Source organism: Carassius carassius, chromosome 26, assembly GCF_963082965.1.
Source record: "Carassius carassius chromosome 26, fCarCar2.1, whole genome shotgun sequence".
NCBI lineage: Eukaryota > Metazoa > Chordata > Actinopteri > Cypriniformes > Cyprinidae > Carassius > Carassius carassius.
This window is the reverse complement of record NC_081780.1, coordinates 9,313,476-9,445,470: the sequence shown is the minus strand read 5'-3', so window position 1 is coordinate 9,445,470 and position 131,995 is coordinate 9,313,476. Positions and strand designations below refer to the sequence as shown.

Sequence of the window (131,995 nt, the reverse complement as noted above, 5' to 3'; positions counted from 1 at the left end):
ATGCACGCGCTTTTCTTTATGTTTGCCAGGGACTGTGCCCTCCACTGAGAGTGCTGTTGGACTGCTAATGCACATCTACCCTCTAACTGCAGTCCCCACGCTCTAACATTGACTGTCTCGCAGCAAAGGCCTCGAGCGTCATTGAACTGAGCTATCATTTGAGCGCCCCCTCAATCCAGCTTTCAGAATTCGAGGCGCGATTCAAGGGTCCTGCACAGACGACCCATTTATGACGGCTCGCACAGCCGCCGCTTTTTCGCTAGCGGCAGAGCCCGATGTTCAATCTGTTGGCCTAATTCCTGCCGTGGACACGTTTCAGGATTATACACAATGAGACGCAACGGCTCTTACGCATACACTTCCCATGTGCACGAACGGCACAAGCTTTTCGTGCCCGGACATTTTAACGTGTATGACAGCGTTGCAGGAAGCGGAAATTTTGAGACCGCTAGTATGGTTTCGGGCCGTGTGGGAACGCTTGCCCGACATTTCTCAATGGGTGTTACGCACAATTTGTCACAGATACACCATTCAGTTTCAATAAGGCCCGTCTCCTTTCCGCAGAATTCTTTCCACGGTGGCGAAACCGATGGAAATAGCGGTGCTGCGACAGGAGATGTCAACTCTGCTGAGCAAAGGGGCTATAGAAGGAAGTACACCCCTCTCAGATGGAGGCAGGGTTTTTACAGCTATTATTTTGTGGTAAAAAAAAAAAAAGACGGCGGTTTACGACCCATTCTGGATTTACACCGTTTGAATCTTGCACTCAGGCCGAGCAAATTCAAGATGTTGATGGTAAAGTCTACTTTGTCTCAGATTTAACCAAACGATTGGTTTGTCACGATCGATCTGAAGGATGCATATTTTCATATTCAGATCATCAAGAGACTCAGGAAGTTCCTCAGATTCGCTTTAGAGGGCAAAGCGTATCAGTACTTTCTCAAAGTGCATGGATGGAGCTCTGGCCCCGTTGCGGCTCCAGGGCGTTCGTGTTTGAACTATTTAGGCGATTGGCTGGTGTTAGCGCAATTGCAGACTCAAGCACACTCTCATTGGGATCTTGTGCTGAATTATTTAACAGCCTGGGCTTACGCATGAAATTCAAGAGAAGTGTTTTAATCCCCTCTCAACGGATAACCTTCTGGGATTAGAGTTGGACTCTCGCGCGATGACAGCGAAGCTTCTCTCCCGCGCGCTCAGTCGATTGCATCATGTGTGCGGCGCTTCAAAGCGGGTCGCACAGTGACAGCAAGATTGTGCCTCAGACTTAGGTCTTATGGCAGCGGCATTTCCTGTAATTCGTCTGGGATTACTTCACATGCGCCCTTTTCAGTGGTGGACGAAAAGACGGAATGTTCACCCCGTTGTCTTCCGCATCGGACGATTCCGGTGACACGGCGGTGTGTGATGTCGCTAAAACTATGAATGTCAACCAAATTCTCCTGACCTGGGTTCGGCTGGGATTTGTGCTTTCCGAGAGACTGTCACGACGGATGCGTCTTTGACCGGTTGGGGAGCTGTTTGTCAAGGGCGCCCAGCCCACAGAGTGTGGACAGCGGCGCAACGCAGTTGGCACATAAACAGGTTGGAATTACTGGCGTTTTTTTTTCTGGCTCTCCAGTATTTCTCGAATCTGCTGATCGGCTGTCATGTACTGCTCAGATCGGACAACACAGCGGTTGTGTCATATCTGAATCATCAGGGAGGATTACGCTTTCGCCCCCTGTGCAGGCTGGCGAGACATGTTATTTTTCGTTTCAGAACAAATTTCTATTGATCCGAGCAGTTCATGTCCCCGGACGTGTTCATGTCCCCGGACGGATTTGCTATCCAGGCAGACTCTGGAGCAAGCGGAATGGAGATTGCACCCCCAAACGGTGAATCTCCTATGGCAGATTTTTCGGAGAAGCGAAAGTGGATTTACTCGCGTCGAACACGACTAGGCATTGCCCGCTTTGGTTCTCCCTATGCCCTCCAGCACCCATGGGCTTGGATGCATTAGCCCACGACTGGCCCAGGACCAGTTTGTATGCATTTTCCCCAATCCGTCTGATTTCGGCGGTATTATGCAGAATACGGCTGGACAGAGTGGAACAGCTGCTGCTGGTGGCTCTGCGGTGGCACACACAGCCGTGGTTTGCGGATCTGATCAATCTGTTAGCGGGCTCTCCATGGGAGATTCCCCTCAGACAGGATTTATTATCACAAGCACAGGGACTGATTTGGCACCCGAGGCCAGATCTATGGAAACTGTGGGCATGGCCTCTGAGCGGAGAGAGTTAATATATCCCGGTCTTTCTGCTGAAACTACTGAGACTATACTGAATTCTAGAGCAGCTTCTACGAGACGCTTATATGCTTTCAAGTGGAGACTGTTTACGACCTGGTGTGAAACTCATAATATGGATCCAGTTTACTGCCCAGTGGCGTCAGTACTGGAGTTCCTTCAGGACCGTTTTTCGGATGGAGTGACACCAGCTACCCTAAATGTTTACGTGGCAGCCATTTCAGCTTACCACGAATATATAGATGGTGCCTCAGTGGGCCGCCATCCACTGGTTTCTCGTTTCATATGGGGTGTGCGACGGCTGAGGCCTTTCCGCCCCGTGCGAGTTCCTTCATGGGATTTATCCATTGTGTTGCATGGTTTATCAGGGCATCCGTTTGAGCCCTTGGAAACTGTACCGAATAAAATCCTGACTTTGAAGACACTTCTTCTTATGGCTTTATCCTCTCTCAAGAGAGTTGGGGATTTACAGGCTCTTTCTGTCTCACCCTCGTGCATGGAGTTTACACCGGGCTCTGTGAAAGTGTTGTTGTGACCAAGGCCTAATTATGTCCCTAAGGTCGCATGTAATCCCTTTCGCTTTCAGCAGGTGGTCCTGGAGACTTTATCCCCTGCTGTGGCGGAGTCTGGAGATCTAAGTCTTTGCCCTGTGAGAGCTTAAAGACTTATGTATATCGTACTGCCCCATGGTTGAGTCTGACCAGTTGTTTGTCTGTTTTGGACAAAGGAATAAAGGCCATGCAGTTACAGAACAGCGCATGTCCCATTGGCTGGTGGAGGCAATATCTTTAGCCTATTAGGCGCGCGGGCTCGCTTCGCCCTTAGGAGTTAAAGCTCATTCCACGAGAGCAATGTCTTCTTCTCAAGCTTTTCTCAGTGGATCTTCTATGGATGATATCTGTGCTGCGGCAGGATGGTCCTCACCGAGCACTTTTATCAAGTCTTACAGTCTGGATGTGAGGATGGCTCCTGGCTCCCGGGTTCTCTCCGCTTGAGCAGATGCTTCCTTGGATCCCAGCTATCAGGTACGTCAGGCGTTATGGTATAGCGTTCCGCAGCATCGAAGTGACCTATGAAAGGGAACATCTCGGTTACGTATGTAACCATGGTTCCCTGAATAGGGAACAAGATGCTGCGGTCCTGGCCGTGCCATACCTTGATAGCATTCTTCTTCTTCAGTCATGAAATCTGAGTGAAATGGCGCGCGGCACCAGGTATATATGCGTACGCATGCGTGGGGCGGTGCCAAGCGCTATTTGGCCAATAGGATTGGCGGGATGGTATAGGGCTTCAGACATTCGTCACACCGAAGGTGTTCCCATACATGGTGACGTCACCGCAGCATCTCGTTGCCTATTCAGGGAACCATGGTTACATACGTAACCGAGATGTTTTCAGGAGTCGCGGCAGTTGAGACGACACAACTATAATGACATGTGAATAATGCCGCCCACTCTAAAGCCAGTGGATACGCAAAACAAGCCGAGCCAAGCCGTTCTGTACCGAGTCGTACCACGCAGTGGAAAAGCACCATTACTGTGATCCCGGGTACTGGCCCACCAGCAGCTCACCAATGTCTACGACCAGGATGACATTGAGGCTTATCACCACACATTCGGAATTATTGCAAACAGAAAGCAATGGGATAGAAATTATTAGGGGCAAGTGTTGGCACCATTATTAATGGGAGAAGCCCAGCGGGTGTATTTCTCCATTCAACCACTGCAGAATGTGGCTTATGAGGCACTGTAGCAGGAGATTCTGGCTCGGATGGGGCTGTCACCGGTCAGTGCTACACTGTGAATGTATTTAGTAAACGCACCTCGTTCATATCTGGTTGCTGTACGGAGATCCTACCGCCTCACAGGTTGCTGAGAAATTTAAACACTACAACTCTCAATTAAAATGCAGTCTGTATTACATTTTTCATAGAACACATCCCTATAACCAACACATGCAGATTAAATTTTTGTTAAAAAAGCACATTTGTTGCTATTAAGTATATGGGTTAAGTTGTAGAAGTAGAGTCAACAGTATAATTATTGATGTAACTACAGAAATTATTTACAGCTGTAATTACATGTAAGTATTTGATGAAAAAAATGTAAATGCATGTATTTACAAAATAAGTGCATTGTAATGATTAACTTAAATTTAAAGGGTTAGTTCACCCAAAAATGAAAATTTTGTCATTAATTACTCACCCTCATGTCATTTCAAACCCATATGACATTCGTTCATCTTCAGGACACAAATTAAGATATTTTTGATTCATTCTAAGAGCACTCTGGTCCTTCATAGACAGCAACACAACTGCAGTGTTTCCAGACCCAGAAATGTAGCAAGGACATCGATAAAACAGTCTATTTGACATCAGTGGCTCAACTTTCATTTTGTAAAGCTAACGAGACTTCTTGTGTGCAAAGAAAACAAAAATAACATAATTTATTCAACAATTCTTCTTCCTGAGTTACCATCTTCCATCATTTTGGAGAGTACCACGATGCTTATGCATGCTTTCCCCAGAAAGTAATCAACGTAATGCTGTTTACGTTCAGGAGAAAGTGCACGCATGCTTTATCAATGCTTTATCAGGGTCTGGGAACATTTCAGTTGTTTTGAAGTATATGCAGGGTCAGAGAGCTCTCAGATTCATCAAAATCTGATGAAATCTGTTCTAGTATAGTTGTGATGATACTACCTTTTCTAGTATCTTTGACTGAAAAAGGTAAATTAAGATCAGTCTGCAATTAATTATTTGGGGTCAAGTTGTAATTTTTATTATTATTATTTTATGAGAGGCTTAATGACAGCCAGTTTGAAGGTTTTTAGGGCACCCTAATCCTAATGACAATGATGAATTAATAATTTTCAGAAGAGGATCTATGAATTCTGGAATCATCTCTTTTTGCAGCCTAGATAGGGTCTAACATCAGTGTTGGGGAGTAACTAGTTACATGTAACGGCGTTACGTAATTTAATTACAAAATAAATGTAACTGTAATCAGTTACAGTTACTAAAAAAAAATTAGTAATTGAATTACAGATACTTATGAAATTTTTAAAGATTACAAAGGGGATTACATATGAATATTTCACACATCCACATACAAATTTAAATGATTTCTTCTGAGACACACGGCCCTATAATTTCCGCGATGCAGAAACAGTCTGGTTCGTAGAATCCAGTCATAAAAATGGGATTGCTATTGCCTAACGCGGACAGAATATGCCACATTTTGGACAAATAAATCAAAAGTAGGCCAGTACACTTGAATCAAAGCATGGACTAGTGTCTGTGAATATTAAGCCGCAAAAGACATTATGAATCCTGCACGTTCTGCGTGTCTGTGGAAAACAGGTGCGGACCGGACATCTGGAGAACCGGGACAATTCCCGGAGGCCTGGCAGACGATTTGTCCCGCTATTTTAATATTGTTATTGTATAATTGCCTGCCGAATGTACTAAAGCGATCATTTCCGAATCCGCTATTCGATAATTAAATCTCTAATAAATCATGGATCGGTTAGTCGTGACTCGCGCCCTCTCCGTGCCTCCGCCAAACGGTTTGGATCAGACTCAGAGTAATCAATGCGAGAGAGAGAGACCGGAGTGGACTGTAGCGCACAGCTGGAGCAGAGAAGCGACACTTCTGTTCAGGATTTCATCTGTAAAGATGCTATTGTAGTTTTGTATTTGTTCACTTAGTCAAAGAGCAACAGCACATTGATCACACTCACTCAAAATACTGTATAAACGACATCAATATTATCTATTGTAATTTTACAGTAGTAATTTAGCTGAAAAATAATGAGATTTTATTATAGTTTTAGGGGAAGCTACGACAGACAACTACACCTTACGAAAATTAATGTTTTAATATTTTGCTATAAATCCAGAGGTTACTATTGTTAAACCATGCCACAAATTAAAAATTATTTTACAAATTTATTTATTTAAAAACAAATACAAATGTTAATCCATTTGCAAATAAATAAAACACAGTTAATGTACTTTTATATAATAAAAGCATGGTAAATTTTTGTAAGGGAAAACATGATTAGGATTAGGATTTTTCTATAAATATATTGAAGTCATGCAATTTAGAAAGTATAGTTTTGTTAAATCTTGAGTATTAAAGTCATGAGAGAGATGGATAACAGGGCAAAATAAAGAGACTGAAAAGAAAAATGGAAGTGAAGGTGCAGTTCAGGAGAGAACTTTTAATTATTTTGCATGTCCCCAAACTAAAGATTTAAAACTTTTTTTATGTGACGTCCATAAATAAAAAAAATAGTGTTGTCCATGAATTTGTTTGTATGAGTTTGAGATTTCCTGGTCTGAATTTTTTCCCATACCACCCCTCATGGAAATTGATGCAGACATGCGGTTTCATTTACTATACATAGGCCTACTGAAGCACGAAGCACATAGGCCACCGATTGAGCTCTACTTTAAGGTTAAACCTGCATGGTGTAAATGTTTGAAAATTATTAACGGTTGCAAATAAACATTTATTAGAGATTTTTAAAAGTAATCAAAAAGTAATCAAAAGTAATCAGTTACATTACTTTAATAAAGTAATTGAAAAAGTTACACTACTATTACATTTTAAACAGGGTAACTTGTAATCTGTAACCTATTACATTTCCAAAGTAACCTTCCCAACACTGTCTAACATACATGTTGTTGTTTAATATTGCTGTTTATACTTATATATACTTTTCACATAAACAGCCCTATACAATAATCAGACCCAGCCTGCAATATTACAGTTCAAACCACAATGAAACACTCGCATCCTTTCTAACACTAAAGTGACCAGATTTCAGAAATGAAAACCAGGGACATTTCCTATTTCAGTGGTTAAAATATCAATGAAATCCCTCTTGTCATTATCTACTAATTTAAAAATGGGGACTGTTTTTTTTTTTTTTTTTTTAATTTTTTATTGTTGTGGGTTCCATACATTAATATAATAATAGTGTTGGGTTGAGTAGTGTTTGAGGATCAAACTTACAATACCCTAGGTTTTTTGTTTTATACAATTCACCAAAAATCACACTGAAAAATAGTAGTAACTTTTGCAAATAGCCTGGGGTGAAAAAGTCCACTCCCTGGTAAGAACATAAACATGATTTATAATTAATTTAACATACAATGCTCATTTAAACACGTTTTGAACATTTCATTTAAAAAGTTGTCATCCCTACCCAAACATGAATTGTATTTAAATTCTCTTCGCTGATAGTATTTGCCATTTTTTGCATTCAGCCAATATAATACAGCTAACAAATATATCAAAATGGGCAAATGTAAGCTAAAGTGCTTCATGTGGGACACCTAAAGTACATGTTTTGGCTTGCTATAGGCTTGAGAACAGGCAGTATTTAGTTAAGTGGCTTGGATTGGGAAAGTAGCTTATTGTTTGTAAGATCTCTGTTTCAAGTCCTACAGAATTACATGAATGGTTATGGATCTCTGTTGTACTTGAATAGTGCTGGTGACATTTTGTCAAACGAACATGCTGTCACCTAATGGTTTGACATTCAAAGTACACTTAACTTGCAAGCACTACATCTCATGTAAAAAATGTTTTTACTAAATCTTGTTAACTGTATGTTATTAAATATAAATATATAAAAATATATATTTTATATTTTCATTTCTCATTTTAGTTTTATTTAGTTTTAGTCATTTTATGTGTATTTTTAAATGTATAAATATTTCTATAGCTTTAATTACTTATTAATTTTATAGTCATTTTAGTAGGCTTCCTCAACTACATTTTAGATTTACGTTTTTTAATATATTTCTATTTTATTAGATTTTTATTTTATTTATTTAAGCATGATTTCAATTACTGAAAAATATTTTTTAGAGACTGAATAACTTGAAGATGATTTTCTGATTTTTTTTTATTTTTTATAAGACTAATTCCAAAGCCTTCTTGAAATCCTTCACACTCAAGCTCTGCTTTAGAGTAACGGGAAACCAAGGTCTCTTTTAATTATACTAGCACAAAAAGTGAGTTTCCAAAAGTGCAATTATTTGCTCACATTTCCTCACAAAAACCAATGTTCTTGTTAGCTGGTTATTCAGTGTTCCATAGCCAATGCAATTTGTTATCCTGGGGACAGTAGCACAACCCCATTATGAAAAAGTTAGTTATTTCCAACTGAAGGTTATCTGAAAGAGCGTTGCCCCAATTACAATTTCAGAAGTTCCCATTGCATTTTTCTGCTCTGTGAAGCCTATTATTTGATACCAACCAGCCATAAAACCACAGAAATGAATGGATCTGATGTACTCACATACTGATGTAATAGATTATAGAATCAGGTTTTAATCATTACAAAAAACAAAGAGCTTCCTGTTATGTGTGTGTGTGTGTGTGTGTGTGTGTGTGTGTGTGTGTGTGTGTGTTTGTAAGCAACACTCCAGGCAATTAATCAATCATGTAGCTCTGGAAAGAACTTCGAAACAATTGTTTAAATAATTGTCCTTTGAGCATGTTGAGAACATTTACATTGTTTGCATTGGGAATAAACTGGGAAGCTGATCAACCACTGTGGACGCTCTGGCACAGTGGCTTCCTCCAAAGAGTTGCTCTCAGTCTTCATTAGTGGCTTCAATATCTTTCTCACATCTCTGATCACTTGTAATCAGGTTGATGATGAGAACTGGGTATTACACGGCTCAAGTTGAAAGAATTAAGGATTGTTTTTTCTTTAGTTTTGATAAAATAACTAAGATACATAGGCCTACTAAAATGAGCATTTAATATATATATATATATATATATATATATATATATATATATATATATATATATATATATATATATATATATATTGACCAAATTACATTTTTAAGCATTTGATGGGTCAAGGATAGCTACAGTTATTTGATCACATAATAAATAAACACATAATTAAAATATGGTAAAAATGCAAAAGTATTTTTACAGTTTTTGTAATATTTTTATAGATATATTTAAAAAATCTGATTTTAATAATTCAAACCTAAATTATGTGATTTACATTTAAAAGTGACAATTATATATTTTACATTTTTTAATCATCTTTATATTTTACTTCTACATATAGAAAGAGACTAATATATAATTGTATAATACAGTATAAAATACAAAACATCTCTAAATATATGTAAATTAAACCATAAAATAATTAAAACATTTATTTTTGTATTTCTGAAATTAGCAACCTTTGCCCTTGATCTTGTTCCATTTGGCTGAGCACAGGGGTGCAGAATTCTAGGTGATGGTCCCAGGACTTTTGGGATTGATGGTGAGAGCACCAGATGGCTCATTAGTGGCACTACACCAAATTAGCACTGCAGGGAATAACAGATACCGTCCACCAAGCTAAACCAACATTTCCAGACGCTAAGTAATAGGATTGCATGCAGTTTATACACAGACAATCGCACAAGCTCATGCACGCGCACACATGGATACGTGCATGTACCACGCACTCATTTTCCACACACACTCTCTGTCGCTAACACAAGCACGTATACACACCTCTTTGATTAGAGCGAGGTCCATGCAATAACTCATATTGACAGCCATCCGACCAAACTTGGCTCGGTGCAACAGGGAAGCAAATCTAATCATTGCACGCGCTAAAAATAACTCCTTTATTTCTCGCTCTCGCTCACTTTTGTTCATGTTTATCCCCCTCCCTCTTCACGACTCCTTCTGTTTGCTGTCTCACAGCATTGTCTTTCTCTGCCAACTGACAGCGTAACTGTTTCTGCTCATCTGTCTTTGCCGCCATTCTGGATGTGCCAAACTCAGCTGCTCACAGACGGGTGCAAAGAACGTCTGTTTTTTGTTGCACACGGACAAGGTGAGAATATCACTGTCGTTAAATAGTACTTTACGGGATTTCGAGGTGTGGTAGTCTCTTGGTGGGGGTTACACACAGCTCAAAGGCCCCCTGAGATTATATATTTTGTGTTGAAATTATGATTTCAAACAGAAGAGGGCGCCAAAAGAATGCGTCACGAAACCGTTTCATTCGTTCTCAAGAGATTTATTTCTTGCAGTGTCTACACGTCAAACTCAAGTTATTAGAAGTCAACACGTGCCTCAAAATATCTTGAAAAGACTCGAATCGTCACTGGAAGCTGAAGAAACTACATGTGAGCCGCAATCAATATCTGTCCTTCACATCATAGTCGCTCAACACATGCCCAGTGAGGTATAAAATGACCTGCTCTGTGTCTGTACGGTCTTGTTTATGATTTGCCAGATGATTCAGTCATCTATTTCTTAGCCTTTAGTAAAATAGGTGTGACAGATCCACTCCGAGCAATAGAAGTACGGGACTATTTGAGAGAAAATTGAACAATGGTTGCAGATGACAGCAGGCTCTGTGTTCCACACTTGGGGCACAATGCCATCTCATTCCCCCTGACAGCTATCATTATTCTCATTTTTTTCTGTGATTTTCTGTGTCTTTCCATGACTGCTCCTGTTTTATTTCTCATGTTTTGCTCAACTTTTTACTGCATTTTACACTGTAAAAGGGTTGAGAGAGAATGAGCCAGGGAGGAAGGGAGAAAGAATAAATGAAAAAGCAAAGCATCTCTGTCCCTACAGGCCTTGGGGCAAAGACCACACTCTTTTCCTTCAGACAGACTAATTTCCATAGTCATGAATTATTCAAATCATTCAGCTTTGACACTCAGTCCAACTACAACATACACACACGTGCAAGTGCACTTTCGCTGCTATAACACACTGGGGTCCAAAACAACATTTTAAAGAGACACTGCATTAATGATGTTGCTCATGTTACCCCTACTGTCCTCTGAAGGCAGAGCCGCAAAACACCTTGCTTACTTCCACTACCTGTTGAATTTGGAGGGTTTATGAAGGTCAGTCTGTTAAATATCTCTAATCTGTCTGGATTAAAGACTACAAGGTTCAGTAATAAAAAATAAGACGGTTGAAGTTTCCTGAGTCAATTGTTTAATGCAAATTATTATTATTATTATTTTTTATTATTGCACTTTATTTTATATATTGAATTTACTATTTTGTTAACATTGCTGACACATTTTAATTTAATATTTTTGCTTGTTATTGTATATTGCTTATTTTATTTTTTTATTTGTACCCTCATTTTATGTCTTCTATTTTTCTTTCTTCTCTCTTTATGTATTGTGAACATTACTTGTCATTATTCTAAACCTGTATTATTGTCAATCCTCCTCCTACTCAGCCAAACATTAATCTTCAAAAAAGCAGCCAATCAAAAATATTGGACTAATGAAAGAGGTGGGCTTAAATATGTTGTTACAACACAATTTTCTACATCCATCCTCAAAATCTGTCCTTTGATTATGATTTACAATTGGTTTGACCTTAATCTCTGTCACAGCATGAGCCAGATTACTGCAAATCTCAAATTTACTGTAAGTGGGAGAGGAAAAGATCATTATTTTATTCCAGCTCAGGCTTCACAGTGGGGGCCCTGTGGGGGGCCTAAAGGGTGTTTAAAGCAAGGTTAGAGCAAAGAACTATTTCCGATTCCTACTTCCACTCTGGAAAATGCTCTTTTTGAACATCTTTGAAGACTGAAACATGCAGGATGGACCTGCAGGGTCTAAACATATAATCTGGAAGAATGTCTCATCACCATCAGAGATAAGAAGTAGAAACAGATTTTGACTAAATACAGACTCAGTAATCACAGTGTCCATACAGGTATCAAAGTATAACATAAAGACAGAAATAACAAAATAGATATAAAAGAGAAGATAGTTTGAAAAATTGTGACAATGTCTGTTTAAATAAATTTTTTATTGTACTGTTTATTATAATGCATTTTAAAATTTATTAACTTTACTGAAACTATAGCATTTTTAGTAATATATTTTATCATGCAATTGTTTTTGTGTATTGTGTATTGGATGATTATTTTTATTTTACCTTAAAATTACATAGACTTAATTTGATTTAAAAATCATCTGCTGTAGCACACTGACAAAAAGTGTTTCATTCATCCAATTAAAACATTTTAGGGTAATGATTCACATCTATATTTTTTTACTTGAGACAATAAGTTATTTATTTTTCATTGGCTCAAGTAAAAAAAAATATATATGTGAATCATTACCCTATTTTTTTTTTTTTGCAACACTTTGCATCTTTGTTTTATTCTCACCAACATTATTTGATTTTAACATTTTGGAAAATGTATTTATATAGCATACTTTTATTTAGTCTCACTGGTAAAGACCTTTTTTTATTTAAAACCAAATTTAAAAACTAAAATACTGAATGCTGATTAAGAAACATGTTATTGAATGTGTGTTAATTGTGTTGTTTGGATTAGAACTATGCAGTTGTTGCCTTTAATTTCACATGGTTACAGTTAATCTTTTAATTTAAGGCCAGTTGAATGTAGTTTCTTATACTATATATATACTATATATATATATAAAACAAATTCTTGTAACTCATAGCTATTTTATTTTATTATGTTTTGATGTCATTGCATTGAAGCCTTGAAGATGATTCCTGAACATTTATTTAACTAAACTCTCATTTAAATTTATTAACTTTGCTAACACCAATATTTCTGTTACTGTATTTTTATTTTATCTTGTAACTTTTTTTGTGTGTGTGTATTGATTCCTTGGCAACATTGTATGCCATACAATTGAATTTGAAATGTATTTTATTTTTGAATATTGCATTATTTAAAAATGATTAAAAAATATTTATTTTATTTAAATGTCATTGCATTGAAGTCTATATTAATCCTTTAAATTGAAACTATTTTATTACATTGTCATTTTAATTATGGTCTTTTAATTTTCTAGTACCATGTATTATTTTGTTGTGCGACTTTTTGTTTATTGATAGTTTGACAAAACTGCATGCCATGAAATTCAACTTAATTTAACCTGTCATATTGTATATTGTATAGTATATTTTATTGTATTATTTCTCTGTATTTGAAAACTTGAAATTGAAAGTGTGTTTGTGTTTGTGTGTGTGTGTGAGAGAGAGAGAGAGAGAGAGAGAGAGAGAGAGAGAGAGAGAGCGAGAGAGCGAGAGAGCGAGAGAGCTCCCTCTGGTCAATCGGGGCAGATCCAGATGAGTCCTGTGTCCTCATACTTCAGCTGTGGGGACTTCTACGTCACCGGCTTTCCTTCAAAACTCACACAGGTTTTCCTGAACATTCATACTTCACTCGCACCTGGCGGCTTATCTGAAGCTCAGCCTACAGGGCGTGGAAAGCCAGGGATTGTTTTCGACGCTGGATTCCCAACATCGCCCATACTACTTCGGATTTCCCTAAAAAAGTGTCCTGCCTCCCCGGCTTTTCGCAAGGAATACTCTATTTTTCTTCAAGCCCCAGTGTTCCGCTTGGAAGTCGAATGATGTAAAGCTTTGATCGCGATCCCTTTCTGGCAGTTTCCGAACAGAAACCCTGATCTGCCATCGCCAGTCGGTTCTCAGAAAGGTGAGTGAGCGTTCAACTTTCTGTTTGTTTCAACCGCGCATGTTTGTAAACGTTTAAAACAACGTCTAGTCGCTTTATTTCGTTGAGTCTAACGCGTTCCTCCTCCAGACTTTAACTGTTATCGCTACATGTGTGACATTCTTTCCAATTAAATCAGATTGAAGCAATATAAGTGAATTCGGAGTAACCGCCTTTGAAGCTTTTGTCACAAAAACATCGAGTCTAATTAACATACAACTTTTGTAATGTATTGGTTCAGCTTCCGTTGATTGTTTATGTAAATATAGTGATAAGAGCACGCGCGGGGGTCGCGAGAATTTGGAAAGATATGTGACGTCGATAACAAAAAGTACCAGTACTGATATTCTTTAATCACCATGCTGTTTACATGGTTTTTCCGAGATTACCATGTCACTGGGTCCAAAGCACATGACTAAAACATGACTAGGCTATGTGAAAAAAGAAAAACCTCTTAGTAGCATGATATGACATTTATTTAAGTGCCAAATGAGTTCTTATCGGTCGTTTTGTGCAGCACATATTTGCCTTCAATCTTAAAGGCAAGACAAGTCTTAAAGAAACAAGATTTTCAGGTTTACACATGACATGTCATCATGTTGCTGATAACTCAAGCTCTCCTTTGCTCGTTGTGTTTGCATTAGCCGGATGTTTGTTCCCCTTAACACTGTGCTGATGCTTGACATATGCTGTCCTAATAGTGTAACTTGTACTATCCCATCTAAGATGCTCTTTGGTAATATAAAACAAGGATTAATGATGGGATATTTAGTAATACCTGTTGTGTTTGATTGAACGTGAACCATTTGTCACGGACTGCGGATGGAGCAGAAAGCAGAGCTACAGTATCTCTGTTCCTTTTGTCATCACTTACCTTCATTTCATTTTCTCCTGGCTTGTTTATACTCCCAATTACACCCAGCTCTCATATTATACAAGCTGTTGTGATAAAATCAACTATAATGAGGTAATCATATTACGTTGCTGTTTGTATTGCAGTGAAGTTCATTGCTGGCAGTGTTGCACAACTGATCACTTCAAATATTTAATGAGTTAATGGCATACTTTGAAGCTTTGCTTAACTGGTGGACCTTTTACTGGAAAGTTCAAGTCCAAGTTAAGCCTACATTTAAAGTTATGCCCACCCAGCGACAACTTGAAACGCTCACCTAGATGGCTATTCCAAACGGATATTGATTACAAACAGCATCTGATTCAGTGAAAAAAGGCATAGAAACAATTTTCACTCTGAAATTGCTAGTTATTTTTTGCAATTCATTTTTTGCAATTTACACAAATACAAGTTCAAATACACAGTGCTATTGGGAAATATCTCTACTGTGTGCTTCAGCCCTAACCAAATTCCAGCTGCATAAGATCTAAATCCTGGAGTGTTTTTGATTGCATTCATTTCAGTGGGCTTGCATGGATTTGATGACTGTGATAAGTGTATTAGCTTCTTTAATAGGTATTATTAACAATTAACGTTTATTGCCTGATATCTGAGTAACTTTTAGGTGGAAATATCCATGAACTGGAAACCTTATTTACCCTGATTATATTTTAAATAAGTTGTATTTATTATAGTTACTGAATATACACAAACAGCCGCAAAACTTTTTGATTCTTCCATATGAAAACGCTCCTCTTGAATGAGCGATTCATAGCAGGAAGTCATCTGGCCCCCTCAAGGTCAAAGATCAATGGTCAAAAACAGAGGACATGGAGAGAGAGTACGCGCTTTTTACCCCTCTTTCTTCCTCCATTCTTTGTCTCTTATGAGCGATGGCTGTGTTTATTTGTGTTTCTTGTTGAGGAACACGCACGCAGTACACAGTGGCCACATTCATGCATGAGGACTTTGTGTGTTTGTGTTTGTTCATGTCGCCCACAGAACATGGAGCTGGCTTGATTAAAGAATCATGATAATCATGTGAAACCCTCGTCTTCCTGTTTTGAGTCACTGACTTATGTCTCAACAGGTCCTTTGATCTGTGATATCAGTGTTGATTGTTATGAGAGTGATAATGCTGTAAAACTGGCATTAAAGAGAGTTTGTTGAAAGTGCGTACAGTAGCCTATGTATCCGTCCATGTTTGTGGTTTTGTTATCCTTTTCGTACATCTTCACCGGGCTTCCTGGATTAAGCCCATCTGTGGTCTGAATGTTCACTCAGTCATTTTCACTTCCCGAACAGCCCACTCAGTTATTAGCTAATCAAAATAGCTTTTCTTTCTGCTGCTCTGCATTATGTTTCTCAAAAACACACTTGGCGCAACGTTTTTTCTTTTTTCTGAAAGTACTTTTACAGTTGCTCATAATTATGTAACTCTAATGATTCATTTTCTATTCGTGCTGTGGGCATGATTTCTGAATAATATAATAATATGCTTGGTCATGCATAAACAGATCACAGAACAGCAGGTCTATCTTAAAGGGAAGGTTCACCTAAAAATGCAGATTAATATTTTAATTGCCCTCATGTTGATTTCAAACCCATATGAGATACTTCCGTAGAACATTTTGAAGAATGTAGTTGTTGCTCTTTTTCATTTAGTTACAAAGAATGACTGAAGGTTGCAAAAGCATCATTAATGTGTCATAAAAAATACTTTTGTGCTTTTATTTTAAATATTCTGAAGCCATGCAATTAGATTTTGAGTCAATCATTAAGTCTGTATTATGAACAGGATCAACCGATTCATTGACTCAAAAGAACTTTACATTAATTAGCTCTGTTTTATATTAAAACGACTGTCCAGGAGGATGTTTTTCAAAATGTCACCTTGACAACTTAAAAAAACTCATAAATGATGTTATTGAGTCAGTGAGTGGAACTTGAGAAATGGTTCAGTTTGATTCATGAACAGATCATTCAGGCTGGTTTTGTGATCTGGATCAAGTGATTCATTAAATCGATTCGACTCAAGAGTGATTAATTTGTTAACTCTCATTAAGGCTGATGGAAAGGTATTGAATGTCTTTAGAAGACGTGGAATATATTGCAAAAGTCATATAAACTTTCTTTTAGATTGCTTTATTGGTCATTTTGGAGTTTAACAGTCTCCGATTTCATTTACTGTCTTCAATAAAAAGTTTGGCTTGGATGGTCTTCAAAAGTCATATTGACACCATAAACATGACTCTTTTAAAGATGTTTTTTCATTGGTAATTAATGTTAACCACAAAGGGATCAAGTCAGTGAGTGGAACTTGACAAGTGGATCAGTTTGATTCATGAATTGATCATTCTGGCTGGTTTTGTGAACTGGATTGGCCAATTCATTAAAAAGATTTGACTCAAAAGCCGGATTCACTTATGAACTGTGATTTAAGGCTGATGTCCCTTTGAGGTCAACAAACCTTTTGTAGTCCTGTATGCCCCAGAACAGCCTTCTGCAGGTTGCCCTTCTCTGGTAGCTGTTGCAATAGAAGCAAGCATCATGTCAGTCAGAGAAAAGCACTTCAGCTCTGAATCCTCATATACAGTGACGCTAATGGATTTCTATGGGCGCTAATTTAGACCTGTGTCATGCTGATGGATCTGCAATGGTAGATTGTGTGGAGAATAATGAAAAAGCAGCAAAAAGGCCGATGTCTATCGAGAAGCTACTTAGCCACAATGCCTGATACAACCTTGTTTTCCCCCTCCATTCTGCTTTATGTAATTCAGAATGTGGCTTTTGGACATCATATTTAATTATTGGGAATGAGGTGGAGAGGAAGTGTGAGATGGAGACATGGCAGGGCATGTTATGATGTCCTAGAGCTTGTGTCTTCTGGGGTTGGAGCAGCAGACTCATTTGCTCGCATTGCCCTTCTTGTTTGTTATCAGGGGGCAAATGTTATGTTTATTTCAGACTTCAGTGTAAGCTGTTGGCCTTGAATGCCTGGTGCATTAATGGTCACCATGAGAGATATTATGTTGTAGGATCATGGGAATTTGTGCCTGTGCTTCTCCTAAATGTTGTTTATATTCAGTCACACACTTCAGCAGTCATTGATTTGTATAAAGATAACCGCACAGTTGTCCTTCCATACTAAGAAGGCATACACCTGCTTTTCGGAGAGAGGTCTACGATGTAAGAGCTGTTTCGCTCGGAGTTAATGCTCGATCAATATGGGTTTTTCATCAGCTGATACCTAGAGAGCAGGGTAGCTGATGTAATGCTAATACAGTATGATTGAAATTCAGTCTAGAAATGTTATCATGCCATATCGATTATTCACAGATTTTTACAATTTTATTTAAACGTCATCGTATCCAATTATTTAGCCCCTAAAATGCGAATTTTAACAAGGCAACCCTGCCAAAAAAACATATATTTTAACCCCGGGAAGCAATTTTTATCAGGGAACCTCCTGGAAACGCCATTGGGCTAGTTTTGAGAAGCAACTGGGCAGGATTTGTTGTGAAAACCTGGCGACCCTGATTTGAACGCACGTGCTGGAGATATACTTCTAATTACAGGAGCGTCTACTGATGAGATGCACATGGAAAATCGCATTCGATTTTTTGCTCAGCCCACTTTTCTGACAAACTGGATCTGTTTGGCGGCCATCCATCCTCTTTACAATGACTCTGTGAATAGGAATGTCTGCTCTGCGTTTTTTCTGACCATGCTTGTCATGATCATGGTTATGACTTTAGTGTGTGTGAGGGTGGGCAGGGTGTCTAAATTTGGTTGATCGTATTAATTAATAACTCTGTATCAGCTTCACAGTAATGTCTCTGGTGCATTTCAGGGTTCACTCGAGATGGCCTCTCTGCTTTTAAACTGTTTGTTTAGGAACCTGTCACCAACCACAGATCCATTAGCTGTCCTTGTGTGCCGCTTTGGCAGGTGTGTACATTTCTGTCAGACTGGGAAAAGTCTGTGTGTGTGTGTGTGTGTGTGTGTGTGTGTATGTGTGTGGCCAAACGTGGGTGGTGTCAGCAGGTGTCATTGAGTGTGTGAGGTGAGATCACACTTCTTCTCCTACATCTGAGTGACAGCTGTAAATCTCTTGGGGACACACACACACAATGCCACATCCCTCAGTCTCCTACAGTGTCCCACAACACATATGGAGCCCCCCCACAAACCCTGCAACCTGTCGTCCTGTCTGGCTGTCTCTTCCTTCATGGCTTATGTCTGACAAAAGCTCATAATGAACCAAAATGGCAATTAAGATGATTAATTGCTTCATTCATTCATCTATTCACCACCTTTATTAGCCTGAAAAGTGTATTTAATATCATGCCACGATGATCTGTACCTCCCAAGACCATTTCTAATGTAATCACGATCCGCATTAGGGTTTATTGTTTGTTCTGGAGCAAAACGTCCCGCGTCTTTTACTCTGAATTCAATCGGCGAGCTCTTCGGGGTCAGGTTACGCTTCTATGAACGCTAAATCTCTTTCAGCTCGAAACATGACGACTTTGACCCGGGTTTTACAACGCTTTAGAATCCTAACAAAAGTCCATTGACTGAGTGGGTATTGAGCAAGGTGCTTGTCCTTACAGACTCGCTCCGTTTTAAGAGGCCTCCAAGATTGAAACTATTGGCGTTTTGAAGACCCTCCAACTGAGTTCTCCCTTCCAGCGTGCTTTTTATTCGGGGTTCTGAAAAAACAAGAACATGTATTCGGCTCTGCCCTAATGTCAGTCAAGTGCTTCTCATTTGCTAAACTTCAAAGCAGATGCTGTTTTCTGCATTTAGCTCCATCTGATTTGGATGATGAATGCACTTGCGTAACGGTTCGACTGGATGAAATGTGCAGGAACTCAATGGTAGCCACAGCCGTGCAAAAATGGCATGCACGGTTTATATAAACACATCCCTTTGAGTCATGTAGGTCTAAATCTTGAATACACAAAAACACTTGGAACCGTCCCATGGTCTTAGGCTCTGGCCAAAAACAAGGCCCATGTGAATTGACATATGGCTGATGCATGGAGTCTTTGTATGCTTTTCCAGACTGTTTTATAAAGTAATTTTTAACACTGCCAGATTAATCTGTGCTTTATCATTGTGTTGCAGTGTAATTATGGATTTATAAATGTAATATATGGTACAGATATATTGTACAGTTTAATTTGATATTGCGGTACAAGCTCGATGAAGTGCTTCTTAGAAAATGTAATGCAAATATTTCTACAATCATCCTCTTTATCAGATGCTTATTATACAAAATTACGGCAACAGGGTTGACATCTTGAGATGGAAACCTATATAAAATAAATTTATAATCTCAAATATATTTATATGAGATATATATATATATATATATATGAAAGTAGTATTTGATCCATATCTTTCTGTAGAATTAGCAGAATTCTTCTTGTATTATATAATGGTGTTAAATTATAAATACTTATTTTAAATTAAATTTGTGGTATATTTACAAAACAATTGCTGTATTTCTTATATGTGAGACACAAATGTACCTCATTTTACAGCAACCCCATAACCTCTTTTGGATATTTTTATAAATCTCCCTGGTGGCGTATGTTAACAATTCAAACATATTTTGCTTTTTGTTTTTTTTCTGCTGAATGGAAAAGCTGCTTAAAAGACCTGTTAGTTGGCCTTTTGTGTCTATATGATGTGTACTGGTGAATTGCTCCTCGATAACATTGACACAGTGGGATTTAATTCCTCCACGGGCATCAGCAGTGCTGCTGTTAATCCTCAAACAGTCCAATTTCCTCACACTGAGCTTTAATTTTAATTATCATCTTTAAAATACTGCTAATATTTCGTCCTGCTGTGCTGTGCCAGTAGCCCTGAGCTGTAGGATATTTCCTCTTCCCTTTATTCCTGGGATCAGTAATATTAATTACGGAGGCAGGCTGATTCTGGGGCTGAAGGCGTGATGATATGTATGTGAATGGAAAAGATTTTAGAAGTTTGCCCCTTTTTTCCTGTTGACTATGTGAGACTCTAATAACCACAAGCATGTTGTGGGCACGGAATGATGGGATTAGTGTTTGTTTAAACGTACCTTCTTACATGTGTTTATATTCGGGAATGTGGGGGTAGAAGGGTACATTAGTAACAGCTGGAGGCCAAGGTCATTTAAACCTCAACTGTCAAATCATGAATAATTGAAGGGGCGGAGTCACAGCAGGACTGGTTCTTATTGTCACATATGATCACTGTGTGCTGTCAGAATGGAAACTCCCATAGATTCCTGACAGAAATGTGTCACTTCCGCAGTTCTGGAAGTTTGGAAAAACAACCGATGCAGTAATGTCAATGAGTTACATGACCTGTCATCTTCCTGATTAGGGTCTGGTAAACATTAATGATAAACATGGCTTCTTTAAGACCGATTAGTCATTTAGACAAGATATCAACTAATCAATATTGAAAATAAGTTGTTACACATCCCTTCTGTGAATCCTCACTGATTGTTTATAAACTTAGTTGATTTCTGAAGTGTGACAGGAAGAACGAGAGAGAGACGGAGCACTGCTAACTTGGGAAGTGAACGACCTGTTAACTGATTGACCTCCACTTGCCTCCAGTTGAATTTAATGGTTTGTAAATCACCCCGTGCTTCCCCCGGAGCGACCTAGCACAGTTATGGACTTCCAAGAGTGTGTGGTAAGTATGTGATGCAGTGTTCATTTTGACACGTCAATGCAGCACACACACAGAGCGGTTACGCACAGGTCAGACATGATTATGCATGACCAAAGTAACGTGCTCCCACCCGAAAAAAATATGTGAAATAAAATACAAAAATAAAGCAATAAAATAAATGAAATCCATATAACTATATAAAAGTTCACTTTCAACAAAAGATTTAGTGAATAAAATATAGTGATAAAAATAACAAGCAATAGAAAAAGATACATAACTGTATCAAATTTAAACAAAACAAGTTAAATATAGTTTTCTAGTTTTATTCAATTCTGATCTTTCTATTCATTGGCGTGGTCATTTTGTCAGTGAGTCAGTGTAATTAATATTGGGTATATTTTTTTGGTTGCTATAGTCATGATATTGCCATGAGACTTCTTTATACAACAACTGAGACCTTTTTATGATATTGCATATATGTTGCATGCCGGACAAGAAAAAAAAACTATTTGAAATCCAATCTCACCATTCAGAACGAGTATCGTCCAAAATAATCAGACATTAAATGGATTTTAAACAACATAATATGGATGTAGATTGGATCAGATTTTTTGTGTTTTATGTTCCCTGTTCAGACTGTATAAAACGAAGCCATTTAGAGTCGATTATAACAAAATATATGATATTCATGTCTTTTAGATATGGTTAGTTAAACCAGTAATAGCACACAACTTCTTAACAAACCACATAATTGTATAAAGCATAATTGTACAGTTCATGTTTAAAGCATAAATGGTGCAGGACCAGTTACATGCTGAAGTTTAATACTTACATTTGAGGTTTGTTCAAATCTGTAACCCTAAGTATGACTAATATTAGTATTTAATAATTAGTATTTATGTTTTTGGGATATCTGCCCTGTTGAGCTCGGAATCTCCTCTTGCATTTCCAAATTGAGCTGGATGGGAAAATTTGTTCTTAACACAGACTTACACACTTCCTATTCCCATCAGCTTCAAAGATACAGTGAACAGATGATGTAGAGCGTGTCCACGTATGCATGTGAGAAAGGAGGAGAAATATGAGTCAATGCGTAAAATGGAGATTTAACTGATTTCACGTATAAATGCTCATGCATAAATAGCATAATTTTGTTGCGTTAATCTGTTCTGTGTATGTTTGTGTGGTCGGACAGAGTTTCTGTTTCAGCTCATGAGCTTAATTTCCTGTGCGCTGGCTTGCTGCCCGTCTGATGTTGGCTGGATGCCTTTCTCTTTCCTTCTCTTCCTCTCCCTCTTTTTTGCTCTCTGTCATTCCCTTTCTCATTCTCGTTGCTTGTTTCCAGCTCTGACCACAGCAGCTTTCCCAGAATTCCCTCACAGCGTCCCAGCGTTCATCATAGTGGCCCACTGCACCACTAGCTATTAAACAGAACCAAATGTCACAGTCCTGCTCTTGTAGGCCTGACCTCAACTCTTCCTTCACACACGCATAGATGAGATTCTGTTTGACTGACACATTCAGCAAAAGCACAGCAACATTTTGGGCTGTAAAGTTCTATTTTTACAAACTAAGCTTGGTAATACTGAACTACTACTGACTTCATTACAGATCATTAAAAAGCTTACGATAGTCATTCTCTCCTTCCTTATCCGTGTGTTCTTCTTTGCATAGTCTGTACCTCATGCCACTTATGGGGTAAAACACTTAGCTAGTTTTGGCTGCCCTTTTCATGGTTAAAGAAAGCATATTTTCTTAAATTTTAAGGCTTTTTTTGGAATTTTCACACTTTGCGCAAGTTGTGTTCTGAAGTACTGTTCTGAAATGCCAAATCATCAATATTAACATTAAACAAGTGTGTGTTGAATTCTCAGTGTTGTCAGACGTGGAACTTTAGCAGGTGTTAATGTAAACTTTTCTTCTTTGGTTTTCTCTTTCAGTTTTAAAAAGCCACTATATGGTCATGGCCTAGCCTAGCCACATTTTATAGCACATTTTATAGAGAATCTTGTGGAGAAAGTAAGTTGAATTGACAATCTGTTTATAATTAGCTGCCTGAATAATAAGTAACCTAGATATTTTTCATCCAAACAATGAACTAGTTAATTATTGGCAGTATGAGACAAAATAATGTTTAATTGGAGCAAATAACAACAACAGGAAATAAGCCTGAAATACACTTTGCCCAAGTATGTGAAAGCGTCAGTTAATTTATATTGAACATGTTGGACATGTCTCTTATTGTAGAGAATCTTGTCAGTATGTTTATAACTAATCCTGAATATGAAAACTAGGCCATCTTGGTTTTGGATTAAGATAATAGGCGTACAAGGGCAGCAAATACCTATTTACTAGAATGAGGAATGGCTAAAAAAGCAACAGTAATTATTGTTTAGTTTAAATTATGCTAAAAAGCAAGACATTCAGGCTGGCCTAGCTAATATGCTAGTCTGTTTAAGAGTAAACAAACAAACAAACAGTGTCTTTATCCCGAAATCCATTGGCTCTTTTAGCTGAAAGGCAGCATTTTCACAGTAATTGTTGCAGTTTTGCCCAAATACTTTTGTGCAAGTTGGGTAGACACTACTATTACTGATAATAGCACATCTGGTTTCATTGCACATTTGAAGATGGCTCTGGGAAGACTGAGACTTGTTACTGTGACAATAAAACAAGAAAGCATATCAAGCTTGTAAATTGAACCGTCTCTGTCAGTAAAATAAAATAATCATGTCTTGCAAACTAGAGTACATTTCTATCTTTAAAGTGTTCACTAGTTGGAATGTCCCATATTTCCCTACCCCCTCTTTCCCTCTCTCTCTGCTTTCTTTCTTCTCAGCATGCTGTCTGTCTAGTGAGCCGTACAGACCAGAGCTGACTGTAAATTCCTCAGTTTAATGTAAGTAATTAATCCTAGTCGGTTGCATAGTACAAGTAACGGAAAGTACCTTACAGAGAAACATTCCCAAATGTTCTTGAGTCAGGTTTTGCTTTCATTTTTGACATCATAGCGGTTTGATGATGTGGTTACCATGACCTGGGAACAGGGCCAGAAGATCTAAAGCATCTCTCATCCCCTGAACCGCCTTTAGGAAAGACGTCCTTCAGATGTCAAACAAACCTCTGACAGCTACTCATGATGACACAACAAACGCCAAAGCTAGATACAAATGCTATCACTAGAACACGCTTTCAAACGCATAACAAAACTCAAGATAGTGAGCCGGTTTGCTTTGCATCGCCATTCCCCCTTTCCGCCTGGCTGTTGCTTAAGCCCTCGAACAACCTCTGGAACACTGGCTCTTATCAGGCTGTGGCCGCCTCGCATTCGGCCGAGATAAGGGCTCCAGCCGGCTTCTGTCAACAAGAAGTGCATGTGTTTGTGTCCACGTTCACTTCTCTTCGTTTGTAGCATGGCCTAGTTAGCCTGCCTGTATAATAAATGCACCGGTCACTGCGACCTGTTTCCCTGCAGTCTTCTCTCTGTACGTCTCCAAGGGCTGATGGGAGATTATCATAAGGAGTGTTTCAGTGCAACCCAGGCACAGATCAGGAATTATGCATGAGGGTCCACACACCAGTTGCCCTCTGAGCCAGTTTTAATCAATTATAGAGCCGCACTGTGTGTGAGTGTGCTATGGCTTGTCCGACAGAGCAACCCATATGCTCTTGGGACTCACTGATACTCTTGCTTCACAGATTGGATGCTGGGTGTAGCCCCCATGGCTCTTTCATAACCTTTCTGTCTTGTGATCAATAATGTAATTCAGTGTTTGGTATGAATCTGAATCCAATCGTACCCGCTCCACCATGGCTTAACAAGGTTCCTCTGTGGTGTCCTTGAGCCACCAGGATGCATGTGTGTATGTGTATATATTTGTGTGTGTGTGTGTGTGTGTGTATGTCTGTGTGTGGGGGACATATAGAGTGGGATTGGGAGAACGAGCAGGGCAGACTCTCATTTATACTTAAGTTGTAGTCAGAGACCTGTGATATGGCAACCCAAAACACACACTAACACTGTGATATTCTTAATGCATTTTTCATTACATGTGTTTTTTTTACAGCGTAGTCAGGTGTTAAAGCCGAGCTTAGGTGGTGTTTAGGCACAAAATGTTGCATCTGAAACTTAGTTTACTACTATATACTTTCATGTTATTCAAAACTTTTAAGACCTTCGTTCATCTTTGGAACACTAAGATATTTTTGCTTAAATCTGAGCGCTTTCTAACCCTTTGTAGACCGCAATGCAACTACCACATTTAAGGCCCAGAAAGGTAGTAAGGACATCAAGTAGACCATGTTACATCAGTGGTTCATCCTTAATGTTATGAAGCTACGAGGATACTTTTTGTGCACAACGAAAATAAAAATAACTCATTTTTTCTTGTCAGTCGAATGTAATTTATTTAAATACAAACATTTAAATATGCTCATCAAAGAAAATATTCAAATCAGTTTGTGGAAAAATTATTTTTTTTGTATTTTATAGATAAATTAATAGATCTAGACAATGAAGTCATTTTAAAAATCCATTAAAAAATGTAATGGTACATGCATTAAGAAACAATCACTCAGAAAATGATTTAATAGAAATGTTGTTCTAGGAATAACATCCGAATAACATACAAATGTTCATCCAGGAACACATACTTGGCTTTACATTAAGCATTTGTGCAGTGCATTGTGGGTGGAGACCATTTCAGCTTCTCATGTTCTCACACTGTGGCATAAGTAATATGCAGTTAGTCTCAACTTTATTAGCTCAGAGTGTCTCTTTCTCCATCTCTAGAATTGCTGAGATAAGAGCATCTGCAGGCACAAGGTGTAAGTGTGTGAGTGGAGGACGAGAGTGCTGAAGTGATTAGAGGCTGATGTACCCTGTCTGTTCCATTATACACACTGACCTCAGCGGCGCGCACACACAAACACACACACACACACAAATCAATTCTCCTCACACCAACTGGACACTTAACCGGATTTTGTGATGATGGTGTCTGTCTCATCACACCACGGAGCAGCGTTTTCTCCACTCGAGTTCCTTCCCCATACCTTTCAAAACCTTCATCATCGTCGTCATCCTCCTCCGACCCATAACAGCATTTTGGTCAGACCTCTCGGAGATTAGTCTGCTGTAGCCGACACTGTTTATAGAAGAAATTTCTTGTTTCCATTGAGATTTATTTTTCTCTCCAGACCTATTTAAATGTCTCCCACACGCAAAAAAAATCAATATATTTTTGTGAACCTGGAACCAGTGGGCAGTGAGATTAGACTCCACGTCTGGCAGAGCTGTCAGCTTTCAAACTTCTCCATTAGACCAGCAGCTATCATCACCATGACGACCGTCTGTACCAAAACTCTCAGCAGGGTTCTGGCTCCGCCTCCTCCGGTCTGACAGGTTTAACCTTTGGCCTCTCTGTCTCTTTTTGTTGCTTTCATAGTCACATTTGTGGTGTGTTCATTCTGTAATTACAGGGCTTGTCTTTTTCTCTCCGAGCAGGGCAGAAGGTTGTTTTATGGACATCTGAGGAATGTGATCAGCTCGGATCACTCCCACACTATTGTTCATTCTGTGCGTATAAGTCCAGTTTTGAAGAGGTACGCAGGCAGAGGTGTGTTTAGGAGCTGTGAACTTCTGTTGAATGGCATGCTTTCTTTGGCTGCATTCCACAGACCTGCTTGTCATTTCCTGCAATTATGCTTCTTTACAAAGAGGCTGCGTTTCACAGCTTTTCACTCTCTACTCCCGTGTCATTGAAGCTTTATGTACTCAAACACGCACCTTCACCGACTCCATTGCTCTCATTAAAGCCAGCCTGTTCCCTTTTATACATTCACACGCATGCACTTCAGTCTTTCAGGTTTAGTTATGAGCTTGTTTTTTATTGTCTGACATTCTTGTCTGTAAAAATGTGCAGAAATTATAATAGAAAAAATGTAGGTTGGTTGTTCCTTTTTAGTGAGTAATTTTAATGAGCCGAATTAATATGCACTGGCTACCAATAGCTGCTTGCATAAAACTCAAGGCACTGATGTTTGCCTATAAAACCACCACTGGCTCTGCACCAATTTACCTAAATTCATTACTTCAGAATTATGTGCCCTCTAGAAGCTTGTTTTCTGTAAGTGAATCGTTGTTTTATTGTGCTATCCCAAAGAGGCACAAAAAAAAACAAAAAAACTTTCACACACTTTTAAATTAAATGTTCCCTCCTGGTGGAATGACCTGCCCAACTCAATCCCAGCAGCTGAGTCCCTAGCCATCTTCAGGAATCGGCTAAAACACATCTCTTCCATCTTTATTTTACCCTCTATCTCTAGCAATCTCTATGCTAATCCTATTCTTAAAAAAAATAAAATAAATGCCCCTTTTACACAAAACACACTGCAAGATTTTAGTAATCCTATAAGATCATTGTAGGTCACACTGTGCGAAATGGATCTAATAAACTTGGCTACGACGTGTGTGTAGACTGTATGATGATGACATCTATTGATTTGTACGATACAACACATGTTTCTATTGAAGAATAAAACGTCATCACCATGCGCTAGTGGTAAACGAAAAAAGCATAATGAATCACCCCTTTAGCAGTTGCAACTGTTTATTCTATTGTAAATATGAAATGTCATTTATTTCTGTGATGGCAAAGCTAAGTTTTCTGCATCATGTTCCTTCACACAAACCCGTAAGACCTTTATTCATCTTCGTACATCATGACCCTGCATAGACAACAATGCAACTGGCACGTTCAAGGCCCAAAAAGGTAGTAAAGACGTTGTTAAAACATTAGCGGTTTTAATGTAATGTAATGTCTTTTAATTTTATGGTGAATTATGTCAGTGAATAAAATATATAATCAAAATACCATCCAGAAATGCCTAAAACACCATATTTTTCTACAGTGAATTCCCAAACATCTAACATTCATCTGTATTTGACAGCATGGACCCACTGTTATTTTTCTGTCTGTCTGTCTGAGTTGAGCTTAAGCAGCTGTCTCAGTTTCTTAACTATGGAAAGTATTCTGCCTCTAAAAATGACTTCTGCAGCTTTCCAGTAACAGAACTGGCCGAACGGCACGCCACAAGTGTTTCTTTTGTCTACTCAACACACTGCCAAATCCACAAGACCTGCCTGATGCTGTATTTTGTGTTATATTTGTATAATAAAACAGATTCTGTATTGCATTTGTGCTTGCTTAGCATATTATTGAAACAAACTATCGACAGACTTGATATCAAGTACATTGTGTTCAGTTCTGACCTGAACAGACTGAAACCGCCCATAACACAAAAAGCGATTTAGTTTCTTTCTTGTTTATCTTTCAGAGTTTGCATAAAACACAATGGCCAGGAAAAACAGGTCTGTAACTGTTTATTCCAGATATAGTTATAAAAAAATAAAAAAAAGCCTTCACTCTGAGAACAGTTCAATTTTATTGACTCCGAGTGGAACTTGGCACTGATGATCAAGTAGAGAACGGACGAGTGCTCGCAGACGAATAAACACGTCTGTGTTCGGAGCAGCAGACAAAGTGTGAGGTCTTAACCGTTCACCTGCAGAGCTAATCATGTAGCACAATAACAAGAAATTCACCAAACACACTCAGAGAGGCAGACGTGCTGAGTCCGGCCCACTGTCAGATATTACAGCTGATAAATGCGGTTAGGTGTGCTGCACTACTGTACATCTGATTGAGGTTGATTCATGTCACTGCCGTTAATGACTTCTTGAATCATGTTTCCCCAGGGCTATGATAGCTCACCTGATTGCTCTAGTGTGTGCATGTCTGCGTGTGTGTTTATAAGTGTGTGTGCGCGACCCTGTTTAAACAGGGATGTGGGTGGAAGCCATTAGCAGGTGTGACTATGCATTACCACTTTAATGGACCATTGAGAAATAAATGACAGCCTGTTTTCTTTATGTGCATGTATTTATGGATGTTTTATCATTACCTGTGTCACTTGGAGAAGCGTCTAAATGGTTATCATATTTTCCTCATGATGTTTATATGAGCCTTTTTCAATTTCCTTTATTTTCTTTTTGATTTTCCTCGACTGCATTTTTTATTTTGCCCTAATGGGTGAATAAAAACATGCCCAGGTCACATTTCACATAAACAAAAAGGGAATTTTTATATATTATTAAATAAATTAAATGACATTAAATAAATCTGTAATTAGTCTGAATGTTTATTTGTTTATTTATTCATTTTGTCATCTATTAATTCACTGTTATTTGTTAATTGTTTGTTCACATAATTATTGCATTTTAACTGCATTAAAAGTGTTAACACTTTATATAAATGTATAAATTAGTAATTTACTACAATAATGTATAATTTATTTTATTATGCTGAAGGATGTTTTTTTTTTTGCACTGTACAATTATTTTCATGATATTTAAACACATTTTTGCCCAAAATTCTCATGAACAGAATAAGTCTGGGTGTTGTACATTTATTTACTCATTATGATAAATTTTTACTGTATTCTATTCAAAATCGTGTAATACTTTAATACTTTTTTTTTAATCAGTAAAAAGGCGGTACATTAAATGTATAATGTACAGTAATGCATGAATGCTTCATAAATTCATAAAGTTAATCATTCATGAATAAATTAATAACTATTTAATTTATTTTTAATAAATTAATGAAATGTTACTAGAAGTTAACTTTTTATCACAGCTTAATATAATGGGATGAAATAACACATTACATTAAGTGTTTTTAATATATATATATGGTTTTTCTTTTTTTTCTGAGATTCACCGTCATTTATACAAAACATACAGGTGCACGAAAGCATGTGGTCACATGTTTTTTCTTTCTTTTTTTTTTTGGCCTGAATTTACACTAACCTCCTCTCTCTCACACACACACACACACACACACACACACCCTTCAAACAAAGACACTGGGCACGTTTCCCTGCTCCGTGCAACGATTTTTCAGCATTCATGTCCCAGCATGCCGACGCTCCCCATGTCCATTACTGTATAACAGCAGCACAACTGAGCTTCACAGGCTCATCTCTGCTTAACCGCCTCATTTTAATACTCTACTCCGTTGCAGCCACCATATGTATCTAACAGCCAGAGGCCAAAACAGTCTGTAATTATTTCAGAGAGGCTAAATGTTGTCTGCCAGACATTTAACCCTGAGGTGAAAGCAAATTCTATGAAGTGTTTGTGCAATGACAAACTAAATATAAGGATTTGAGAAGTTGTATAGCAGAGAAATACACAAACTGATATACAGCAAATGTAAATGAGCAGCACTGAGGATAACAAGATATGTTCTTCATTGAGTCCATGTGTGTGTGTGTGTCTTCCAATGCCTCGGCCTTAATTAGTTAGTGGCCGGCTCACAGCCCGGGACGGAATGTGAGATATTTAATAAGAACCCAACAATGGAATGCCGTTTGTGGCAGGCAGCTGGCCAGGAGGCCAAATTATTAAACTGGCTTCGTGAACTTGATTATGTAAATTAACTTGGAGTGTTCGTGTGTGTGCGAGAGAGACTGGTTGGGAGGAGAAGTGAGACAGGACGAGAAAGGCCAATGAGTAGTGTAATGCATGACATTGCATTTCTGAATCCAATAAATCAAGTTTCCCTAGTGTGATATACCACTGTAAGTCATTCTGTTAGAGTTATTTTAGTGTGTATGTCATTCTAAACGGTCAGCTGACCAGCTGATGTCTGTACCTCACTTCATCTGTTCATTTGCACACTATCCACACTAAATATTATGCAAGATTTAAGTGTCAATGCATCCCAAACGGCAGTATACTGAAGCAGCTATGCTGCCGGGGTTATGTAACCTATTTTATGATAGATTTTTGAAGTGCCAATCATCCTTTTTGGGCTTTTATTGCCCATAGCCCTTTAGGCCACTGGATAGGAGTTTTTGAGTGAGTGACTTTGAATGCGAGACCTGCCTGAAAACCTAAAACCTGAAAGCTTCCAGTGCCGTTTTTAACTAAAGATGTGACACAATACTAGAAATATCTTCCATGTAAATCTTGCTTTGATGTCTTGTTCAGTCATGATGAACAACAATATTGTGAAATATTAATAGATCTTAAAAGAGCTCTTTTCTGTTTGAATTAGTTTTTAAATGTGATTCATTCCTGTGAAGGCAAAGCTGAATTTTCAACAGCCATCACTTCATTCTTCAGTGTCACATGATCCTTCAGAAATCATTCTAACATGCTGATTTGCTACTCAAGAAGCATTTCTTATTATCAGCGTTATTTTTGTGCAAACCATGGTACTTTTTCTTTTTTACATGTTTTTTTTTTTTTTTTTTTTTTTTTAGAAAAAGTGTAAAAGAACAGCATTTATTTGAAAAATCATCAATGTCTTTATTATCACTTTTTCTTAGTTTAATATATCCTTGCTGAATAAGTATTAATTTACTTAAAACAAGGATCTTTCTGACCCAAACTTTTCAACGGTGGTGTATGTAGCATATTATTGAATCATTTTGAAGGTCATACATTTAGCTGGATGCTAATGCTGTTATGCACATGTGAATAGTAAAAGATTAGGGGCTCTGTGGTATTTTTTGACATTGCAGTATAATAAAAATAAAAGATTTTTAGTTTGTAGTATATAAAGTATTATGAAGGAGCACAGCCACATATCTTTTCCCAGAATCATCAGAGCTGCTTTTTTTTTTCTTTTGTGAATCCAGTGCTCCTCATTCTCAGACAGATCAGAGGCCGGCCGATAAGCAGTATGCAGGTAAACTTAATGGGCCTTTTACATATGGTCACGTATTGAGCTATGTAACTGAACACATGCATGTTTTTGGCTCCGCTCACCTGATTGCTGTTGAAGGTCAGGTAAATGATAAATGGTGTGTTGACACGTTGGCAAAACAACCAAAGCTGTGGAAGATCACATGACCACAGCTAGCTAGAGCGAATCAGACTCCTCATCCATGACTAATGCTGAACATCTGTTTAATCAACAGTAGCGTCAGCTCTCAGGAGACCTTACTACAGGAGGAAAAAAATTTAAATATACGTTTGCAATATAAATGTATACAATGATATATGAATAAATATATTCTGTGCAAGAGCCATTGAGGTAATGTGAAGAAAGCTGTTGAGTGTCTGTGCATATCTGAGTATATTCTGTTGGTTTATTAAGCTCATTGTGCCCGTGATGAGGTTTTGTTCATTAACAATAGGCACTGAGTATATGAACCTCTTGAACTACTGGACTCACTAGCCAAACAATGACTGTGGATGATCAGAAGCCTGAAAGAGGCCGGGGCAAAGTGCAAACAGAAGTAAACACTGCAAGTATGGACTATCCTGGTTTACAGCCAAATCCCAAGTTTTTATATCCTCTGGAAGAAATCTCCGGGATCTCTCTGCATGGTCATGTACATGACTGGGAAATACCCACTGCTGCCAAATATTCCACATACAGAAGAATGTAGGATTATGTTTCTTCATGAGTGTGATTGTCGTTAATCTACTCTCTTAGTAATTAATATGTGCGTTGTTGCTGATATGAACCCTATTACAACTGGTATTAACATCCGCCTGGGGGCCATTCACAAGTGGGCACTGGGCAGCTAAATACAGGTTTAAACAGGGTCTGAAATGTTCTGAGGTCCAATCACCCAACCCACATTTGAAGGTATTGTGCATGTGACCCATGTGTGCTTATTGACTGCCTACTCACCTGTCAATCACCTGATGTGCTACAACTAGGGCGTTATACTTTGGTTACATAAATTGTAAGTTATGAAAGTGCCCCTTGTGCTCACCAAGGCTGCATTTATTTGCTCAGGAATACAGTAAATCAGTTAAAAATGCATGATCTGTCTTTAGTGCCACATGATTCTTCAGAAATCATTCTAAAATGCTGATTATGCTTACATATTGCAACATTCCTGCCTCATTGCCTGTTTTAAAATCAATTTGAGTCTCCTGTGGGTTTTATAATTGCAGTGTTTGGCTTTTAGTTCCTGCAAGTGTATGTCCAAAACACTCCAAAATGGTAAGTTATTTTAGTCAGAATGCTTCCATAGAAGGAATGGAGCAGCTTGCCAGCTGTAGGAGCAAAGCTTGAGCCTCCACATTGAACCCACATACATACTGCCGTGCAAAGTCAAAAGACCGTAACTTAGATTTTTGTCAAAAATGAGATATTGATATTTTTGGGACATTCAAGACATCCTTTATCATGTGTATAAGTATCTTGAGTCAATTTTGTTGTTCATCTCAACCGTAACTTCGAAAAAAAACCCAGAGAAACCAAGGGAGAACAGCGTATCACACCAATTACGGTGCTTTCCCTTTGTTTGGAATGCTCAAAATGAGTTGCGTCTTTCTGACTTTGTTTAGCTGCGCGTCAATATGAAGTTGCGGTGCGGGTTTGGAGTTATACAGTGTTCTGCCTTTGTTTTACTGTCCATTAAAGTCTGCCACGTTTTAATAAAGGTGTAAACAAACGAATCAGATAGATCGCGATCTACCGAAACAGCTCCATATAACAAAGCACTGTAAAGACAAGATACCTTGGCATTTATAGCATTTATTTAGTATCATTTATTTATTAAGTATCACCTTAACAACCCCACATGCATTCACAGCAGTGTTAACTCAGTGCTAGAGTTACTCTCATTTACATGTGCTTTTAAAAGTTTCATTCGCGCGCTGCTCTGATCTGTGCACCGCATACACCTGACCAGAGTATGTGAGCTTAGCAGTGTGATTCTAACTGAAGCAAGGAGCAGATTTTTTAAAAGTCGGAGCGTCGTGGTTCTCACTTGCTCCAAGCACGCTGCACCACCACTCCATCACGAGTACAATTGGATCTCTCCGATCAGAAGGTTATAATGTCGGCAATAACAGAGCAAGAAGTTAAAGGCTATTTCTTAAGGAGTTTGTCTGTTCCTTTTACTGAAAATTTTCGGGTTAAAGCATGGTTCAAACTGATTCAGCACATTCATATGCAGTCGCTTTCGCAGTAATGCATTTAAAAAAAGTAATCTTACAGTGCTGCTTCATCTGTATCTGATTTTGAATGAGCAGAAATCTGTAAGAAATGCATTGGAGCGTGGAGGGAAATTGGTGTTAAAATACTCCGTCATTTTTGGTCATACAGATAAAAGTAATCAATCTTTTGAATCTGTATACGTTTATTTGTGTGCACTCAGAATAACAACGCTGTGCTTTTGTTAAATAATTAAAGCAAACAAGATGCAGTTTCTGCCATCTGGGTCATGTGAACTTGAGTGAGAAACTTCGAAACTTGTGTATGAAAAAAAAAAAACTATAGAGAGTGAAATGTCTACATTCAAATGAAAAAATACAAAATAAAAGTAAAATAGAAAACGTGTGGGTTAGCATGGATGATTTACATGAAATTGAATGTGTGTTAATTGCACATTGTGCTTTTTTTAAGGAGACTTTCAGTTTATTAAAATAACAACAACAAAAACATTTAAAATTTTCATTTTACTAAAGTGGGCATGTTGTGACCTGTAGCCTAATGTATTTTTATTAATTTTTTTAACTGTAACTGGCAGATTCTGGCCAAAAAAAATACAACCCGGGAATGGGCGGGGACGGGAGTCATTCTTCCGGGATTGAAACTGGATGGGATTTTCCCCTAGTTTTTTCGTGGAATTGGGACGGGACGGGATTTTTTTTTTGCTGGAGTGGGACGGGACCGAGCGCCAACCTCCCGCTCTCTCTCGTGAGGCCAATAAGGAAGTGACTAAAACTGCAATTCATCGACTGGCCGCTTGAGGCTGGCTGCAAAAGGGAGTCAGTCCCATAGACTCCCCATGTTAAAATGCCCAACTTTACAGCAGGAAAAAACATGTTTACAGCCTGGTTCAAAAAATGATTTTGGTCTAAATAGCTAATTTTGCCCTTCATGACAACTGTCAGGGGGGTTAATTTTTTTAGAACTCATCCGTTTAAATTATATTAAGACTTAAAGTTCTGCATAATTAAGGGCGTAGCCACTTGAGTGACAGGTGGATTGCCGCTGCTGACCATGGACTGTATGCTGCTGAAACTGCCGTCGTGCTAGGTGGGTGTGGCTACAGCAACTAGCTCCCGCCTTTTTGCCCATTTTTGATTGTCCGGGAGAGTCGTGCGGTGACGCGCTGCCAAGATGGCGACGGCCCGCTCTACACACTTTAGGCTTCAAAAACACACTTCAGGAGTCTACGGGTGACGTCACGGACACTACGTCCATGTTTTTATACAGTCTATGGACGGGACATATTTGAAAATCCACTCCCGTGTCACCCTCTAATATGCACCACTTTCCATTATCCTGCCTTCAGAGTGATCCTGCAACCTACTAGATATAAACACGACTTTTAATTGGCTAGGGGACAGAAATCCTGGAGTTTGAGTGACAGGGCTTTAAAGAGAGTTTTCCTGTTTAAGCGCAATGATTGATGTGCAGAAAAGACACTGTGCCATACCTAGACCATTTGGAGGGCTATTTGAGATCTAGAGAGCAGGCTTAATAGAAGAAAGAGAGGGATGGAGAGGTCAATCAGAAGTCAGAGAAAGGGATTGTGGGAAGTTGGACTTGGGAGAAAGAGAAATAAAGTGAGAATGTGGGCAGAACAGAAAGAGAACGGTAATAAGAGAGGGGTGGGGTGGGGGGGTGGGGGGTGAGGTAGTGGAGGTTCTTTTGGAAGTTCCCCAGAGAATCCCAGTCAAGTCTTGTTTCTGTGAGCGAGGGCTTCTGCCTCTGGGGAATTTGATTGACACTTCCACAATAGTGTCCGCATATCTTTATCATGCCTGCAGACTGAATTCTAGAATATACTTCCTACTATGACATCACAGTGCACCGTATGATCTGATCGGATTTTTATAGATTCTGTAACTTTTTCTGGTCGTAGAGTTCTCATGGCTTCTGACAGCCAACTTTTAAGAAATGCATGCTCAAAAAAGTTAAGTGTGTGTTTTTGTTATTTCATTTATATATATATATATATATATATATATATATATATATATATATATATATATATATATATATAAGAAGTTAATGCCACAGGGGAAAAAGAGGAAAGAAAATAAATACAATAAATAGGGAAAAAATAAATAATTAAAAACCACACCTTTTCCTCAACTAACGTTGCATCTAATTTGACACTTAAGATCATGCCATTATGACTGATCTTTATTTGCTGGTTTTATGGTCCTGTAACCCAAGACACACCGATTCAGTGACCTGACAAAAACCCCTCAGTGAATGCAAACTGCACACAACAAAAAGTGGTTAAGAGTAAATCTCCTTCATACACAGCCAGTTTACGCTCTCAGCTTTCAATGATCTCGCATTTGAGCTCATTAAGTTTTTTAGAGCCAATTGGAAATCAATGTAGCCAGTCATTGTGGACGAGCTTTTCTTTTAAGTCCAATTTATGTCCTCCTTTATCAGTTTCACAGACGTCTCTGTGGACGAACTTTTCTTTTAAGTCCAATTTATTTCCTCCTCTATCAGTTTCACAGACGTCTCTCTTGCTAGCCGGTTTTGTTTATAACAGAGTGAAATGAGTGTGCTCAGGTGCAGTAACAGAATGAACAAAGAGTTCCCTCCCGGAGTTGAATCACACACGTACGTTCACTCACTCACTCGCTCTCATTAGCTCTCTGTGGTGCCTTTGTCTTTTAATCAATGCAAAGAACATAACTACAATTAGCAGCTTTCCCATATCGATCCCAGCTGAATTAAGAAGAGAGATGGAAGAATCGTGTTCCTCATGGGTTTTCTTCATCATGTGCACGCTTGGAATTTATTTGTGGTTGTGTCTATAAGCTGTTTGTCAAGTAGACGTCATACTGAAGTGTCAACTTGTGAGTGTGTGTTGTTGTCATCGGTGCGGCACACACTTCATCAGGGAGTCGCGGCTAAACAGTGATGAATGTGTGTATGCTCTCTGCTTTGGTTTGATGGAATGCCCTGCTCTAAAACAGGGGCACACACACTTACGCACTTTATGACAGCCAAGATGGAAAACTGCAGTTTGAAATGTAATGAGGAAATTCAGACACAAACACGAACACTCTTGTACCCCTACACCACAGAACGTAACGACACTACTGACTTAACTACATTTTTCAACAGTGTGACAGTAGCTCTGATGTTTTTAAAGTGGTGCTATAATTTCAAAGTAGCTTCCCTAGCATTGTACAAAGCATAATAGCTAAACCAGGTGCAGATACTGAAATGCACAAAATATATTTAAATATGTATATAAACATGCACAAACATCACACAAAGACACTTAATTTGCTATCTCTACACGTATACCCGGCTCTTGCATTATCCTCCTATTGTCATTGTTTTTTTTGTTTTTTTTTTTGAAACTCAAGTTCATAAAAACTGAATTTTTAATAAGTTGTTTGCGCTTAGTGTTAGACATGACTGCACTGCTGTTTTAATTAATAACCCCAGCCTTCCCAACGAGGTGGAACACAAATGACACTAATACACGCAGAGAGAGAGAAAGATGTAGTCGGCGATAGAAGCAAATACACCTCCTGTGTATATGTATTCGTGGTTGTGTTGGAGATGTCACTACATTTATCAGTCTATAATTCAGTTAGAGTGCCAGATAAATACAGAGAGAGAGACAGGAATAGAGATAACCAGCGCTGCGGTGGAGTGTGTGGATGGGGTGTACTCTAAAAATTGAGGTATGATGATAGTCAAAGCGATAAATGTGGTTTTGATTCTCTATTTGGTGAAGATGTTTTCCATGAGTTACCACATTTAGGAACTTATTGACAAACAGATCTCATCAACTTGTGAATTGGACATAATATGTACACATCTAATACATATCTGTGCATTATAAGTAATTCAGAATGAAATTTGCAGACACAGATCGTTTGACTTTCTTAAAGGGATAGTTCACCCCAAAATTTAAATTCTGACGTCATTTTCTAAGCCTCAAGTTGTTCCAAACCTGTGTGATTTTCTTTCTTCTATTTCTTTCTATTAAACACAAAAGAAGATATTTAAAAGAATGCTGGTAACCAAACAGTCAACAGTAGCCATTTACTTTCAATTGCATGCAAACAATATTATAATATAATATTAATATATTATATTATATTACAATATTGAATTGCTAATACCATTGTTTGATGCAACTGCATGCTATATTTTTATATGAAAAACTTTTAGTGCTTTTATATAGTATTAAGCCCTTAAATGTCAACTACACATCGGATTGGTTTCTTTAAATTATAAAAAAGTAAAAATATTAATGGTATTTTAATGTTATACTAAAACTAAGATTAAAAAATGGGAAAAACCCTTAAGATAACATCCACATAACATAAGTGAACTTTATACGATCAATTGCCACTTTGAACGATTACATAATTGTGGCATCCATAATTGTAATCGTGAATAGAAATCTTTCATTTTATTAAAAAAACAATGACTAATAGTTTAAATATTTATCTGATATTATATGCAATAACATTTGATGTTTAAAATAATTTTGAAGTAAAAATTAGTATCCAGCCTGCAACATGTTCCAATCTCATTATCACTCCATAATTTTCACTCTCCGTGGTGTGACTAAAAAAAGAATCCCTCACAGGAAATTATTACATCTTAAACTGTGATTCCTGCATGGAAAGTTATAGTGCTTATATGTGTGTGTGCTTTAATACTTGAAAGCGGACGGGATGTTTTGTAGAAATCTCCCCCAGGCCTCTTTGTCGCAACCTTTTGCCCCTAGTCCTCAGGCGGTAGGGCGAATCTCTCACTCTCACATTCTCTCTGTACTTCTCAAATAAGACTGGGCTCTCTGGGTGGTTAATTGGGCAAGTTTTGCTCAAGGCTTCCTTATAGGTGGCTTTCTGAGATCTTCCTAACACACACATTTGTTTTCTGTCATGCTGGGGACTTTTCAATGACTTCTGTTGATTTTTAAAAAAAAAAATTTTTACTGAGCTAATGGTGTGTTTTTTTTTTTTTTTTTTTTTCGCTAACCCTCATGGAAAGTGTTTGTTTTCATGAAGACTTTATTTAGTATGTTTATGAACCTGTTTTACTCCTGGGGTTAATAATTTCAGATTTTAGTATCCTTTTGGGGACATTTAGTCCTCTGGTTGTGGGCTAAAACGTGACCCACACACATACTGAAGGATAGGAATTGGTGTTTAAGACGCTCTAGTGAATCTGCTGTTTACTATTGTTTTGGTTCCATCATCTCACTAATGGAAGTAATAACCAACTCCTTTATTACGGGATGCAATCAATGTTTAATTAGAGAATAACACTGTTGAAGTGTGTGCTTGTTTTCCTGGGTATTTATGAATGTGGTCATGTGAGTCTCATAGTCTGAGATGTTGATGATTTGTTGTTCTCTTTATCTCTGGTTCCTGCTCTCTGTAGACATTTGTTTACCTCAGTTCTAATGGAGACCATACAGACATGAAATCTGACAGAGGACGTAATTCCAGAAAATTCCAGCCAGGGAGTCTGTTCTGTTCTCTCTAATCAAGACCTCCTACTCAAACCTTGGCACAATCAAATCAGTCCTGAGTTCTGCTTTTTCCAAACCTGGGATAAAATCTGAAGGCAATGCAATTTGCTTGTCATTTGATATAGTTTACATTTAAACTGAAAGCTGCTGCTGGTGTTATTTATATGTATTTATGTATGTAAGTATGTGAGTGTGTGTGTGTGTGTGTGTGTGTGTGTGTGACCACAAAGCCAGTCATTGGGGTAAATTTTAACCATTGATGTATGATTTTTTAGGAATAGGATAGGACATTATTTGGCCGGGATACAACTAGGTCTAATTGAAAATCTGGAATCTGAGGGTGCAGAAAATTGCCTTTAAATTTGTCCATATTAAATTCTTAGCAATGCATATTACTAATCAAAAATTAAGTTTTGATATATTTATTGTAGTAAATGTACGAATATATAATTTTGACCCATGCTTTTTGGCTATTGCTACAAAAAGACCTCTGCTACTTATGGCTGGTTTTGTGGTCCAGGGTCACATAATTACTCAAAATCTCTCTCTTCTTTGTGTACATATTTCATTTTATCATATCAGATATCCTGTCCTTAAGACATAAATGACTTTACATGGATTTTGCATCATGAAAACTTTTCTGAATGGATTCAGAATCATTGAAGAGAGAATCACCGTTTTTTTCCCTCCCACCCCTAGTGACAACCCGACTTAACTGCCTTGTTTTCTTTTCAGATTAAATATAGCATCTAGTCTGAAGTCTAACGATTATGTTTGTGTGAAATAAGTGTTCTTGACTCCTTTGTTCAAGTTGACGTTGCCCTCCAAGGTCTTCTTACGCACTCTAATAGCAGAAATGTCAAAGCTGGTCTGAGATCAGCTTTAAAGGGCAGCATCTTGCTACAGCAGGCTGTCAGGCTTGTTGTTTTGGCCTGAGGGAAACAAGATCAGCGGTTTGCTCAGTCGGCATCGAGTGCTCTAAAATTTTGAAGCTGACAGCTCATTTTCATCAGCGTTTACACACGTGTGGCTAGTTAAGCGTGGGACTTGAGCGTTTTTGGTAGAAGAAAAGCGGTGTTGCCATAGCACCTCTTCCTGATGCAAGCTCTGGGTAGTTGATTTTTTCATGCATATCCAAGTCTTATTTTAGATGTTAATTCTCAAAAGAGCAATAATGCCATCATTCCTCTCACTATAGTGTTAATACATGTGGCTTGTTATGCGAGATTCATCAATTACTTTTATAATTTAGTCAATCCAAAAAATATGTATTTGTTTACATACAACGAGAAAAAAAAAACATTACACCATGGTAGTAAAATAAGTTATGCAGTTTCATGTTGACTTCAAAGGAATAGTTCACCCTCATGTTGTTCCAAAACCGTATGACTTCTGTGGAACACAAGTTTTTTTTTTTTAATGGTTTTATTTAGTAAGGATGCATTAAATTGATCAAAAGTGGCATTAAAGACATTTATAATTGTACAAAATATTTCTGTCAACTTTTTCATGAAAGAATACTGAACAAAAATGTTTAATTATTGCCACAAAACTATCAAACAGCACAGCTGTCTTCAACATAATAAGAAATGTTTTTTTGTACTCCAAATTTATTTATTATTATTTTTGTTGCTTATCAAGAAATGTTGTATGACTCCGTCTGTAACTGTAACTTGAATGGTGCATTTTCCTTTTATGCTTCAGTCACTATTCGTGGTAATTCCATGGAATTCCTCCTCCTAAAAGCTAAGTCAAACCAGTTTAGAACAACATGCGGGCGAATAAACTTCCTTCTGAAGTTTTCGCTCTTGATTACAGTGCTAGTGGGGGAAAAAGGGTTTCTTTAAAACTCCAGCAGGACTATGAGGTAAAAAAATATATATATATTGTGCAAAAAATGTATTGCAATGTCTGGTGTGCAGTGCTACTGTGTTTAGTACCTAAAAGTTCATTGCATTCCAGTGTAGCCTCAATTCACAATTCAGGATCCTTATGTAGGTCAGATAGAGTTAATATGCTAGCTAATTTTGCATGGCTTCTTAGAACTTTGTTTGTGAGCTTTGATTCTTCTGTGTGGTTTTTACATTTCAGAAGCAGCAGGTAAGCAGACTTGACTTCCTGCCGTCTGTTTACCAGAGATTTAATAAAGTGTAGCTTAATGGAGTGTAAGGTTTGCTTTCCAAAACGTTTCAATTTTTGTCTCTGCTGAGCAAACGAGCTGTTAATGGTGGAAGCTTTGATTTCCACACCTAAATCCTGTAGATCTGTTGTTTTAAAGTGTGTGTGTGAGAGAGATCTCTGTGTGAGGTGTTTTGTTACAGTCTAATCCAAGGCATGGAAGTTTGATTAGCCTCCTGTGCACAGATGGACTCTTCAGTGTGATTACAATGCTTTTCATTAGATTTCATCACATCTTTACTCTTTCTCCTTTCTTTCACATACACCACCTCCCCTCTTCCTTATCTTTCTTACACTCACCTCTTGATTAATCATGGGAGAATGATGGGAGGTAGATGTGACTGAAGTGAAGAGGTAATTGCATTGCAGGTGTGTTGATATGGGGACTGTTATAGACGAGTGACGTCTGGTAGATTGTCAGAAACTCAAAGTTCTCACGACTGTCACCACCAGCCATCTGATCAAGATTATTTAGTTATCACTCCACATTCTGGGTCGCTCAATAGCATTTATCACTGTAAAAGCTCTTACTTGGATAGTTCACCTAATAATCTAAGTATTGTCATCATTTACTCACCCTAATGTTATTTCATACCTGTATTACCCATTTTTTTCTTCTTCTCTGGAACACAAAAGTGGGTATTTAGATTTTTTTTTTTTTTGTATCTTATTTTTGTATTTTTGTTAAATAAATTTTACATTTAATTAATTTAATGAGTTTAAATGTACATTTTGTCATTTACTCAGACTTTATTTATTTTACTTTTTAAATAATATTTTATTTATTTATTTCGCTGTGTTTCCTGGTTTACTTAGTAGCATTTTCCTGTAAAGTTACACATATCTAAAGGGCGTAATACACTAAAACTATTTTAATTTTTTTCATCATTTACTCACCCCATATCATATTTATTTGATCAATAATCCATTGACATAATGGGTGCACAGACAAATACACCTTCAAAAACAGTTGTTCATTCAAATAGTTTAAAGGCCAGGGTGTGGGAAGTTCCTGCAAACATTGAAAAGAAGAAAAGTTTAAAAAGAGAGTTTAAAAAGGTTTTCCTTTGTCATCTTGCTGGTCTCTATAACAAACACTGGAAGTCTGTTTCCTATTGTATTTTATGCCATTAGAAACGTAACCGAAAACGGCAGAACTATTTATGCTTCAATACCATTGCCAAATAGAATTCAGATGTCTGTTTGTACAGGAGCATTAGAGCATGTGTAAAAGCCTCGACTGACAGGAAATGCATAACAGCACCATTCACATTCCTCCGTGCACGAAATAATGACAGAAAAGATTTTAATCCAATAGGAAAGCTTCGGATTTCTTGATTGGTTTTGTTTTCCATTGAGGCTCTTGAGGGGTTCTTAATGGTGGTTGCAAGTAGGGCTGCACGATGTGTCGTTTAAGCATCGATATCGTGATGTACGAATCCACGATAGTCACATCGCAGGATGTGCGATGTAGGCTGTCGTAGTTGATCCGTTATTCATTAACTGTACGGGACAGCTGCTCCCCGGCACTTCACGAATGTGATTCGCGGATTAATTGCACAGCTTAACCATCATAGAGTGAAAGTTTATAATTTGCATGTTTTTAAGTCCTGTCAGTTTAACAGGGCAGAGAGAGAGAGAGCGTGCGTGCAAGAGAGAGAGCGTGAGAGAGAGAGAGAGACAGAGGCAGAGAGAGAGATAGAGAGAGAGCGAGCGAGCACAGTCTTCAAACAACACAAGCGCTGTCTTGCTCTCTCTCCCTCACGCATATTAATCAATTGAAACGATGGTGTCGATGTTTAAATCATTTAAAATGAGAATGTAAGTGTGCTCACCCCATTTCTGTTTGTAAGAAAAAATTTAATTAGATTTCATATCGCAATATATATCGCAGAAAAATAAAATATCGCAATGTTATTTTTTCCCAATATCGTGCAGCCCTAGCTGCCAGTCAATATCAAGTTTTGTGTTTCTTGGCGTGTGTTGTGCTGCTTTTTCTCAGTCTCCCTCTGTAAGCTGAATTATAGACCCATGGTTGTAATGTTCCCTCTCTGCGAGCCAATCTCTCTGGTCCATAAATGTCACTGATTAAAACTGCTGTTGGAATTGTTGCATAGATCACTTGGTGCATAATGACTCTAATCAGCTTGTTCAGTTCATTAGGGGCTGGAAACATAATAGTTACAAATATGGGCCATCGGTAGGAGTTTCAGTGGTTCAGATACACTGAGTGTGAATTGAGTATTCCTGAGACCCCAATTCTGCTCCATCACGCTTGTGATTTGTTTGAAATGTGTGTTAATTAGGGCTGCAACTAACGATTATTTTGATAATCGATTAATCTGTCGATTATTTTTACGATTAATCGATTAATCTGTTTATGTACTTATATTTTAGTTTTTTCCATTTTTTCCCCCCTAAGTAAATTATTAATAAATGGTCTTTATCCTTCAGCATAGATTTTTAAGAGATTTTAACCATTTTGCACTGTCATATCCTAATCAAAAATATACCTGGAGTTGTTTTATTGTGTTAGTAATCCTATGTCGAACTCTTCTGCAATCAGAACACTGACCCATACTCTAGCAAATTTCACAAGGAGATTTCAAATAATGTTTTCACCATGGCAGTCCTTAGAGCTCCTAAAGTAGTTTAACATCCTGAACAAAGCTTATTAAAGAATCTTTCAGAACATATTTTCACGAAGAATAAGGATAAAACAGAATAAAATTGCAGTGCGTTGTATTTTATTATTTACTGGGAAACAGCTTTATAGCTTATGCTGTGAAATTGTAAACAATCCTTCGAATAAAGTGCCAGTGGCATGAAACCTGAATGGAACTCACAATTTAAAGTAAAATCCATCAGAAGGTTGTCCAGAAAAAAAAATTGGACAGTCACACACAAAAAACCTGCTGTGTGAAAAAGGGCATTTCAAATATCTTTAAACATTTACCTCTCTCATTCAGTCATAATTAGGCTGCACGACTGAATTTTGAACTGGTAAACGACAAACTGATCACAGAACATGTTTGTAAAGCTTTAAATGTTAACTGTTAAAAAGCAATGTTATCAGCTTTTACGACTAAACATTTGCAAACAACATTGTACTGGAGAATCTGCACAAATGAAAGTCTTAGGGGCCGTTCACATATCGTTCCTAAAAACGCGTGGAAAACGCTAGGCGCGCCGCTTTCTCCTTCTTTCCAAAGCGCTCGTGCAGAAGATCCCCTGAGGCGTCTGCCTTTGCTAAGCAACCATGACGTGCTCTCTCCTTGAAGACGCGGAAATTTCAGCAAATGATAAATGGATTTGCAGCTCAAAAAATCGCTTGCAGTAGCTCTGCTACTAAATTTATTTCAAAATGGAAATCCATATACAGCTATGATCAGCTGTTCCCTCATCTTAGCTGAGCTTTCAACGTTGTTACGGGAAAGGATGAAGCTGATTGGTTAGTTCTTGTCACATGACCCGCGATGCGCTTGCAGCATTCTGAAAAGTTGAGATGTTTTTAACTCGATGCGGTGCGGTGTTGGAAATAACGAACTTGAGCGCGCAAAAGATGCGATATGTGAACGTCCCCTTAAACAGTTCAGTAGTGCAGAGTTTACAGGTTACTCTTCTTTTTTGAAGGCTCAAAGTAAAGTACTCCCAGTCTCCCACATCCCGCTAAATGCTGCAGAGACGCTGTTCGGGAAGCACGTGACATAAAACGAGGCCAGCTATTGGCTATTCGCTACTTCTCCTGCTGTACTGGCTGAGTAAAACCTCCGGTGGCTCATTACTGCCACACTTTGGTCACCGCAGATTTGAAATATGCATGAAATGAGCCGCTTACGGCAAATAAAAGTTATTTAGCAACGAATCGATGACTAAATTAGTTGACAACTATTTTAATAATCGATTTTTATCGATTAAATCGATTCGTTGTTTCAGCTCTAGTGTTAATAGGGTGGGGAACTGAGGACCAGTTCTTATTTATAACCAGTTCAGTTTCTTTTAAATACTTGAAACAAATGCTTTATGTTGCGTTACGTTACGTTACTTTACTTTATTAGTAAATATAATAGAAAAATTAAAAAGAGATAATAGACAACTCAGCTTTCTTTTGAATGCAACAACACATCACGCATACAGCGCAACTAGTGTAGTCTGATTCAGAAACGCATGACTCTTATGAGTGGTTATTTTTAATGAATCAATCGGAGTGGTTACTAAATTATTCCTTTAATAAATCCTTTTAATAATTCCTTTCCTATTAGTATTTGATGACAAATATTAAGTTTTACTGGCTGATCTGACCCAAGAATATGTAAAGTTCTGTATTCTGTTTAGTTTGGTTTGTGTTGTGGTCAAGTCCTATGAGGAAGCCGAAGGTGTCTCAGTCCATGCCTTTTCATAGTCCTTACTGTCAAGTGTTATTGAGTTGAATGTTGTGCTGTAAACAAGGTCAAAAAGGCTGCAAATGGATTCACAAGATAGAGTTGTCATTTATATAGGTGTTATGCTTGAGAATGTGGTCAGAAAGTAAGAGTTTCTCAATGTTAGGTGCAGGAAGATATCAAGCTGTAAGAGGAAGTGAGGTTGGGCACTTATAGATGACCTTTTCATATTGCGCTGTTTGAGTTGAGCTTTGAGGTCAATCAGCTGAAGGGGATATTAAATTATGAAAATGATCTGATTATTGACTTTAGCTCTGCCCTCCTGTCTTTTTCAGACTAATAAGATGCTAACTCCTGGTGCACGACATCCCGAGATAGTAGTGGGTAGTGCTGATCTCAGCTGTCCTACATATACATTTTTCTAGCATTGTGTTAACAGGACTGAATATATTAATAGAGTAAATAGATTACATAACCATTTAAAGGTGGTTTGTCTAACTTTTATGATATTTTTTTTCTTAAATCCAAGTTGGCGAACAAACCTTTATGGCAGGCTTTTTTATTTTGAACATGATTGATGACTATCTTGCAGTTCTTCTGCAGATTTCATTTTTTTTTCTCTCAGGTGCTATCTAAAATCAGTTTTACAGTTTTTCTGACATACAGTAGATCGAGGCAGGGTGTTGAATTGGCACACCGGTTCTAGATCAGCGAAATGCGGGGCATCTTGCAGCTCGGATGAGTCGCTTTTCACGCTCTGACACAGCGGAAAATTGCTTCCAGTGATTCCACACCCACTTCCCTCTCATCTGTTGTTTTGCGTGACATTATCTGGGAAGCTGTTGTGTAATTACCAAGTTTGCAGCTAACACAACATCTGTCAGATTTAAGTAAATTTACATTTCTCCTTCTTGACACAGAACATGTCTATTAATTTTTTTCAGAAATATTTTAGGTTAAAATTTATGGAAGTATACAATTTTATTTTATTTTGGATTGTTTATTAAAGTCTACAGGCATGACGCAAGACATTTAGATTGAGGACAATTCAATCAGAGGGCATTCGGGTCTCTAGAGTTCAGGAGGAGCTCTTTTTACAAGCCAGTTAGTTAGTCCTACAGCTGCGGTACTCCACTGAGATGTGACCGACACTCATAGATACTAGCGGAAGAAATGAAGACAATATTAAAACCAGACACAAAATGGTTACACCTCCACATCCACATGCAGCTGTCTTTTGAGAACATGTAATTTGGGACCATTTAATTTAACGTACACCTACGTACAATCTCACACACCTACAGCCTGTCCCGTGCTAGGAGCTCACATACACACACACATTTACAATAGCTAATGCTCACTTTCAGAAACAAATTGCTCTCCATCCATGTACACCTGGCTGTCAGGTGGAATGTCAGAGGAAGACGTTTATATTCATTTAGGCAATGAGAAAAGCTCTATTATGAGTGAGGTGAATGAGGGAGGCAGGGTTTGACAGCTCGGGGTAATGACTTCCCTCAGCCCTCTTTTCTAGCGACAGCACTGTAGACAGTACATTACATTACCCTATGTCTCAAATCATCGTCTGATCTGCCACATTTTAATAAAGATGAATATCTCCCTATTTAAATTTTTCCTCATAATAAATTGTACAGAGATAGAGCTGTAGGCTGCGCTGACATGCTGTTTTTGCTTTTTCTTTAGCATCTTTTATTTTGCCTCCTTTAGATCCAACAATGGCACTGGGCTGACTGGTTTTGAGCTATGAGTATTTAAGTGGTTATGTTTTTGCTGTGAAGGTAATGAATGAATGGCGATATGAATAGATCGACTTGTTTGAACAACTACATATTGAAATGCACACAAAATGATGCATGTAGAAACCGAATGCTTTGGTTTGGAAACTAAAGACCGGTTGTTATTCTTGGTGATAAAATTTTTGCTCTTTGAGGAAGGAGTGTGTGTGTTTGTGTGTGTGTGTGTTTGTGTGTGTTTGTGAGGACCAGAAATTAGAATGAGTTTACTCCCTGTTGCTGCCTTCAGACACTTTCCTAGCCAAGAAAGTGCTCCATTTGATGTTTATAACTGTGGCACTATCGCAAATCTCTACACACCAGGGAAAACTGTCTTTTTTTTTGTCGTAAACACTGTTAAATCTGACCTTTGCACTCCCTGCGGTCCTTGTCTTTCTGCTGTTGATGAGTCAGACATGGACTGTCAAATCTCTGCCCTTTTTAAAGTTCTCAAATTTTATAGGAATATTCTGGGTTCAAGGTTTGTTGTCACAAAAATGATTTCAGCTTTTTTATTAGTTAAAAAAAATGAATAGATGTTGCTTTTGCAGTAAAGCACTGGGGCAAGACGGTGTGCTGAAATTAACATAAACACACATATATCCACAACACTGAAACAACCACAACTGAAAAAGAGAAAAATATATCAAAAGTGGTCAGATATTGAATGACTAGTCAACTGCTCATCCAACCCCTATTGGTTGATGACAATGTGTTTGAAAAATCAGGTTGGGAGATGCTTTAACTTGAAGTGTTCGGGCTGAATAGACCCGTCTCCTCACCCCTCCTTCACTTGGCACCAAGTCCCCAAACAGACCACAGAGGAATCTCAAACATCCTGAACACAACCAGATGTGTAACCTCAACCCCCAACCCTCGTCTTACTTCCCTCCATCTCACTCCTTCCTTAAGTCAGTCTGTTCCTCTTATTTGTGGCCTGCCCTGACCTTACAATTCTGGGTCTCTTATAAAAACAAACCATAGAGTAGTAGTGATGCTTGCAGGTCAGTGGCACTTTAAGAGATTGCAGTGCATTGAGAGCTGATGATCAGTATGACCACTGGGCAGTCTTTTTTTTTTTGCCCTTTTTTCTTTTCTTTTCTCTCTTTTGGATTATAAGGACATATCTTTGATCTTTGACCGATGAGCAGGCCCAGAAAGATTGTATGGACATTACTTTTTTCATTTTTTGTGCTTTTTAGGTGTAAAGCTGCAAAATGATGCAGAATAGATAGATAGTCAGTTGTGTCAAATGGAGGTTAAAGTAATACATTCTTATTAGTAGGTTAAGAGGTTAAGTAAATATGAGCAGTTTAAACCCATTTCACTGTGACCAAAAATAATGCTAGAATAGTAATATCTAGTTGGCTAAAATAATGAGGTGACTCGTTAAGAACGTTACTGCCATAGAACTATGACTGGTTTGATTTACCACTTGTGTATTGTGTAAATACACTGTTGGTCACATTTTTTTTTTGGTGGTACCTTGCGGGAGGGCTGGGAAAATCTGATGAAGCAAATGAAAGCACATGATACCAAGCAAAACAAATAAAACCAAATGAAACTAAGTGAAACCAAACAAAAGCTGACAAAACAAAATAAAACTGAATTAAACGAAACCAGACAAAAACAAAATAAACTAACAAAACCAAATGAAAATAGACAAAACAAAATTGAAAGAGTCCAAATAAAAACAAACAAATCCAGGTCAAAACAAAGGCAAACAAAACCAAACTAAAACAGACAAAATCAAAAGAAACCAAACAAAAAGAAAACAAAAAAAAAAACAAGAAAAAAACAAAACAAAAAAAATCTAGGTAAATCATGTGAAACCAAATGAGACCTAACAAAACTGAACGGAACCAAAGAACACAAACTAAACCAAACCAAAAAACAAACATACCAGACGAAACCAAACAAAACTTAACGAACTGAACAAATCTCAAAGTAACAAAAGCAAATGAAACGGGGCAAAACCAAATGAAACCAACAAAAGTAAATGAAACCATACAAAACCAAACCAAAGGTCTTTAGTCTGAACCTGAAGTTTTAAAGCTTGCATAACACCTTATCTATAATCTCTACTTTTTATTTTTATTTTTTATTTCTATTTATGTTTTTATTTATCATAGATTTTTTTTCAACAGTCTATATAGTTCCAAATAGTTCTTTAACTTTTTCTCATTTTCTCTCTCCCTCTAAAAGGTCCAATCTCTGTATGGCATGTGTGTCTTATCTCAGTTAGTTTTCTATAATTTGTAGGGTTTTGTAGGAGCCATGTGGTCATTGCGTTCTCTCTCACTCCTCACTGGGCCATGAGGTGTTATGCTGTGGATCATTTCTGTACTTCCTGTCCTCTCAGGCATGACAGGCTTTTTCCTCTGAACATCCAGCTCACCAAAACCTTGACCTATTGATTTTAAAACATCTCAAAAAGACCTCACACAAACTAACTCTAAAGTGCAGCAGAGAATTCTGGGTAGGAGAAGGGCAGATTCAGGTTGCTGCTGTTGATTTGATGTCAACACGGAGTCAGAAACTGACCTGCCTCCCCAGCTGTCCGACACAGACCTGTTCATTTAACAGAGATCATCTGGTGATATAAAATGTTAAACAGAGAAAAGGGGAAAAGAGGAAAATTTTATTTAAACTCGGAAATGTGTGGTTTTAAGATTTTGCATATAATGTAAAGGTAAATCAAAATGTTAAATTAATAAGAAATATTCAATAATATGTATTATTATATTATAATAAGGTATGAATGAATGAAAATTGAATGTATTTTACATCATAATGTTTTTTATTGTTTTTATATAATTATATATTTTAATAATGGATGATTTTTATTCATTATCATATTATCAGCAGCTTGTCAGTGAACAACAGCTCTGTGTAGTTAATGTTTCTCCACGTGAAATCACGCGTGTGTATATAGCATAACATAGCAAAATAGAAGCATTTTTTTTCACTAGTGGTCTCAGATGTTGGTCTCAGACCCCCCCCCCCCCCACTATATATTGGCTCTCAGAAGTGAATCTGTGTCATTTTCATATTCCTCAACATTTCCAGAATGTCTGTTATGGAGCTCTGTTGCTCCCTCTCTTTCACTCTAGTTCTTTCATGTTTGGAACATGAAAGTGAAGTCAAAATTAATTGGGTTAGGGGCTGACCGCCGTGGCTGGTGTTGCGTGACAGGGCTGACTGACTGTCGTCGTACTGAGGCAATCTCCAACACCCTTTAAAATATGCAAATGCATTTAATTTCATTGGTTTCCCAATGTTATGTTTATATTTAATGCCCTAACTTCACATTTACATTCAGATTGTTAAATTATCTAGTAAATCTATCATTATACTCTTTATTTTTTAGTTCATGGTGCAAATACATTTAAGATCTCTAATTTAAACCCCCCAAGACCTCTTTGAACTCTGAACTATAGTTCTTGGAGTTGAGACCCATGTGATGGTGAATTTTTTTATTTCTATCATCTCTCTCTTTCTCTGTGACAAGGCATGTGTGAACATTTCCGTGTGTCAGTGACTCTGCTTGGCATAAGTGCCTCTGTCATGTCCAGCGGAGCGTAATGGCATCAAGACTTTGTTAAGAGAGTTTGTAAATGTGGGTGTATTTGTAATACATGCGTTTCTGTATATAATGTTTACATCTCTTCATTCACCCTCACCAATGCACATTGAAATTAGCCTCTTGTATAATTATGCAAAAGGGTTGCTTAAAAAGGTCATTAGCGAAGTTAATGTTCATAATAAGGTGCTTTACTTGATTTTTAATGTCCTTTTGTGTGGAATTTCTTTCAAAATCTAGTTAGTTGCCTACTTAGCGTTTAAGGCTACAAAAGCTCATGCCTTATAAGATTTTTTAACAATTCAGAGGCAGTATTATATGCATCTTTGGCTTATTAAAAAAATTTCACTATGCTTTGCAACACTCTCAGTGCTTAGAAAACGTTGTTGTTAGCTTAGCAAAATGCTAACAGTAAACAAATGGAATCAACTGTGAGTTAAATCTCTTGTGTGCTACGTGAAAGGCACAGTGTGTATTTATATAGCATGCAGAGTTGTTGCCAATGTCAAGTGTTTGAAATCAGTCAAGTATGAGGAACATTTCATTTAGCGTGCTGTCATACAAGGTTGTAGCCTATGTTAGGCAGTAAACAGCGAGGTGGCTCATTAGTTTGTACTTGCACAGCAAGAAAAGTGTGGTCTAATTAAAATGTCCATCTCAAAGTCAAATCCGTCCTTGCGATTTTCTAAAGTTTCAGTAATTATAATTATGCTTGTAATCAAGAGACACAGTTCCCCTTCAGGAAAAAAAGCAGTTACACCCTTCATCAGAAAAGAGTGTAATATCCAAAACATCTGTGACTAAACAATATTCATGGAAATCTTTAGGGCATTTTATATGGTATTTCCCACCTCTCTTGTGTACAGTCATTTTCATGACACACAAAGAACTTGTGGAACATGCTAACACAACTTTGCCCCTAATGCTTCAGTTTTGTGCTATCAAGTGAGCTGTTACCATGTAGAATTGTGTGTTGCAGTTTAAATAAAACGTGTAAACAAAACCGATAATAATTTCTATATAAGATTAATTTTTTTTTTTTGACATAGCTCATTACTATTTCTGCATTGATAGAAATATTTTACATATCTCCACCATCCCAAAGTGAGAATGATTTTAGATCAACTTCCTAATTTATTCTGCTCCAACTTCTAGGTATGAGGTGAGTGCTACACTCCAGGCAGGAAATGAAGACAAGGTTCATTTCTTTTCTGTGATAAAGCATACTGCACACGGGGAGCACATAAGGAGCCACATTTTTATTTCCGCCAGTATCTGCTAAACTCATTTAAGGCCCCAGGCCGTTGGATTGTTTTCTGTCAGGTACTACATATCCTTGCTGTGCCTCACTCAATTCAAATGTATTACATGCCTTTCCCCCTTGAGACAGGAAATATGACCAAGTAAGGATCCTTTTAAAGGCCATGGCTTCCAATTCCAGACTCTCTTCAGCGTCTGGCCTAAAATATGGTTAGGCCAAGCATTATTATGCTCCAGTCTGCACTAATAAACCGCCAAAAAGTCTCTATGAGCATCAGACTTAGTTCTGCCGTCAGTGCTCACAGAATCCAGGTCAGTTAATGTGCAGAGCAGAGGGCTGGCCTTCCTGGAAGCCTCTGTTCAGTTGCCTGGGGCTTTTCCTCCAGCTAGAGTTATTCAAGTATCCAGCACACGGTTCATGAAATACTCTAAGAGAATGTGGGTAAGTAGTAAATCTTGTCTTTACAGTATGGGGGTTCAAATGGGAAGACTTCCTGCTTTATTTAGTTTTATTTTATTTTATCACTCTGAATTGAACATGAAAGTTAGACAATAGATAGACAGCTCATCCTTTTATTGAATGCAACAACATGCATACAAAGCAACCACTGTAGTCTGATAAAAGAAAAATAAAGAGACTGTGCCATTATTTTTTATGATTCACTTCTGAATCATTCGGAGTGGTTACTTAATCCATCTGGCTCACTAACCAAAAAGAGCTGAATCAAGATTCTTATTTTATTTTATTTTATTTTATTTTTAATTGTACATTTTTCTTATTTGGGTTGTTAGTTATATTTTATTATATTAAAAAATAATATGTATATTTATTAAATAAAATTAATTATATTCTTTTTTTTGTTAGCTGTGGATTTGTGACACTGCTAAAATTCTTGTGGTTCATTACACCAATTACAGCTAAATATAGATGGATATTGTGGGTGCTAAAGTTGTGATCTGAGCATTGTTATTTACTAATACTATTGTGTTGAATATGTGGTAAAAATTACTTTTGTGACATAAAATTGCTCTTATTGTGATTATATAAATATTTGTATGTGGATTGATCATATATCTGCTAAATGAATAAATGTAAATGTAAATATTACCTTCTAGGGATGAATTGTTGTATGTGGGATCTTTCTTTTTATGCTTTAGTTGAGTTCTGCCACGGTGCGTCACAGGGAAAGGTGCTAATGATTACCAGTTTCTATATTTTTAATATGGATTATTCTGCATTTGCTTTGTTCTGTTTGTCAACTGAAAAAAGGCGGATGAGGGTGTTCTCTGCAAATATCAAAGATTTATAGTGCTTCAGAGTAAACAGAGAGTTTCTGCCTGTTCTGTGTAAATGATCATAATGACGAAGGCTTGTTTCTGCACCAAAGGAAAGATCAGAGGGCATTACCACACCAGACATGATCATTCACCAAACATCTAAAATAGAGCTGGTGAGAAAATGGTGCCACCTGTAGACCTTTTTTTTTTGTGGCAGATGGAAGAGAACATAGTTTGTGGGGAAAGGGTAGCGAGCCCTTCTGCTGCTTATTGGCCATCTGTGTTTGTGTGTTTCTAGAGCATATGGCATTATGCAGTAGACATTTCTGGAAAGTCAAGAGTGATTTTGTAAGACGTTAAGAGTTGAACGTGAAATCCATTACAGGGCCATGTTATTTTAGTTCTTATGGCTGTTCCGAATATTTACTTTGAAAACAAAAAGGTCAGAGTTTGTATAGCTTAATGTCACATATTTTTCCTGATTGATTTTTTTTATTTATTTTTTGTACTTTCTTGACTTTGTACAGGCAGCACATTTCATATTTAAAACTAAACATCCCGCAAAAAATGATAGAAATGTTCTCATGGCCACCCTTACTTTCATACTCTACTCAAATGTAGGCCTAGATCAGATTTTCGAAGCAACATTGCAGGTCAAGGGTCTCAAGGGCTGGAATGCATTACGATTTTTCATCTCTAGGCCTTTTTTGATGTTCAAGATCAGTTTAGATGGCCAAGTAAACTGTCTAGTCAGAGTTTTGATCTAAAACTGATCTGCAAACAGCATTTCAGAGTCTAACTGCCCGAGGGAGGTTCATGTTAGTGTATGAAATGATGAAATATTATTTGATGCATCTGGAAATGTGACATTGCAGATCACATTTATTTCACGTAGTTTATTCGCTTAAATATGAATGCTGACAGAAATATGTTGCTGTCAGGAACTATTTTAAGCAGTGGAAGTAGAAATTAGTTCAGACTAATGCTAACAGTCTAGATATTTTTTTTCATCCCCAAGAAATAACTGATTGACCAGCACTAGAAACATGTCTGTTCTGTCAATGTACAAATAAACATGCTTAAAAACTGCTTCCGAATGCCAGTTTGTTTTAGCTTGTAGTCTAAACATACCTACACTCAAATTTCACACAATCAGTCCCACAAATGATTCTTTTCCAGCTCATTTCAAAGATAAATTGAGTACCTGCTGATGGAGTGACTTTTTACGAGTTGTTGGGTTTCTTTCTACTCTGCATACCTGTCAAGCAAGACCAAGTGTGTGTTGGATCCTGATCAGGATCTCAAAATGAAACTCTCCAATAAAAATAAAATACAGGAAACGAAAACACATCTGCTTCAAATTCCCACATCTACCAGCTTTAACGGATCAGTTAACCTCCCAAAAACGAAAATTCTGTCATTATTCATCCTTGTGCTTTTCCAAACCCATATGTTGTGTTTTTTTCAATGGAACGCAAATGGAGATGTTTTGAAGAATGTTCATGTAGCCCTTTTTTCATACAATGTCAGTTTTTTTTGTGGTCTATTAACCTTCTGAGAAAAAAAAAGATAGACAGATAATTTCGGGTGAAATACTGGTACACATGATTAACCGGTTGAATTTTGTCAGCTGGTAGAGATTTTGGGCTATTGTCTCTATCGTGGTTACATGCGCACGTGACATTGCTGTGCGATCACGAAAATGTATCATTTGCATTCATTTTTTAAATGCAAAAATGGATTAAAAACAAGCGATTTTAAGCTGCCGAAATGCAATCAGCAGCGAAAATGAACTTGGTTCTCTATATGTGCACTGAAAGGCTGTTTCTGAGCACTGTCATAGAGACGTGTGCATGTGTAGATGCTGCTCATAGAGTGCAGGAGAATTGAATGAAGTTATTTTTGTCGCTTTATAGGTCTTGAAAGGTTAAATGCACACACTTGTGTGTCAAAACGCCTGTCTTTGCAAGTTTCCTCATATACGCAGTAATTTAGGTCTTAAGTGAAAGCAAACAGCTGAGAAGGAAAACAAATGTGTGACAATATATTGAATCCAGGCAGCTCTTAAAGTGACAGCAGTCTAATATTCCTGCTGTCTGTCATTCATGTTAATCACACAACAAAAGAGAAAATCTGTCCCTGCACTTGACTAAATCACACTTGTAACTTGAAAAGAAATATATATTTAATTTACACTGAAGAATATGTAGTGTTTTTATACATTTTAATACCTTATACAATGTATGCAGCATTTCTCATTTATTTGCTCTACTAGTTTTTTTTATTGTCCTAATTTGCTGTATTTCTAGTCTTCTGATGCAATATGATCACAAATAGTTTTGTTTAGTGTTCCACAGAAGAAAGATAGTCATAACGATTAGCAAATGAGGTTGAATGAGTAATGAAAGAATTTTCTCTACAACACGTTTTTAATACAGCCCTTTTGTGCCAGGGAAAGGTGCCAGTTGACATTTTCTCTCTTTTAAATTTATTTTCTTTTTCTTTTTACAAGCACAGTGAGGAGAACCATGCTTTTAACTAGCATGGTTTAACAGATAGTATGCGGTGCTCAGAGCATGGATGGTGGTTAGCATGTGCTATGAGCCATGGTTGGGTGTCACCGCTTAAACGAAAGCAAAGATGCCTCACCTAGTCAACCCGTGTGAAGTGCTGTCTGCTGCCATTTCACGAGAAATGGATACTGAAATGTTTTTTGCAGCCCTATAATTCCTTTTACACAGACGCATGCACACTCTTACTAACTCCTCTCTCGCTCAATTTTCAGTTTGTCTCTCTCATAGGAAATTAAATTAATTTCCTCTGCTGTGAAGCATTTCCATGTGTACCATCAAACATTTTATTTTCAGAATTGCTTTGTTTTTCTAAATTGCCCTCCAAAAATGCACACACACTCACACTGTTCCTTATCCTCATCTTCACACAAGCGATATTGTAAAGTGGAATTTGACTGCGTTTGACTGTGTCGGTCGCTCTCTCTGCACCAGTCCCAGGTCTCAGGCTCGTTGTCCTCTCGTGTTAAACCGTGTCGTCTCGCTCAGGCGCTAGAGTCGCAAGGTTCTGGGTTGTTGTTGCCATGGGAGCAGGTTCCCGAGCGATGCTGCCAGGTCTTTCCAGCCTCGAGCTTTGCAGTGGGTGTGTGAGAAAGCGGGCATCATTGGAGCCTGGCCCAGTCTCTCTCTTCTCCTTTTTTCCATCTCCCGCTCTTTAAGTCTTGATATGAGTCTTTAATGCCCCAGTTCCCATATGCCACCAGTTTACTTTGCAATTTCGTCATGGGAGTTGTGCCCTCACATATTCGCATACAGAAACCACACTGCATGTATCAACAGTGGCTAATATTGATGTTTGTGTCGGGGGCTTGCTTAGTCAGTAGAATGTTGTTTAATGGTGCGTTTGATTCTAAGAATAATCATCAGACCATTCATTACATTAAAACTCTCTTGCTGGTATGCACTACAAAAAAGTCATTTATGTTATACTATATGCAATATTTTATAAAAAAAAAATCATTAAAAAGTGACTACACTACTGTTCGAAAGTATGGCTCACCAAAGCTGTATTTATTTGATCAAAGATGCAGTAAACGTTAATATTTTGAAATATTATTGAAATTAAAAATAAGTGTTTTAAGTGTTAAAATGTAATTCATTCCTGTGATGGAAAAGCCGAATTTTCAGTATTTTCAGCCGATTTCATGTTTAAGAAACATTTCTTATTATTATTATTAATATTGAAAACAGTTCTGCTGCTTAAAATGTTTGTGTAATTTTTTATTTTTTATTATTATTTAAAATTATTATTATTTTTTTTATGAATTTGAAAGTCAAAAGAACGGCATTTTCAGCATTTACCAAATCTTTTGGTGACACTCTATATAGTGACCAATTTTCAATATTAACTAGTTTTTTATTAGCATACCTATTATTATAATATTAGCTGTTTATTAATATGTATAAAGCACATATTTTGCATGACCATACATCCCTAATCCCGCCCAATACTTAAACTTTACAACTACCTTATTAATAAGCAAAGTTAATAGTTAATGGTTTGTTAAACGTGAGAATTAGACCTTAAAATAAAGTAACCAATCTTTTTTTTTATGTCTAAATGTCAATCTTTGCTGAATAAATGTATTAATTTCTTTTTTTTTTAATACAAGTTTATCTTGTTTTAAGAGCGTGTTAGGATGTTGTACCTACTGGAAAACAAGACCAAAAGCGCAAAATGATACATCGCTAGCCGTTGGCTGTTACATGCTCAGTCATGTCCTCACAGGTCAACGGGGTCTGAATGTGTGTGACTCTATGTGTGTTCTGCTCACTGTTATCACATTCTCACACACACCCACCTGTAAAAAGATGATCTCTGAACCATGCGGTAGCTTCATGAAGACTTGCAGCAGTTAAGATCGCATTTATCACTTAAGGTGGCTTAAGGTTTCAGTGCCTGGGAGCCATAAGCCCCAGAGATGGAGTGGCTAGTCGAGACAGGAAACATGGAGCTCTGTGATTGTATGTGTGGCTGGTTTTTGATTCACGGTCCTCTGCATTCCTACACGGTCGGATGTGAGAGAGACTGAGATTGCTTTTTGGTATTAATTTGATCTTACATGAAAGTGAAAAAAGTGAATAGTGACGTGACATACAGCCAAGTATTGTGACCTATACTCAGAATTCGTGCTCTGCATTTAACCCATCCAAAGTGCACACACACAGCAGTGAACATACACACACACACACATACGCCGTGAACACACACCCGGAGCAGTGGGCAGCCATTTATGCTGCGGCGCCCGGGGAGCGGTTGGGGGTTCGGTGTCTTGCTCAAGGGGCACCTATTGCCGGCCCAAGATTCGAACCCACAACCCTAGGGTTAGCATTTAAACTTTCTACTAGGCCACGACTTCCCTAAAGAAGACAAATAGGTAATGATGCTGTTATTACCTATTTGTTGCCAAACATGCCAGACAGTGCCTTTGTTCAGTCTGATCCATTCTGTGAATTTGCACAGAAGAAATTGTGATTCAAGGCTCTAAAAATTGTCTCTTCACCCTCCCCTTGCACCTGCTGGTCTTGACCCAGGAGCTATTATTGATAATGTTCTCACTCTGTAGTTTTTGAAACAACTCAATTCAAAGCCAAACTAGATTGCCTCTATTATAATCAAGCGGTACTGGAATAGCTCAATGTGAAGCACATTCAGTTAATGGACACACTTGCCTATTTTTGACACTGTGCAATTAGTCCAACCACTTTATTTTCCCTGTTGATCTAAAATGTATGCGTATATTTTTTTTATTTAGTCTTTATTATATTTAACATATTTGAATCAGTTTGATATATTGAAATATATTATTTAGTAAATGTAAATACACATGCATTTACTTAGTAAATGAATGGATTAATATGAATTTTAAAGAATTTATTTTCTAATATTTATTAATTTAATTATATAAATATGTATCTGTTTGATGGATAAAAAAATAACATATAAAATAACAAAATTGTTTTATATTTTTGACTTTTGAACTGTAGTGTAGTCTGTGTTTAAATCATGTGTAAGAGAAATGAAAGCCACCTCAGCAAGATCATTTTGGCTGTAATCGTATACTCTGAAAGGTCAGAGTTCACTCACAATAGGTCAAAGTCCTGTTTGGAAGAATGTCTGGAATGTGAGGGTCTGAAGCTCAAGCACAGTTGAGTTTCGCAGTATTGTGCTAATTGTTGATGGTGTCAGTTGTAACATTACCTCCTGTTTTCCTGACCATTTTGTCCTCACTCACACACACCTCTCTGTCAAATCATTGTGGCTGTTTGTGTGTTAGGTCACAGATTGTGGTGGCTCCACCAGTGCTTCAAGAGTCGACCTTAAATTTGTGTTTTATGCATATGTGTGTGTTTATAAAGCGTTTGGTGGTCTACAATTGTTTGCAGACTATGTCTGTGTGCGTGTGTGTTCTTGATCATAAAGGTCATCTTGTGGTTCAGTGGTTGCTTCCAGACAGTGTGTTTTGCCTTTTTGTATGTATGCATGGCTTCTTCATAACTTCCAGCCATAAACTTTCCCAGCCGAGTCTCCGAGCCCATCCTGGCTGAAGATCTTTCCTGACATCACATCATGCTCACCCTCATTCAGCACAATTCACCATCCTCCTCCCTCTGGATCTGATTGGATTGATGCTTGGATGAGGGAATGCCAGCAAAGGATCTGCATTTTTAACTTCCGACCCTGACGTTTCTTTCATCTGTCAGTCAGCGCTGCTCAGTTGCGGTGTGTGTGTGTTTAATGAGTGGTAACTGCAGGTTTTGAAGTTTTTGCCAGTTTTTTGGTGGGTTTTTCACTGCTGTGTTGTGCACCAGGAGCAGACCAACTCTAGCTGTGGGACAGATTACTGAAACAGCCCTTCACTTCCTTATGGGAAATATTTTTAGGAACGGTCGGGTTCTGGCACGTCACGCCTCCCGAGTTTTGAACAAAATTCTGAATGTTTTGGACAACTTACTCCTAAAAGCTCTGATTACGGACAGCCTTTGTTCCTCACAGAGGCTTTTTTTCTGGCTCGCTGGCTCCTAAATGCCTCAACGCTGTGTTTATGGAAAGCCCCTTTTTGGACTTTGTGTAGTTTGTTGATAGAAGTTTTTGTGTGTTTTGTCTACATGAATGGATCATATCATGCAGATTGGCTTGTAGAGAAAAAGAATGACTTGCCTTTTGGCCATGAACCTGTACGTGCATGTTTGTGGGTGTGTGTGATTGAGGAGGAAAGCGACAGAAAGGGATCAGAATTCAGAAACACGACTACACACATCTGTTTCTCATTGCTCAGTCCACAAAGGAGCCAAAAATGATGGTGAATGGCAACATATACGCACTGAACTCAGTGAAGGAGAACATACATTGGGGCAGCAGTGAATGTAGCATGACGTTCAAAGCCCCTTCTGCCCACACCCAAATCCCTTTGACCCCTGACACCGGGCCTCTGAAATCATCAAACAGCCCAGGGCAACCTCAGCATATGTGGAAGACATCAGAATGAATGGACACACACACATTCTGATGGGAGGATGTTGGCAGACACAGATTATACATTATTAACAGCGAAATGAAATGAGAATAGAAATGAGTGGATGTTCTAGTGAAATTAAATAATATAAATATTAAAGGGATACTGTATTTCACACAAATGAAAATTCTGTCATCATTTACTCACTCACATTACTCACATTTTTACATCAGTACTTTGGTTACCACATTTCTTTAAAATACTTTATTTTCTGTTCAACGAAAGAAAGAAACTCCGTTTTGGAACTTGAGGTTGAGTAAATGATAACATAACATATATATATATATATATATATATAGAAGAAACTTCTTTCAAAAACATTAAAACTTTTGGTCTATATATATATATATATATATATATATATATATATATATATATATATATATATATATACAGTACAGACCAAAAGTTTGGAAACATTACTATTTTTAATGTTTTTGAAAGAAGTTTCTTCTGCTCATCAAGCCTGCATTTATTTGATCAAAAATACAGAAAAAAATGTAATATTGTGATATATTATTACAATTTAAAATAATTGTTTTTAAATTTATTATACTTTAAACATTAAAAATAGTAATGTTTCCAAACTTTTGGTCTGTACTGTATATATATTTGTTTTTTTTACTTGTTTTCAACCTACCATTGCCCTTTTACCCAAATTCAGAAGCCTGGATTGGAAAATTTTTAACATGACATTTACATGACCATTCTATATTGTGAATATAGTCAAAGCTAAATGGTATGACACACAAAGGATTTTTGGAAACTAAACATTATTATTTTTCTTTGAAGAGAAAAAGCTGAATTAGGGAGAATCGATAAATTATGAATAATTTACTGCCATTTATTGAATAATGTGCAATCATGCAATCCATAAAAAGTCTGAAATAAGATTATAAGCATTTTAAAATATATTCTATATAAATATATAATTGCTATTATTATTATTATTAATAATATTATTATCTCTGTTCTCTTTTAAGTTTTTTTTTCTCCCTGTTTTTCCCATTACTGCAAAAACACAAAACATTCTAATTACATTTCACAAAGAAAGTATATTTCCCCAATGGCATAGTATTTTTTATTACCAAGATGATATAATAGAAACTGGGTGGCAATTAAATGTTGTCTGCTGTTTAAAAAAATAAAATAATAATAGTAATAATAATATTAGACATTGTACTGTACTTAGATTACTGGTATTTCATTCAGATCATTGTCACAGATTCAGAGGAGTTGGTGTATGTGAGCTCATCTTATTAACACAATGATCACTCTGAGAGAAGAGAGACAGGTGTGTGAGTCCGCATACACGGATAAATGCTCTTCCGCTTATGCATGGAAGGACTCTTGAGGGACTCATCATCTGTGACGTTAGCACTAATGAAACATGTCTGTCGTTTGCCCTCATCACGTTGTTCAGCTGTTAAACCACATTCTCTCTAGGTTAAATCCGGCTGTTCTGCTCTTGCTGTTGATTACTGTAATTTTCGTAACACCAATCTTTTCCTCACCGATGGCTTGACCACAGTGAGTCTGGTTCCAAATTGATTCCAATAATTCTTCTTTTAGTATCGACTTGGTTTCTTGGCTTTTGACATCCCCAATTCTACCTCATTTTGGTTATACTGTGAGCTTTATTTGACTCACTTTGGCAAAGCCCGTCTCTATTGTTCTTTTCTGTCTACAACACCCACTGTTAGAAAAAATAGGCCATGTCCAATAAAAGTTCCTCCTGCATGTGATTCAACACACATACACACACATTCACAGGTATTCAAAGTAACCCAGACAAGTCATCATCGTCATCATTCCTCCTGTATTGCTCACTCATTGACTCAGTACTTTACCGTGCTCAGTTTTATGTCAGTATTCAGCAGTTTAAAGTCTATTGTGGTCCAAACTATGCCCTTTTAATTCTCTCATAGGTTTCATTGCAAATTTAGCATTTAAATAATTGAATCAGGTTACAGAATGGGCTAAGCCGAGGCATAATTGACTTTAGCCTCATCTGAGTGCCTGGCACAGAATCGGGAATGTGCTCATTGGTTTTTTTTTTGTGTGCGCTTCTCCGTCCATTTAATGTAATAATGCCCTTTGTTCTTTCTTTCTTTATTGTAGTGTTTCTGCAGGAGCACTCAAGAGGATCAGAGGACACAAAAGAGGCGGAGGAGGGCAGAGAGAGGGAGAAAGTGAAAAGTAAGTGGTGAATAAGGAGATGTAGGACTGTGTTTGGCAGTAAGGATTGGGGATAGGCAAGTTAATCTACATTTTCATCTACATTAATTTTGGTCTTAGCTTTACTGTTTTGTGCTTTTAAAGGGATGAATACCAAGGTGCAAGTTTTCAGAAGAGGGTTTGGCATGCTGACAGATGCGCTTTAGCACGCTGTTAGACTGTCAGTGGTGTAAACGCTCACAGTGAAGTTTAAAGCATCACTGCTGCGTCCATCCAGAAAGCACTTTAACACATTCATCACCTTCAGGAATGAATTTCAAAACAGACCCCAATCACAGACCCCAAACTGAACGGTAGTGTAGATCCATTCTGATCATTTGCTCTGTTTTTGAAACAATGCATCCTATGCACATTCTGTAGAAATAAGCATGTCGGATCTCATCATGGTTTAATTTTTTAGGGCTTGTCAAGTAATTGTTCAGAAAACTCACCACCAAGTTGATTATGAAAATGTAGATTTCCACATTCCTCTTGAGGTGTAGTGGAAAAAAGGAGTAATTTAATAAAATAAATAGCTTTTCCTTTCTCTACTTCACAATCTGAGAATCAAACTAAGTAGTAGAGAAGGCGCCTGAGAGCGGTAATCTCTCTCGAAATTGTCTTGAAGGTTTCTCTCGCCACTCCCTGATCTCCTGCCCTTGACTCACGTCTGCTATTGGCTGCTTCGGTCTCTGCTGTCCTTCAATAAAGGATTGGATCCATGCTTTTTATACAAAGAAGGTCAATGAAACATGAAACCAGACCCTCCAACCACAGGAAAAAATGCAGGCGCTTTCAGTACTCTAAACACACTCTGTCTTTCCACCCTCACCTTATTGCATTTATATTGAAGCCTGAGGCAGTCTGGTTTTTTTCATGAGGTGGTGAGAAAATTCTGATTGCGAAGCAGATTACGAGCTGCTCTTGATTTTGCTATGAGATCCCGACACCTAGTTTTTCTTTTTGCCGGTTATTAAGCAGGAACGGTGGACACTGAGCTCCTATTACAGAAAGAAAGTATTAGCTTCACATACATAAAGAGAGAGCGAGACCTTGGTAAATGCTGCTCTGCTATCGCAAACCATTTTTCATAAAGCCTCAATGCGGATTTTGCCTCAGTCGCTGACAGTGATTAATAGCTCAAGTCAGTCACGTCACTATGATAATAAGTGTGTGTACGCGTTTGTTTCTCAGTAGGTGATTACACCCAGGAAGCGTGCGATATTGTGTGTATATTCTGTCTTTTGCAATGCTGGAAGGTTTTAGTAATGTATGTTCACCAGCTAAACTTTCACCTTTACATAGAGATAAACTTGTCGCTTCAGGCCATTTCCTGAGGCGTAAAATCGTTTTGTACTGTCAGTGGTATTGATGTGACTGAGATGAATCAAAAGTAGCTGAATCAGAAGTTTTCTAGTAGTAGCTTAAAAAATGTTTCAAAATGTTTTGAAAGAAGTCCAAGGCTGCATTTATTTGATCAAAATCATTTAGCCATTTACTCCTGTTACAGCAAAACTGAATTTTCAGCAGCCATTAGTAAATTATTACTTCAGCGTTTTTTTCGCAGATTCATAAATATCACTTTTTCAATTTAATTTGTCATTGCTGAATAAAATAATTTCTTTCAAAACTATTTTTCCCCCTTTATCTGATCAATCTGATTATAAATAGACCAATTTAAAATATTTATAATACAAGATGAATCGCAATATAATTTCTGTATATCTTGTTGTTTAGCATTGAAGCATTAAATTAATATTATTATTGTTTTACAACCAATGGCAGACAGAGGAAGTGTTCTTAAGCCTTAGTAGAATGTTTCTGTAAATATAACATTATTCTATTCCAATTGCACCTTCTAATATAGACAAAAAAATATATAAAATTCAGTGGGCCAAAAAGCCTTGAGCAGTTTATGCAAAAATTTGTTCTGCTCATTGTTTATTAATCAGGCGCAGTGTTTGTAAATCTAATTGTAAATGTAGTATTTATGGTCTAGCTAATTAGCATACAATTATCATTCAGATGGCCAGGGGAAAAAAAAACCTGTATATTTGTGTAGCACAAACTACAGGCTAAGAAGCTTCAATCTGCCCCGTCTTGATGAATGTTTAACAGCTTACAGTGCGTTTTGAATATCAATCCTCTTGCTGACGTATGATAAAGAACAAGTGATTATTTCCAACATGTCTCCATTCGCCTCTAGATTTGGATGAGGACTGTTTGTGAAGTGCCTCTGGAGACTCAAAGATTTTAGTGTGCACTCATGTATTTGTGCCTGTCTAAGAGTAGAGAAACAATGTGGGTCTGTGTGATTACTTCTCGTCAGCCACCAGGCCATACATCATTTTACAGAGAGGTCAAACCACCGTCACCTCCTGTCCAACATGCTTATTTGCTGTAGGTCTTGTCGTTATTAGTTTTAATGGTTTATTCAAACAGCCGTGTTGAATGTAAGGTCTTCGGGGCCCCTCTTGGAGTTTAAATGTCAGGGAACTCTGTTTGAGCAGAAGTCCACTTTTTGAAGAGATTTTGGAGCCCAGAGGGCAAGTAATAACAAATTTACATTAAGTTAACTTAAGTGCTGCGAGACTACCGATGATTTACACCCCAGTTTCACACAAACACACTCAGGATGTGATGGAGACGCGGTGACTGGTGTGTTGTGCTTGGAGCATTGCCATACACTCCTGTGCTTTGCATGTGTATGAGCAGGATTCAAAATTAACTCTCAAGATGAGTCAAAATATCCCTTTGGTGAAAAAGTACAACTAATTGGCTTGTATTTATTTATTCATGCTTATTTACGTACTTATTTAAATGTATTAATTGTATACATTATTTACCTGTTTACTTCTTTTTATAATTTACTTATTTACTTTAAATTGATTTTGTATTCATTTACTTACACATTTGTTTTCTTATTTACTATTTGTTTATACTAGTGTGTTTAATTACATATGTATTTTATCTCTTTATACCTATTTGTAATTACTACTGATTTATTTATATACTTTGTTTTATTTACTTATTTATTTATTTTAATTATATATTTATATTTGTTTACTTTTGCTTTTAAATAGGTATTTGTTTATTTACATTTACTTATTTACTATTTTATTTATATACTTTTCTTATTTTGCTATATTTTTATCCACTTTATACTATGTATTTCTTTACATGTTTCTTTATTTACTTTATGTAATGATTTATATTCATTTATTAGTGTGTTATATTATACTTGTCCACTTTTTACTTATATATTCATTAAGTTTTGTTTAATTGGATTTCTTTGTTTACTTTATTTATATTTATATTTGTTTTTTTATTCATTTATTTACAAATTTGTTAAATATGTATATGTATCCATGTGTATATTCATGTTTATTTACATTTCTCTTTATTGAATATATTTTTACACATTAATGACACACCTTCATTAATATTTATTTTATTAGCTTTATTTAATTTTATTTCCAAACAATGCAAAGTACAGTTTTATGACTATAAAGAAATATCTATGGACTCAAAGTCTTCTCATTTGCCATTAGCAGATGTGGCAAAAATCTTGTACCGTTTGCGAGTATGCATTTTTGCCAGCACTCCCTATTTGTTAGGGGCTCAGTTGCATTGTTGGAAGTCATAGTTTAGCCAAGTGACTCTGATAAAGTGAAACTCTGCAGAGCTGGAGAATTACGACCCTTGTGTAATAATAACGGACACAGTCAGATATATTGCCCCTTCCTGAAATTATCGACCCTCTGCTGTGGAAGAATTATGGGCGGTCTCACCTGTCCTCCCCCCAGTTCATAATCTGTGAGAGAGGGAAGCCAGAGCGAAGGGGACAGAGAGAAAACTAGCAGTTTGCAAGAAATAGACCCAAACCCTGGTCATAGATCCAAACCAAGATGGTATCAGGAAAGACGCATGCTACCCGCTTTTCAGAAGCTCTTTTCGTCAACAGATTTATCCTCTACATAATAATAATAATAATAATAATAATTCATTACATTTATATAGCGCTTTTCTAGGCACTCAAAGCGCTTTACATAGTCTGGGGGTATCTCCTCATCCACCACCAGTGTGCAGCATCCACCTGGATGATGCGACGGCAGCCATAGTGCGCCAGAACGCCCACCACACACCAGCTTACTGGTGGAGAGGAGAAAGAGTGATGAAGCCAATCAGCAGATATGGGGATTGTTAGGAGGCCATGATGGTCAGAGGCCAATGGGCGAATTTAGCCAGGATGCCGAGGTCACACCTCTACTCTTTTCGAAAGACATCCTGGGATTTTTTAATGACCACAGAGAGTCAGGACCTCGGTTTAACGTCTCATCCGAAGGACGGTGCTTGTTGACAGTATAGTGTCCCCATCACTACACTGGGGCGCTAGGACCCACACAGACCACAGGGTGAGCACCCCCTGCTGGTCTCACTAGCACCTCTTCCAGATCACATAGACAGCATCCTAACTTAAATAGATCCTCATACATGACTGATTTACAACACTGTACATAGGCAGCAACTTGTTTGCCTCCTCATCACAGGAGAGTTGGTTGCAGTTGAGTTTGCTGTTAGCATTTTGCTAAGCTAACAGCATAACAATGTGTAGAATACACAGATATAAGGTACTATTTAACACTTTTAATTACTTGAACAGTTTTAATCAGTACATGTCTAAATGAAATACAACTTTATTTATTATTTTTTAATTGACATTCTGACTCTACATATCTACATCTGGCTAAAACAAGGTATCTTAGGAGGCATCTTAATTAACATCTCTATCTTTTGGAACAGCTTGAAAAGTTGATGCCTTAAAATGGTGCTGCAGTAGGCAGCTCTAGGTTTTGGAGCAGAGTGAGAGTTTCTAGTTTGATGGATATATTTGCTCTCTCAAGCAGTAATAGTTGTGATCTATCCCAGAAGTCTGCACTGCTGTAATCTATCCCATGATCCATGATCTAGCATAGAGGCCATGACACGGCACGCCAGCGGAGGAGATGAAGCACTTCACTGGTTTTGGATGGAGAGGGGAAGTTGTTTTCCTTGAGATCCTGACAGAAAGTAATACTCTTTGCTTTCTGATCTGAGTTCAGCCTCCATGAAGTTTTTCAGACCTGTATTTGGCTCTGGAGTCGATCCTGCATCATAGTTCGATTTAAAGCTTTCAGTGCACCAAACGGAGGGAGAGCATCAAAATCTCGTCATGCCTGGCAGGGGTAATTTGACACAGAGGAGCTGACGGAAAGATTGGAGGGAGAGCGAGTGAGAGTGCGGTGAATAAGTGAAGGGCGATGAACGGGTAAATGAATTAGAGCTGGTTTCTGTCTGAGCATTTGCTCGGTAAAACATATTCACAGTGGAAGCCTCAGTCATCTTTGATCCTAGTGGATTTACCACAACAAATATACCAGTTTTGATCCTCTCATTTTAAAATTTGGAAATCATTTTTACACATTGGCATGCATTTAGCAAGCGTTACCCCAAACCCTTAGTATTAAACTTCAATATGAAATATATCCTGCACTTTTTGTGCTACAGACATGAATTATACTTCCAATATATGCTGCATTTAGGGGAACATTTTCATAGCCTGAGGCTACGCCAGGTTTCACTTTCACAGGATGATAAAAAGCTGGGGGTGAAAATTTTCTTATTTTACCTAAATAAAATATTTTTAATTTAGTACTGCCCTTCAGTAGCTACAAAAGGTACTTGTTTCCCAGAAGACAAAATTTGTCAAATTTACCCTGATCTTAATGCATTGTGTTTCCTTCTGGAGCATCAGCGATTGTTTGAATCTTCTGTAATAGTTGCGTATGAGTCCCTTAGTTGTGCTCAGTGTGAAAAGATGGATCTAAAAATCAAACAGTCATTGTTGGAGAGAGTTCAAATATACACAAAAATAATGGAAAACCATTTTGTGGGACCTGAAGGATTTTTCTGAAGAACAGCAGACAATTTAACTGTTCAGGGACAAACAAGGAACTCATGAACAACTAAACTAAAAAACAAAACAAAACAAAACAAAAAACACAGCTGTGGATCATTCAGGTAGCAACACAGTATGAAGGTTATTTTTTTCTCTTGTGGACTATATATATACATTTGTGCATCTTTTATGTGAAATATCTTATTCCAGTCAGTACTAAATAAACAATAACATGCATTTTGTACAATTCCTCATTTTGGTAAAATAATTAACATTTTGCAGATTCTGCAAGGTGTATTTATACTTTTGACTTCATCTGTACTTGACTTTAAAATGGCTTGAGCATTTAAAGTGGCAGATGACATAACTGAAACATGTTAAAAAGCACTTAGAACACATTAAAAGCCACTTAGCAACACTTTTGATTCATTGGAGTGAGTTTTTCACCAGCAAGCACCATTTATTATATTTTAAATAATTTGCTAATGTATGATATCCTTTCAGGCCATATGACTTCTATGAGTAAACAGCCTCTTGTCTGTCTACAAGTGGGTCGATAAAAGAGAGCACTGAGCAAAGCAAATCGGCAGGCCTCCGTTAGCTGTTTTGACACAGGCTTTGGCCTCAAAATGAGGTTTTAATTGACTTGTAAAATTCTTCCTTGCTTGAGGATTTTTTTTTTTTTTTTCTGACTCAAGGTCACATCAGGTCTTGGTGTCATGACAAGTGCTCTTCCCCCATCTCCCCTTTTTCCTCTGTCTTTGACAGACACAGACAGGTATGACACATAACGATTCTGTTGACCTTTCACTATGTCACTTGGTATTTTGATGATAATACGGTTGTGTTCCCTCACTGTGACAATGTCTTTCTGGAATCTCCTGAGAAACAATTAGCTGTCAGATACGGTGAGGCTGGCCATGTCCCAAGTCGCCCGCTGAGGAGTTTCAGCTCTGACAGAGTATTGATTCTTCTTACTTGACCATCCTCTTCCTCCTCCTATCTCAGACATGCATCTTCCCTCCTCTGTTTATTTCCACTGGATGCAAAGTCAAAACTGCAGAAGGGAGGACAAATCTCTCTTGTACACGCTCTTATTCTGTCTCTTCTTCTCTGGAATGAAATATTGTTTCTTTAGAAATGATTTTCTTAGCCTGGCAAAGAGAGTGTGATTTCAGGCACTTTGTCAGATATATTAAAAGAAAAAGTTATGAGAGCAGAACCAGAAGAAGACGGATCCTTTCGCTTACTTGACAGAAGTACAGTTATTCTGCTAGTCATCATTTCCGGAGCTTTGACAGATGTCTGAGTACTCGACTGCAAGCTGTCATTAAAGCAAAGGGGGTTACTGCAAATACAGTTTTGAAATTCATTATACATTTTTCACTTCAACTTTTCACTTAGGTTGTTGTATATGGGCTATAATATAATATAATATAATATAATATATTCCTCACTTTTTTTGCCCTTATCAAACTTTCAAATCCCCATTAACACTGACACACAAGTTTTTACAAATCCGAAATTGTGAAATCTCTCTCTGAAATAGCAGTAGGAGGAGAAAGAGCAAGCCAGTGTAACCTCCCTCACTTCTTCTGACAGTCTATTAAAAAATGATGCTGCTCTCTGTGTGCTGCAGGCTGTGTGTGTTAAACCGTCCACCTGCTTCCTGAGGTTACTTTAAATCATAGCATCTTTTTAATTCATTGATGCTCTGTGTGGCTGTGATCACATGCCAGGAGTGTTCATGTTATGCTTTTAATTAAATTAAATCCATACTCAATTTTCATTTCTATAATGCTTCATATTTGAAGCGTAATATCATAACGTAAACCCAAAGGTCAAAACCAGAGGGTGACTCTGCATGCATGTGTTTTCATTGCTGATGAGATCACAGGCCAGATTTCTCAGCGGTTGAAACTTGCGGGCTGTGTAAGTGCGTGAGTGTTTGGAGGCAGACCAATATGCACACATGCTGATTATAGTAATTGTAATCTAATGGAGATTGCTGCCACCACCAGTTTGAACTTCACTGCAGTCATCAACCCCTAATCTCTGGTGCAATGAGTCACAGGTCTCTGTACCTGTCTCTAAAGTGTTTCGCTCTCTCTCTCTCTCTCCTCTCTCTTTTTGTGAAGTTGTTTCTGCATTATTCCCCATAAGCTGAATTGGTTTCTCAACAGCCTATTAAGAAATTATCAGAGCATTGCAGCCAGAACAGAATCCCACGCAGCCGGTACAGAGCTCCAGGCAGCTTGAAAATGCCCTGCTTTCTTATATCTGCTGTATGGATCAGCAGCAGGGTGTTTAGACCATAAAGCAGGCAATTGTGACTCTCAAACTAGCTTTCTCATTATCTCTAGCTTATCTGGCTCAAAATTACTGAAATATTTGGAATGCAAACTCTTTTTTTGGTCCTCTCTGTTAACATGTTTGTTGCTTATGCTGGGTTCTTTTCACATCATAAAGTCGCAATTACCAGCTTCTTGTTTGAAGTTTGAAATTCCTTAGAATTCCATCATGGGAATTTGGATGGAATCATACATTGATTTAGACGTGGTTATATGCCATTAAGCAAACATGGCAGCACTCAGGGAGCTAAATATGCACTTTTAAGCAGATTAAAAATAAAAAACATCAAAAAGTAAATACATTTAAATCCTATTTAGAAAACAAATTGAAACACCGGTGTGTTTAAAAAAAAAAAAAAAAAAAAAAAACTTTAAATGAACCTTCACATTGGGTAATTGTACACCTGCAGAGCAAGTGCTAGAATTTGCCATTTTGTTTTATTACACATCTCTCATGTATTGTACAAATGAATGCTGTGTGGTAGATGTCAAATAGGAATATTGCATTTGCCGATTTGAATGGAACACAGCATTATTCCTTCCATTCGTTTGGGGAATTTGAAAAGAATGTGTATTGCAATACAGATTAGAGATTTCCCCCTTGACTCATCACATGAGCTAGCATTAGCGATTAGCCTACTCACACCAGCTTAAACCACACAATGGCTCAAAGGAAAATAACCACTTGCCTTTTACAGTTACAGCTAAATTTAGCAGATAATATTACTGATTTAATATGGCGTGTGGGTTCTGGCCAGCTCTTTGGAGATGCGTGTGGTTATTTTATTGAAGAGAAAAGCTGGCATGGGTAATTTTACTTGGTTTTGTGTCTAAATCACATTGACTCATCCACACTTGGGAAGCCAAAGCTGATTTTCCTCCTTTCTGCTTAGAAGTGTGTGAAAGGGAAATGCTGGAAAAACCAGGTCATACCAGCCTAAGGTGGTCAAGCTAGTCAAATAGTGAAAGCTGTGTTTTGAAAAATGGTTACATTTGGGTTGCATTTCATTAACCCTTTGTACTACAGGGTAAATAAATCATGAAGTCTGAATTCACAAAGAAAGAAGTTTTTGTGCAGTGCAGATATGAACTGTCATAATGAGTTGTTTTGATCGACAAATCTTGAGAGAAAGCATTTAAAATCGCATCCTAAGTCACAGTTTGGATTTATTGGTAAGTTACTTGAATATAAACCCTTATCTGAAATTTGCATATTTGGGTCTTAAACTATTTAAAGTATTTTTATAAATGGTATTCTGTTTTAACTCCTATTATGTTGTGTTATGTTATATTATATTATATAGTCAAACAGTGAAAGGTGGTAATTAATTAATATAAAATCTATTATAATTTAGCCTATTCAAATTTCCTGTTTTATAAGGTTCTGTTTTACTTTTACTTTGTTTCTCTGTTCAATCTCTTTGATCTCAAAGTTTGTGACATGTCATAGATTACGGTTTAATATTTTTAATTATGTTGATGTGTTTTCTTATAAACTAGGACTACCACACAACTCTCTCTCTCTCTCTCGCTCTCTTCTAACAGAAATTATTAAATTTTCAAACACGTATACATATTCAAATGCACACACAAAAAACAAAACGCAACTCTGCATTCCTGTTCTAAACATGTCAGTTTCTCTGATTGTGTAATCCATCCTGCTGGCTGAACCGGTTCTTCTCTGAACCATTCATGATCGAGTCATAAATTAAGAAATTGCATCTCATACAAGCGTCTGCTTATCTTGCTCAAGTATAAAATGAGTGCCTTAAGAGCGTATTGTTTAATTCCTAGACTCCCTGGCCACTCAACCCCACAATGTTATTACAAAAAGAATAAAGTTCTAAGCAACACTCAATCGTTTGTCTGGCTGATAACTTCAAAATCTCTCCATCTAAATCGGTTGTGCTTTTCCAAACATTCACAAAAACACCCACATAACGGTCACTGTGTACACAACTGCTTTTCTATAAGTGACTTTTTCTTGAATAATCAGAACCAAGCCCTTAAAGCCACATGCATCGACCTGCTGCTTCCACAAAACCAATCTCCTGCTTTGTTATTGTAGGAGTATGAACGAATGAAATACCCTTTGATACAGTTTTAATTTCAGCTTTTGTTGTTCCCCTTACAGTTCAGAGGAGCACTGGAGGGCATAAAACAGAGACACAGAAAAGATACAGACACATAGTCTGAAAGACTTAATGCAAGATGGACAGATAGACAGAGAACAAGTGCACATTGGGAGATTGAAAAGAGCAATGTGCTCTCTGGATGATGAAACGTGTGTGTCATTCTGGAAGAGCGTGTATGCGTCTTGATACAGTGGCATGGGTCTTCAGAAGTTTCCAGGAACGAATCTTGTGTGTGTGTGCATTCATCTGGTTTTTTACCTGCATGAAATAGTTCAGGACCATGCTTTTTATTTACTTTTTTCAGCTCTTTTGTGTCTTATTTTGTGTCTCAAAACCTCAGGTTGTTTCAAACCTGTATAAGTTTTTTTGAGCACAATATAATGTATTTTGAAGAATATTGATAACCAAGCTGTTGACGGTATCCATAGACTTCAGTAGTATGGGGGAAAAAAAAAACTATTATGGAAGTCAATGTCTACCGTCAACTCATAAGTGAGGTCCAGATCAATCGGTTCCAAACCCAATACAAAACTTACTAACAGAAAAAAAACAAGTTAATAAAAGATCAAATAAATTAATAATTTAACATTTTTAACATGTAAATGTAAAAAAAAACACGTGCTTGAAGTTTTCAGTATGTTAAGGGGGAAAAAAAACCTTTGTATGCTTTTGCAATAGCTGTCAATAGTTAGCTCCCTGATAGAAAACGTGTGTTTCTGCAGTGAATATGGGGATTGCATAAGAAAGTGAGTGCTAACAGAAAAGTTGTGGTCTGTTTACTGTCTACTAGTTAAAATATTGCCTGCACTGCAACACTCACACACATCTTTCAAAACACAGATGCTGGCATCTAAATGCTGTAATTGGTATTGCATTTATAATGTGGCACATTCACCTTTTAGAGGACCATAAATCAGCAAACATCTTCCTAATACTGCTCAACATCAATCATGCACTGTTTGTTTTATACATGGGCAAACACACTCTCAGTGAATGCTCATCGCTTGTTTTAAAAGGGATTCGGAAAGGCTCTTCATAATGCTGTGGTGAATGTGCTCGTGGGTGGTTTTTGCTGGTCCAATTATGAACCACTTCAAAATCAGAATCAGCGCTCCGAGTATGTAGAGCTGACTGATTAAGGTGTGTGAGGGTCAGCTTTTGCCTACGCGGAGAGGAACAAATGGCCCCACAAGGATAGTATAACCTCAAATCAACTACATTATGTGGTCCCATGAGGAAAACAGCTTCATAAACAGTAAGTATTTTAATTTAAAATGCAAAAATGCAACAAGGGTACAGTGAGAGTTAAATTTAGGGATAGAGAATAGAAAACATCATTAACATGGCATAAAAACAATAGAAATCAATGGAAAACCCCCATTGTGATGTATTATGTTTTTGTTTCAGCACTCCTTTGAGGACAAATGATTTATTATATGTCATTGGTTCTTCTGAAGCACAATAATAGTTCAATAGCATCAATCAATAAATAAACCAATCAATCTATTGATCAATCATTTATTTTTACTGACCTAGTTGAGGCATTAGATTTTTGTTTCAACAACATATGTTTGTGTCAGAAAAGAGATATAAATGATCTATAAATAAAATAAAATAAAAATATATAGTTTTAAATAATAATAATAATAATAAAAATAATTAATGTAAAGTAAAAAAAAGTTTGTGTATTACTTTACATTTAACATAATGTAAATATTCGATGTTGTGTAACTTGTAAATAATTATATTTATCTTTTTTTACACTGAGTAGCCTAAGTGATGAAAAACGAAGGCATACGCTGCAGAACATTACCGATTTGTTTATAATTTTTCATCTCTTTCTAACTGATGCTCCCAAGACTATCACAAGTCATTCTTGCAATTTTAGCAAATCCCCATTTATATTAGCCAGCTACATACATTAACTTGGTGACACATTTAAATCAGCATAATTCACAACAGCACATTCAATATATCATAGAAGTCCAGAGGTTTAAGCTTGCAAATCATAAAAAAACACACATGCACAGGATCATCATGCGTATGATGGACAGGAACTAGTCTGTCTGCTGTCTCAAAACCTGGCTCATCTTTATTATGGAGCCTTGTTGTTTAGGAGGTTAGTTTTTGTTAGCTTTTTCAGTAAATGCTCTCTGAACTTAGTGATATGTTGCAGTCAATAATAGAAAGTAAACCCATCTTCCAGAACTGAATATGCTCAGGGTGTTCAGTCAAACTGAAGTAGCTCAGCAGGAAAAGGGTTAGCTGGGAACGGCGATGCATGTTAGAGAGTGAGAACTGACCACAATACTTCTTATTAGTATGATTTCCTGTATAAAGCCCCTTTGGCATTAAGTGGGTCATACAGTGGGGTGGCCATAGCAGATTTATGAAGTATTAATGCCTGCAGCTGTGGTTGTTGGGGTTTATTCATTATGGTAATTATGTTGGCTTTTTAAGCCCTCTGTAATGAGTGAAGTGGCAGGCGGGTTTGACTGCATGTTCTACTCTCCAAGTACAAGAACTATGAATATGACGGCTAAAGTCCATTCATGAGGGCTAGGCCGAATAATTTGCCCTTTAATGTTATCTAATCCCCCATAATCCATAGAGTCCACCTGATCAACCGAAGCGGTGCAGTTCAGGGTAAAGTAGGCCACAGTGTAGTGGGGAACAGGTTTTTATTACATCTTGGGGCCTAGATGTTCCCACAAGTATATGAAAACCTGAAACCACATATACATTATGAGGAGCAGCCAGGAGGAAATCTTAATAAAATTAATAAAAATACTAAATAAAGTCCTAATTAAAGCACAAGGTTTGCATGACAGAACTAATTCAAGATGTTGTTGCATTTCTTTTTCTTTTTATGTAACTGGATAGATCTTTTTTAGTATAGAAATATTAATATATTTCAGTATTGAAAAAAAAAATCATTTTAATTATAAATATTATGGAAAATATTATTTTATTGCAGCAATGTTTTGTATCTTTTTTACTATTCAGTTATGCAATATATATAAGCTTTACAGTATATCGGCCACTGCATTGGTATTGGACAAAAAAATAACAAAAACATAAATGCTAAAATAAATGCATGTAATCACAGCAAATAAGATGCATAGAATATTGCATATTCCAGTTACACAATATTATATATATTAGCTTTACAATAAGCCTACTCTGCTTTGGCATTGGACATAAAAAAAACATAAATGCTAAAATACATGAAATCATAGCAAATAAGATTTACAGAATATTGCTAAATTAAAACATTGCTATTATTATTATTTACTTTAAATGTAGTATGTCTAATGTCTAAAAATATTTTTCATTGTTGTAAACACAATTACAATTGAAAAAGATTAAGTACATTTAATAGGAAAATATTATTTATTTTTTTATACTTAAAAATTTAAGTATACAATTTAATAACTCTTTATTATATTTGTGAAATTTACTAGTAGTTTCTGATTGAAAAATGTTTCTGTGTAGTTTAAAAATTGTTTAATATCCATCGATTAGGCAGATTTGTGTGACTGACACAGGTGAAACTGCTACTTTTTTTAAAATCAACTGTGTAAAGTCTGTCAGCTAATATTGATAATGTCAAAACATCCACTGCTTATTTGCCCAGTATGTCATTCTATCAGTAGTCAGCGATTTTTACAAATAAATTCAGCTCTGGGCAAATTGAATTGACCCCTATGTGATCTTTCTGACAGATTTCTATTGTATTATTAGCTCCCAAAAGCCCTCTTTAGAAGTAATAATCACTTTCTCTCTCTCTCTCTTTCTCTCTATCTCTTTCCCCATCTCTCTCAAGACCTCTGAATCTGCCAGCCCTGGTAAAGTTATCGACTTTTACCCACAATCCTGTGCAAAAGGTAGACTTTTCTGTAGAAAAACTCTGGGAGTCGCACTTAATAAGGTGTGTGTGTGTGTGTGTGTGTGTTGGCCTGCGGCATTAGAGTCTTGGCTAATTAAACCCCAGTGTAATTTATTAATACAATGTGTTCTGGATGGAGCTGCCGGTTGTGTGTTTAAGTGAGAGCAATTAGGAAACCTATCAAGTGGAAAAGATACGTTATCTCTGCAGTAAACTCCATAGCTGGAGGGAAAACGGGGAGAAAGAGGGATGGCGAAGGAGGGATAGATAACAGAGGAAGCTTTTCCTTGCTTCACCGCTTCTGAGAAAACTCTTCACCCCCTAAACTAGTCAACAAACTCTTCTTCCACTCTTTTAACTCTTTAACTGCAGGATTACACTGCATATTTCTACTGTGAATGTTTTGTTTGGCTGTATGCTTGATTTTGTGCACCTACTGTTTTGTCTAGTCGAAGTCAGTGGTGACGGAAACAACATTCATGTCTTAGTTTAGTTGTTTCAGAGTTGTTGACACAACTTCCAGTATTAACTCGTTTTTTTTTTTCAGTATAGTAATATGGTACATTTCAGTCATTCACTCAGAACATTTATAAATGTTATTATGCTGAAATCTTATGTAAAAAAAAATAAAAAATATATAATTTTTTTTTTCGTAGCAATGTTTCATATCTTATTACAATACCTGCAGCTGGGAACCAAAATAACAATTACTATAAAAAAATTATACCGAACTTTGTTTTTTTTTCAAATTAATGTAAAATTATGATTATTTATTTATTTTATTTTTTTTGGGGGGGGGGGGGGTTATTTATTATGGAATTTATGTTGGCTTTTTAAGCCCCCTTAATGAGTGTAGTTGCATGAGGGTTTTGACTGCGTGTTCTACTGTCCAAGTACAAGAACTATTAATATGACGGTTAAAGTGCATTCATGAGGGCTTGGCCGAATAATTTGCCCTTTGAAAATGTTATTTGACTTAAGTTGACTTAACTAGAGTATTTGGCCCCTCAACTACTTAAAAACATACTAACATATCACTTCTCAACATCGTTTTTCTGGGTTCACCACAGTCATACATTAAATAAAACAACTCCAATAGAAAATACTAGGCTATTCCAATCTTTTCACATACTTTCGTGTTTAATTTGACATGTTACTTCTAGTGTTGAGCTGATAGTCCAATCCCACCCCCCCTCCCCCCACCGCTCTCCCCCGCTGATGTCATCGTCCATCGCAATGTTTCACTATACTGTACACATCATCCAATGCCAAATTTGTAATCATCACCCAACCCTAATTACTTCCCATTTCTGTGTAGTTATTTGAGAAATTTACTAGCAATTTGTGAGATAAAACAGTTTCAAAGAAAATGTATTTTGGTTTGGAATGAGATTAAGGCAAGTAAATAATTTTTGGATGAACTCTCCCTTTAATTCGAAAGGACCATCCACATACTGTTGTCCATGTAGTTTATTCACCATCTGTTCATTTATTTTGTTCTCTTCCTCCGTCTAAAATGCTTGTTTTTGCTCTTCTAGCTGCCAAGCAAAGCCAAGTTAGCCAGCCAATAGTCTGGAATGTGGATCGCTGTGTTATTTTACACTCCCATCAGGGGCACGATCCCACCAGCGGACACAGCCACAAAGACGGCCTTGTCGTGGCGGTGCCAAGTCGTACTTGGCTTCCTCTGTCTCTAATTGTCTCCCTCTCTTCCTTTCCAGCAGTCTCTCTCTTAGTCTTTTGTTAACATGCTAGCACACGCTCAAAATCGCTCACAGCTAGCGCTAAGTGGTAACCATCTACCCTAGCATTACTTCAAGGGCACTCTAAAGCGAACGGTTCTATTCAATTTTGTTATATTATCACCGACCTGCCAGATAAAAGTACTTAAAATGACGTTGAGTACAGCAGTGCACGTTGTAAACTATTCGAGGTTTCATTCGGGCAAAGTCGAGGCACACAGGGGTGCGAAGACAATCCCTTAACTTTGTGTGTGCGCGTGAATATTCAAGGTAATGGCTCGGGGGATCCTCTTTGTATTCTTAGCTTGTTGAAGGCGCTGAAGTGGAGAGAATTATAGATTGGGCACAATGAGCAGTCAAATTTAATCAACATGCCTGCTGTTCTCCATGAGCCACTGGGAGAGATGACACAGCTCCACACCACTGTTTGCGTGTGTCCGTGGGCATACGTGCATGCCATGAGTTTGTGTCTGTGTAGCAGACTGCAAAAGAAACCAAACTTGTCAACATTTGTTAGTGTTTGAGTTATTCAGGTGTGAATGAGGCGATGCGAAATTGGATTTGTGGATGAGTCGCCTAAGACCATAGAACAGTTTTCATTTAGGAAAAGGATCAAGCCAGTGTAGCAGTTTAGAATATACTCAAAATTTCTTTCTTTCTTAATTGTTGGTTCATTCGTAATGTTGACCATTAGCTGTATGGACATTTTAAGGAAGGATTTTTTGGAATTAATTGATGCCAAAGGACCCAGTTTCTAAACATAATGGAAGCTACTGACATTATTTTAAACATACAAGCAGGTGCGGCTATTTTTAACTTGAAGTTAAAGATTCCAGTGATGCTTCTAATTGCTTTAGCTGTACAAAAATGTTATGGCACTTGATATTGCAAAAATAACTTTTTATTTCTATAATCATAAACACTCAAAATAGTTTTGCTATAAACGGCACTTACTGTATTGTGGTGAATAAATCTAAAGTCTCGCACATTCACTGGAAGTAGCTTACTTCTATCTTGTAAAATAAGGATATATTTTCATGTAAAATATCCATTTATACTGTGAGAAATATAAGAAGTGTGATATCAATGACATTGTAAATAAAAAAATTTGGCAGCTCTTTATATAAGAGTTTCCCTTCAATAAACTCGTAATATGCTGCTTATTAATAAATAGTAAGGTGGTTGTAAAGTTTAGGTATTGGGTCGGGTTAAGGGATCTAGAACATGGTCATGCAGTATAAGGCATTAATATGTGCCTAATAAGTACTACTACTACTACTACTACTAATAAATAATTCCTTCCATTTGTATAGCGCTTTTCCTTTACATAGGAGGTAATTTCAACCACCACCAATCAGCCAATATGTTGCATGCCAATAAGTGACTAGTAAATAGTGAGAATTAGACCTAAAAATAAAGTATTATTGAAAATCTTAATATAAACAACACAAATTAACAATTAGTTGCTTTGAACAACAAAATAATAAGCCATAAAATACACTAATAATTGAATGGAAAAATAGCAATAATAAAAAAATAGACACACAAAGCATATAATTTGTTTTAATTAATATTATAAAGACATAATACTTTTTTATATTAAATAATTGCCTTTTATTGCCACTGTAATAGAAGCAAAAAAAATGATTACATATGAAATATTGGAAAAAGTTATTTGAAAATAATTTTTTCTGCCCACTATTTCAGTACAGCTGAAAAATAAACATTTTAAATGTAATATTTAATCATATTCAATATATTTGTAGTGTTCTTTTCACAACTTATATTGTTAATAAGTCTATTTGTTATATTTGTATATATATTTATAATAGTGTGTGTGTGTGTGCGTATCCCCATATCCACAACCCCACCACCCCCACACCCCCTACACACACACCTTTGCTGTTCCTGGACTCCAAAGTTGCTTGAAAATGATGCCAAATTGTTGATCTCACTCAAGTCAGATTTGTGACCTTGAATCGTTACAGTGGTTATTTTCAAGTAGACGGTGGAATATTTACAAATTGCCTAGAATGCAGCATGAAAGCCTGAATATCTCTTGTCGTTTTTGGAGATTAATGGGGATGTGCTGATATACCAAGATATTAATGAACTCTGTCCTAAACAAGAGTCGTTTAGATAACATTAGCATAAAACATTCTCTCTATCCTCTTGGCTCGGTCTATCCTACGATCTTCCAACATGCACGTCATGCTCGCGCACATGCACGCTCCGCTTTGATCCCTGCCCGTGTAACAGCAGTTGATGTGTTGCTGACAAATTGCATCAAAATTGTTTTTGAGGAGATTTATGAAACTAAACTGTTTTTGGCCATTCTGTGCTCGAACCTGGCTTATGAAAGCCTGGGCTACGTGTTTCACTCACTTTCATCTCCCATTCACTCCCTCTCTCTGCGGCTGACAGCTGTAGAATAGAGTGATTATCTGCAGCACCAGTGATTGAGCACAAAAAAAGCATGCGAGCGAGAGGGAAAGACAGCAAGATGCAGGGATTGTGATAGAGATGTTTCAGGAACGCTAATGAGGAAGAGGGTTAATTCATCAGCTTCATGAAGGCACATATACAGACGAGACGGTCTGTCTAGAGGAGAGGGTGAGATGCTCTTTATCTGTTTGTTTGTCCCCTTCGTCCTCCTGCTGACCATCAGAGCCTTGAACTAGTTCATATCCAGCCAGAGTAATTACCGTAACCTTTGCACTCGTCTCTCACTTGGTTGGGACCATCTGGGTAGTGAACACACTCTCCTTCACTCTCTCTTCATCCCTCTCACACACACACTGGCATGTTATACAAGGGCATTCTTGCTATTAACCTCGATCTGTAAGTGCCTCAATGCAGCTTTGCTCAGTCGTATCCACTTTAATTGTCTGTCCTGCATCTCTGTCCCGATCCCCCTTAATTTTCAAGTTCAAACACCAAACACTTTAAACAGATAAGAGATATATATTTATATTCTGTCTTAATGTACTCACCCTCATGTCATTTCAAGCTGAATGGCTTGGTTTCTTTCAAGGATCAAGAAAGGAGAAATGTTGAGGAATTTCCTAGCTGGGTCTTTCACAAAATATGACTTTACATATATATATATTAGCATGATTATTCTCAAAATGAAAGTGAATGGATATGTGGGCCGCTGAGCTCCAAAATGACAAAAAAGCACAATAAAAGTAAAAAAAAAAAAAAAAGTCTCTAAACTATATTTCATGTATTCTGAAGTCATTTGTTAGATTTTTCTGAAAAAAGAATTAAAATGTCAGCTGTACATTTAATTTTCATTGATACATTGACAAAATTCAGGTCATTGACAAAGCAATGGAGTGTATTTTCCACTCGCATTTGAATATCTTGTTTGCGCTGTCTGATACATTTAGTTAAGATTAAATGTTGGGTCCTTTTAAACTATAATTATGACACCATACAGTCTCGTTGACTTCACAGACACATACAAGTGAAGGCCACATAAGTCCACTTTGAATGTGCCATTTGGGGCCTAGCCAAAGTAAGAGGCAAATCTTCCAAGAGACTGGGATAGTTTAAATATCTCCCTTTTACATATTCAAAGAGCTCTTTCAGTACTGGCCTGAATTTACCTGTGCGTATCCAGCCACTCGTGGTCCCTCTGATCCCAGCCTTAATTAGTCTGCCGGTCTCACCCGTCAATCATTCCGAGCCGTCCGTGGAGACAGTCATTGAAAAGCAAAGGCAGAGGTGGCCATGACAAGAGGGCAGTACCTGGCATCCCACTCTGCATTACCAAAAAGCAAGTTTTAAAGGTGAAGTGTGTGATTTCTATGCCAATAGCATCACCAAACGGAATCGCTAAAATACTGGCTATTTTCAGTCTGAGTAGATCTAGAACATCTAGAGAAGTCAATCTATTAGCATTGGTTAGCATGTGAACTTTGAAGAGCCCTCAAAACTTCTATTAGAGTAAAGTATATAGTGCTGTGCGATATTGAAAAAAAAAACTGACAGCGAAATGTTTTTTCTTCAATATGAAAAAAAATAAAGGATTTTTTTCAAGATAACTTACATAGCGTTATTTAGAAATAATTTATCATTCTGTATTCTGTGATTTTGTTGAGGAATGCATCTGCTCGAAAAAAAATAATGTAAAAGCTGAAATATATATATATTTTTTTGTAGGTTGAACGATAAAAGGATAAAAGAAATTGAATAATAACAAAAAATATAAAATTGAGTATTTAATAAAAATAATGCAAATCCTTTTATTTTATAGTAATTTTTTGCCCATATTCCAAATAAAGAGTGCAGCTATGTTTATTTGCACGCTTACAGCTCATTATAAAGTGCTTCAGCATCAGTCAGATGAAATGAAAAAACTCTTCACAATTTGACTATAGCAATAAGCCATGTTATAATGTAGTTATATGTGTGTGTGTGTGTGTGTGTGTGTGTGGTACAGCCCTAAAGGACAATAACTAATTGTGAATTTAATTAACTCACTTTTTGTTAGCAGAACAATGTAGTAACATCCATCTACCAGTATGAGCTAACTGAACCATGCTAACCAACCAAACCATGACAAGTTTCAGACAGGTTTCCCGAACAAATCCCTATCTGCCGTTGGCAAACCATGTGCTGTCTCTATGTATACTTACAAGCTGGGACAGGAAAAAGTAAGACCCAGTTTAATGAGAAAAATATGAGGGAATATTGTAAATGATACATGAGTTAGCCGTAAAGAGAGTGAGGAAACAAGCTGCTGTGGACGGTCAATCAAAGTTTGTATGCGAGAGGGAAGTCTGCTTGGGAGTTTGAGAGAAGATGTGGGGTTTACTATTAACTTGGCTGAGAAATTTCAGCATAATGCCCCGCGGTAAGAGTAGTACTGGTTTAGCACTTGTCTGCTTGTGCACTCTGCTACCAGTCGTTTTTCTTAACACAGAGAGAAGTAATAACACACTGGTGCTGCTGATCTGAACTGCAATACACACTCCCACTCACAATATGAGCATCAAACGCAGGCCTCCTTTCTTGTTCATACTTCTGCTGCATTGCGAGTTAATTTACCGGCAGCTCAGGTTGAGATAGCCCTAAAGTAATTTAGAGAAAATGTGTTTGGTTTGGCTCTGGATCAGAAAAGCATTGAGAAATGAAGGAAATCTCATCTGAGACATGCCCTCAGTGGTAAATCCAAGGAATACACCCATACAGAAACGTGCAAACAGACTTCCTACTCATTCTTGTTGAAATGTTTTTAAGCGTGATTACTGGTCACGTTTAGGCAGGATGTTCTGGCAGTGTGTCCTTGTTTGTGTATGAGGGTTGATAAAACTAGATTTTCTGAAGATTACGAGTGGTGTTTGGAGAACTCCCTGCAACAGTGCTAGGGTGTTTTGGGTGGTTGCCAGGGTGCTGCTAAGATGATGCTAAGAAGTGTTTTTTAGCAAGTTGCTATGTGGTTGTCTTAAGGATGCTTGATAAGGTGTTTATGGAGTGTTCCACTGTCCATAGGTTTCTGTGATATTCTGGAACCATAACTTTGGCCATAACAAAAAATGCTATTAAATTACCTTTTAGACACTATAGCTTCTGACTTAATAGGATAGTTCACCCTAGAATGTAAATTCTGTTATTTACTCACAATCATGCTTACTCCAAACCAATATGACTACCATGACTATTACTTTCTTCACTCTTACAAGTTCTTAAAAGAACCATTGTGAAGAACATTTAAAGAACATCCAAACAACATTTTTTTTTCTGCTGTAAAAAAAAAACATTTGTACAGGATGGATGTTAAAGGTTCTTCATGATACCATGGATTCCAATAAAGAACTGTTTCAAAGTTGATCTGTGGAATTATCTTTTGAACGTTTTAGAATTGATCCTGAATGTATCCTCCTTAAATACTTTTCATAAGAACAGTGGATTTTTGAACATAATACTTAGGGCTAAGCCTGAGAATGTGCTAGCAATAGGAAAGCCTGCCTTAGCAAGCCCCACCAATGACTACTGTTTGTCTGTGTTAACATGCAAATCAAGAAATGTGTCATAAGGCACACTGCATTCTTTTGTGATGTTTAGTCAGAGCCGTGTAGCACACTCAGCACAAATATCAAGTCTATACTTAGAGACTGGCATCATTGTTCCTGTTAATAATTTGGTCTTGTGTTTGAGGGGAATTGTCAGTCTAAATATTCATAATGAAACTTGACAATTTGCTAAAACCTATCCTCCCGGTCACTTTTTTCTAAAGCTGTACAGTCCAGACAAATCACCCATGTGCTCTGAATCAGTTGCAAAGACCGCCTCCTGTTAACAGTTAACACTAGACTCACACACACAAAATGTAACACACTCCCCCCCACAGTAACCTCTAATCTCATTGAAACCCTGCACACTAGAGCTCTGACAGACACCAAGTAAAGAGAAAAAGCCTGTCACTTCTGCCCTGCCTCACATCGTGTCTCTGGAGCCCCGTCATTAAAGCCAATAAGCTGTAATACCCGCTAAACTCTTAGCATGAATTCTTTATGAGCTCTGGGCTCAGGATCGTGGTGTCTGAGAGACTCCTGCCATTCGATTTGCAGTGAAAGTATTTGCTCTGGCAGTCTAAACACCTCAGTCAGTTATGTGGAAGTCCACTCCAGAGGATTGTCTCCACATTTAGGCAGATAAGTAATGGAATGGGGAGTAATGGAATGGTCAGAAATATTGAGTGAATATGGTTAATATTTCATTTCCCCCAACTACTTTTGCAACCTTATAAACATCTAAAATTAGCTCAAGAATGTTCACGACTGTGATTAGATTATCCTGTCTAACACAATAACTTTGCATGCTGTGCTGGTTATTATAGGGGTTGTTTACAGGAAGGAGGACAGGATTTGTTTGGCCCACCTGCTGAGGTTGTACCCATAATTCATTGAGCCACCTTCTGTTATGCTGGAATCAGGCTGGCCTGTGATTGCTTTGATCAGCGTTTGACTTCCGCCCCAGTTTTTTTAGGACCTGCTTGAAGTGCTGAGGGGATGGATGAAAAGGAGAATGAAAGGAGTGCAGGGGTGGAGGACGAGCTTCTTTAGAAATGCTTTGCTTGTATCAGCGTGTCAAATCACCAACCATCTGCAACCCCTCTGAGGGAACAGTTGAGAGGCCTGATCGATTTTTCTTTTAACTTAGTCTTTGTTGGTAGCACTTTTCACTAGTGCTTACTTCAGTATAGTATAATGATGCGTACTAAAGAAATTCTCCAGTTTCTAAAAAGACTTCAGTTTTCAGCTGTGAATTTATTAGTGGTGCCTGCTAAGACGAGCATCTCTATTGGGTCAATGACAAATGAGATAGCGAAAATGAATGATCTTTTATTAATTTAGTTTAAAACTCATGTTCCAAGTTCTTAAAAATGTATTTTATGTATTCAAGTTGGATTCTTTTGAAAAAGCAACACATTAAAACTATTTTCAGCAAATGTTTAAATTCAATGAAAAATTTTATATGGTGTAGACATCAAGCTAAAAGTAAAACATCTTCCTTATAAATGCTAATACATGTGACTTTACAAACTTGATAAATTATTTACAAAAAGTTTTAAAATACGCTTTTCAGTTTTCAATTTTACAAATTAATTAGTAATTATTATCATGAATTCATAAATATTATTATGTTTAGGAAGTTATACCACCTGACATTTTAATACCAGAACGGAAATCTTTTTCAACTAAAAATAATAAAAAAGATTATGCCAAACTAATTTTGGTAGGATAGCTGTATCACCCCCCCCCCCCCCCCCACCCCCCGAAAAACTAATCAAAATGCATTTTGTTTCATAAATTAAAAACACTATATTAGAGGTGAATTCATATTTATAATTAATTATAATTAATTTATAATTAATTTATTAATTAATTAATAAATCTAGACATCCTAGCAGTTTCGTGACAGTATGTAACTTGTCTTCATACATTATATATATATATCTTGTTTTCTTTCTCTCTCTTCAAGAGATGGCGTGGAGGGCCCTGGCAGCATTGTCCCTGCTGCTGTGTTTTGGCTCATCTTGCTGTGACGATACTCAAGATTATTTCTTGTCTGATACCGTCATCAACAATGTCGTTCAGGACCCTCTAACCGGTCGAATTTACGTGGGTGCCATTAATAACATCTATCAGCTAAACTATGACCTGCTGAAGGAAAGCAGTGCTGTAACAGGCCCTAAGAAGGACAACCCACACTGCACTCCACCAATCACTGCACATTGCACTGATGCAAAGGATATGGACAACATCAACAAACTCCTGCTGGTAAATTCCGCCAACGGCACCTTGATTGTTTGTGGAAGCCTTTTCAGGGGCATCTGCTCTTTGTTAAACCTCAACAGCGTGGACAAACAGGTGTACTACAGTGACACTAAAGGCGAGAAGACATATGTAGCCAGCACAGAAGAGTCTGTTACCGTTGTGGGAGTTATTTCTTATTTTATTGAAGATAATAATAATAATGCAAACCTCAGCGTATTTCTTGTAGGGAAGGGCTATGGTAGCTCAGACAGTTCGAAACTCATTAGCACCCGATTGCTGCAGGAGTATGGAGAAATGGATGTCTTTGAGAACATGGTTGATGCTTCCACTGTGCAAGCTAGTCCTTTTGTCCAGCGTTACCTCCACGACTTTCGTCATGCTTTCAAAGATAATGGCTACATCTACTACTTGTTCTCACGTACTCCAGGCACCAGTGACAGTAGGAATAGCACATTTATAGCACGTCTGTGCGAGAATGACCATCATTACTATTCTTACACCGAGCTCCAGCTCAACTGCTCCATCAAAACTGAACAACAGGAATACACATACAACAAGGTCCAAGCAGCATATCTGGCCAGACCAGGAGAAGTTTTGGCTAGGGAGATCATCCCTTCGAATCTCAACGATAAAGTTCTGTTTGCTGTGTTCAGCGCGGATGAGGATGGTGGCCGTTCTGCCTTGTGCATGTATCCGCTCAGCAGCATTAATGCCAGGCTTAAGGAGGTGATTGAGTCTTGCTACATAGGAGAAGTTCTGGAGGACGAGAAACCAAAGACCGTTTATTCACCCTACATCTCCAAGCCTGAGGCCATCTGCAAGACCAAAAGAGACGTGAGTTGTTGTGTTGCTTCAATTCTGGTTCTATTTTGTGTGGGCCTTTACGACCCTTCTGAATGTGGTATGTGTTTTCACCCAACAGAAGGAAATGGTGAAGGCATATAAGTGCGGTGCAGAGTTCCTTCCATCTCCACTAGCCAGTAAACCTGAGTACGCTCTGGCTGTCAAACCCATCTACACCCGAAATGACATGCTGACAGCTGTAGCTGTGGCAGTGGAGAATGAGCACACTGTGGCATTTTTGGGAACCAGTGGAGCAGATGTCTTAAAGGTGAGTCCCATTCCAGGGTCTGGTTCCTATCCACTTTAATTTTCACTAAATCCCTTGAGGTTTGACTGCTGTGGTGGTCTAGCTTGGTCGTTAATAATACAGGCTGGTATCCAAAAGGTTGTTGGTTTAAAACCAAGAATGGGTGATTTACAGTATGAGCTACAACCACTTGAGTAATAGACTTAACCATAGGACTTGCTCTAGCTGTACTGCTCATATAATACAGTGTTTACAGTACAAGTAAGTTGCTTTGGATAAATGTATTTACCAAATGCATGAATTAATTAACTTTCTGCTTGCAGGTGCATCTTGACCTCAGTCACCCTGGTCTTTATAAAAAGATTTCAGGGGAACGCACAGATGGTGGGGTGAACAAAAACCTCTTTTTTAATTCAAATTTGGATATCTTGTACATCACCACTGGCAGAAAGGTTTGTTTATAAACACATCCACAACTCATATATCACATTGTGTCAATAGAGATCGTGCACTAGTTAAAACCTGTCTGAATGATGTAGGCTTGCCAATCTTGATGGATTTTTTTATGAAATGGTGCAGACAACATATAGAGATATCTTGAAATATTGCATGTGACATCCCTAGACTCTGTAATCTGCCACAAAATGTAAGAGCAGGCTATGTCACATTGTTTTAGCCAATCGGAAGAATTTGGGGCACTCTTTTCCCATCAGTCATTTTGCTCATTCACATGTTCCATATATTAGAAGCAGGAAACTCAGCCTTAAAGTGGATCACTTAAGTTAACTGCCATAAGCTGCTTCATAAATTGAGTATGTTGCACACAAATTTTATTTTGTAAGGCAATGCTTCTGATCTTCTGATGTTGCTGAGATGATATGGATATGGTAAAAGTTTTGGGACCTAAAGGTATGGCAAAAACTGCTTCGCAATGGACCTTTTTTTATAATGTGATCTCACCTCAAACTCTTAATACAAAAGCTGAACCTTCAAATCACATATGCATTAGTTATTAGGCATCTTAAACTAAATAATTTAACAATTTAGTCATTTAAAGGATGTGGCTGTGTCTTATTTGCTTCTCTTTTGCTTAGATCACCAAAGTCCCAGTGCAGGCCTGTGAACAGAAGAATGATTGTCAATCATGCATCTCCCAACGGGACCCATATTGTGGCTGGTGTGTGTTGGAAGGCCGGTAAGTCTTTTAGACTCATTTTATTACCAAAAGCACACCATCAGTTGGGCATTCTTGTCCAGTAAAAGACAGGACAAGTAATGAAACTGCCATTCTACAACAGAGTTTAATATTTCTACTGTCAAATAAACTTATACCCATGGACCCTTTGGGTCATGTGACTAACATCATTATTAAAGTATGCTTTAGAATACTGAGCAGTTTAGTGATCTCAATTTGAAATAGTTTAATTCTAAAATATGGTGTAATCAAAGTCTTAGAGTTGCTGGTTACATTTTAGCAAGCAGTATGTGGTAGATATCTGTGTGCAGTCCAGTTAAAGTGAATGCAGTATGGCTAATACTGGTAATAACCTGTGTTTGTCTGCTTTGCACCTGCAGTTGTACTAGGAAAAAGGATTGTCACAAAGGATTAGAAGAGAACGCTTGGTTGTGGAGTCCAAATCAAACATGTGTATCTATTAAGTCCTTTGAGCCCCCCAACATGAGCTGCAAGAAAAAAGAAAGTACACAGGTACTAAAGCATAACATGAACACACACACACACACACACACACACACATTGTGATAAAGTCTGCCATTATTTCAAACCCTAACCTCTTAAGGATTGACTCAGGATTGATATTTACTGTCCGTAACAGATCCAGTCTGTGAGTCTAATCCTTTTTTCATGAGATGACATGATGAAGTTACTAAACAAGGCATCTGAAACTATCATTCCATACCACATGAACACACAGAGCACTTTTCATGCATTTCTAATATGTTTTAGAAGAAACTCAAGTGATCATGGTTGATTGAAGAGGCTTCCTGTATAACATAATTAACTTCCTGGATCATTGGTAATGAATAAAGGCAGTATACTTCTAACTTGTTTACTACTCGCTAAATTCTATATTATTTCAAATTTCTTATTACATATTTCAGGGGAAATACAGTTGTGAAAAAACCTAGAATTGTAAGGAAATTGTAACATTGTGTTTATCGCAGCAAAAATTTATGGTAAACAATAAAACCTTATTAAGTGATTGACAAATATTATTTAAAAAGTAAATAATAAAAATATTCTCTTTTAAAATATTTTTTTCTTGCTTGCTCATCACTATTCAGTATTTTAAAAAATTGTCAATCAATAATCATAAACAGTTAGAAAATACATTTCCTGTTCAAAATGTGCGAGAACTGATGTTTTCCTTATTCATTCGCTTGTTCATTCATTCATTCATTCATTCATTCATTCATTCATTCATTCATTCATTCATATATGTTTGTATTTATTTAGTTATTTCCTAAAACCTTATTTTCTGGTTTAAACTTGCAGGTGATGATTGACATCCCCTCCCTCCCCAGTGTCAGCAGTTCTTATAAACTCCACTGTGAGTTTGATAGCTACAAAAGTCTAGCAACTATGCAAGGCACACAGGTCATCTGTGATCTCCCGACCTCTGAGAACATACCACCCACACCTGAGACACAAGGTGAGGGCATCCTCTTTGCCTTTAACTTAATAATCACCTACTGTGAAGCCGTCCTCTCGCTGCCTGCTTTACTCACGAAACAAACAGATGGTGTTTGTCTTGCAGAATGCCTGAAAATTATGTCCGGCTTAAATTTTTCATTTCTTCATGTTTTGTAATTTGCTAGTTTTGTGATTTTTAATTTGGAGACTGATCGAATGAAAACATTACACTGAAGCTAAATCTATTACCAGATAGATTCTGAAGTTAAACTTATTGATTATGGAGTTACATAAAACTTTTATCATGTCCTCCTTTCCTCGGGAATCAAACCCACAACCTTGTCGTATCTGGCACCTATTGAGTTCTATGAATTGTTCCTACATAAAAGCTGATATGATTCCCATTTCACATGTTTCTAGAGTTACAGAAGTTTTATCAAATCATGATTTTCTGGGTAATCAAACCCATGACTTTGAAGTTGCTAGCACCTTTTTGAGCCTTACAAGTTCAGAATTGGCTATATGAACTGCTCTTGCCTAAAAACTGATATGATTCCTATTTCCCATGATTCTAGAGTTACAAAAGCTTTAATCAGGTTTTACTTTCCTTGGGAATCAAACCCATGACCTTAACCTATGTGGCACCTCTTGAGCTCTAGAAATTCAAAATTAGTTGTATGAAATGTTCTCGCATAAAAGCTGATATGATTCCCATTTGCAATTATTCTGTAGTTATAAAAGCTTATATCAGGTTGTTTTTTGGGGGAATCGAACCCATGACCTTAACGTATGTAGCACCTCTTGAGCTCTAGAAATTCAAAATTAGTAGTATGAAATGTTCTTGCATAAAAGCTGATATGATTCCCATTTGCAATTATTCTGTAGTTATAAAAGCTTATATCAGGTTGTTTTTTGGGGGAATCGAACCCATGACCTTGGTGTATCTAGTTCCTCTTGAGCTCTAGAAATGAAAAAAAATGGCCTAATACTCCTGCTTAAAAGCTGATATGATTCCCATTTGCAATGATTCTGTAGCTACAAAAGCTTATATCAGGTTGTACTTTCTTTGGGAATCGAACCCATGAACAGAACTGGCCATATGAATTACTATATTTCCTAAAAGCTCATATGATTCTCATATGCATGTGTGTAGATTTTGTGGCAGTGCCGGTGAAGATCAAGGTTAATGACAGCATTGAAGTGGCATCTAGTAAGTTTGAGTTTTACAACTGTGCAGCAGTGGTGAAGAGATCGGAGAATACACCGTGAGTATCAGGCAGTGTTTAAGACATGTGTCTTCCATATAGCATTTCTTTAGATTAGTCTTTTGACTGGGTGGTTGTGTGTCCTGCAGATGCATTGCATGTGTGACCAGTAAGTGGGGCTGCCAGTGGAACATTCAGGATCACACATGCAGTGATAGAGATGACACTGTCAAGGGTGATCATATCATACAACACATGGAGGTGAGTCATGTTAGGAAGAGTGCATGCATATGTAAATTAATATGCCTGTTTGTGCTTTAATTTACGGTGAGCAATCAACTTTTGGTGACAAAACAGGACTAATAACAGTTTTATTTTATTTATTTGTATGATTCTTGCAGAATGACAGTTGTCCTCAGTTTGAGATCCCAGAACCTCTGCTTATTCCTGTAGGAATTAAAACCCCCATCCAATTTCAGGGCAAAAATTTGAGGAAATATGAGGTAAAATACATGCATTACTTATTATTGTACATAGTGTGGTTGTTATGTTTAGTATATTAGTGTATCAAATGTATGCATGGAATATCCTGAGGTTTTCTTGAATATTTGTATGTATTTATTTATTTAATTAATTAATTAATTCTATGTAAAGAATAATTTATAATCTATTAGACATTATTGAATTATGCTTACTGAATACAGTGTATAAATGTATGTGAGTTATTGATTTAATTAAATGATTTTACATTATAAAAAAGTCTTTAAAAATAGGGCTTATTGTACTGTTAAGGAATTTCCTTTTTTTTCTAGTGTGATTCTCTTATACCACTTCATATAATGCTAGCAATAACTACATAATTTATCACAGAACCATAACAATTGAGCAATCAGAATCAAATATGTCAGAGAGCAATAAAGATGGAATAAAGAAAAATATTTACCAAATATCTCTGTGAGGCTATTTGTCAGAATGATTTTTTTATAGTAAAATACCTGTTTTTAGAGCCTGCATAAGCAGCAATACTCTTTCTTCATGTTTCTCAGGGCAGTACCTTTCAGATCGGCACTGAGCTCATGAAACAGGTGGGCGAGGTGACTGTGGTGGCTGATGGGTCAAAGTACAGATTTGAGGGATATGAGGTCAGTACGCTCCACTCGTATTCCTCCTTCTATTATGTCTCCCTCACTTTCTACTTCTTCTCTGTTCATACATCAATTTGTTTCTGGAGTTTGAGCAGCAGCCAATATGGCATTCCCAGCTATTGAGCTGCACGTGTGTGTAGGGCTCAGTCATGTGTGTGCATAACAAACACACAGTGATCGGGTTCACAAAGACATCATGTTGGCAGGAGGAGAATTTGCTGTAGCGCACAGTTGTTCCACATGCAGTGGTGTATATGTGTGTCTTGTTTCTTTAACGATACCTTTCTTCTGTTTTATGCCAGTTTGAATATGACAAAGAGCCAGAGGTGAATGTGACATTCTACATAAAGGATAAAAGCACGGACAGGAAGATTGACAGCACCCTCAGAGGTACATTTCAATGAATTTTCATCATCATAGCTCAGAAGAAGCCGCAGTAAACATGTGGATTGTCAAGATATGGCAAGGTTGTGTATGAACATCTGATAGACCTCTTATAAAATAAGCAGATTAACATATGTTATATATCATTAGCATCTTGGAGACTGATCTTTCGAATCTTGTTTTTGTATCCAACTAGTAATGTTTTAGACATGTTTAGCAGATGAGGACTTGGAGGACTGAAAATTGATTTTTTTTTTTTTATAAATTTTCATTTTGGGGCAAACTATCCCTTAAACTACTTAAAAGAGCATTTATGTTTCTTCAGAAACATTTTATGTGCATTTTTTAACTGGAAGATGTCATTTTGTAAGTGCTCATCTACTAAACATGAACTATCCCTTTAAGCCATACTAAGCTATTCTGCAAGGTAGGCTATTAACTGAATGCACAGCAGTTATCTACATAACATTAAAGCCAATATCTTTTAAAATATACAACTGCCAGCCTGCATATTCGGAGTTGTGTTGATCTGCCACAAAAACAATGAGCATCAAAAATCTTTGTGCTAGATGTGACTAATAAATCACCACATAAAACAACAAACAGCCTAATTTGCATAACTCACAATTTCAGGAAAAAAATTGTGATCAACAACAGGTTTTTTTTTTTTAAAGACAATGAATTCAGTGTCAGTTTTCTGAATTGCTTTGTTTTCCTTTATTCTTCTACTCAGTGGTGCTCTACAACTGCTCTGTTAGACGTGAGGACTGCAGTTTGTGTAAGAACGCTGATCAGAAGTATAACTGCGTGTGGTGCAGCACAACAAAATCCTGCATCTACAGAGACCTGTGCACACAGGAGGAGGGACAGTGTCCTCCTCCAAAGATCACTGACGTGAGGACCATTCTTCTTGTCGTTCTTTTCTCAATTCTGTCACTCAACATTATTTTAAACATTCCTAACACTAAATTCAGTTATGCTTCAAGCTAAGCTCAAAATGCATCCAAAAAATATCTAATTTGCGTGACGTCAGCGATTACTAATCTCACTATTCCCAGTTCAAATGCAGTTCATAAATTTCTACTCTTCATCTTCTCTAGAAAACACCATTTCTTTTCATCCTCTTTTCCATTTTTCATGCCTAAATGATATATAGATGGCTGCGCTGGTAGGCACAAACTCAGTCTCTCACTCTAGTGTTTTGTTGAATCCATCTGAGACTCTAATGATCGTGCCGCCTGTGCCTGATGGTGTTTTATTATTTGTCATCTGGCAAATGATTTTCTCCAAAGCAGCTAGATCACTAGGGGCACAATGGTTATGGGTGATCTTTGTAACTCTATAGTTTATGATATTGAAGATTATAGACTTCTTTTAACTGTGCTGTTCTGCTTTCATTCCAGATTGTTCCCCGGTATGGGCCGTTACATGGACAGATCTCTGTCACAATAAAAGGCTCGAACTTGGGCATCAAGCAAGAGGACATTAAGAGAATCACCGTGGCTGGAGTGCCTTGTACTCATCAGCCGGAGAGATACTCCGTCAGTACCAGGTACAGCATGATATTAGATTGAGTATGTTGTGTAATGTTAGAAAACAAGTAGGCCTATGTTAGAAAGAGCGGTTTAGCTTATATTCTGTTTCTACCCATGTTTTTTCAGTGTTGTGTGCGAGATCGGTCCTAATATTGGCAGAAAATCTGGGCTTGTGGAAGTGGAGGTGGAAGGAGGGAGAACAGGACAGTCGGAAGTGCTTTTCACTTACAGGGTAACTGCTTTCTCTATGATTAAATCTTTGTGGCTGTTTAGTATCCTGTTTGCCTTTTTCTGTGTACATTTCTAATTGTGATTCTAATGATTGAAGTTCTGAAACAAACAGCTTAGACTCCCTTGCTGATCCAGTAGTTGTTTCTGGTCAAGCTAGTGAACTAGCATTATGATGCTTTAACAATTGTGATGTTAAAGGGGTCATCAGATGCCCGTTTTCCCCAAGCTGATTTAATTTTTTAGGCTCTTAATGAAAAGTATTTAACATAGTTTGGTTAAATGTCTCAATGGTAGAGTAAAAAACAATTTTATTTAAATCCTGTCAAAAACAGCTCTTTTCAGAGCAAGCCGTTTTGTAGCATTTTCCTTTTAATGTTAATGAGCTCTCCTGACCCCGCCCCTCTCTTCAGAGCCGCTCTCTGAGAGACTGTTAGCTTTAGCCAGCGCATTCATCATGAAACTTGGAAATTAGCACATTAATAGGAAAAGATTCATTTAAAAACCTTATACTCAATTTTTTTGTTGAAGCTGGACCACGAATGATTCGCGCACAGATATACACATTTAAGCAGATTGGGGGTGCATTCCCTTCAGAAACAAATGTAATCCACTGCATTTTCAGCGGCTCAGATGTCGTGAGTAAATGTTGAATGCTACGTTCACACAGACAGGCATCTGAGATTGTCTTGTTTTGAGAAAGGAGAAATGATATGATGTGATAAAAAAACCACTGAATTGATTTTGATCATTATATAGGGTGGTTTTGTACACACACTGCCAACACACATTTCAGTACAAACAACTTGTATGTAACGTAGCATCCGATGACAACCTAGTGAGGATGGTTCATCATGATTTTTTTTGGACTTTTCTTTTGTTTTGAGCAGAATATTAAGTTTCAGTCAGAAATGAGTCACATTTTCAAAGTCAAACGGGTTTTTACTTCTGAATTTAGCAAACCAGCATTTAGAGCACAAGGATAGACCACTTTTGTTTGACAAGAGTTTTCAAATTAATAGAGTATTTTTGAATTTTTAAGTCTGTTATGTTCTCCAAGTTGCATTTATTAATTAAATATTACAATTTTGTATAATTGCTTATACTTTTAGTAGATGTAATTTATTTTTGTGATGACAAAGCTGAATTTTCAGCAGCAGTTATTCCAGCCTTCATCTTTTAGAAATCTTTAAAAATCTCACTAAGCCCAAATTATTCTGAATGGTAGTGTATGTGTAGGTCTTTTTTTCAGACATTAATTTTATGTTTTATTCCACTGACTGTGTGTTATTAATATTTAATAAAGCTAGACTTGTGTAGAAAAAGGAGTGATTATTGGAGCTGTGTGTGAGCAAATGTTAACAATAGTTTTTTCTCTCTGTGTCTCTCTCAGAATCCTGTCCCGAAAGCTGTGTCCCCCTCTAAAGGCCCAGCCGCTGGAGGAACAGTCATCACTATCACGGGAGACGACCTAGACACAGCTAGCATAGATGACATCAGCATCTCAGTGGACAAAGAGCCGTGTAAAGTGTGAGTAACAAGGAAAAATAAAACTGATTTGATTTATCTCAGTCCTATTCTGATCATGTCTTTGTTTTTAAACATGCAGGTTGACATTTGGCAAGGAGATCACTTGCATGACAAGCCCATATAAAGGACAGAAGATTCCTTCTGAAAGGCTTCCCGTTTTTATAAAGTATGGCAAGGTCAAATTAAAAGAATTCGGCGGATTCGAATACTCAACCAATCCCAAAGTTACAGATTACACCCCACGGGCCAGCTTTGTTTGGTAAGTCTGTTTTTAAGCCTCACTCACATATACAGCCTCACTATTGGGCCTTTCAGATTTTGAATGCCATGGCTTTGAAAATCTGATCACAATAAAGATGTCAACATGTATTTCAAGGTTCAGGGATGAAAAAATATGGCTGTGTACATAAGCGTTACATGTCTGTGTGCATGTTTGTGTGTTTCCAGCGGAGGTCGTAAGATCATAGTGATGGGATCTGGATTTGATCAGGTGCAGAATGCCACCATGCGAGTGCTGCCCTCTTCTGACGAGTTCAGTCACAAGTCTAGCAATGTGGAGGTGTGTGTAATGTTTGTAATAATAATTTTTGGGCTCATCTGTGGTAAAGTCAATGGTCCCTTACAATAAGCAAGGCTGGGATTTGAAGTGAAGACACTCATTTTGTTTCCTTAAAGTGTTAGTTCACCTAAAAGTTAAAAAATCTAAGTTTAGAAATCTTTGTTTAGAATCTACTGACCTCTATGTCATACAGACCTGCTAGATGCTGTATTTTTTTGTTAACTAAAATAAAAAAAGATTTAAAAAAATGATTTTCGTTAACGGAAATAAATCTAGATGAATGAAATGAAATGAATCTGAGATGAAAAACCTAAAAAAAACAACAACTAATATATATATATATATATATATGTATATATATATATATATGTATATATATATATATATATATATATATATATATATATATATATATATATATATATATCAATTATTTCGCTTTTATAATTGACATATCAACAATAATATATAGTTTAAGTACTAAAATTCGTAAAACTGAAACTGACATAAAAATAAATTAAAGCTAAATAGAAATATTTAAAAAAAATATAAAACTCCTAAAAATTTCAAAAGCAAATAACAAAATGACTAAACTTTAAGTGTAAAATGTGACCATATATAAAAAGGATCATTTAAAATATTTATAACTTCTCTTATAGTTTAAAATTAATACTAAAATAACACTGACTTGTTTTTATTTGTCCATGCAACTCAAAAAGCAAACGCATATTTTCTAGTTCCTAGTGACCAAGCTCCATAATGACTTTTAAAAAAGCACCATAAATGTAGCCAAAACAAATTGTGCTCAATATTTTGAAGCCATACAATAGAAGGTTAAAATGTAAGTTATTATTTATTGAAAGCTTTTTTACTCCGTTTTGCTTGTGCTTTCATTTTAAATCTTCAGGTTTCCTTATTTTTGTTCTGTCAGGTGTTATTGATTGGCTCTTAAAAAATGCCAACATTTCATTTTTATGTCATTTCTTTTTTTGATCAAATGTCTGGCTGTCTCAACCCATTGCTCAGTTTCAAGCTGAGGAGTGTCCTCTCTCTCTTCTCTTCTGTCTGCATCTACCTAATATTTCCTTTCCTCCGTCTCCCTTCTCTTAATGTTAATAAGCAACATTCATCACGAAGCTGACATCCTGCTGTCTTATTTCTTTAGTGCTCAGACGTTTGTGAAATATGTTTTATGCAGAGAAAAACTGACATGTTTTCTTTCCTACAGTTCATTGAAAAATGTATAAACAAGAACGAAAGCGTACTGGAGTTCCTCTCTCCCACTGTGAACAAGACATACATAAACCAGTCCTTAAGAACGATCATCCAGCTGGACAACTTGGTAGCGAACTTGACAGAGTTTGTTTACCATCAAGACCCCTCCTTCGTTACTTTGACTGATAAAGCCATCACAGAAAACAGCATCATCAACGTTAATGCAAGTATTTTTGTTAACAACAGATTTTGGATGCATCTTCCTTAAAGGGACTTTGGTTTCAGTAACTGCTTCATTGCTTTTCTGTGATGCAGGGTAAAGGTTTTTCCAAAGCCATGACTGCCAAAGAGGCCAAAGCGTTTGTGGGTGATGAGCAATGCCTGGTGACAATCCTGGAGGATGATAAGCTGTTCCTCGTAGCCCCCTCCAGGCCTCCAAAATCCACCTCCAGACGCCAGCGCAGAGACACCAGCTCAGAGGCTATAGAGCTGATGGTTAGAAATTGCTCTGCATAAACTTTAATCACTCTTATTCTCACCAATTTTACCTTGCGTTTAATGTTTCTTGTCTTTTTCAGATCATATTCGGAAAAGGAGAGTGGAATGTCGGCTCGGTTCGCTTTGAGAGGAAATACGAGGTTCCCCTTTACATCATCATTCCTGCTGTCCTCATTCCCATGGTCCTCTTCATTGCAGTGTCAATCTATTGCTACAGGTAACAAACCTCTGAGTGCACCAGACTGTAATAATCTGAACTTAATAACTTGGATTTCAAAGCTGTGGTCTAGTGAGTAGCGCATCAGGCATATTGCTCAATTTTTTCTTTTTCCAATATGTTCTCATTCCCTCCACTTCTATCTATCATTTCCTGGTCTCTCTCTCTAACATAAAAAAAAAACTTTTTTATTTTATTATTGAAGTCAACACATGGCTAGTTTGACTAGTCAGTAAATAAAATGAAAACAAATTAAACGGCAAATAAACCTGTTCTCTATATTTCCTCTGCTCTCTTAAAAAAGGCATTGTATTTAATTCAATTAATTATATATAATAAGCAGTAAAATAAATTAAGCAGTTCAAAAAAATCAAACCATAAATTCAAATTCAGAAATTTAGAACTACAATTTTCCGGTCTTCCGCTCTACTTTCAATAAAAAATTTAAATAATAAGCAGTAAATTAGAATAAAGAAATTTACAAATAATGTTTGTCTTTATATGTGTGCAGGAGGAAAAGCCAGCAGGCAGAACGAGAGTACGAGAAAATCAAAAATCAGCTTGCGAATTTAGAGGAGAGCGTCCGTGATCGCTGTAAAAAAGAGTTCACAGGTGAGTCATTCCTGCTTCTCGAAATAGTGTATCATCTTGTACAAAAACTGAATCAGAATTTCTGTCATGATGGGATGAAAAACTATTCATTACAGGTCATTTCCTGGTATTTTTATTAGTTTGTTACTGCTAACTTCAGCAGATATTTGCTTTCTTGATAATCTGTTAGAAGAACGAGGATGAAGGGTGTCTGTACTTTTTGTTTCTGCTCTTGTAGCTCCTGTCACCAAGACAAATTCCTTATACGGCTTATATATTACACTTCACTCTCTGTTTCTTAGATCTTATGATCGAGATGGAGGACCACACTAGTGATCTGAATGAAGCTCGAATCCCATTCCTGGACTACAAGAACTACACCAACCGCGTTTTCTTCTTGCCCTCCAAAGATGGTGCCAACGATGTCATGATCACTGGCAAGCTGGACATCCCAGAAGCCCGTCGAGCCATTGTAGACCAGGCACTCACCCAATTCTCCAATCTCCTGAACAGCAAAACCTTCCTCATCAATGTGAGACCCTTAACGTCATTTTCCAGTCTCCACCTGGATGAGTTCGCTCTGTTGCCATGTCGGCATACTACTGGATTTGATGTACTGTATAAGCTGACTTATGTGCTCATGTCTTTGTGATTTAGTTCATTCGTACCCTGGAGGGCAGGCAAGAGTTCAATGCCAGGAATAAGGTTTACTTTGCTTCCTTGTTGACGGTGGCACTCCATGGAAAGCTGGAGTACTACACAGACATCATGAGAACCCTCCTGCTGGAGCTGATGGAGGAATACATCCACAGCAAGAACCCTAAACTCATGCTCCGCAGGTCAGAACAAATTCACGTAACTCACTATTATTGTTGCTCATACTTAGCTTTAAAGGGGACATCGTAAACCCATTTTCCACAAATTGGTCTGATTCTTTAGGTTCTTCACAAAATGTCTGCAAAATACTTCCTCAAGGGTTGTGTAAAACAACAACCTTTTTATCTTTTTAAAAAACAGCTCTGTTCACGGTCACCTATTTCGGTGCATGTCTCTTTAAATTATAATGAGCTACTGCTCGCTCGACATTACCATCACGAGTGCCTGTCATATCAGGAGAAAGTGAATGTTCATTTTTACATTCAGCAATAAAACACCTACACACTGCTAAGATACATTTATATGTAAACACCACATGAAAGTGAATTTTGCATCCAGTGTCCCCTTTAATTTTTCTATGCAGTCATACTTAAAAAAAAATTAATTATTCCTGGACTTTGAGCCAAAATATTATAGACTTGACCCTTTTAGCTTTATGCTAATAAACAACCACATTACAACCACACTAAACACCCTAAAAAACAGCATGGCTATTGCTAAAACCATTCAGAATACTTTAGTAGATAGTTCCTGATTCGAATTAATTTTAAATCATAAGCTCTTAATTCATTTTGTTTCCTGTTTTAATTTTATTTGATTTAGATTTATTTTGATGTATTTTAGCTAAAATGTCCATTTAGCTTACGTATACTTACATAGAGAGAAATGTTATTTGCTGCTCATGCTGTAAATTATACAGGACAGTGTTTCGACTGGCAACATGTCTCGTTAAACAAAACTGCTCATAAGAGTCAGTTGTTTGTGAATCAAACTACGCCATCAGGCTGCGTTGTCTGTTTTGCACGTGGTTCTCGATGAGTCCATAAAATGTTTTGTGGTTTAGTGCCGCCACTGAACCGTTTGGGATTTCAAGCATCGATGTCAGGATCATTCAAATGAAGATTTTAATTTATCAGGAAGCAAGACAATAGTTAGTTAAACCCATTGTTTAAGGTATTGCCTGTACTGACAAATTATATTATCGGCCTGTGTTTCCTGTTTAGGTCCGAGACTGTTGTAGAGAGGATGTTGTGTAACTGGATGTCCATATGTCTCTACCAGTTCCTGAAGGTGAGCAATTATGCTATGAATAGAATTGCAAAAATTGTTTTCTAGCTGTAAAGTCTGACTAATGTGTTTTGCACAGGACTCAGCCGGGGAGCCGCTCTATAAGCTCTTTAAGGCCATTAAACACCAGGTGGAAAAAGGTCCAGTTGATGCCAAGATGAAGAAAGCCAAGTACACTCTGAACGACACCGGACTTCTGGGAGATGATGTTGAGTACTCTGATTTGGTGAGTACTAGACATAATTTAGCATTTGGACTTTTAAAGTGTGTGGTGTGTCTGTACAAAGATGGTTTCCCTGCAATAAATGGACCCATTGAAGAGAAAGCTTGTTAATACAGAATCAGGAAAGCGGAGACATGTTCGTGTGTCCATCATTGCTCTCCTAACACCATTTCATTGGCTAGCAGTGAGTCTGTAATCTTATTCACAAGCGTAACACTGCTCCTCAGGGACTGAACAGCCATTATCCGCTGGAGGAAACCACTCTGCAGGAAACAATTCATTGCTCTCAGATGACAAATTAACACAATCTTATTTTGTTAGCAGATTTCCCATGCAACCCAGATTTACGCCCAAGTAATTGACTTGGAATTGGTGATTCTTAGTCTAATTGTTTATTTGGTGTGCTGGTCTTTGTACAGTTGATGGTATCAGTAGACTAAAGCCTGTTTGAACTCTCTAGACCTTACAGGTGTTGGTTCATGGCGAGGGTCCCGATGTGACCCCTGTAAAAGTCCTGAACTGTGACACCATCTCCCAAGTGAAGGAGAAGATCATCGAGCAGGTGTACAGGAATCTGCCGTACTCCCAGAGACCCACGGTGGACAGCGTCGCACTCGGTAAGACATGGAACAAATTTTCCATACCACCCGGGACTTTTGATTCATTACTGCAGGAACATTTCCAAAAGCTTCCAACTTTATGAAAGTAACACGCATAAATAGCTCTCTTTATTAACAATGCACTGCATTTAAAAGTACTGGACGAAGCCTCGCTTCTGAACAGATAGCGATTTGATTAATGGTGGATCCTTGTGCATGTCGCTCTGCACTCCTGCAGTTCTTAATGAGTTGTTCTTCTAAATGCGCTGAATTGTTAAAGCCGATGTCTAGCATCATCCATCAGACAGATGAATCTGGTTAAAAGAAGGAGTGTAGGGCGTGAAACCAGCCAGGGATTTTTTTCTTCTCAGGTTTTCAAGTGCAATATGTGCCAAGTTTGTAAGACCTAATTCCTTTCCTTTCCACAGAGTGGCGTCCTGGGTCTACAGGGCAGATCCTGTCCGATCTGGATTTGACATCGCAGAAAGAGGGAAAATGGAAACGAATGAACACACTGGCCCATTACAATGTGAGTGTCTGCATAATCACACATAAATACACACATAAACACTCACAGTGTATTGAAAAGTTATTCCATTTGATGTTTCTCACTGATAGGGGTGCGCGATAAATATCGTCCGATAATTAATGCGCATCTCGTCAGTAAAGCCGGTTCTCTAATCAGCGGTAAATTCCATCAGGTGTGTGATTTCACATAGAGCAGCTGTTACTACACAGAGCCGGACGATATTTACACAGAACTACACAGAATTATCGGACGATATTTATCGCGCACCCCTACTCACTGATTAATATTGTCTTGAAGAGCATATTTTACTGTGCTATTACTGTCAGTAACTTAAAATGATTTGATTTGGATTTAGAAACTTATTGTTAATGCATTTATTTTATTTCATCACAGGGATTTATTTCTTTGTTAGTTTATAGTGGCTGGTACTCTGCTTAATTTTTATAGTTTTATTAATTTGTACTCTGTCCTAAATTTGAAGAGTAGACTTGAATTTCAGAGTCAAATCATTTTTTATAAAGAAAAAATACATATATACAATGCAATATTGATTATAACTTATACCATTTTTAGTTACCGGTATATGCAAAGGGTTTCCATCTGGTCTTTAATGTTACTGACAAGCCTGTCAGTTTTTATTAATATTTGAATTTATTTGTGCCCACAATATTTAAAACATTTTATTCCATTGCATATTTTTATTTATTATTATTTTGCTTTTTTTTTTTTTTGCTTTTTTTTTTTTGGAGGTACATATATAAATGTGTTTTGGCTCTGCTTGTATGTACATCATTTTGTGTAAGAAATTAAAATAAAAAACGAATATCTTCTGTTATATTTTTTGTTTGTGTCTGTTAGGTGAGAGATGGTGCCATCCTGGTCTTGTCCCGAGTTCTGCACACCCAGCAGTCTTTCGACCAGAACCAAGACAACCATGAAGAAAGTTAGTGACTTACAGTCTTAAACTACTCGTCCAATTGTATTTTAATGACAGCGGTGCATTACTTCTTATTGATCCCCCTTAAAGGGTTAGTTCGCCCAATTTGCAAAATTATGTCATTAATAACTTACCCTCATGTTGTTCCAAACCCGTAAGACCTCCGTTTATTTTTGGAACACAGTTTAAGATATTTTTTATTTAGTCCGAGAGCTCTCAGTCCCTCCATTGAAGCTGTGTGTACGGTATACTGTCCATGTCCAGAAAGGTAAGAAAAACATGATTAAAGTAGTCCATGTGACATCAGAGGGTCAGTTAGAATTTTTTGAAGTATCGAAAATACATTTTGGTCCAAAAATAGCAAAAACTATGACTTTATTCAGCATTGTCTTCTCTTCCGTGTCTGTTGTGAGAGAGTTCAAAACAAAGCAGTTTGTCATATCCGGTTCGTGAACGAATCATTCGATGTAACCGGATCTTTTTGAACCAGTTCACCAAATCGAACTGAATCATTTTAAACGGTTCGCGTCTCCAATACGCATTAATCCACAAATTACTTAAGCTGTTCACTTTTTTAATGTGGCTGACACTTCCTTTGAGTTAAAACAAACCAATATCCCGGAGTAATTCATTTACTCAAACAGTACACTGACTGAACTGCTGTGAAGAGAGAACTGAAGATGAACATCGAGCCGAGCCAGATAATGAGTCGTTCACGAGTCATTACTTTAATGATGTTTTTCTTACCTTTCTGGACATGGACAGTATACCGTACACACAGTTTCAATGGAGGGACTGAGAGCTCTCGGACTAAATCTAAAATATCTTAAACTGTGTTCCAAAAATAAATGGAGGTCTTACTGGTAGGGAACGACATGAGGGTGAGTTATTAATGACATAATTTTCATTTTTGGGTGAACTATCCCTTTAATAGTCTAAACATATTGACAATCCTTGATGGAAAAACACAGAATGACTGAAATCTGCTGGCGCACTAAATGAACAGTGGACTAGAACTGAACCCAAACTAATGGGCCTCTCAAGTACATCTTAAATAACTGTTCTCCAAACAGAAGAGCAATCAGTCCTTCAAATGTGCTTGTTTTGTGAAAATAGGAAATGCTTTGCTGGAGGACGATAAAGTATTTCACCTGGTGAGACCGGCAGACGAGCTGGATGATGTGAAATCAAAGAGAGGAAGTATGAAAGACAAGGCCACGACGAAAGCCATCACTGAGATTTACCTGACCAGACTCCTCTCTATGAAGGTGGGTGAGACTGAACTTTTAAATGTACATTTAGATGTTTTCTTCATTCACATGTGGATGTGATTGGAACATGAATTAGCCAGTGATGTACTGTGATGTACTTGTGTTACAGGGCACGCTGCAGCAGTTTGTGGATGATTTCTTCCGCAGTGTGTTGTGTTCTGGGACTGTGGTTCCTCCTGCAGTCAAGTATTTCTTTGACTTCCTGGACGAACAAGCACAGAAACATGACAATGTTGATGATGAGACCATCCACATATGGAAGACCAACAGGTATGTAGTACTTTACAGCTCTGAAAAACATTTGTTTAAAGGTTTAAAAAGTTTGAGTTTTATGAAGAATGTGTCAGCGGTTTGATTTTTTTATTATTATTATACAATGAAATTCAGAAGTATGAAACGAAATTGGACTTTATTATATTATATTATATTATATTATATTATATTATATTATATTATATTATATTATATTATATTATATTATATTATATTATATTATATTATATTTATTATATTATATTATATTATATTATATTATATTATATTATATTATAATAATTCATAATTAGCAAATAATTATATTTAATTAAAAAATGTATATTGTATATTATTATATACCATAAATATTATAATTATAAGTTGATACATGTAAATATATTAATAATAATAGTAATAACTATTTGTAAATTGATGCTGGTTTGACCCATGGGCTCTTGTGATTTTAAAAAGTTAGCTTTCATATTGAATTAATTGAATTAAAACACAGTTTCTAACTTTTGGGACAAATTCTAATAGGCCTACAGTACGAATCTGTTTATAACTAGGTGCTTGTTCACATAAACTGTATCTAACCACAACTTCACAGTTCTCACAACAACACTAATAATAAACCGTCCTGTGCAGCAGAGATTTGAAAACTCTGAAGGGAAATGCTCCAAACTCATTTTAACTTAGCAGATGAAATTCTGCAGGCTTTGTTTAGCCCTGATCAGATATTCACAGTGTCTCTTGTTGGATAAGCAGAGAGATTGACAGGTGAAGTCTGCATCTGTGCGCTTGAAGTGCACACTCCTCTTTCACATCGGCCCATTAAATTATTAAATTACCCCTCTCGTTATTGTTTTGAACAAGGGCCGTGACTGTTGGGTAAGTCACGAAAACCGGTTTGGTTTGTTTTCGAAGAGTTTGTTCTGAGTCAAGGCCAGCGGGACTCTCGTATTGACTCTGTATGGGTCACTCACAGCTCTTTTCACATAAAGGCCGCCCGGGATATTGTTATATTAAAATCTCACTCCAAACTCTGCGAGACATTTTTCTGAAAAATGATTTTCTGTGATTGAAAGAGGAGATGCTGATACAGGCATTAGATCAAGCGATTTAAAACAGCTCTGGAGGAATTAAGATAAAGATATTACGTTCCTTAAAACAAAATAAAATGACATTTCTATTCTGTAGAGGGTTTGTTGTGGTAGCCTTTAAGCTCAATTGATTGGTACTTTGTGCATAATTCAACAGATAGACTTTGGGTAAAAACAATTTTGCCTTGGGTTTTCATTTCGCCTTTAGTGTTTAGAATTTTTATTTTGATATTTCGCTTTCCTTTTTTTGCCCTTAGTATCTAAAATAGTGTAATTTGAAGAAATTAATGGCAGACTGTCCTGCAAACTATTTAGATTTATGTAATTATATATTTTATATATTATTTGTATTTTTGCAGTCCTTCACATTTTTATAAAAAAAAAAAAAATTCTTTTTTTAATTTAATTTTATTTATTCTTGGAATTTCCCCTATAAAGGTTAAAACTATTCTTTTTTTTAAATAAAAAAATTATCTTTTTTTTTTTGTCTTTTAATAAGAATGCATCTATAAAAGATAAACAAGTATGTGGATTTTGTATTTGTTTCTTTAGTCTTCCTCTCCGGTTCTGGGTAAACATTTTGAAAAACCCTCACTTCATCTTTGACGTTCATGTGACTGAAGTGGTGGATGCCTCTCTGTCTGTCATCGCTCAGACCTTCATGGACGCCTGCACAAAGACTGAGCACAAACTTACCCGGGTGAGCTGAAAGGCTTGAAGATGTAGTTGAGCAATCCTATTATCATTTCATCTTGACTTTCTATCTAATGTTCCCTCTCTTGGTCTCACCTTCACAGGACTCCCCCAGCAACAAACTGCTTTATGCAAAGGAAATCTCCACTTACAAGAAGATGGTTGATGAGTAGGTTTCTGTTCTGTTCATCAGTTGATAGATGTGTAATCACAGTTCACATCACATGTTCTCTGTGCTTTTCAGTTATTACAGAGGCATCCGTCAGATGGTTCCAGTCAGTGACCAAGACATGAACACACACCTTGCAGAAGTGTCACGTGTAAGTTTAAGTGTATTATTTATTTAATTTTTCATGTAAATTGTATTTTATTTGGTGTTTAGTTTTATCATTATCTTATTTTATTGTTTCCCAATTTTTGTTGCTTTGTTTTGTTGTTAATTTTTATTATTTTAAGTATTTTGTATTTGTTTTATTATTTAGTAATTTCTAGTTCATCTAGTTCTAGTTCATTTTTATATTTTTTCATGTTTATTTTTTATTTTAATGTCACTTTATTTTATTTGTTTTATTTTTGTCATTTCTAATTAATTTATTTCATTTTTATTTTAGTTTTTTTTTTTTTTTAGATTTTGTCATTCTATTTTATATTTTGCCATTTATTATTTTATGTAATTTGCATTTTATTTTATTAGTTTTTTATTTCTTTTTTTTTTGTTATATTTTTGTATTTTATTTTGTTTCATGCACGCTTTTGTACACTGCTTTTGTACAAAGTTTAACTCTTTATCTTTCTCCAGTCTCATACAGATAAGTTGAATACCCAGGTTGCACTGCACCAGCTTTACCAGTATGCCAGCAAGTACTACGATGGGGTAGGTGTTTTGTGTTGAACAACAGCCATTTGCATACTCTGGTGTACTTTTTTTTCTTTCTTGAGATCAACAAGTAAACGATGCAAATTTCTGTCTCTTGCCATGCCATCCATAGATCATCTCATCGTTGGAGGACGACCCTGCCGCCCAGAGCAAACAGCTGACCCTGAGACTGCAGCAGATCGCCGCCGCGTTGGAGAATAAAGTGACCGATCTTTAGTGTCGCGGAGCCCAGACAGAAAAGAGACGGAATTGCCACTAAATCCAAGACAGAGCTCAATTTAATGGGCTCAAAAATACAAACAGCCCTTCTGGAGGACTCTAGTTGATGGAGCCTCTACTCCGTCGAGTGAAAGATAAAGCGCGGGGGGGAACGCAGACTAATTGCGGCCCCTTCCTCTCCACACAGCTTTCAGCTTCGCTTTTGATTCAGAGGGACAAACCGAATATACTCTGACCTGAGGGGAACATCACAACCGTCGAGGAGAGTGAAAACTCACTATGGTACTTCTCAGATCAGCACCTGCACAATGAAAACCCAGCATTTTATTTTTGTGTTCTGCTATGCCAATAATCAGATGTTCAGTATATTCTTCCCGTGTAGATGAATTCAAATAGTGTTAAATGTAAATATATTTTTACACTCAAGGCTTTAGACAAAACAGATCGCTTATTGTTTCCCTGGAAGCCCACTATTTTGTTTTCCTGTGTATTTTAAGTGCCACTCTCATTCCTGTGCAGTGATGATGTCACATCCTGTGGGTTCTTTGACGCCATTGGCTCACGGTTCAGTTTGTGGTACCACTATCGGTTTGTGTTGGTGTTTGTGATGCTGATGTCCGAGCCAGTGCTTATTTTGTCCCTCCCAAGTATTTTTAGCATATTGTATCAGTGATTGCGTACAGAAATGTCATCAAGTCCGATTCTAATTTAGCCAAAGTGCAAAAGAACAGACCATAATTGTCAAGCGACTGTCCACGTCTCAGAAACACGGCTAAAGCACACTTGATCCATGACACACAGACACTCAGAACGAAGGTCACGGAAGCTTTGATCTCATTTTGCTTTGGTGTCTGATCCAGCGGTTGCGATTTTATGTTTTGTACCATCTTTGCTTTTATATATGTGCACTTCGACACATTGCTTGGCTTATTTTATGACAGTTATGATTTTGTATTTTAAATCAACAATATTTGATTTGCATCGCTGGTTGCTTTTCTTAAGAAATATTTAATACGTACATATGGTAGAGAATTTCCTTTAATGTGAGAATGAAATACTGACGATCGTGACTTTGCTTCAACAGCAGTACTATGGACTGAGAGCGACTCATATGCCAATTAAATCATGAAATCATAGAGTTTTCATTTAGTTTATTGGTACTAAAATACTTTTTTAATGTCATTTTTTGATTTAGAGCTTACCAAAGTTTAAATAAATTGTTTGCAGCTGTTTGCAACCATCTTACGCTTCTGTTGTTTTATGTGTATCAAATTACCTAGTTTAAAGTGTAATCTAATGAATAAAAAAGATATAATGGTAAGGCAGCTGATGGTAAGACTGATGGTGTAACAGAATTTTTTTTTAATGGTACGCTTTTCCTACCTGTATGTTCTGACTCAAATGTGCCAACAGTATATTGTTTCTTCACGAATTTTACTAGTGTGACTCGTGTTGCCTTTGGTAGGCGGTGACAAAGTCACACTGCAGCCAATTAGAGGCTGGCGCCGCCCATTCTGAGCATGATGGACACATCAGGAAATGCCTTTGAACTGTAAATATAGCCCAACTGCCAAGATTTCATGTTCTTCTCTCCTTTTTCTCGCTCTTCCTGCCAGTTCTTCTGTGTTGTCTAGCTATGACGGTGTAAATGGCTTATTGTAAAGCTTCTTGTTTGCCTTTCTTTACCAGGTAGTGCCTTACAAATATGAGTAATAATGATCAATTGTGTGGTGATTGTGTCTGCATTAAAATTGCAATAGGGACTTTAGTTACGTTTCTGTTTTTTTGTGAGGACCCTTTGCTGCTTTTTTAAATGTTGGCTTGTTAAATTATGTGTAACGCTAATAATTTATAAAATAGCCCTGGTCTGAAAACTGAAATCTCTCCAGGGACAAACCGAGAGATGTTTGTCCCATATTGAGCCTCATAAGATGGCTTCAGAGATAAGGTAAGACTTAGGTTGAGACGTTTTCTTAATCTGCTTTAATCAGTTGTTATGTTGGTGGTAAAACACATTCATACTAGTTAGTATTGTATTGTCCATTTGATTCCCCTTAATATTTAAGTAGCCTAGCAGTCAGAGTTTGTTCAGTGGCCAACTAAATGTTTGTTTTCAAGCAACTAAAGACAACTGATGGGCCAAATGTTGAGTTTGGAGGCGACAAGGTCAATAAATCATTTCCAAAAAGTGCATTTGAAAGCATTTCTTTTTTGGTCTAGAGACCAATACTAAAGGAAGAAGTTGTAGATGTGATCACATTAACTTACTGCAGAAGGTGGGAGTGACTGTAAATGGTTTGTACTGTATAATGTCCAAGCCATTACTGTCGATGTTAATGTGCTGGATGTGCCTTCCAGGAAATGAATGCACCAGTTTAAAATAAATTACAGCATGAATATGTATACATGTAACTTCACAGTGGTGTTATCATTAACTAAAACTGCAAATAAAAACGTTTTTGTTAATTGAAAAAAGTCTTGAATTAAAAATAAGACAAAAAATTTTTTTATGTTGCTTTGGCAACTAAATGAAATTTTAATGACTAAAATAACTGAAATCAAACTAGTTTTAAACAATTTAGAAATATATTTTAATGTCAATCACAAATGTAAAAAAAAAATTAAACTTAAATTTTAAATGAAAATGTAAAAATTAAAGCTCATATCAAAATATTGCTAAAGACTACTATAGAATGAATATACAGAAGTAAAATAACACCCTTTTACAGGAACTCAAATGTAGTTGGACTTGGTCTTGTACTATATGTGCAGATATTGAGTATAAAATCACTCTTGCTTGTGTATTTTTTCCCCCCTTTGCCAACAAAATAGTGCCAAATGAAGCCTTTTTTTCCAACATAAAGACGAGGCTGTGACGCCATTTACTGAAGGTCAACAAGCTTAAGGACATTAAATTAGATGTTATGTGCTGGAGTTGTTTGTTCGCTTCAGTTTCCAGCTATTTTCAAGTGCTTTCCTCTTGAGGTTCTGCCTCTTGAACCTCTTTTTTTCCCATTTTAAGAGGAATATTTTGAATATTGGTGTTTTGTTCCAGGAATAGAAGGCCAGTATCACAAGTTTGTCTAAATGAGCTGTAAACACTCGTGGACAATGAAGATATGCTGCTCTCTGCTGCCCCAATCATTCATTACACCCATTCAAGACTGAAAAGGAGGAGAATATAAATTAATTGTGTTCCTGCAATATCATCAGCTGCTCCTGTAATGGGAAAGTACAAAATAAAAAGAGCAATTTTATTTCTTTTTTAATTCCTTTACTAAGAATACTGCTGACTAGTCCAAGGTCTAAATGGAGTAGTAGACTAACTAAAGCATTAAGCGTTTTCAGGGAGTTTAATCTACATGTAAGTGGAGGCACATGTTCAAGGGAAGTAAGGCTTGGGAAAGGGCCAGGTGTATGACTCTTTTCCGGCTGAATACACACAGAGAGAGAGAGAGAGAGAGAGAGAGAGAGAACTAGAAAACAAGCTAGCAGTTAAAATTTATCAACCTTAAAAGGATGAAGACAGCTACAGATCTAATAATTTGCATACTTAATAATATATGTGCTTCCCAAGCTTCACTTTTCTGCTTTTAAACCCTCCAGTGTATTCGCCCCATAGACTTCCATTATAAAAGCATTACTATATGTGCACAAGTCTCAAGATGGATTTAATCATTAGTTGCTGTCCACATTAAGTCCGATAAATATGGTAGCCAGTTTCTGCCATGGGATAAAACCATAAACAAATGTAAGAAAGTAATTATGAAATGTGCAATTCTGAGGAAAAAAAGCTATAATTGCAATTGCAAGAATTCTCTCTCTCTCTCTCTCTCTCTCTCTCTCTATAAAGAAATCTCAATAACTCGCTTTCTCTGAATCCTTAGTTTACATCTCACAATCTTTTTTTTTTTAATTTAGATTTAGACATTAAGATTTAAACATATCACTATTCTGAGTTTTTTTTAACCATAAAATCTGATTTTGTCTCACAATATTTTTTATTTTTTTATTTAATTTTTTTGTACCAGCCACAGAATTAACAAAAAAGTGACCTTGTATCTCTCACTTTTGACAATCTTGCATAGATAACAGATAATTTACTCTGGCAGAACATCCAGCCATTTATCAGCAAAATGTCCTGTTTTTTTTCTTTGTTCTGTGTTGTACAGTCGTGGCCAAAAGTTTTGAGAATTACATAAATATTAGTTTTCAAAAAGTTTGCTGCTAAACTGCTTTTAGATCTTTGTTTCAGTTGTTTCTGTGATGTACTAAAATATAATTAAAAGCACTTCATACGTTTCAAATGTTTTATCGACAATTACATGACATTTATGCAAAGAGTATTTGCAGTGTTGGCCCTTCTTTTTCAGGAACTCTGCAATTTGACTGGGCATGCTCTCAATCAACTTTTGGGCCAAATCCTGACTGATAGCAACCCATTCTTTCATAATCACTTCTTGGAGTTTGTCAGAATTAGTGGGTTTTTGTTTGTCCACCCGCCTCTTGAGGATTGACCACAAGTTCTCAATGGGATTAAGATCTGGGAGTTTCCAGGCCATGGACCCAAAATTTCAACATTCTGGTCCCCGAGCCACTTAGTTATCACTTTTGCCTTATGGCACGGTGCTCCATCGTGCTGGAAAATGCATTGTTCTTCACCAAACTGTTGTTGGATTGTTGGAAGAAGTTGCTGTTGGAGGGTGTTTTGGTACCATTCTTTATTCATGGCTGTGTTTTGGGCAGAATTGTGAGTGAGCCCACTCCCTTGGATGAGAAGCAACCCCACACATGAATGGTGTCAGGATGCTTTACTGTTGGCATGACACAGGACTGATGGTAGCGCTCACCTTTTCTTCTCCGGACAAGCCTTTTTCCAGATGCCCCAAACAATCGGAAAGGGGCTTCATCGGAGAATATGACTTTGCCCCAGTCCTCAGCAGTCCATTCACTATACTTTCTGCAGAAGATCAATCTGTCCCTGATGTTTTTTTTGGAGGGAAGTGGCTTCTTTGCTGCCCTTCTTGACACCAGGCCATCTTCCAAAAGTCTTCGCCTCACTGTGCGTACAGATGCGCTCACACCTGCCTGCTGCCATTCCTGAGCAAGCTCTGCACTGGAGGCACTCCGATCCCGCAGCTGAATCCTCTTTAGGAGATGATCCTGGCGCTTGCTGGACTTTCTTGGACTCCCTGAAGCCTTCTTTACAAGAATTGAACCTCTTTCCTTGAAGTTCTTGATGATCCTATAAATTGTTGATTTAGGTGCAATCTTAGTAGCCACAATATCCTTGCCTGTGAAGCCATTTTTATGCAATGCAATGATGGCTGCACGCGTTTCTTTGCAGGTCACCATGGTTAACAATGGAAGAACAATGATTTCAAGCATCACCCTCCTTTTAACATGTCAAGTCTGCCATTCTAACCCAATCAGCCTGACATAATGATCTCCAGCCTTGTGCTCGTCAACATTCTCACCTGAGTTAACAAGACGATTACTGAAATGATCTCAGCAGGTCCTTTAATGACAGCAATGAAATGCAGTGGAAAGGTTTTTTTTGGGATTAAGTTAATTTTCATGGCAAAGAAGGACTATGCAATTCATCTGATCACTCTTCATAACATTCTGGAGTATATGCAAATTGCTATTATAAAAACTTAAGCAGCAACTTTTCCAATTTCCAATATTTATGTAATTCTCAAAACCTTTGGCCATGACTGTACATGACTCAGAGACCCGTTTCAGCCCAGAGCAGCATGTATAATTACTCAATGTCCTCACCTGCCTGCTAAAACAACTGGGCAAAGACTGAGAACATGGATACTGAGACATTTACTGTGTTGTGGTGTAAGCTGCTCCTGTAAACTACAATCCATCCATATGTCATTCTACCATTTGTTCCATAATGCAATTATTGTAGTTGCACAGCATACAAAAACATGATTTACATTTGGTTTTATAATTTTAGTTGTATAATAATAATGAAATGTATTGTGCTGCAAAATTAGTATTGTTATATTTATTAAATATGAATATACTTTATAAGTTAATATATTTATTATAAATTATATGCAAAAAAAATTGCTGAAAATGTCTTAAGATTATTCAAATAATCACTTCACAATCACTCAAATTAAGTTTGTTGTTATTATTACATATTATTATACGTTCATATTTTATTTTTTATGTTTAATTATTTCAAATGTCAAAATGCTAATTGTGTTGTAAAATGTCCTTAAAATAGATGTACTATTATTATTGTTATTGTTGTTATTATGTTAGCATAGGTCTACATGTTCATATATTAATAAGCATTTTTATCTTTTTTTTTTTTTTTTTTTTTGCTTTGGCACCTGTTTAAGAACTGATTTAAAGAGAATATGAAATTGCACACATCGCATTGTTATTGTTGTAATTAGCTTTGCCTTTCCAACAGTGTTATCAGCCCTTTTCCCAACACACACACACACACGCACACACACAGTGTGATTTCACCAAGTACAACATGTTCCTGGATCAACATCCTCGTTGATCTTGGAACAACATTGCAATCAACCAATCATAATTGATAACTTTTCAGGAAATATCTGTTTTAGGCTTACGATCAGAGTTAGGTGCTTCTACTCCCTTGTTAATCAGCTATCATTTTCCACTGATTTTAGGAATAAATTATTTAGGTTTAGGGGTAGGGATTGGGTTAAGTCTATATTTTTGAAAGATAATGTTGATCCAGTATCATCAAAAGATGTTGATCGAGGGATGTCTTACTTGGCAAAATCATGGCGACCCACACACACACACACACAAGCACAATCTCTGTTACCTGGGCAACCTTTCCAGGGTGGAGGACATTTCTTACCACCTACATTTCCCTCCTCCTCCTCCTCCTCCTCCTCTCTCTCTCTCTCTTTCTCTCTCTTTTTCTGAGAGACTCAAGGGAAGAGCAGGAAGTATAGCAGCTCAGAAACATTCAGACTCAGCCATCGGGGCGCACTTCCCTCATCCTCACTCTCTCCTCATTCCTCCATTCATCCTTCTAATTCCAGTAGTCTCTCCCTCTTCTTCCCTTCTCATTGCCCTCAGCACTGTCTGTCTCTCCTCTTTCCATCTCTTTGATTGACTTTGACAAAGTTTGAAGCATGGGCTGTGGGAATTCCACCTCTGCCAGCACAGCTGCAGGTAAGTGTGCTGCTTTTCTGCCTTCACATGTGTGTGTGTCTATGTGTGTTTGTGTGTGTGTGTGAGTCTGTTTGTGGGTGTGTGGGCTCTGTAAACAAGCCCATGTCTGCTCATGTGAGTTTAGCCATCAGGCATCTTTCTCTCCTTCTCTAACCATTGGCTGCTGGCCAGCCACTCTCATGTTGTGAATGGAAGATCTGAGTGTCTGTCAGGACTGAATCATTCACACATCGAGACTCACTCAATCTGGTCCTTGAAGATTTAACTGGATCAAATATATCCAAACAGTTTTTTAACAGTTAGAAAAAGAGGTGTTTTGTGTTTGGAGGTCCATTGAGGCTAAATTATATTCATGAATGGTGTTTGTTTACTCCGCTGTGAGGGGATTGCTTGATCCGTGAACCGTGTACGAGACTGACATCTCTCTCTTGGTTGGACGTGTGTGTGTGTGTGGGGTGTGAATGTTATGTCCTCAGTCATTCAAAAATCAGCAGATTTAGACGGCAATCTAAACAGCGCTTCAGTATGAGTCATCTCACATAGGTACGCACACACAAACAAACAGGAGCCATGGCAGGAATGGGCATGAATCGATATGAAGCGCTTTGTGAGGGTCTTAGTGGAGTCATCAAGCACACAGTCATTTTGAAATACATTTTGAGCTTTACAGGGTGATGAAGAGATGTTATTTGCATGGTATATCAAACTTGTGTCTGCAGGAATTCATGGATTTTTAGTCATCAGTACAGACGTTGTTTCCAGTTGTTTCCATTTATTTCAAGTTATAATATGTATCAGTACAGAATGTAATCTAATGATTGATTGTAATGTAATGATGTATGTAAAGACTAATAAGTCTAATATTTCTGTGGAGAGCCGGCTATATGTATTTTTGCATTCATAAACAGTATTCTATTAATAGACACCCAATCACTTGTCAGGTAACTTATGGAACTGTACTTGCGCTCGCGCGCGCACACACACACACACACACACTCACACACTAGTGTTCGTTTGATTGACCAGACATTGGACAGAGGTCTTGCCATACCAGCGAACGAAACTCTGCCTTACGACACTTTTATTATAGCTTTTTTACATCGTAAGAACATTAATGACACATATTGCACTTATTTTTAATCAATCCGTTTTCTTTCAAACAAAAATGTGGGATTGTGTTTTTATACAACTTAAGCAGATGAATCAGATTCCAGAGAGAAATAAGTTCTTTTTACAATTACTCAGTGTTTATACTGTATATTTTATGATCAAGGAACATGCGGCATGACTAATTTGTGTCTTTGTTGATTTCTACAGGTCCATCTGAGTCAGCCAAAGATGTGTGAGTATTGCCAGAACAGCAAAAATATAACGTGCAACCCACAGTTTTCACCAAAATGCCACAGCAGTCATTGTAACTTAAATAAAAACATAAACAATAGTCATAAAAAATGTTTTTACATAAATTGTTTTAAACCTACCGTTGCCTTTTTGCCCAAATTCAGAAGCCTAAATGAAGCTAAATGGTAAGAAACAGTGTGATTTTTGGAAACTACACATTATTATTTTTCTTTAAAGAGAAAATTATTAGGGAGAATAAGGGAGTATCAATAAATTATGAATAATATACCGCCATTTTATGAATAATGTGCAATCATGTAATCCATAAAATTTTGTTTGTGTGTCTGTGTGTGTGTATATATATATATATATATATATATATATATATATATATACTAAAAATTCAGCTTTGCATCACAGAAATAAATGATAATTTAAAGTATAATAAATTTAAAAACAATTATTTTAAATTGTAATAATATATCACAATATTACATTTTTTTCTGTATTTTTGATCAAATAAATGCAGGTTTGATGAGCAGAAGAAACTTCTTTCAAAAACATTTAAAATAGTAATGTTTCCAAACTTTTGGTCTGTACTGTGTGTGTATATATATATATATATATATATATATATATATATATATATATATATATGTATGTGTGTGTGTGTGTGTGTGTGTTCAGTATCAACAACTGAAAATAACTGTTTTGGTATTGAGGTGACAATTTTTTTGGAAATCTCTTGATTTTTTTTTTTCAAAGGCTCTAACTTCAGAGAGAGAGAGAGAGAGAGAGAGAGAGAGAGAGAATAAGATAAACAAGAGAGAAGATGCTAGTAATCCTTGCAGTGTCCTTCAGTTTTTTGAACTGCTTGTCAATCATTTTCCCTTCTGAGAAATAAAAAACATAATGGGGTTTTGACCACTGCCTGTTATTTTCCAAACAGTTCCTGGAATTATTCTCTCACATCTGAGCAACAAGCACCCACACAGCAGGAGAGAGCCTTGCTCTCACATATCTAGGCCTTCACTGCCACTAAAATACACACACACACACACACACACACACACACACACACACACACACACACACACACACACACACACACACACACACTTACCACAATAACACACCATCACTGGCACAGCATACATGTTCACAAGTCTCTTTTGAGAACAATGTGAGATGTTCAGTACAGTTAAGAGAGTCGCAGCTCTGCTAATTAAATTCTCAGAGCTTCTAATCAAGGTTTTCTGTAGGATAATCTCTTCAGAAACTAGATGCATGACCCCTCAAGACTTAATGACTCAAAAAATTTGTCAGATATGATGGTGCAAATTTGTTCACTCCAATGTAATCATACGATCCTCTGAACGTTTGTTGCTATATTCAGCTTTTCACAGTAATATGGATAACAAAGCAACAAACTTTTCTAAGTTTTGTTTTTCGCCTCTTACATCAGCCCATCGGATCATCTCTTGGTTCTGTTCTGGTTCTGGGCCCACAGGCAGGACGATTCGTCTGTGGATGACGAGAAGAGGAGAAATTATGGTGGCGTGTATGTGGGCTTACCTGCAGACCTCAGCAATGTGGCCACCGGGCAAACACCCTCCACACACAAAGGTGAGAGACAAGCCCAGCTTTACATGCACTTCCATAGGTCTCTTAAAAAACACCTAACAAATCATGTCCAGAAGTAAACAATCAGTGCTTGCAAGGCAGCAAAATAACAGCGTTTTAGGGATTTATTTTTAGGTTCTAGCTAATGAAAGAAAATATAAATCCCTTTTTTGACAATTAGTGTCAGACAATCAAAACAGAAAATGTGCCTAATGAAGGTTAAATAGATGCAAGAAACAAAAGAGTAATTACAATGCAGTGTACAAATAGATGTAAGACAAAACATTACAACATCACATTCCAGCATGCATATTTTATGATGACATCATTGTTGTGAGTGTAGTAATAGTCAGAGCATGTTCTGCTGTTCATATCTCAGTTGAAGTGTTAATTATTGATTCCATCTTAAACAAGAACAGTGCTTATCTGTGAACTTGCAAAGCAGCATGATGTTCCAAGTCGAAAATAGACCTACTTATGACTTTAGTAAAAAAAATTCTCTCCTTACCTTGTTAATTCAATGAGCCATACACATTTTAAAAGAGAAAGAAGGCTTGAGGAAGTGTAAGTGTGAATGCAGTCAGAATGATGCTTCTTCAATGTCCTAAGAATCGGCCTCCTCTTCCTGAAACTCATTACTTGCACAATGGAAACCAATTTCCTCAATTCTCTCAGGACTCATGTCAAGAATTAACAGAGAAAAAAAAAAGATTCTTAAATTTAAACAATGAATTATATTTAGGACTGTAGTGTGAATTGAAACACTGTGTGTGTGTGTGTGTGTGTGTGTGTGTGTGTGTGTGTTGGGTGGGTTGTTCCTGGAGGCTCTGGGATGTGTTAATTGGAGAAACATCTCTCCGCAGGGAAAGCAGAAAGTGCTGAGTGCCAAAAAGAGTGCTAACAAAGCTAAAGGTTTGTGTGTGAGGGAAAACACATCATCAGTGTAGTTATACATAACCAAATAAATCATTTAAAATCATTTAATTCAAACTGAAATAAAACAAAACATAAATTAGATGAAAAACTATTTTTGAAATACTAAAATTAGCCTACTAAAAATAAAGCTGAAATAAGAACTAATTAAAGCTGTATAGAAAAAAAGAGTTAGAAAAAAATGAAAAGTGAGAGAACGGTGCAACAAAAGTTTTTAATTATTAAAACTAAAACTAAAATTAAAACTGAACATATAAAAATATACATTTTTACAAAATAACAAATATTATATTAGCATATAAATAGTACTAAAATAACACTGATGTGTATGTAACTAATGCATATTTTCATCAACAGAATAATGATATTCAGAGCTGAAGGCACAGATAAAGGTAAGCCCATCTTTGCTTTCTAACACAGTTATATCATTATTGAGCAGTCAGCATTGTGGCTTAAAATTCTTACACATTCAAGTGTTCAATTTAACATCTTTAAAAAAAGCAAAGCAAACAACACAAATCATGTCAAAACGAGAGCTGCCTATAGAGCCTACATAGGCAGCTAGCTTCTAAGGGAACCTAGATGCAATAAGTAATGCTAGACAGCAACTCTGTGTGACATGACTCAATGGATTTTGACAATAGCATGTCACTAAGCTAACAGCGCAACTTTCTAAAAGGCATGAAAACACACAGCACACACATATTGAGTACAATAGCCCACTTTGAATTATACCGAACTGATTTTAAACAACACTAAATTAAATACAAGTATTTTTAGAATTTGTTTTTCTTACTTTGCCCATAATCTCGGATTTTCTTCAATGATATTACTGGAGTGCAATCTGGGTTTTCTTACTCCAAGAAAGGTATACGTCATTCTGCCTAACAACTGAGCTAAAACAAGGTATTTGACACCCATATGGAACAGATGTTCTGGTTAAAAAGTGCTGGTTAAAAATAAAGGGTTCCAAAACGAGGGTTTTACAGCAATGCCATAGAAGAACCATTTTAGGTTTCCCAAAGTGAACAGTTCTTAAAAGAACCACTCCTTTTTCCTAGTGTAAAGACCAATCTAAAGAATGTTTTCCCACTATAAACTCTTAAAATATAGGTTCTTTATCGGCATCAGTGGTTCCATGAAGAACCTTTAAAATCCATGGAACCTTCCATTGCATGAAAGTTCTTTAATTTATTAAAACATTTTTCACACTAAGAAAAAAAAAATTATTTAAAAAACTTATTCCTGATAACGTCCTTTTGTTTTTTTCTTTTGTTTTTTTTTTATTGCATCATTATGAAAACCTCCTCTTAGAGCCTTATTTTTTATAAAGTATACTGTGGACTGCAAAGGTTTTAATGGATGTTTAAGGTTCTTCATGGCCACTTATTATCCTTATCAGAGTATTATTATTATTTTTTTGGATAGATACACAATGTATTTGTGTGTACACTGACTGCTCACTTTCTTATTTAACTCTCGGGGCTTTCCAGAGGGAGTCATGTCTGAAAATTGCTGCGTAATGATCTCAACAGGATGCGATTTTCGTCATCTCGCCGGAATCCTTTGAGAGCCAATCATCTAATTGAAATCTCTGGAAACTGAACTAGAAGGTCAGAGGTCAAAGACAAATCTGGGTTTGTTAGCATCACTCAGCTCTTTTAAGGGCAAGTTCTACCAGCACCTTGCTTCTCAGGACAATGACACACAGGTGTTAATGACAATCACAGAACAATGAAGAAGCTAAAAACGTATCTTTGAACGATGTTGCTCTGTATGTTTTTAAAAGGGTTTTACAAAGGTCAAGTGGTTTTCGATTGGGAAATGGGCCTTTTAAGGCACTACTTATGCACTCACGAGTCTGTGTTTTTGTTCTTCACTCTTTCAACATGATATACATCCTTTCAGACATTCTCCTCTACACTGTAAAAAAAAATATTTACAGTAAAATACCGGCAGCTATGGTTGCCAGAACTTTACCGTAAAAAAATATGCTAGAAACATTTTAGGTATTACAGACTTAACTTAATTTCACAATAATAAAACTTATTTCATTAACTGATGTAATCTTAATAAACCAGAATATTGAAGTTCTAATATCTGTTTTGAACTATTGTTATACTAATAACCACCAAAAACTGTAAAATTACATTAAATGTAACCACAGTTATTCACCGTATATAGTATGGAAACTTACTGATAACCAATTAACATGTTTTTACTGTAGCATTTTTACAGTATTTTACTGTTAAAAATCACAATTTTTTTTTACAGTGTAGTCGTAAAATGTCCATATTATGCTTATCGAATATTACCTTTCATGTTGTGTATCATGTAGCTATATGTGAACATAAACTATCTGCAAGTTTTGAAGCTGACAGTGCACGATAAATAAAGTTGTCTATAAAAAATTTAAAAACAAGTTTGGTTGTTTTACACGTTCTACATCACCAATTTGCTTGCCTACAAACGGTAAAATTTCACTTGACACTTACCATTGAGAAATGTCCTGCTCCAGTCATGCTTGAGAATCAGTCTCTTGTCAATCAGCCAGTTCAACCATTTCATCATCAGACTCTGGCTTGAATTGGTAAGCTACAATCCATACCATCTTTACTATGTATTGACAAGTCTTCAGGGCTGTCCTTCCGTCATGGCAATGGGCGTTTAATTTCTGACACACGCTGTACGCGGTCCAGACCAATCCAGAGCCAATCTCTCTATGCCTCTGTATCAGTCACAAAGGACTGCGCCATCTGACCAATCACAGCAGTGAGTTGTTTACAAATCATTTACAAATGTCAAATCATTTTTTTTTTTTTTTGAGAAAACAATGTTTTTTGCCCATGCATGCTTGTAAACCTGTTTTAGGAGACTCATGAAACAATATTAGCAACCTTTAAAATGGCATTATATGGGCACACTTTAAGAAAAAATCCATAATGTTTGCAAGATGGCAAAAGAGGTACATGAAGTGCCTTTAAAGGAGCTTGTTGCTGGTCTGTCAGGTGAGTCCTCTTAGTGCTTCTTCAAGCCCTGCACTGTCTTCTGGAGGTGAAATCAAGGGTTATGTGTTTATGATTGGGTTTAAGGTCCCTCCATCTCGCTAATCCAATTAGATTGACCCAGTGAGAGCCGAGTTTTACAACGAGAGTATCTGTGCTAGCAGCGGCTGACCTGAGAGAACTCCGAGGACTGTGTAAGTAGGCCAGCTGGAACTCACGCTCCTGTGACACAGGGGAGAAGAGATGAGGAGAGAAAGACAGAGAGTGATAGAAAGACAGAGAGTGCTTGAGCCAGACGTGTATCACAGCGGGAGCTGAATGAGACACTGATTCCTGAGGGATGGCAGGTTGTGAGCCGATACTGTGACACGGGTTCTAGCTGAACTCCCATGAACCCACTTTCCTCACTCCTTAAAGAGACCCAGAAAGAAATGAGGTTGTTATATATTGTTTCAAAACCTGTATCATTAAAGTAATATGTATTTGAAATTTAAGTTTGCGGTCAATAAGATAAAAAAAGTATTTTATTCTTACCAAGTCTGCATTTATTTGATCAAAAAAACACTAAGTAAATATTTATAAAAATTGTAATCTATTTTGAAAATGGGATTTATTGTTTTGATGCCAAAGCTGAATTTCCAGCAGCCATTATGTGTCTTCAGTTTCACATGATCTTTTAGAAATCATTCGTATATGCTGATTTGCAGCTCAAGAAACACTTAAGTTTATTATCAGCGTTAAAAACAGTTGTGCTTAATATTTTTGTGGAAATATTTTTTTTTTCAGGATTCTTTGATGTTCAAAGTAAAAACAACAACAACAACATTTATTTGAAATAGAAATCTTTAGTATATCTTTACTGTCATTTTGATCAATTTAATGCACCAATTTGTTATTGAATTAAAGAATTCATTTCTTTCAAAAAATGTAATCTTTATGACCCTGAATTTTTATATTTATGAACATATACACATATTGTAAGAGAACAACAAACTGTAAGCGCATATATGAATGTATGAACCCCTTTCCTTATTTTTAGACAGATGGGAATCTGTATACGCAGTATATTTGCAACTGTCCTCTCTCACGCACTTCTCAAGTGTGTGAAAGCTCTTTCACACATCACAGATGAGAGATTCTAAAAATGACGTGTTTCTCAGGTGCAGCTCTCACCAGCAACCTCACATGTGAAGCAGTAGTTTCTTGGAAAATATTTGACTCAGAACCCTTTTTTCTGCTTCTTGCTACAGTGCCACCAGCGACTCTCCTGAGTGGCATTTTGCTTAGTAGTTTGAATAGACTTTTTAAAGATAGGCTTTTTTTCCTTGGAGAAAGGTGTAGCACTATTGCTCTGTTAAAACACTGCTCTTTTTTGTTTGAGCATCCCAGCAGCAACACCTGACCTGAGTTTAGGCAGGACTTGTCATTTATCTGAAAACTCACGCAGAGGGGGAATGTATTATTATATTGTAGTTGTCATTGGAGCTGTTAGTGGCACATTGCATCTTCAAATAAAACAATTCTCACAAAATTTCAAAAACAATCTGGTAATTTAACATTTCCCTTTGGGGGAAAAGGTGTCACAGCTTTTAATGCGTCTTGAAATTGATTAAAAATGGAATTTCAAATCTCAATTATAGCCAATGATGTTCTCAGGAATTCTCAGAAAACTGTAATATATATATTTAATCTCAAAATGTCTTTAATTTCCACATGATGTTAATAAATGTTAAATGAATGTGATTATGCATTTGAAAGGAATTGTTAGTCATGTTAAACTGCCATATCTGTCACAGTCTCTCACAATCAAAGTGACTGGGTTGTAATGGTGGTAAGCTCTCATAATGGACTGTTTTATTCTGAACCAGGCACAATGACCTCTCTTTCTCAAATGTGCTCTATGATTAGAAAGGGATTGCGAACAAGCAGTTTCCAGTGCTGCATTTCATTACTGCTGCCCAATGTCAGTTTGTTCTTTTATATCAGACCCTTTATGTTGGATTAAAAACACTTGCTAAAAATACTAGTATAATATTTATAATTATTATTATGTATTGTATTAAATATATTACAGTTGTTACGTCAATATTGCAGGGCGAAAATCAGAGTGCATGTATGATTTTTTTATTGTATGCGACTACATACAGTTTTCAAGCCATTCTCTGGTTTTCACATAATCGCATTTTTTTTTCCCAGAGAGCTGGTTAGCTCTAGTTAGATGTGAGGCGGGGGTCTGTCTGAGCTCTGCAGGAGTTCTGTGTTTTTAAGGAGACTCAAGTGTCACTGGTGCTCCTGATGATTCAGTGAAGCCCAGACTTCAGCAGAAGCAGTGGCAGGCATCGTAACCTTTCCTCCTGGCTTAAAAGGCAACTTTTCCATACATTATCTCTGACTTTTCACATAAATTAGTCTCACATGCTTACATCCCTGTGGGATTAGAAAGCCCCCAACATTGTGACTGGGAGAAATGAAAATATATCACATAGTCTAACGTGATTAAGGAATTATATAAGGACTTAAACGCTTAATCTATGAGTAGTATAGCTTTAATATATTTATCTAAAGCGATAAAATCCCAATGCATTTTATGCAATTACGCTTTTCTACCATAAGGTGGTGCCATAGTGCCATTTTAAATGATAATGCATCTCAATTTCTTCATTGACCTTGATTAATATTACATTATGGGCTGCTATGGGCGTTTGTATAAGCCCGTCAAGAATAATATTTTATGATAGACAGTTAGCTTTTCCTTTATTAAACAGTTGCCTGGTTGTTGAAGGACATACTTTGGGCTTCAGACTCCAATGAGCTGAAATATTTAAGTGCTTGTGAAAGAATAGCAAACATGTGGAGTATTATATGTCAGATTTGAAAACTATTTGGCCATTCTTAATGTCCTGAGCACAGGCCCGCAGATGTAATTTTTCCCTTTAACCCACATAGAAGTGCACCAGCGGCCCAAGACATGGTTGAGAGCGATACCGCCCTCAAAATAGACAGAAAGTTAAATTTGGTTTTCAGGTTATGTGCCTCCTGATTAAAATACACTGCTGCAGACATGGATGGAGATAGTGAGGTTCAGCAGTGCTGTTCTTTTTACCCAGTTAAAGCAAGAACTTGTTTTAAAATGCATTCAGATGCACTGCACATGTTGTTAAGCTATTATAAATAGATGATGTGCACTTTGCACTATAAATGGCATTATAATGCACATGTGTTCAGTAATACCCATGCATTTACTTATTTTAGAGCCAATGCACACCAAAATATTATGGGGATATTAGGGGAAGTCGTGGCCAAGTGGTTAGAGAGTATGACTCCTAACCACCCTAAGGTTGTGGATTCGAGTCTCGGGCCGGCAATACCATGACTTGAGCAAGGCACTGAACCCCCAACTGCTCCCTGGGCAGCCGCAGCATGAATGGCCCCTTCTAGGCACTTCTAGGTGAATAGCTTCTGTTTATTTCCAACTCTCTGCCACCAGATTTTTGTTTTTGAAGTAAATAATTCGAGCGGGTACGAAATTCCGCCAAAAGGGTGGATTGCTTTACGGCAGCAACACATGTACATGTGCAGCAATCCACTGTAATTACCATAGTGATGTGTTTACGACAGTGGACTCACTTAACTGTAGGGGGCTCTAAAGTCAAAAAACAAAACAAAACTGCGTCCAGTTGCTTTAACTATCCACAATTATGTAATCAAATTGCATTTTATTATTAGTAGACCTATTTAGCATAATTTCCCCCCATTCTGTCCGCAGTCTTGTCAGGACAGACAAGTCGCAACCCTTCAGTCCAGCACTGCTGATCTATGTCTGTCTGGGAATAAAAAGAGCCTTCCAGCATTTTTGAAAACATGGGTCGCCCAGTTCATTTCGCATTGTTGCTACTCTCAGGAAACCATTCATTATAGGCCATTAAGATGTTTAGGGCTCAAAACGGCCACTCTTGCTAAACACACAAGCACACATGTCCCGTTTGCTGCAGATCTTGATTGACTAGCCTCAAACTATAATTTTTCGAAAACCTTATTTTCTCCTGGGGAAGCAGAGAGTTCAAAAAGCACATGCATTCTTTGGAAGAAAGAGAGGATGATACATTTCTACGAGTTAATGCACTTGCATCTGTGGGTTGAATGAGCAATAGTCAGATAAATGTGCAGGGGTTAATGGAGAGTGAAATGTGTGTGATGGATGTTGCCAAAAGCATGTTGAAGGATAATATTGTGTATTATGTTATATTTATGCAAAACAATAAAAAATAAAAGGCTTGGTTGGTTAGTCTTGGTTCGGTGGACCCTCCAGTGTTGGTTATGATCAAATTAAAACCTTGTTTTCCCATTAATTATAATAAAACTAAAATAATATATAAATATTGAATGAAAAAACTTGAAAGATAAGGAATAAATGCTGTCTTTGCTGCCAAATTAATTAAAATAAGTGTTACATTATAAAATAAGTGTAAGTTTGAACATTCAATGGCAAATACTTAAACTAATAACAAAACATACTTTCATTAGCTGATTCAGAAGCGCAATTTTGCCATAGCAAAGTCAGAATGACCCCCTCTTATAGGTTTACAAAGCGGTCTTTCATAAAAATGCGTTGCTGTTCTGTTGTAAGTAATCTTAAAGATTCCTAAATGCATTACATACTTTAAGAAGGCCAAATAAAGTGCTTTTGCTTTTGTCTAAATACACACAGCATCTCTCTGACATGACTGCTTCAACACTAACTGCGGTTCCTGAAACCACGCCTTTTTTCTTTCTGTGAACATTTGGGCAGCATTATGTAAATATTTCCACACAGTGACGTAGACATGTGTGGGCGTGTTTAAATGAGCCGTTTTAGGGGGGCGTGGCAGAGTCTTAACTTTTATAAAGAATATCTCTTTGGATTTGAGACTTTAGTCTTTGCAACTTTACAGATCTTCTTCACACACCAAGAGCTTGTAACACTCCAAAGAGAAAGGAAAAATTGAAATCGCATCATATGACCCCTTTAAGGGAGCCTGATTGGGACGCCATGCATAAATTGTAAAAACACACCACTGGGCCTGAATTGCTATAAAAAGGAGCATAACGCATGCTATGCATTCATAGCTAATCATAGACAGACTATGGAAAATAAGAGCAGGTCAGATATATCTGATTCTGTTCTGTTGTGTTGTCTGGGTCCCCAAAAACTCATAACTGTGGAATCTGGCCTGTTTCCTGTGCATAATGAGGCCGCAGGAAAGATCCCATGGGCCTCGGTGATTGTGTACAAAATGAGGATCAGGCTGAAGAGATTCAGGATAAGTATAAACCCACTGCAACGGGCACTAATGTAGAATTAATGGCTTCAGGTGCTATAAATAGCATTAAATGCTCTGCTTCTAATGTATTTATTCTAAATCTGATGTTCATGCCAGTGACTGTTTATTTAGAAAGTCAACATGAAATCAAAAGCACCTCTATTTAATTTCTTAATGCATGATACTGATCTTATTGTGCGTGACAGCATTTCCTTTTCATCTCAGGCAGTGCAGGCTATTAGAAAATGTCAACCAGTAGCCAAATAGCTATTTAGGCTTTTTTGTTTTTATTGGTAAAACAACATTCAGATCTTTTTTTTTATCCATTTATATATATATATATATATATATATATATATATATTATTTATATTATATATATTTTTTTTCTAATGTTTTTCTCATAAATAAAATATGTATTCAAGTTGACTTAATTTGTATCTGTCATTTCTAGGTGTACGTGCAGAGACACACACACACACATACAAAAAAAGGTGTTTAAAACAATTTTCACTCAAAGATTGCTTGTAAATTTCAAAAATGCTTTCAAAGAACATTAAATGCGGAAATCTTAAGTAGAAAGAATGAAGTTGTATTTTCCTGTGAAACAAAGCATAAAGTGTAGGATTTATCTAAATTTTTTTATTTTATTTTATTGCTAAAGAAGCTATATCTATGATACCATGTGGTCTGATTTCATTGCTGATTTGAAATATTTCATTGCAGTGTAATCTTGGCAAAAATAACTAGATATTTTGGTCTTTCTTATTCAAATAGATAGACAAACATGTGCTTTTTTATATTACTTAGAAAACAGCAGCTTGAGGGTTTCGCAAAAATGGCTGCGAAATCAAAAGACTTGCCTGAAAGGGACTTTGGTATGTGTGATAATTTGGCTTCAAGTCAAACAAATTAGGAAAAATGCAAACACCAACTGTAAGTGATGATAGAGCTGGATCCAGACTTTGGCTGAAGGGCAAATGACTGTGCATGATGATGTGTGTGAGTGTGAGCACAGCTGTAGTTTTGTCTTAAGTTTAATTTATAGTTTTAGCTTAAGTGAGCTTTTTTGAAAAATCTAGTTTTAGGGTTATTTTATGGTCATTGTAATTAGTTTTATATATAAAACGACAGCAATCTATGGTATGTCCCCATTTAGACTTTTATGTGAGTGTGTGTGTGTGTGTGTGTGTGTGAATGAGACAGTGTGTGAGTGGTTTTCAACACCAGGCGAGCGTGAGTTTTCGAGGTCTTGCCCACGCGTGTCACAGGTGCCAAAGGGTCACAGGCTCACAGCGGAAGATCTGATCTGCCCTCCCACATTCAGAGTGTGTGTGTGTGTGTGTGTATGGCGTAGGGCGGGTATAGTGATGAGTGAATTTCCCATTAGCCATGCCTGTAAAAGTGTGTGTATGAGTATGTTGGAGGTCATGTCTTGTTGGAACCTGCCATAATTTTTCTCTTTCTCCTGTTTTTCCTCCTGTCTGTTTATCACCGAAAAAGCAGCCAAGTTTAGTCATTGACTCACAAATATGCGATAAGCAATGATCAGAAAATGGTAACTGTTACAGGGTCATAGTGTCAAGCTCCTCTGTCATGAACTTCACAGCCCCAGATGAACGTTTACAGGTTAAATTTACAGCATTCTCACCAACTCAGGCCTCTAACCTGCAAATAAAATGGTTAAAAGTAAAAAAAATTGTGTTTATATATATATTTGGTAAATAAAATAAGTAATTTGGCTTATTTCAGAAGCCACTGGCTCTCTGCCAATCCTACAATGAGGAGTATAGAGGATTATATCAGCTGCACAAATGAACTATTAGCCTTATTAGTCTTTGATTCATTGAACCGAAAAGTATAAAGCTTTGTGTGAGATTATGGTTGTTAAAGTAACTAATTGTTTCACCGCCGTAATATTGTGTAATCTGTGTGAACTGTAAACCTCTTGAAGGTTTAGTTTAGGAATTATTTCTGTATCTTACGTAGGATATCAAGTTCTTACATCACAGTATTGCATTATGGGTTGCTGTGAGGGTGAGACGCACAGTGGATTCATTAAAATGGAATGAAAATAAATTGGATAAAAAAAGTGAAAATCTGAAAGATGCTTATAAGGTTACATCATTGAACTGTCTCCTTCTGGATTAAGATATTATCATAACGCACATTCCTCCGAGATCCCAGTTAATGCAAACCAGAAACCAGGTTTGTATCTGCAGGCCTCTGACTGAAATGTTTCTCAGGCTTTATAAACATATCCAAAGATATTTCTTATGTAACTTTGTGTTCGCTGATTGGCATCTCAATTAAGTCCCCCTCAGTATTTCGACGGGTTTGAGACTGTTTAGTATTAATTGAGTTTGACCCTTACAGGGTCCGTTTGGCACCCAAAATCCAGCGCCAGCTGGCACAACTGCATCTTTACAGAAAAAGGCCAGAATGAGGGCTCTTATGTAACCAGAGAGACTGGGACCGCAGCTATTAAAGATGATAACAGCTCTGATGGGCCAGGTAATAATCTCTTTGACAGTATTATTACAAGCCATCAGTTCCACCCTCAGGTATGTGAGTTAAAAAGAGAGATAAGGTCAGTAGTTATGTATGACTAAATTTCATGAATTTTTTATAGAATAGTATAAAGAATAGAAATGACTACTGTAAAAAAAAAAAAAATTTAAGCCATAAGTAAGAGTGGTGTTGAATATCAGCTCAGTTGTGATTTGGCTGTATATGGATTGATTCCGAGTGTGCCATTTCTTCTATACAACAGTTCAGAAAACAGAAATTTCATCTAGCAGCATTTTGACTCGGTATAAGCCTACCAGTTGCTCTATTTTTATTTTATTTTATTATTATTATTTTTTTGTCGCCATTGAAAATATTTCCAAACAAATTCTAAGAAGAATCACCTTTTGCAAATCTGAGCGTCACGCAACTGTGTCCAAACTTACTCTATACCACAGTAAGCAAATAATATTATGTGAAACAATTTGTTTATCTCATTTCATATTATCCATACATCAGTAGACAAAAAGTAACCCAGATGACCTACAGTACATTTTACAGTGAGTTTCTGAAGTATGCAT

The 131,995-nt window shown here is 37.0% G+C and overlaps 2 protein-coding genes across 5 annotated transcripts; both read left to right on the top strand.

Annotated features, from left to right (window-relative positions):
- Positions 1-13,422: 13,422 nt before the first annotated feature.
- Positions 13,423-111,294, top strand: plxnb2a.1 (plexin b2a, tandem duplicate 1). Of its 3 annotated transcripts, XM_059511065.1 has the most exons (37): positions 13,426-13,795; positions 63,591-63,668; positions 87,734-88,863; positions 88,952-89,140; positions 89,443-89,571; positions 90,214-90,314; positions 90,695-90,827; positions 91,635-91,791; positions 92,926-93,037; positions 93,127-93,238; positions 93,379-93,480; positions 94,024-94,119; positions 94,425-94,512; positions 95,240-95,400; positions 95,910-96,058; positions 96,168-96,273; positions 97,663-97,799; positions 97,879-98,058; positions 98,247-98,358; positions 99,587-99,796; positions 99,889-100,068; positions 100,152-100,288; positions 100,800-100,900; positions 101,182-101,411; positions 101,537-101,718; positions 102,760-102,826; positions 102,903-103,049; positions 103,507-103,663; positions 104,074-104,174; positions 105,033-105,117; positions 106,228-106,379; positions 106,492-106,652; positions 108,290-108,437; positions 108,535-108,599; positions 108,675-108,750; positions 109,230-109,304; positions 109,420-111,294. In XM_059511065.1, exons 3-37 carry the CDS (start codon positions 87,736-87,738, stop codon positions 109,522-109,524), a joined length of 5,571 nt encoding a protein of 1,856 aa, XP_059367048.1. In that variant the 5' UTR covers positions 13,426-13,795; positions 63,591-63,668; positions 87,734-87,735; the 3' UTR covers positions 109,525-111,294. The 3 variants fall into 3 exon arrangements, 2 of the variants coding, with proteins under 2 accessions (XP_059367048.1, XP_059367049.1); XM_059511066.1 differs by lacking the exons at positions 13,426-13,795; positions 63,591-63,668 and adding an exon at positions 70,328-70,402; XR_009423981.1 differs by lacking the exons at positions 106,228-106,379; positions 106,492-106,652; positions 108,290-108,437; ... (2 more) ...; positions 109,230-109,304; positions 109,420-111,294 and adding an exon at positions 106,046-106,192 and having other exon boundaries at positions 13,423-13,795; positions 105,033-105,202.
- A 5,185-nt stretch (positions 111,295-116,479) lies between these two features.
- si:dkey-261e22.4 (overexpressed in colon carcinoma 1 protein homolog) lies at positions 116,480-121,072 on the top strand. 2 transcript variants are annotated; one of them, XM_059511913.1, is made up of 4 exons: positions 116,480-116,705; positions 118,023-118,047; positions 119,557-119,672; positions 120,960-121,072. In XM_059511913.1, exons 1-4 carry the CDS (start codon positions 116,666-116,668, stop codon positions 120,962-120,964), a joined length of 186 nt encoding a protein of 61 aa, XP_059367896.1. In that variant the 5' UTR covers positions 116,480-116,665; the 3' UTR covers positions 120,965-121,072. The 2 variants fall into 2 exon arrangements, with proteins under 2 accessions (XP_059367896.1, XP_059367895.1); XM_059511912.1 differs by having other exon boundaries at positions 119,512-119,672.
- The last annotated feature ends 10,923 nt before the right edge of the window (positions 121,073-131,995 follow it).

Excerpts from the sequence above, each read along its gene's own strand:
- plxnb2a.1 (XM_059511065.1), top strand. The coding sequence starts at position 87,736 with ATGGCGTGGAGGGCCCTGGCAGCATTGTCCCTGCTGCTGTGTTTTGGC. Across the intron at positions 89,141-89,442 it reads GTGGAGCAGATGTCTTAAAG|GTGCATCTTGACCTCAGTCA; the intron begins GTGAGTCCCATT and ends TTCTGCTTGCAG. Across the intron at positions 93,038-93,126 it reads AAGAGATCGGAGAATACACC|ATGCATTGCATGTGTGACCA; the intron begins GTGAGTATCAGG and ends TGTGTCCTGCAG.
- si:dkey-261e22.4 (XM_059511912.1), top strand. The coding sequence starts at position 116,666 with ATGGGCTGTGGGAATTCCACCTCTGCCAGCACAGCTGCAG. Across the intron at positions 116,706-118,022 it reads CTCTGCCAGCACAGCTGCAG|GTCCATCTGAGTCAGCCAAA; the intron begins GTAAGTGTGCTG and ends TGATTTCTACAG. Across the intron at positions 118,048-119,511 it reads TCTGAGTCAGCCAAAGATGT|CCCATCGGATCATCTCTTGG; the intron begins GTGAGTATTGCC and ends CTCTTACATCAG.